Source organism: Hemicordylus capensis, chromosome 2 (genome assembly GCF_027244095.1).
Source record: "Hemicordylus capensis ecotype Gifberg chromosome 2, rHemCap1.1.pri, whole genome shotgun sequence".
Classification (NCBI taxonomy): domain Eukaryota; kingdom Metazoa; phylum Chordata; class Lepidosauria; order Squamata; family Cordylidae; genus Hemicordylus; species Hemicordylus capensis.
In genome coordinates this window covers 219123163-219236839 of record NC_069658.1, presented here as the reverse complement: position 1 = coordinate 219236839, position 113677 = coordinate 219123163, and the positions used below count along the sequence as shown (strand labels likewise).

Here is a 113677-nt window from a genome sequence, read left to right as displayed (position 1 = left end):
GTTGGGGCTGACATCTGTGATTGACAAAAGAATTCATATTGCTTGATTCGATTACCAGTGGGTGTGATCTCACTGAAGAATAAAGTGAAACTAGCTGGGCTGGGCGCAGAGCATCTGCACCTCTGCCAGCCCACCCAGCCCATTTCTCTCCACCCCCTTGGCTGCGGTTTCTGGCTGGCTTTCCAGCCAGCCCGCCATCTCTTCCCACCCGCCCGCCAATTCCTGGTGGCCAAGCTGGCCCACTGCCGCCTGCTACTCCCGGCGGTTGGCCGCCCAATGACGGGAGCAGCCCCCATCTTCCCCCGCCCGCGGTTTCTGGCTGGCCCGGAAAGATCGCCTGCCCGCCCGCCAATTCCTGGCGGCTGGGCCAGGCTGCCGCCTCCTCCTCATCCCTATTCTCCCCCACCCGTTCTCATCACTAGTCCAGCAGCTGCTCGTGAACTCTCGCAAGAGCTGCCACACATGGGATTAGTGACGGGAGAAATAAATACAGAGATGTTTTGAGCACCCTGTATGGGCTAGAGTGAATGGACAAGCTCAACACTTACAGGTGAAACTCGGAAAATTAGAATATCGTGCAAAAGTCCATTAATTTCAGTAATGCAAATTAAAAGGTGAAACTGATATATGAGACAGACGCATTACATGCAAAGCGAGATAAGTCAAGCCTTATTTTGTTCTAATTGTGATGATCATGGCGTACAGCTCATGAAAACCCCAAATCCACAATCCCAGAAAATTAGAATATTACATGGAACCAAGAAGACAAGGATTGTAGAATAGAACAATATCGGACCTCTGAAAAGTATACAGTGTACTGTGCTTGATTGGCCAGCAAACTCGCCTGACCTGGCCCCATAGAGAATCTATGGGGCATTGCCAAGAGAAGGATGAGAGACATGAGACCAAACAATGCAGAAGAGCTGAAGGCCGCTAATGAAGCATCCTGGTCTTCCATAACACCTCATCAGTGCCACAGGCTGATAGCATCCATGCCACGCCGCATTGAGGCAGTAATTGCTGCAAAAGGGGCCCAAACCAAGTACTGAATACATATGCATGCTTATACTTTTCAGAGGTCCGATATTGTTCTATTCTTCAATCCTTGTCTTCTTGGTTCCATGTAATATTCTAATTTTCTGGGATTGTGGATTTGGGGTTTTCATGAGCTGTACGCCATGATCATCACAATTATAACAAATTAAGGCTTGACTTATCTCACTTTGCATGTAATGCGTCTGTCTCATATATCAGTTTCACCTTTTAATTTGCATTACTGAATGGACTTTTGCATGATATTCTAATTTTCCGAGTTTCACCTGTATCTCAGATACCAGGAAGACCTTCCAGTGGTTCTTTTGAAACCAAGGACTGTTCCCTCTGGTCCGTGCCAGACACTTAGTGCAGCGATAGTGGGTTGGGAGTGCTCAGCCTGTCCTGAATTCCTGTGGAGACAACCAGTGAAGCTAATCCTTTATGCCAAGGAAAGGGCGTTTTACTCTTCCCTTGAGAAATCGTCTCTCTCCTTAACTCGCTTCTGCTCAGCTTCCTCCTCTGAATAGAGAGAGGCCATAGCTGCTGGCCTTGGGTAGTGGTTGCCCCATGTTTGCGTTTGCTAAGCAACCCACTTGAGAGTTTTGCAAAGGATGGGCATGTGCAGAGTTCACGGTCCCATGAGCTCATAGCCAAGATGGAGACGGCAAGCCTGCACTTCCAGATCACATAGTGGGGTACTCTTTGTAGCCCCCAAATAGGCTGTTCTAGCAACGTGTTAAGGTTTGAGGCACGGGTGGGCTAACTTACGAACTGCCTGACCGATTTGGACCAAATTTAGTCCAGTTGTAGGATAGTGAAAGGAAAGTAGGCAGATTAGTTCTTACTGGAACTCCTTGTTCACAGAATTCCCTTGAAAAAGATTGTTTTCAAAACACGTTGGGAACAAACATGGCCTGGTCTTCATATAGCCCTTTCTTTTCTATTGTTCTTGTGGTTCAGTCCTGCTCCCCGACCACCATGGTTGCAGCCTGAGTTTACAAACATGCACTCTGCTCTTGCTATTATTCACAGCATGTGCTCCGGCTGGGCCACAAAAGGCAGCCAGTTTTGGTACAGTTGAAGGCAATGCAGTAAGCAGGTCTGCCTGAAGGGGGTGCTAAGGGGTGGGTGGGGACATGCTACGTCACAGCAACCAGGACCCTTCTGTTGATTGATCAGGTTCAGACATCATGCTGAAACCTCCCTCATTCTCAGGAATGTGCTCTTCCCTATCTGATCCCCATGTCAGTAGCGTAGGGAGGCTGGCGGTGGCCCATGTGCGGCTGCTGCAGCCCCCTTGCCCCACCCCCACGTCTGACGTCATTCGCAGGGACCCAGCTAGCCACAACCCTCCGGCCCACGCTGCATTGGGCAGCGTGAGCCGGAGCGACTCTCCCGGCCTTAAAGGCCGTTCCGGCCCCACTGTGTTGGCAGCGAGACCAGGAGCAGCAATCCCCACCTTTAAGGGTCATGCCAACACAGCACGGGTTGATTTCAGCTCCAAATGGGGCTGTGTGGCCCCATTTGGAACCAAAATAATGCCCCCCACACTTGCGGCCTCTGATAGGTGGCAGCCTGGGTTCTTTGAACCCGTTCACCCAATGGTAGCTCCATCCCTTTCCCATGTGAGTGACAACTTCCTGTCTAAGTCAGGAAAAGCTGAGATTTAAGAAAAGCTCAGGTTTAAGATTGCTGGGTCCCAGTGCATCCAGACATTAAGAAAAGCTGAGGTCAGGAAAAGCCGGTTGAGATGTAGCAACCAGATCTGGCTTACCCTAACTTGGAAAGGAAGCCGCTCACGCACCCATCCCTGAATGGACACTGCGCAGAGCTTGGTGTTAAGAAGTTCCACACAACGTCTGAAGTTGCCCATCATAGGGGGCAACTGTGCCCCACACAAGCTGGAGATGGCCCTGAGAGCAAGGCCTTATTCGCACTTTATGATCAAGACGGGTACAATGAATGCTGTGTAGACAGGTGCAGATGTGTACCCAGGGACAGCTATTTACATGTTACATTGAACACAGGTGCAGCAGTACACAGCCTATCTGTATCCTGCATTTGAGGGTGCCTGTGCCCAGGTCCACTTTTAAAATGAACTCTGATACAGCCATTCGCACAAAAGCACGTACATGTGTACAGACAGCTGAGAACTTGTATAACGTAAAGTCTGAATAAGGCTTAAGAAAGATAAAGCACTGCCTCAAGGACACAAACCGACATCCTTGTGGACCGTTGTGCGGGGAATTCTCCTGCACACGCTTCATTGGAAAAATATATTATAATAAACAACAAACAGTCCTGCAGAGTCACCCCAAAGGGCATTTGAATTAACATCTGGTTGTCCCAGAGGGGACAACCAGATGCCACTGGGAGTGTAATGGCTGCTTCCCTCCACTGTTAGTCACCAGCACCAGATACCCAGTGGTAGACTGCCTCTGAATATGGAAGCTTCATTTCACTCTCTTGCCTGTGAATCATTGACGGTTCACCATGATCCCATTCTGCTAAAAACCTACTTGGTGTTGTGGTTAGCGTGTTGGCCAATACTGGGGAGAGCTGAGTTCAAATTCCCATTCAAGCAAAAAACTCACTGGGTGACACTGGGCCAGTCACGTCTCTCTCTCAGTCTAACCTACCTCACAAGGTGGCTGTGAGGATAAACATAACCATGTAGACTCCTTGGAGGAAGAGTGGGCTATGAATATACGTATAAATAACGATATTTTGAGGAGGCACAGAGGGCTTCCTGGCAAAGGGGAGGGAGTCAGAAAATGCCCCCCACCCCCCTCCTTGCTCTGTATGTTATAATTTATATTAATTCATATAAATTAACGACCCATTTATTTAAATTCCTTTGATTCTGAAGCATACATGGTCTTTTTTTTATGAAACTTAGTAATAAAGTTGAGGGAGAGAGAGAGAATCACTCATAGTGGAGCCCACCAACAAACTGGGGGGGGCCTTCGGCCTTCTGGTGGGACACCCCATTTTCAGCTTCAAGGGGGGTATTTGGGCCAAGCTGGTTAGGAATCGGGATGGTTGGAGAACTAAGCAGGTGGGGAGGGCGATTGGGGTGTGTGTGGATCTGCAGCTCAGTGGGGCTGCTTCTAAGCAAAGCTTGGAGGGGACTTGGTTGGGGGCAGATTTAGAGGTGGCAAATAGAATGGAGGATTTTGCACTAGACTCTGCATGAAAAATAGGAGAACCGGGGAGGGTTAGATTTGGGGTTGTTGGGTGGAGGGCGGGCAGCGAGTGCATAGGAATACCCAGCCAGACCCTTGGCCCAACTAGCTTAGCACTGCCTGCCTACTCTGACTGGCAGCAGCTCTCCAAGGTTTCAGGCAGGAGGCCTTCCCTGCCCTACCCGAAGATGCTGCCAGGGATTGAACCCGGACCCTCCAGCAGGCAAAGCTGGGCTTTCACCAATGGGCTACAGTCCCAGCCTTCTCCCTCTGAGCCATCCACCCAGCTGGAAGTGCACAGTAGTAGCTACCACTTGGAAACTGGGCCTGGTGGTCTCATTTCAGAACTGAAGAATCCCTGGTTCTCTCTCCAGAAGGACTAGGACTAAGGGCCTTGTAGGGGGCACTCCCTCCACACACACTAACACATCCCACAATCCACTTCAGCCAGCCCAAGGTAGAGTTCTTAACTGGGGTTTCAAGGGGTGGGGAGATGTTTCTGATCTCCCTAGATAATAAGTTAGAAGCTGGCTGTCACCTCCCTGTCTCAGAGCCTCATGTGGCCATTGGATAACTACTCATATTATCTTTCAATGGACTAAAATACCCCAACTTCTTGAAAAGAGCTTCACAAATGGCTAAAATGAACTTTAAGCATTTCTCCTCTCCCCCCAAAAGTATTTTTATACACTTGCTTCAAAATAAGGCTTTGCAAATCAGATCACAAGGAACTCATTTTTGAAACTCCTTTGCCAATTAAATGCTTGGCTGTTTTTAAATCCTAAGAAATTGGGGTAACCCTACATATGACATTCTGCTGTCCTGTAAGAGATCAAATGGGGCTGCTTGCTGCTGTGATAGGTGTAAAAAATGCTATTCAGATTTGCTTTTGAGTTTACATGCTTAGGACTGGAGTACATGTGGCTAAAAGTCAACATATACATACATTTTATTATGACACATATCCTGCTCTTCCTCCAAAGAGTTCAAGGTAGTGTACCTGCTCTTCCTCCCCACTTCTATCCTCACAACAATCCTGTGAGGCAGGTTTGGAGGAGAGAGAGAGAGAGAGTCTCACCTAAAGTCAAGTTTCATGACTAAATGGGGAACACAAATGCCCCAATCCTAGTCTTGACACTCTAATCACTATACCACACTGGTTCTCAGCTGCATGCATGATGATTAATAATGACTAGTTGGAGGGCTGTGGGCCACCTTCAGCCTCAAGGCAAGATGCCTCTGAGTACCTGTTGCAGGGGAGTCACAGCAGTAGAGAGGGCATGCCCTCAACTTCTGCCTGTAGGCTTCCAGCGGCATCTGGTGGGCCACTGTGCGAAACAGGATGCTGGACTAGATGGGCCTTGGGCCTGATCCAGCCGTTCTTATGTTCTTATGATTGCAGGAGAAATCTGATGCAGGAGAAAAAGGAGATTCGTTTTTAGCAGAGAAACAAACTAGTGGTGAGGAGAGTGTTGGATACAGTTTAAGCGAGCCTGAAAGCGTTTAATTATCAAAATGTGGGGAGGCTGTGGGACCAAGACCTGGATCTTTTAAGGAAGGGAAGAAAGGGAATATGACAGAGAGGAGGCAGAGGAAGACAGAAGGTGATGTGAGGTGGGTGCAAGGTGACAGAAGGTTCTATCCCTTCTTCAACATACCGTGCTCCCCCACCCACAATCTGCCCCTCCATGTCCTTTCTATAGGGTTTTTATCCAGGAATAACAGTGTCCTGCTGGTTCTCATTGTTTCACATTTCTGTTATGCTCACTGTTCTGTTAGCAACCAAGCATTCCAGCTCTCACCCATCTTGGCTTAGAGGCTTCTGGTATTGGTTTATAAGTAGCTATATGCTGATTCTGTTTCCCAGTGTGTGCTATTTTTCTTTTGGCCATTTGATCCCTTTGACCAGCTAGTACAGCCTTCTGTGCTCTTTATCTGGATCTAATCTGTCCCCTTCTGGTTTATCTGAATCATTTACACCCTTGCACCTCAAAGGATGGTATTTGCCAAACCGGATAACATCCAGTTCCTATCGACTATCCTTCAGGCACCATTTTAAGAGCTGATCTGTGACCTTATTTTATTTTAAGCACCAGCAGCCTGTTTCCATCTTGGTTCAAGTGGAGGCTGCCCGTTTTGAACAGACCCATCTTGCCCCAGAAAGTATTCCAGTGCTTAACAAATCTAAACCCCTCCTTCCGGCACCATCGTCTCATCCACACATTGAGACATCTCAGCTCCAGCTGTCTCTCTGGCCCTGTGCATAGAATAGGTAGCATTTCTGAGAATGCTACCTTGAGGGTCCTGGACTTCAATTAAAAAAAAACCAAAACACTTATATACCGCCCAAAACGCAAGTCTCTGGGCAGTTTACAACAAAATAATAAAAACAGATAAAAAGGTTAAAACACTACGACTATTAAAATTTAAAATGTTAAAACTATTAAAAAGACATATATATATATTTCTCCTAGGTGTGCCTGGGGAAAATGCGTCCCGGCAGCCCAGCTGATTGGCTGGGCTGCGGAGGTGCCTGATTGGCTGGCACACCCAGGAGGAGGAGAACTGGCCAGCCCACGCTGTAAAAGGGTTTTCTTGGTTTCCAAACAGTTATTCTCTCAAAACTTGGTTTTCTCCCTGCTTTCCGACAGACCTTCCAACAGTCCTTCTGAGTAACAAAGTTGTTTTCATTTTCACTGCATCCTGTATAGTTGAATTCTTCACACCTTTTTGTCTTTATATTGTAAAAGAAGCGTTGGCCGCAGACTCTAGCGAGTGAGAGAGGCAGGTGGGGGAGGAGACAGAGTGAGCGAGAGAGGCGCGGGAAGGGGGAGACAGAGTGAGCAAGAGAGGCGCGCAGGGGGGAGAGACAGAGCGAGCAGAGCGAGAGAGGTGCGGGGGAGAGACAGAGTGAGCGAGAGAGGCGCGCGGGGAGGGGAGACAGTGAGCGAGAGAGGCGCGGGGGGAGAGAGACAGATCGAGCAAGAGAGGCACGCGGGGGTGAGACAGAGCGAGAGAGAGGCACGCGGGGGTGAGACAGAGCAAGCGAGAGAGGTGCGCGGGGGTGAGACAGAGCGAGCGAGAGGCACGCGGGGGTGAGACAGAGCGAGTGAGAGAGGCACGGGGGAGAGAGACAGATCGAGCGAGAGAGGCGCGGGGGAGAGACAGCGCGAGCGAGAGAGGCGCGCGGGGGAGAGACAGCGCGAGCGAGAGAGGCGCGGGGGAGACAGCGCGAGCGAGAGAGGCGCGCGGGGGAGAGGCAGCGCAAGCGAGAGAGGCGCAGGGAGAGACAGGGCGAGAGAGGCGCACGGGGGAGAGACAGGGCGAGAGAGGCAGGGGGAGAGACAGGGCAAGAGAGGCACGGTGGGGGGAGAGACAGAGCGAACAAGAGAGACGCGGAGGGGAGAGAGATAGAGCAAGCGAGAGAGGCGGTGTGGGGAGGGCAGAGCGAGCGAGAGAGGCCTTGTGAAGGGGCAGAGCAAGCGAGAGAGGCGGTGTGGGGGGGCAGAGCGAGCGAGAGAGGCAGTTGGGGGGCAGAGCGAGCAAGAGAGCTGTTGTGGGGGGGACAGAGCGAGTGAGAGTGCTGTGGGAGGACAAGCCAAACAAATTATCCCAACTAACCCCAAAAAGGAAGTGAACTACCGCACAGATGCTCTGTGCGGGTTCAGCTAGTATCTAATTAAAAGCCTGGGTGAACAAATGTGTCTTGGCAGCCTTTTTAAAAGTTGTAAGAGATGGGGAGGCTCTTATTTCAGCAGGAAGTGTGTTCCAAAGCCTCGGGCAGCAATGGAGAAGAACCTGGCTGCCGCATTCTGGACAAACTGCAGTTTCCGGACTATGTACAAAGGCAGCCCCACATAGAGAGCATTGCAGTAGTCAAGTCTGGAGTTGTCCAGCAGATGTACTACTGTTCTGAGGTCATTTATCTCAAGAAATGGACACAGCTGGCATATCAGCTGAAGCTGATAAAGGCACCTCTGGCCAGTGCCTCAACCTGGGATACCAGGGAGAGGTTTGTGCCCAGAAGTACCCCCAGACTGCGTACCTGTTCCTTATGGGGAAGTGTGACCCCATCTAGAACTGGCAGATCAAAATCGTCTCCCAAATTCCGACCCTGCACAATAAGTACCTCCATCTTATCTGGATTCAGCATCAGCTTGTTACCTCTCATTCAACCCATCACTGCCTCCAGGCAGGCAATTAGGGAGGTTATGCCTTCTGAACCCTAAGGGACACCATACCGAAGTTCAGTTTTTGAAGAACAATAGTCCCCGAGGGACACCATCTGGAATCTGCCCAAGAGCTAAGAGTGGAACCACTGCAAAGCAGTGCCTCCCACCCCCCAACCCCCTCAGATGTTGCAAAAGGATACTATGGTTGATAGTATCAAAAGCCCCTCAGATGTTGCAAAAGGATACTATGGTTGATAGTATCAAAAGCCCCTCAGATGTTGCAAAAGGATACTATGGTTGATAGTATCAAAAGCCGCCGAGCGGTCAAAAAGGACCAACAGAGTCAAAATTCCTCTCGTCAATTCCCAATTGGAGATTATCCATCAGGCTGACCAAGGCAATCTCCACCCCATAGCCCACCCAAAAGCCAGTTTGAAATGGGTCTAGATAAACAGTTTCATCCAAGATTGCCTGGAGTTGGGAGGCCACCACCAACTCAATTACCTTGCCCAACCACGGAAGGTTGGAGACAGGCCTATAGTTGCTTAACTCTGAGGAATCCAAGGCAGGCTTCAGAAGTGGTCTAATGATTGCCTCCTTAAGGCAAGGAGGAATCCTGCCCTCCCTCAGAGCAGCATTTATAATCTCTACTAGGCCTTCTGCAGCAACCTCCCTGCCAGATAGTAATAGTCATGTTGTCAAGGGTCAAGAGAACTGGTGGTAGGCCAAAGCGCTCCAAGCAGTTTGTCCACATCCTCACGAGTCACAAACTGAAACTGATCCAGCCTGACCACATACGAGGAATCACTCGACACATCCGATTCAGACAGTGCAGTAATTGTGGATCTAATCTAATCTAAATCCAAGTCGGCCCGAATACGAGATATTTTATCCACACAGAGATCATTAAATACGTCACAGTGGGTAATAGATGGTTCCAAATTCTGGTTCAAGGGAGGAGGGGCACTCACTAGCCCTCTTGGATAACTTGGATAACTCTGTTAGACATGAATTTGCAAACGCAATATGGGCCAAAAAGAATTGCTTCTTTGCTGCCCGTATTGCCAGAGAATAGATTTTCAAATGTGCTCTATGTTGTAATCTGTCAGAGTCGAGTTGAGTCTTCCTCCACTTGCGCTCCAGTCATCTATCTCGCTGCTTCAACCCCTGTAGTTCTTCCATATACTAAGGGGCCAATTTTGAAGCATATCAGAGAGGACGCTTAGAAGCAATCATGTCTACTGCCCTGGTGCTACTTAATATGCTACCTAACAGGCTAGATTTGGCTTCCAGGACCTCCCAACTGCATTTCCCAACATTGTTAGTGCCAACGTGCACCACGACAGCTGACACCTCCCCAGTACAGCCTAACAGCCTATCTAGAAGCAGCATAACTTGGCATCTTTGCTAACCCCCTGCTAACCTGGCAAAGAGGCACCTTTTAATGTAGTGGTTCTCTTTATTTAGCAGGGGGAGAGTAACTAGCCCTATCCACCCCCAGCACAGTACCTCCAGTGACTGTTGCTGGTGTGTGTCCTATGTTTCTTTTTAGAATGTGAGCCCTTTGGGGACAGGGATCCATCTTATTTATTTATTATTTCTCTGTTTATTTGTTTATTTCCCTGAGCCATTTTTTGGAAGGGCGGTATAGAAATCTAATTAATAATAATAGTAATAATGATTACGATGATGATGATGTCTGGTATTTTAGTCCATTACAAACTTATTAAAAAGACAAATATGTAAGTTATTTGTATATGAACTACTGTTACAAGCAAAAAGCAAAATAAAATAGTAATTATTATAAGGATAAACATGTTGAGAAAGAACCATTTTTTCATATTTTGCTAATTAAGCCATTTTTAGAACTTGCTTGCTAAAAATGCAGCATATGAATACTTTAAATAAGGACTTAATCCGGAGTGGTGCTCAAGACTTGGTGTGAGATGTCAGAGTTGCAGAACCATTGGGAAACAGTGACGATAGGGTTCTCCAGTTCAGCTTATTTGTGAGTGGAGAATTATCAAGGAAGTCCAACACAGATGCGTTGGACTTCAGAAGAGGAAACTTCTAAAAAAATGAGGGGACTGGTAAAAAGGAAGCTGAAAGGGAAAGTTAGGAGGGTCAAATCACTCCAGAAAGCATTGATTGATTGATTAAGTCCTACCAAGTCGGTGTCGACTCCTAGAGACCACATAGATTCTCTCCAGGATGATCTGTCTTCAACTTGGCCTTTACGGTCTCTCAGTGGGGCATTCATTGCTATCATAATCGAGTCCATCCACCTTGCTGCTGGTCGTCCTCTTCTCTTTCCTTCAACTTTTCCCGGCATTATGGACTTCTCAAGGAAGCTGGGTCTTCACATAATGTGTCCGAAGTATGATAGTTTGAGCCTGGTCATTTGTGCCTGGAGTGGAAATTCTGGATTGATTTGTTCTATGATCCATTTGTTTGTTTTCCTGGCTGTCCATGGTATCCTCAAAAGTCTTCTCCAGCACCAAAGTTCAAAAGCATCAATGCATTTTCTATCTTGCTTCTTCAAAGTCCAGCTTTCACATCCATAGAGTGTCACAATTCTAATCTTTGTGGGTATAGACACATCACAGCATCTAAATATCCTTTCCGAGGCCTTCATTGCAACCCTACCAAGTGCTAGTCTGTGGCATATTTCTTGACTGCTGGATCCTTTATTGTTGAGGGTTGATCCTAAAAGCATTGAATTTATTTAAAATCAAAATAATAGAAACGCAGTTAGAATGTACACCAAGAAGGAGGAAAGGTAGCACCAAGTCCAGGAGGACACCAGCATGGCTAACAAGCAGAGTCATGGAAGCTATAAAAGGGAAGAAGACTTGCTTCAGAAAAATTGAAGTCCTGCCCAAATGAAGAGAACAGGAAGGAACATAAACTCTGGCAAAAGAAATACAAGGAGACAATAAGGAATGCAAAAAGAGAGTTTGAGGAGCATATACTTAGAAGTGTCAAGGGGAATAACAAAAATTTATTTAAATCTATCAGAAGCAGAAAACCTGCCAAGGAGACGGTTGGATCCTTAAATGATGAGGGTGTGAAAGGGTGTGAAAAATTATTATAGAGGAACATTATTAAGGTTTGAAGCCTACTCCTGGAGGAGGAGCAGAACTGAGAAGGTAGCAAACTTTTCTATCAAAAAGAAAGCCCTTTTTTTTCTTCAAACAGGAGTAGAGGGAGATTTTGAGGGGCTGGTTTCTCTTTAGGGGATAAGTCCCCTCTGTGTGTGTGTGTGTGTGTGTGTGTGTGTGTGTGTGTGTGTGTGTGTGTGTGGCCTGGGCTTGTTTCTGCCAGGGCTTGTTTTGGGGGCCGTGTGGCTCTCAGTTTTTGTTCCTCTCTCTTGCCTGCAGAGAGACAGTGGAAGGAGCCAGCTAGGGCTGAGGCGAGTCACTCCTGGGGGCTTTACACACCTGGCTTTCACTTCGAATCTCCTCCACAATGGAGTGTGCCAGTCCACATATTAGCTGCATTTACCCCGAAATTCCTGTGGGCTATCAGGGACCAGTACAGACATGACTCTGTTCCCCCCACCCCCCGAATCAAGGCTGTACATTCTGGCTTAGCCCAAAGTCTGTCTGGCTTTAAAAGATCCTCTAGTTTCAGCAGCATGTGAAGAGAACCCGGGCGGGGGGGGTTGTTATGCCCCGCCCCCCGCCGCTTCTCCCTTGATGTGTGGAGTGGCCACAGGTTTTTGCAAAACTCAACAAAAGGGAGTTTGACAGCTGTGTCTGGTATGGTCTGCTCTGAGTATTTGCAATTGCAAGCGCGGGGACGGGGCAGGGTCAGCAGATTGGTGAAATTCTGTGAAGGGAGTCCAGAAGGGGAGAGTGAGGGGGAAATTCCTGAGTTAAACACAAGCACAAACTGCAAAATGTGGGTCTTAACATAGGCTTTAGATATGTAGAATGGAGGCTACAGATTCATATTGTTGGAAGTGAAGGACTATGTGCTGTCTCTTGTCTCATTAACATAGGAGGACAGACTAGTGAGTCAGAGGGCTAGAGGGTCAAGACACTGGTCATCTCTTCTATACTGCTCTGACACTATCCCTTTGATATGTAGATTGCTAATCTCAGGGCCTTCCTTCCAGCCACTTCCTTCCTCTTCCTTTCTTCTTCCCTTCCTTCTCCCTTGCAACATGCAAGCTCCTCTCCCCTGCACCATGTGTGCAGAGATGCAGAATCCATCTGCATCCAGCTAGCTAGCTAGATTAGAGATCCCATCTCCTCACTTTCCTTTCTAGAATGGAGTTCTCTAATAAATACCACTTATATTTATTTGAAACTATGAACTGGCTCCAAGTTACATTACTCTCAGCATACACGCATGCCTAACTAAATTCCACTGTGTTGTGCCTCTGTGCACTCTGCTATAATGAAAAAGGGTTTCTCTTACTAGAGAGAATTCCCAGCACATATAACCTGAGACCTTTTTATCTGAGCTGATTTGCCTGAAACGTCTCTGCCTCTTAGATGGTCTGGGGAGGGGGTCCTGAGGTGATGAAGGCATTCACTCACAAAGGCAAGTTCATTATAAAAATCAGCAAAGATCTGGGTCAGATTCTGCAAACTTGGGTTAAGCGTATTGCTGTTTGAGCCGCCTGCTTGACAATTCGTCATGCCATTCTTCCATTCTTAGCTGTCATACTAACAACAACAAAACAAAAAAAACTCTCTCGCTCTTCTCCTCTCTGATGTGGTTTGTGATTGGCTGGAGGAAATACCCGAAGTAAGCCAGTGGGGATGCACATGAAAAAGATCTGCCAAGGATTGCAGAGAGGAGCCTACCCTATGTGAATTGTCCATTTAATCCTCCAAATTAAACATCTTGCGAACCTGCTGCAAAGCAGATTCTAGCCAATGCTAGAAGCCTCTGAGCCAAGATGGGCAAGCTGGAGTGCATAGATGTAGTGGGCATAATGGAAACATGGTGGAACAGTGAGAACCAGTGGGACACTGTTATCCCTGGATATAAACACTATAGAAAGGACAAGGAGGGAGGAGTGAATTGGGGGTGAAGTAGCACCGTATATTAAAGAAGGGATAGAATCTCACAAGCTAGCAAGCCTAGGAAGACCCGAGTCTTCCACAAGAACTCTGTGGGTGACAATACAAGGCCTGAAAGGAAATGTGCTACTGGGGACGTGCTATCGCCCTCCTGATCAAAACACTGACAGTGACTGGGAGTTGCAGGAGAAAATCAGGGAGACATCAAAGAGAGGCAGAGCTGTAACCAAGCTCTTCCACTGAGCTGTAATAGAACTCAGACTAGTTACCCATGAATAACAAGCCCCAGAGAGTTCAAAAGGATTAGCCATGACTAATTTTCTTAGGACAAAAGCCAGTAAAATTTAAGCATGTGTGAAGAGAGAGCATTTCAGGTCATGATGAGTAGAGCATTCGTAATATCCCTGAATTGCTCACTAGGGGGCAGCCAAAGCCCTGAAATGAACTGACATATGCAAGAAAAGTAAAAGGAGAGTGAAAGAACCTAAAATCTCAGAAGAAACTGAGACTAGCTGGACACAGAAAAGATTGTCAGAGTGACTTGAACAGGGAATGTCTTTTTATGGTGGTCACACAGACAGTCTTTCAGCTCTGATCAAGCAGCTGGTGCAGGTTTTCAATACAGCATGGGAACCTGCCACACCCATTTGACCAGAGGAACAAGAAATTGATTGATTGATTGATTGATTTACTTACTTAAAATTTCTTCTGTTCCTCCAAAGACTCTAGGTGGTGAACAACAATACCAATAACAATTAATTAAAATAATAATATAATTTATTGTTTCTTGTTTACACAGTCAGACAGGTGTTATTGACTCGTTTGTTTTATCCAGACATCGAGTCCTTCCCAAGGACCTGGGATGCCAGAAGTTTATTGTCAATGGTTATAGATATCGTCGCAGAATATAGGCTGTTCCCAGTAAAGCTGCTTTTTGTAATTGGCTGATGGTGATTTCTGTGGCCCCTATGGTGTTGAGGTGCTCTTCAAGGTCTTTTGGAACTGCACCCAGGGCGCCAATTACCACTGGGATTATTTTGGTCTTCTACTGCCACAGCCTTTCCATTTCAATTTGTAGATCTTTGTATTTGGTGATTTTTTCTATTTCTTTTTCTTCTGTTCTGCTATCCCCTGGTATTGCTATGTCGATTATTTTGACTTGTTTTTCTTTCTTCTCGACTACAGTTATATCTGGTGTATTGTGTGGCAGATGTTTGTCTGTTTGTAGTCGGAAGTCCCATAATATTTTTACATCTTCATTTTCTACCACTTTTTCAATTTTATGGTCCCACCAATTTTTGGCTACAAGTAGCTTGTATTTTTTGCAGATGTTCCAGTGTATCATCCCTGCTACCTTGTCATGCCTTTGTAGTCAGTCTGTGCGATCTTTTTACAACAGCTGATTAGGTGGTCCACTGTTTCATCTGCTTCTTGACAAAGGCGGCGCTTGCTGTTTATTGTGGATTTTTCTACTTTTGCTCTTATTGCATTTGTTCTTAGTGCCTGTTCTTGCGTGCCAGTATTAAACCCTCTGTTTCTTTCTTCAAGTTGCCATTCTTAAGCCATTGCCAGATCTTGGTGATGTCTGATTTTCCACTTATATTGTGCAAATATTGACCATGCAGGGGCTTATTTTTCCATTTTTCTGCTCAGTTCTTGTTCTTTCTTGTAGGCCTGCTTTGTTTCATTGGTGTTTAATAGTTTCCCATTATTGACCATTTGAAGTGCATCTTCTTCACTGTCCTTGATATATTTTTCTCCTCCTCTACTGTTTGATGGACTTGCAGCATTCCTCTTCCGCCTGAGCTGCGAGGGAGGTATAGCCTATCTACATCACTGCGGGGGTGCAGAGCATGACTGATGGTCATGATTTTCCTGGTCTTACAATCCAGCGTCTCTAGCTCTGCCTCGGTCCAGTCTATTATTCCTGCAGTGTATCTGATAACAGGTATAGCCCAGGTGTTTATGGCTTGTATGGTGTTCCCACCATTGAGTTTGGACTTGAGGATTTTTTTAACTCTCCTGATGTATTCACTTCCCATTTTTCTTTTAACTTCAGTGTGTGCGATGTTATCAGCCTGGAGAATGCCCAAGTATTTGTAATGTTCTTTCTCTTCCAGGTTTTTGATCTTGCTTCCATTGGGCAGTTCTATTCCTTCTGTTTTTCTTATTTTCCCTCTGTTCATTATTAATGCAGCACACTTGTCTAGTCCAAACTCCATTGCTATATCGCTACTGAATATACAGACAGTGTTTAGCAGTGATTCGATTTCTGACTGGGACTTTCCATACAACTTCAGATTGTCCATGTACAGCAGATGGTTGATTTGACTTGATGTTTTAGATGTTTGGTATCCGAGGCCTGTTTTGTTGAGTATTTGTGAAAGTGGGGTCATGGCGATTACAAACAACAGAGGGGATAGTGAGTCCCCTTGGAAAATGCCTCTTCTAATGCTAACCTGTCCAAGTGTCTCGCCATTGATTGTTAACTGTGTACTACATATGCTCATTGCTTTTTTTTATAAATATCTGAATGTTTTTGCTGACACCAGTTGTTTCTTAACATTTTAGTATCCATGTGTGAGGCAATGAATCAAAGGCTTTCTTGTAGTCAATCCATGCAACACTTAGATTGGTTTTTCTTCTCTTGCAGTTTTCTAAAATCATTTTGTCAATCAGCAGCTGGTCTTTTGTGCCTCTGGTGTTTGGGCAATTTCCTTTCTGTTCAACTGGAAGCTGTTTGTTGGTTAATAAGTGTTGCATCACTTCATCTGCTATTATTCCAGTTAATAATTTGAACATGGTTGGCAGGCAGGTTATCAGTCTACAATTACTTGGAACTGCACCTTTTGCTGGGTCTTTCATTATGAGATGTGTTTTCCCAGTTGTTAGCCATTGTTCAATATCACCGCCTTGCAAAATGTGATTGAACTGTTTTGATAGTTGTTTATAGCACTTACATTTATATACCGCTCTATAGCTGGAAGCTCTCTAAGCGGTTTACAATGATTTAGCATATTGCCCCCAACATTCTGGGTACTCATTTTACCGACCTCGGAAGGATGGAAGGCTGAGTCAACCTTGAGCCCCTGGTCAGGATCGAACTTGTAACCTTCTGGTTACAGGGCGGCAGTTTTACCACTGCGCCACCAGGGGCTCTTTATGAAGGCTTGTTAGGTGTTTAAGCCAAAAGCCATGCAGTTCATCGTCGCCTGGCGCAGTCCAATTTTTAATTTTCTTTGCTCTTTCACTTATTAATTCTGGTGTTATTATTAGATCTTGCATTTGTTGGTTACATTTTTTGACCTTTTTCATCCAGCCTGCTTTTTTATTATAATCTGTTGGATTATCCCATAATTTCCCCCAGAATTGCACTGTTTCTTCTTTATTTGGTGTTTCTACGTTTCTTGCAGTTTCTCCTTCTATGCTTTGGTAGAAACGTCTCTGATTCGACTGGAATTGGAGATTCTGCCTGTGTTGTGTAATTCTGGCTTCATATCTGCTAATCTTCTTTGACACTGCTGTTATTTGCTGCTTTATTATTTCCAGGACTTCTCTAATTTTCCTTGAATCTAGGTGGTATTTTTGATCAGATACTGTTTGGTGTTTTCATTCTTCAGCTTCTTATCTTTCATATCGTTCTATTTACTAGCATCTGATCTGAGCCTGGAGATTTTATTTTCTAATCTAATCTTCCATTTAGGTGATGTACTGCTTTCTTTTTTTACAGGTCCACTGATCTTATATCTGAGCTCTTGTGTTGTTATTGTTGCTGCACTGTACATTAGTTGGTTTGTTTCTTGCAAATTCTTGGTTGTTATTTCTGCAAGTGCAGCATTGACATCTTTTAATGCCTGAGCAAGTTGTTTTTTTGGCAACTGTTTTTAGAGCTGGAAGTCGAACCCTGGTGGTTGTTTGGTTCATGTGCTCAGTTATTTTTTTATTTAATTCTTGTTGCTTTTCTGTTAAACGGCATTTGGGTTTTTGAAGTGAAGGCAAAGGGGCGGTTGCCTGGTTTTGATTTTGAAACAGTTCAGCAACAGTGGCATCCTCTATTTCCAACACCTCCTCCACCTGCGCCTGAGCAACTGCTTCAGTTGGTGGTAATTCTTCTTCCATGTCTTGAGCCTGTGTTGCTCTTTGCAGTTCTTCCAGCTCAACTCCTGTGAATACTTTATTTCTTATTATGAATCTTCTCTGGTCTGCTAGCCTTTGTTCTGTTATTTCTGTATCTGGATGCTTCTCTTTCCAAATTTGGTACATTCTTTTTAAATAACCTCTTCTAGTTGGACTAGACTTGTAATAGCAGATCGTTATTTCCTTGGCATTTTTCGTATTTTTTTCCGGTTAAGCGACGTTTCTTCCAGTAACCTTGCAGTCGTGGTTGCTCAACTGAAGATCATGAGTCCTGTTGCCCACTTGCCACCAGATGTCCAGGGACTATAGCACTTGGCGCGGTCCTTGTTGACCCGGGCGATGACCGATCCGGTATAGATTCATTAAAGTTACGTCTCACCATATTGTTGATGGGAGAGGCACTCTTCATCTGGCTCCTCTGGTGAGACCTGTCCAGTATGGTTGGACCTCTGGCATAGCTCTCACCTTCCTCAGAGCACACAAGCCCCACAACCACGCCAAGGTAGTGCCTCACTGGGGGGTATTATTATTATTATTATTATTATTATTATTATTATTATTATTATTATCTATATATTTATTTCTCTTAGGCATATCCGTCGCTAATCCCATGTGTTGCAGTTCTCGCGAGAGTTCGCAAGTAGCTGCCAGACTAGTGACGGGGACAAAAATAGGGAAGAGGAGGCGGTGTCAGTGGGCCAGCCCAGCCGCTGGGAATTGGCAGGCAGGAGGGAGGTTGCGGGCTGGCTCTCTGGTCATCCCACCAACCAGAAAGCGCCAAGCGGGGAGGGCGGAAGAAGCGGGCTTCTCCCACCAATGGGCGGCCAGCTGGCAGGAGCAGGTGATGATGGCCCGCCAGCCAGAAAGCACCAGGCGGTGGGGGGGAGTGTTCCAAAGAACAGGGGTGGCCACAAAGAAGGCCCTTCTGTGGGCCCAGGCACCACGCACTACTCCAGGGCCTAGGACACTAAGGAGGGCCAGCTGAGAAGACCTCACAGGTTGGGATACAACCGGCCGAGAGAGGGGATCCCAGAGATATACAGGTGCTAAGCCCATAAGGGTTTTGTAGGTGAGAACCAGCACCTTGAATAGGAGCTGGAAGCGAACAGGCAACCAGTGCAGTGACCGTAAAAGAGGTCTGACACTATCAAATCTATGGCCACCCATGAGGAGGCAGGCCGCTGCATTCTGGACTGGCTAGGGTTGCCTTTGAAAATGCTTTGGAAGCTTCAGCCTCCCTAGGTAGAGCCAGGGGTGGATCCGGCAGGAAATTACAGGGGGTGAACAAATCACACACAAACCAAAGAACAGCAAAGGGTTGGTTTTTACCAAATATTTGACTTTCATTCTTGGAGGGAGCCCAACAACCAGCTTCCTCAGCTCTGCAGTTACATACAAATTCCAAGCAGGGTAGGAGCACAAGACTCCAGCAGAACCAATAGAACATCTATCTATCTATATTATTAATTATCCAAGATGGGCTATGCATGGGGATGTGGTAGAAAGGAGGCGATTGGTTGACAGAGTTTGCAAGCAGAAGCAGCTGATAGGGCAGTGGGGATTCCATATGCAGATAAGGAGAAGAAGCCTGTGAGAGCAGAAGTACCATGATGATTTGGCAGTGGGGATTCCCTATGCAGATAAGGAGGAAGAGCAGGAGCGGGGCTCGGGTGAGGGTGGGGAGGTCTCTGGGGATAGGGGGCTGCAGCTTGGCCAATAGGCGGCAGCAATGCTGAAGCCACAACCAAGAAGGGTGAGGGGGATGGAAGCAACGGGATGGAGGAGGAGCAGGAGTGCAGCTCAGGTGAGGGCGGGAAGATCTCTGAGGTGAGGGGGGCTGTGGTGGGGGTGAGGGGAGCAATCAAGTACTAGCGTGCAGATGCTCTAGACTGTGCAAGAGTTCCAGCATTGAAGCGGAGACATAATGGCGGTGGCCAGGAGGCGGAGGCGGAGGGCCGGTGGGCGAAGAGGTGAGTAGATGGCGGGCAAAGCCCTGCCAGCCAGGAAGAGGAGGCGGTGGCAGGGAGAAATAATGGCGGCGGTGAGAAGGCGGGCAGACGGCGGGCAAAGCCCTACCAGCTGGGGGGGAGGAGGAGGTGGGAGGCGGCGGCAGGATGGCCTGGCCCTGGCCCGCACAATGGGGAGAGCTGCGGGGCGAGAGAGAGAGAGAGAGAGAGCTGTGGGGGGGGAGCGAGTGAGCTGCGGGGGGAGAGTGAGCGAGTGAGCTGCAGGGGGAGAGTGAGCGAGTGAGCTGCAGGGGAGAGCGAGCGAGCGAGCTGCGGGGGAGAGCGAGCGAGCGAGCTGCGGGGGAGAGCGAGCGAGTGAGCTGCGGGGGAGCGAGCGAGCAAGAGCGCTGCGGGGGAATGCCACAGGCTCAGTGCACAACTGCACAGATGCTCTGTGCGGGGTCAGCTAGTAAGAATAGCCCTGCTGGATCAGGCCCAAGAAGGCCCATCTAGTCCCAGAGTACCCAGAATGTTGGGGGCAATATGCTAAATCATTGTAAACCGCTTAGAGAGCTCTGGCTATAGAGCGGTATATAAATGTAAGTGCTATTGCTATTGCTATTGCTATTGCTATTGCTAGTCCAGCATCCTGTTTCACACAGTGGCCCACCAGATGCCGCTGGGAAGCCCACAGGCAAGAAGTATGTGCATGCCCACTCTCCTTCTCTTACTCCCTTGCAACTGGTATTGAGAGGCCTCTTGCAGCCTCTGAGGCTGGAGGTGGCCTATAGTCCGCAGACTAGTAGCCGTTCATGGAGACTTGTCCTCCATGAATTTGTCTAAGCCCCTTTTAAGGGCACCCAAGCTAGTGGCCATCACCACATCCTGTGGCAAAGAATCCCTTGGGTTAATTATGTGCTGTGTGAAAAAGTACTCCCAACATTTTACAAGCCTCTGGCCGACGTCTGTAATCAGGAACTGAAGTTGGCTGGATCCTGTCGGTAAAATGACACCAATGTGATGTGGTTCAGTCCTCACACCCACCAGGAGCGCAGGCTCTCGCATCTCGACACGCCAGCCATTGTGTGAACCCACCCTACGTTACCTTTCTCAAAATGTAGAAGCCTAAATGGTCAAACAGCAGATTGAAGACCAACGGAAGAGTCACATACTGTCCAGTCTAGCTTCATTTTGCACCAATCCAACAGGTGTACTTTTAGGGTGAATGGAACTTGAGGTGGGTTCTCTACCTGTGGTGTCATGCTGACCTATCTGCAGTTAACGTTCCTGACAAATGTATGTGACTTGGAATCTTAACAGCAGCCACCAGCATTTTCATTATCAGCCACCAGCCTTTTCGGTTTTCTGGTGAGCCAGGAAACTTTTCACACGGGGCTTTTGAAGCCCTTTAACTTGCATCTCCTCCGGAATTCAGGGGGTGCGTTCACATATCGGCTAGATTTACCCTGAAGTCCCTCCGAGTTATTGGGGCACACACAATTTGGGTTTTTACACTGCGTTTTAGTGTGTAGCGTTTTAGTGTGTGTATAATCGGGGTTTAAAAAATCCATTATTTGCGGCAGTTTTTTGAGACAACTTTGAGTTTGCAGTAAAGCCTCCCCATAGACTTGCTGTAAAACTTGCTGTGTGTAAAAGTCACAGGAGAGCTATCCGGCAATGAGCTCATCTAGGAGAGCATCCGGTGGGCCACTGTGTGAAACAGGATGCTGGCCTCAATGGGCCATGAGCCGGATCCAGCAGGGCTGTTCTTATGTTTTCTCACCCTCAGCCCCTCCCATCTGCAATAGAACATGGTCATTCCAGCCTACCTTGCTGGCCTTTTGTGAGGATTACAGACATAATGTGTGTGAGGCAGTCTGAGCCTTTCAAAGTAGAATACCCAGCATTTATACGATCTTCTGGGCCCTGTTATAGCAGGACAGACAAAATTCAAACCTAGGTCATCCTCCAAACCCTCCACAAACCGCCACACGTAAATCAATGGGATGGAATGCCTGTGGACTCAATGTGTAGTTAATAGACAAAGCAAGTGGGAAGTCAGTGGCGAGGGAAGGCGGGCTAGAACAAGAAGAGAAATTTCTCAGTTTAAAGAATACGCCCTCAAGACAGTCACAACCGCTTCTGCTTCTAAATGGAGCAGGTATCGAAAAGTCTTGTCTCATCAGTCATTTCACACCTTTTGTGTTTCTGAGGGGGAAGGGGTCCGACACATTTAAGTTCTTGACATATGGAGGGTTACACCCCCGCTGCAAATAAGATAACAACAGCTGCATGTGTGTGAATGCTCCTGAATGAAATGGAGGGGGAGGTTTTTGCACTTAATCTGCTGATCACAGCATGTTTGCACGCATGCACAGTCACACAACCAGTGGCGGCTGATGGCTCCTGCAACTGGTGGGCGCCAGGCAGGGCAGGTGGTGGGCGGAGCCCGTGTGGGCAGCGCAGAGGCAGAGCCAGCACAAGCAGCACAGGGGCGGAGCCAATTTAGCTTTGCCCCAGCACCACCGCATAATAAAAGCATGACATTTTAAAACAGGAAACGTGCCTGCTTTGCTAGAAGGAGGGATAAATTAAGCAATCCTGCCATCCCAGTGCAAAGCAAGGAGGATCCTGCCTAGGAAAGGGGACTATTTATGCCAGCTACCACAGGTCCATACCACCTTAAGTGGCGCAGCGGGGAAATACTTGACTCACAAGCAGAAAGGTGCCAGTTCAAATCCCCGCTGCTACTATATCGGGCAGCAACGATATAGGAGGATGTTGAAAGGCATCATCTCATACTGCGTGGGAGGAGGCAATGGTCAACCCCTCCTGTATTCCACCAAAAGAAAACCACAGGGCTCTGTGGGCGCGAGGAGTCGAAATCGACTTGACAGCACACTTTACCTTTTACTGTAGCACAAGTCCAGCTCTCCTCCCCCATATCACAAAGGAGCCACCCACTCTGCCCGAAGGGACGAGCCTCCTCTGCACACAACAAACTCCCTACGTTCAGCGTTAGATATAACCTGTTCCACGACCCCATCCTATAACATGTGCTGTATAAATGCTGCGTCTCCAGTCTGCAAATATGGGGGCAATGATCCTGGCCAACCTTACAAGACCGTTGTAAGGATATAGGTGGTGGTTCAGATCAGCAGCCATGCTACAACCCTTGGCATGCTCACCTCTCTCTCTCCCTCTTCCCAGAATGCATCTGCCCCTTCTACACCTCCCAGCACCTGTACCTCTCCTACTGCGCACCCAGGTATTACACCCTCTCCCGGCGCTCCCTCAATCCCCACAGAGCCATCCACAGCCTCCACACCTGTGCCGTCTGCCATGGGTCCAGCTATACCTGACAGGGCAGGGCTGCAAGCACCTGCATCATCTGCCTGCCTTTCAGCACCTAGGATGAGTTGGCCCACAGCTGGTACCTCTTGGGGTTTGACCCAGCATCTGATATTTGCTGGTATACTGCCTCTGAACATGGAGGCTCAGTTAAGGGCCTCCTCCAGGTGTTTCTCCAGAGGTATATTGCATCTGGACATGAGGGCTCTGTTACATGATCATGGCTATAATAGCTGCTGCTAGGCCTCCTTGAATTTGTCCAGTCCCCTTGATAACGAGAACCTGGGCAGAGCCCGGTTAGACCAGATGAAGAGCCTTTCTAGCTCAGCATTGGGCAAGACCATCCCCAGGCATGCAATTTGCAAGAGGCTGCACCAAGAGTGTGTCCTTGGGAGGGCCGCCATGGATGTCCCATCACCCTCCTGGGACTTCCCTTGATGGCTTGATGGAGGGGGTGTTTGTCCAAATGGCCCTCCACACGTGCTCCGGTTGTTTAAAGAAGGCTTAGAACGCGTTGAATGGGTGGTATAAACATGTAATGAAGAAATGAACATAAATAATCAAGGATTTGAAGCACTGCTGGGCAATGGGACCTCCCAAGGGGCACACTCTCTGCCCATCTCCTGGCCGGAATGACCTGCCTAGATGTAAGTCTTGAAGATCTGCTGAGAGTGGAGCAGAACAGGGTTGAATCTCCCCTGTCCTGGAACATCCCCACCATGTAATGTATTTATTGCTTGGCAGGAAAGTAAATACGCATTGCTTCTTGTGAAGCAGAAGGCTTAATTTCGCTTTCAGCCAAGGGATTTCTTCTCCGTTTCTTTGGCATGGAGAACAAATCTTGCACTGGATTATGGAGCGTGGAAAGGTAATGTGACATAACCCAAGAGGCTCCTGTTTCAACCCGACCGATCTCCACCCACCCACCTAGAGCTGTGGATGGAGGAGTGCCGGCTGGAGCAATTCCTGCTCTGCTTCCACGGCTGGAGCCGACTCTGAGGACAGAACTTCCTCCCCTCTCTCACACAAGCTTCCATCCATATGACATATAAGCCTCCCCCATGAAAAGATGTGTGACTTTCACCCTATCCCCGGAAAGGCTGCATGGTGAGATATTCGAATTCTGCTCTCCGGGGTCCATTTCTTTTTCAAATGCATCCCTTCAAAGCTCTAGACAGGGCTGAAGGCTGCAGACATCTACCTTATGCACCAGAACTGGTCAAAAAAAGGTAACTTGGGGGTCTGGCTTTCAGGATGGGGCCGATGCTCACTGGTAAAGCATCTGCTTTGCATGCAGAAGGTCCCAGGTTCAATCCCTGGTCCCAGGTTCAATCCCTGGCAGCAATCCCTGCAGATAGGGCTGGGAGAGACTCCTCCCTGAAACCCTGGAGAGCTGCTGCCAGTCAGAGCAGACAATACTGAGTTAGGTGGACCAAGGGTCTGACTCGCTAGCATCCTATGGTCCTATGATTGTGGCAGGTTCCTGCTTAGCAAAGGGGACAAGTCAGGCTTGCTGCTACAAGAGCAGATCTCCTCCCAATGCACCTGCCCTAAGGGATGCTTAAGCAGATGTCTCACCCTGCCAGGTAGTTTGGCTCTGTTTGTATCCCAGGTGGGGGCTGTATGGTGTGGGGAGGGAGGGAGAGAAATCGCAGGCTCCAGTAAAATTGGACGTATTGCAGTTACTTGGTGGTGACAGCACTTGCACTCTGTACAGGCTCAAAGAAACTTCCTTTATTAATACATCTCCTGTGGCTAACAGTCATAACACTTGCCTGGGCCGAGTCTTTGCTTCTGTAGTCCTTCCACCTGCTCATTGGTGGAGCCCCTGCTTTGCAGGCAGGAAGTCCTTGACTCAATCCCTGGCAGCATCACCAGGTAGGGCTGGGAAAGACGCCTGCCCGAAACCTTGGAGATGCTGCTGCCAGTCAGTGTAGCAGACAATACTGAACTAGGTGGATCAAGGGTCTGATTCAGTATAAAGCAGCTCCCTAGGTTCCTATGTCCTGACGGAGCCCCAGGGTTCCAGGGCTAAAGACTAGTTTGTCTTGTACTCTGCACATGCTCAGAGACACTATGCAGCATTCCGTAGCTGGCCTATGCTGCATGAAGCCTGCCTGTACCTTGGCACTGTTTCTGCAAAGGGAAAGGAGGATTTGGCGGTGCTGTCCAAGGGAGTCACTATCTTGGTAAATCTTATTGGAAGCCAGGAGGCCACTCTAGGCCATTTCAGGGGCCCCGGGGGACCTAGACATTGAGGAGAATGTAGACTGTCACTCTCCGGTTTCTTGCTCATCTCTTGGGGACAGTCGGCTCAAGCGTCGGGGCAGGCGTGGTTCTAGCTTAACCTGCAAGCGAGGGGGTGAAGAGGAAGCCAAAGCCCAGCTCGAAGAGACAGAAGAGGTTGTAGGCTGTCAGGGAGAGCGTTGGGAAGAAGGACAGTCCAGAACCAAAGCCACGGTACGCACTGCACAGATGCAGGCTCACCCAGTAACAGCACCTGCATGGCAAAGGAGAGAGGGCAGTGAGGATCCGTAAACGCGCGCAGAGTGCACAGACAGTGGCTGGCTCAGGGCAGGGGTGGGGCCATAACTCAGTGGCCGAGCCTCGGCTTCTCAGGCAGAAGCTCCCAGGTTCAATCCCCAACATCTCCAGGTAGGGTTGCAAGAGGCTACTGCCTGGTGCTCGAATCGCTTGATGTGCTTCAAGTCAAATCAGGGCCCATTCGATTCAAACTCGAATCAGGCCCTTTATTCTAAGGGTGATTCGATTTGAATCCCTCTGATCATCCTGATTCGAGTTCAAATCAGTTTGCACATCCCTAGGGACCAAGGGCCTGACTGGAATAAGGCAGCTTCCTATGTTCCTATGGCCTTGTTGAGCCACTGCCAGTACAGTGATATCCCAACATCCTCCATGTCCCCACTTGGCAGGCACATTTGCTCGGTGTCCCGTGCAGTGGGAAAGTGGCAATTTTTGATGTCCTCCCCTTCCCCAGGGAGCCCTCCCAATCACCTGAAAATATGTCCCTGAGTATTGTGCAACCCTCGGGGACATATTTACGGGTAAGAAGGCATCAACACATTTCCCCTTCTCCACTGTGTTGATGCAGTTAGTTGGGAAGTTCTGTTAGGCTGCACGCCCCACCCCGCTTGCTGCAACGGGACACATCCTTGCTCTGAATGTCAGTCCATATTTTCTATGAGCAATCTGGTCCATTTTCAAGGATAAGTTCAAAAATGTCAAGCAAGCTTTATTAATCATGTAAATAAACTAACAAAATTAATTATCTTTATATAAGTATTTAATGTACAGAACCTCATTAATCGCGGGTCCAGCACTGCAGTATCGTGTATCGTGTATCTCCAGTATACTTGGAGAAAAACAGCAGGGAAAGGGTTAAACGTGTATCTGCGGTTTGAGAGTGGCCAGAAATGACCTCGGAGGTCATTTCCGGCCACCATTTTGACTTCGGGAGCCATTTTATGGCTCATTTCTTTAAATTAAAAAAACAGAACAAAAAGGTGATTTTCAGCCAATTTTTTACTCTTGAGGGGCATCTTCGGACTCCTTGAGAGCAATGGAGCACACTAGGGCACTTTATTTGGCCCGTTTTGTCAGTTTGGGGTGCTATTTGGGGCAGTGTGGGAACCTAACCCCCCCCAATTTGCATTCACTTTAATGCCCCGTTATTCATGGATTCGCTATCCCCCCGCTGTGGAATGGAACCCCCATGAATAATGGGGTTCTCCTGTATAGCAGAATCCTTGCTCCCCTTAATAATGTTCTTGGACACCCATTTGTTCCCCCAAATAGTTGTTCTAGAATAACTTCTCCTTGGCTGGTATACCCAGGAGTGGTGCCAGTTGGTGAAGGAAGGGAAGACCTCACCCCAATTCTTTGCCTTGAGGGGACAGATTTTCTCTGCCATGAGCCTGAGGAAGAGCAATGGTGCCATATCGGGGGGGGGGGGCCTCTAGTAATCCACTAACAGCTTGACCAGGGAGAGTCTCAGAGTCCAGGATTCAGAACCATCTAGTGTGGTGACCGTCTAGTGTGGTGTAGTGGTTAGAGCACTGGAGTAGGACAAGGGAGATCCGAGTTCAAATCCCCATTCAGCCATGAAACGCTCTGGGTGGCTCTGGGCCAGTCACTTCCCTCTCAGCCTAGCCTACCTCACAGGGTTGTTGTGAGGACAAATGTAACCATGCACACTGCTCTGGGCTCCTCAGAGGAAGAGCGGGATAGAAATGTAAACTAAACCAAACTAGCTGTCCTGGTGCAGAGCATCTGTGACCCTAGTTCTCCCTGTCTCTCTCTCTCCCCCCTTCAGCCTCGTTTTGTTCTCCCCCCACCCCAGTTTGTTCCCCCCCCAGTTCGTTCTCCCTCGGCAGTGAGGCTTCTCCCGCCTGCTTCTGCTTCTTCTCCCTGCCCACCAGCCCCCGCCACTGCCCCCCCCACTTCACTTGCCCGTCATTTTCTTCCTGACTGGTTAGCCGCCCTCTTGCCCCCACCCGCCAGCCGCACCGCTGCTTGTTGGCGTTTTGTTTCCCTGCTGGCCAACCAGCTGGCCAGCACCGACATTTCCCCCAACCCACCCACCCCCGGCCGTCCTGTTGCTATCCCAAACTCTCGCGAGAGCTGCCACACATGGGATTAGCGACGGGTACGCCTAGGAGAAATATATATATAAAGAAGATACTAGTCAGTGGGGGAAGCTAGGCCGAGGGCCGAAAGGGGACGTTTGCCTTAACCACTCACCTGCCGACAGAAAAAAGCCCCGCAAAGATTGGGACGAGGCGGAGGTGCTCCTGAGGAAGAAAGGTGGCCGTCACCACCACGTTGAGGCAAAAGACCACAAACTGGTCAACGGAGCCAGAGACAAAGAGCTGGTGGAGCAGGGCGGGCCGGGAGCGAGCGTCCAGGGGGCCCGGGGCGTCCAGACACAGCACGGAGAAGGCCCTCAGCATGATGCCTGCAAGGCAGAAAGAGAAGCGCAGAGGGAGTTTCTGCAGACTCTGTCCAAAAGGGACAGAGGTCCCCTAGATCAGCAGAGGCCACCCTGGCTTGCATTGGGAGGGGCACCTACATAGGAACATAGGAAGCTGCCATATACTGAGTCAGACCATTGGTCTATCTAGCTTAGTATTGTCTTCACAGACAGGCAATGGCTTCTCCAAGGTTGCAGGCAGGAATCTCTCTCAGCCCTATCTTGGAGATGCTGCCAGGGAGGGAACTTGGAACCTAGATGCTCTTCCCAGAGTGGCTCCATCCCCGGAGGAGAATACCTTCCTGTGCTCACACTTCTAGTCTCCCATTCCTATGCAACCAGGGTGGACCCTGCTTAGCTAAGGGGAATCTTGCCTGGAACTTTAGAGAGCTGCTGCCAGTCAGAGCAGACAACGCTGAGCGAGATGGACCAAGGGCCGGACTCGGTTTGTGGCCGCTCCCTACGTTCCTATGACCCTTGTCTTCCCAACATTCACCACTACAAAATGAAATTGTGTTGCTGTTCAGCAAAGCGCTGATGTCACCAGACCCGGGCTTTGTTTTCTCTGCAATTTTGTAGCAGTTCCTCCACTCATCTCATTAAGGTAGGAATGCTCGGAGATTCTTTCCTCCAGAGTGAACGGTCCTGCGTACGCATTCCCCATCTTCACTGTTGACTGAAATAACAAGAGGCCGGCTGGGAGGAATTTTCTTTCGGACTAATTAAAATTGGGGAGGGTAAGTGGGGAGGGGAGAAAGGGTTGAAACAGCTCCACTGCAATTTGAAACGGCAGCAAATGAGCAAAGGCCGCCTGGGAGGAAAGTCGCCAGCAACCGTAGGCCAAGAGAATCTGGATGGATGCTGGCGGTCCCAGTCCCAGTCAGGTGGTGCTCAGCTCCATGGGATTCCTTCAGCCAAAGTGATGGAGTCAACAGAGTCCTGCCTCTGGATAGAAGAGGACCGAGTGGTTGTAACAGTGAGTTGGCAGGAAGGTTTTTGCAGGCAGAGATTCATATAATGTTAGAGTAGGAAGGGACCCTTGGAGGTCTTCTAGTCCAACCCTCTGCCCAGTGCAGGGATCTGCCTCAGTGGCTGCCTAGCCAAACAGGTTCCATTCCTGTTTGGAGACCCCCAGCCAAGGAGACACTGTTGAACAGCTCTTAGAGAATTCTGAATGAGCAGCATCCAGGCTGGCATCCTTATCTCCTAGAATGTCAGAGTAGGAAGGGACCTTGGAGGTCTTCTAATCCAACCCCCTGATCAGTGCAGGAATCTATGACAGGGCTCTTGATTGGTGGCCCTCCAGGCTCTGCTTAAAAACCTCCAGTGAAGTATAGGCCGCCACTGCATGAGGCAGACTGTTCCACTGTCCGACAGCTCTTACAGTTAGGAAATTTCTCCTAATGTCCAGCCTGAACCTGCTTTCTTGGAATGTCAATCCATTGATTCACAGCTGGATTCGATATCGATTTATTCAGAAATTATTCCCAGCTGAATCTAGTGAGGTGTACTCTCAAATTACGTGTCTTCCGATAGGCAAATGTATGCATGGTTGGCCTAGATGTATAGCCCATGAAACTCACAGGGATTGACTTCTGAGTAAACAGTATACATGCTGGGGGCGTCCTGCTCCTGCTACAACCCATAAGCCCCACTGACTTCCATGGGGCTCACTCCCATTTAAGGAGGTCTGGGACCACAGCTTCAGGCCCAAAGAGAGGAGAGCTGGTCTTGTGGTAGCAAGCATGGATTGTCCTCTTTGCTAAACAGGGTCCACCCTGGTTTGCACTTGAATGAGAGACTACATGTTTGAGCACTGTAAGATGTTCCCCTCAGGGGATGGGGCCACTCTGGGAAGAGCAGAAGGTTCCAGGTTCCCTCCCTGGCATCTCCAGATAGGACCTTCCCAACTCACTGCACTGGTACAGCTGCCATTTTTTACCCTCCCCTTCCCCAGGAAGCCCTCTGGGTCATCTGAAAATATGTCCCAGGGGGCTGCACAAATGTCAGGGACATATTTTCAAAGGGGATGGAGCTGCTCTGGGAAGAGCATCCGAGGTCTCAGATTCCCTCCCTGGCAGCAACTCCAAGATAGGGCTGAGAGAGAGAGACTTCTGCCTGCAACCTTGAAGAAGCTGCTGCCAGTCAGTGCAAACAATACTGAACTAGATGGATCTAGGGTCTGACTCAGTATGGCAGCTTCCTATGTTCCTACTCCCACTTCATGGGAATAAGCCCCAGTGGACTCACTGGGAGTTGCTTCTGAGTAAACATGCCTAGGTGTAGCAACTGGAGCCATACCTCAGTATAAAAGCATATTCTGCTTTGCATGCAGAAGGTCCCAGATTCCTCAGGCTACTTCTGAGTAAATGTGGGTGCAGCCCCTTCTTTTTCAGCAGGGCTTTCTGGAATGGCAGACAGAGCCACTTGGCTGATTTCCCTTGCTGTGTGTTCATTTTAGCAATTATTTTAATGCCCCGGTGCAGTGAGGAGCAGCCAGACAGACCTTCCCACCTCACTGCATTAGCACAGCTGTCATTTTGACCTGCTTCTTCCCCAGAAATCCCTCTGGGTCATCAGAAAATATGTCCCAGAGGGTTAAACAAATGTCAGGGACATATTTTCAAAGGGGAGGGTGTCAAAAATGGCCCCTTCCTCGCTGCATGGTGCAGTGAGTTAGGAAGCTCTATGCTCTCTTGCACACATTTTTGCATCCTTGCTCTGAATGTCAGTAAAAACATTTGTTTTAAATAGTCCCCATCTTTTACTTAACTAACCTTCCTCTCCCCACTGCTGGAGGTTTTCAGATAGAGGCTGGGTGGCCACCTGTCAGGGGTGGTGCAGCAGTTTGCCCTGCACTGAGCGAGGGGTTGGGCTAGAAGACCTCCCAGGTCCCCGCCCAGCTCTCAAAGTCTATGATTATTTTGGTCAGTGATCAATGCTGGCTCTTCTTAATGGATGGGGTGTTTAAATTTCAGCTGCTTCCTACTGCATACTGTCACATGGGTCCCATTTGGGTCAAAAACCAGTGTGCAAAACTACGACATAAAGGCAATCTGATTCCCCTCCCCAGTCCCACAGGACGATGAATCCCTCCCAAGTGCAACTGGAAACACCACAGAGGGATGAATGCCTGCGCCCTACACTGCCATCTTACCAAGCAGGATAGGGACCCCAGCGATCAGGAGGCAGCGCAGGGCGAACACGACACGGCTGGCAAGATCCGGGCAGGCGGGGGCCTGGAGTGGCAGGAAGTAGTAACATCCGTAGAGGAACCATGGCGCCAGCAGCAAGGACACGAAGGCCGAAGCCACGGCCTTCATGTGGTCACCGGACCAGCCCTGGCAGCACTTGTGAGTGCAAGGGGCCGGATTCTCTGAGTCCCCACATGGAACTGGATCTGTGCTTCCCACCTCCAGGAAGGGCTGATGTTCGTGGAGAGGAAGTGGCGGATCGGGCAGTTCCAAAGCCCCTGCTTGCTGTTCTTCCACCACTGGCTCTGTGGAACACCCTAGTGGTACCGGAACCATGTCTAGAAAGGAGGTCTCTTTAGGCATTCTGATGGTCAGAGTGTGGCCACTGTCCTGGAAAGTGGTGGCCTCCTCCACAGGGGTCTTGGGGTCTTCCATAATTTCTGGTGGCCCAGGGCTCTCCTGAATCAAGCAACTTCTAGAATCATCCTTGTGACCCACCTCCACGGGTTCAAGAAGATTCTCTGTGGCCGGGTTGAGGGGTGCTACCCCTTCCTCTTCCTCAGTGGAATATAGCTCCTCCACCGAGGATTCGGGGCTGTCGGAGATGGGTGCCATGGATATCTGGGTGTCCAGGTCAAGGAAAGGAGAGAAAGACAGGCGGCTAGGGTCAATGTCATGGAGCTGACCAATGATGTCAGCAAGGGAATTGTGGGCACTGTTGAGCTCCTTCAGCTGATGCTGGTTGGCAGGACCCTTTGTGGACGTCATGCTGGGGAGAAGGGGGAGCTGAAAGGGCAGAGAAACTGATGAGAATGTCTGGGACAGGCACAGACCTCATAAGGACTAGAGTCTTGGGCGAGCAATCTATCAATATGTGATTCCCCAGCATAACTGTTTCCAAATCCAAAAAAGTCTCCAAATCTCTCTTGCCTTTGTTTTATCCCCCATATCCTGTGTCTGAGTGCCCCACCCCAGCAAAAAGCACAATTCACTTTCCTTACCAAGACTAAGCTAACAGTCAACGTTCTATGGCAGACAGTTTCTCCTCTGAGCAGGTCATCTCTGTGAGCATTCCATGACATGCTGGAAGGTTATCCAATGGCCACATGAGGCTCTGAGACAGGGAGGTGACAGCCAGCTTCTAACTTATTATCTAGGGAGATCAGAAACATCTCCCCACCCCTTGAAACCCCAGTTAAGAACTCTACCTTGGTCTGGCTGAAGTGGATTGCAGGATGTGTGTGTGTGTGTGTAGGGAGTGCCCCCTGCTACAAGGCCCTTAGTCCTAGTCCTCCTGGAGAGAGAACCAGCGATTCTTCAGTTCTGAAACAAGACCACCAGGCCCAGTTTCCAAGTGGTAGCTACTACTGTGCACCTCCAGCTGGGTGGATGGCTCAGAGGGAGAGGGCTGGGACTGTAGCTCATTGGTGAAAGCCCAGCTTTGCCTGCTGGAGGGTCCGGGTTCAATCCCTGGCAGCATCTTCAGGTAGGGCAGGGAAGGCCTCCTGCCTGAAACCTTGGAGAGCTGCTGCCAGTCAGAGTAGGCAGGCAGTGCTAAGCTAGAGGTGCCAAGGATCTGGCTGGATATTCCTATGCACTTGCTCTCCAACCCCCCAACACAAATCCAACCCTCCCCGGTTCTCCTATTTTTCATGTCCAGTGCAAAATCCCCCATTGTATGTGCTGCCTCTAAATCTGCCCCCAACCAAGTTCCCCCCACCCCAGCTTTGCTTACCCCCACTGCTCACCCACTGAGCCGCAGACCCACCCACACACACCCCAATCATCCTCCCCACCTGCTTAACTCTCCAACCATCCCTGACCAGCTTGGCCCAAATACCCCTCCGATCCAGAGAGAACTCCCAAACCTCGAGCCCCACATCCTCATCACCAACTGATCCAGCTCCCCCCCCCGCCACCCCCAGGGCCCCAATCCGCAGCCTGCTCCCCGGGTCTAGACTCGCCCGCGCAATACGCTCTCATGAAACCTCCTTTGCCAATCTGGTCCCCCTTTTCCAATTCCACGACTGCTCTGCCTCACCCCCCCCCCCGATGCCCCCCCCCGACACCCATACGCTTTACCTCCTCCGCTCCGGGGGTTCCTCTAGGATCCGCTGAAAAGTTGTAAAACTTTCCCCGAGTAAGGCTCTCCATCCCCCTCACGAGGGCCCGCCCCCAGCGCCAAGCAGCCAATCACTGCAAAGGAGGGGGAGCGCTTCTTCATGCATTCCAAAACCTCCCCCACCTCGCGCGCGCTAACGCTTTTGAGTCCGAGAAGTTGGCGGGGGTGCGGCCTTCATTCATGGGCTCTGGGGACCCAAAGCAGGCGGCATGGGGATCAAATTGCAATTGGGGGAGTGGGAGAGCTGCCCCTTGGTTTGGTTTGTCTAGGAGTCTGCGGGGTTAGAAGCTGCTTTTGAGGCGAGGGGCTTCACCTCAAACACAAGGCTAAAAGGGCCTTCCTGATGGAGGGCGGGGGCTGCACGCGGCATCAAGGCTGGAAAGACAAGCACTCTTGCTTTTCGGGGCGGGGGGCTTCATTTCTGTGGGGCCCCTTGAAGCTGAAAGAGGGGTGCCCCACAAGAAAACCAAGGGCCACACTAGTTCGATGGTGGTCTCCCAGACCCTTATAAATGTTTATCTCTCAACTGTATTGCAAAGTTTCAATTTTATTTTATTTTTAAAAAGGACTACACATGCTTCAGAATCAAAGGAATTCACATAAATTAGTCATTAATTGATAGGAATTATAAATTATAGCTCTGGTCTGAGATACAGCGAAAGAAGGATGCACTTGTGGAGCAAGGGAGCAGTCCAAGAAAGAACTTCCCAACTAACTGTCAAACTTTGACACCCTCCCCTTCCCCCGGAAGCCCAATGTGCCACCGCAAAATATACAGTTATTTATACATACATTTATAGCCCACTTTTCCTCCAAGAAGCCAGAGTGGTGTACATGGTTATGTTTATCCTCACAGCCACCCTGTGAGGTAGGTTAGACTGAGAGATAAGCGACTGGCCCTGAGTCACTCATGAGTTTCATGCCTGAATGGGGATTTGCACTCCGCTCTCCCTAGTCCTGGCAACACTAACCACAACACCAAAGATGTTTTTAGCAGGGAGGGGAAAGGGATCACAGAGAACTGATGATGGCTCACAGCCAGGAGAGTGAAATGGAGCTTCCATGTTCAGAGGCAGTCTACCATTGGGTATCTGGTGCTGGAGACTAACAGATGGCAGCAGCCGTTACATCCTGGCAGGATCTGGTTGTCTCCTCTGGAACACGTACGTGTGTGTGTGTGCATTTAATGAATCATATGAAAGAAAATATCCTGCATAAGGATGTAGACTTGTGTCTATTCAACATTATGCTGTACGAGAGTACAACATGTGTCTGTGTACATATATGTGTGTTCTTGTTTGATGGCTGTTATCAGTCTTCATTTTAAAAGTGGACCTGGGTTCAAGCTCCCTCAACTGCAGGATACAGATAGGATGTGTGCTGCCATACCTGTGTTCAATGTAACATTTGAATAGCAGTCCCGGTGTACAGATCTGCACCTGTGTATGCTGCACACATTGTATACAAGTTGATCATAATGTGCAAATAAGGCCTTGCTCTCAGGGCCATCTCCTGCTTGTGTGGGGCACAGGGCAAAAATAGTTTGCAGGCCCCCTGTAATGGGCAGATCCAGCTTTTGTGTGGAACCTCTTAACACTGAACTCTGCTCAGTTTCCATTCAGGAACGGAAGCGTGACCTGCTTCCTTTCTTGGCTAGGATAAACCAGTACTGGTTCCAACGTCTGAACCCACCATCTTGGCTTTTTCTAACCGGCTTGCAGAGAACCCAACTCTGAAGCAAGTAGGTTAGGGCAAGGGTTCTCAAACTTGGGGCCCCAGCTGTGAGTGGACTACAACTTCCATCATCCTCTGCCACAATGGCTAGGCCATTGTGGCCAAGGATGATGGGAGTTGCAGTCCACCCACAGCTGGGGACTGAGAATCCATGGGTTAGAAAAGCTGAGATTGGTGGGTTCAGATGTCGCGACCAACCTCAGCTTCTCCTGACCTAGACAGGAAGTAGCCACTCGCGTGGGGATCAGAGGAGGAAACACACATTCTTGAGAACCTGATCAGTCAACAGAAGGGCCCCTGCTGCTGTGCCTTCTCATGCCCCCACCCCCATAAACACCCCCTTCAGGCAGACCTGCTTACTGTGCTGCCTTCCAACTGTACCAAAACTGGCCGCCTTCTCTGGCTCAGCCGGAGCACATGCTGTGAATAATAGCAAGAGCAGAACGCATGTTTGTAACCCCGGGCTGCAACAAAGGTAGCTGGGTGGTAAGAATAATAAACAGAACAGTAAAAAGGAAGCACTGTATGAAAAGGAGGACATGTTTATTCCCAATATGTTTCAAAAACAATCCTTTTCAGAGGAATTCTGTGAATAAATATGACTGTTGTCATATTGTTTTTAATTTTTGTTTTAGCTCTTTATTGTTTTAGTGGTTTGTTTTTTATTGTAAACCGCCCTGAGCCATTTTGGAAGGGTGGTATACAAATCAAATCAACCAATCAATCAATAATAAAATATAGAACAAGTAGTTCTGGTAAGAACTAATCTGCCTACTTTCCTTTCACTATCCCTACAACTGGACTAAATTTGGTCCAAATCGGTTAGGCAGTTCACAAGTAAGCCCACTTGCACCTTAAACATTCATGTGTCTGCCGTCTTGATGTCATCCAGATGAATTCACCATAAAACTACACCACTGGGGTGTTCCTGTCACTCACTACAGCTGTACCAAATTTGGTTCAAATCAGTAAGAGTGTCCACAAGTTGTCCCACTTGCGCCTCAAACGTTCAGGGGTCCACCATCTTGAACTGGGGTGGATGACATCACCACAAACTACACTATTGAGGTGTCCCTACAACTGTATCTACTGTTGTTCCTACTGGTCCAGGCATCGCAAAGTTGATAGCAGGGGACACAGGAACACAGAATGCCAGGTGATCGCTTAAGCTTACTTTCCTCAAGGGTAGACTAAAAATTAGGCTGTATGAAACAGGTTTTTTTTTAAAAAAATGTATTTTAATTTTTTTACAATTTTATGTGTTTTAACTGTATGTTTTACTCAGTTGTTTTATTGTTGTAATTTCTGAGCTACCCAGAGAACAAGTTACTACGGGGTGGTCAAGAAACGAAGTTATTATTATTATTAGAAAAAAACATATTTTGAATGAAAAATTTAAGGGACAACACTGTAAGAAATCAATTATCTTCAGCAACTCCCAATCCTATTAAATTATTTAAACATAACCCACAATACTCAGTTATTTTAGCTTAAGATAAAAGTTAGTGGAGAACTCAATAGCCCCCTTTTAGGGTTGGATACATTCATCAGTCTGCTTAGAAATATTGATTGATTGATTGATTGATTGATTGATTGATTGGATTGGATTTGTACACTGCCCCCAAACGTTAATCTCTGGGTGGTTAACAATAACATAAAAAAAAGTTTAAAACATACAGAAAAACTTAAAACTATTTTAGATAATTTAAAATCAAACACAGATTAAAATCTAAACAATTTAAAAAGCTGAAAAAGCTTGGGTGAAGAGGTGGATTTTCAAGTGCTTTTAAAAAATTGTCAGAGATGGGGAGGATCATATTTCAGTAGGGAGCGCATTCCACAATCTCGGGGCAGCAACCAAGAAACACACACACACACACACCCGTGTGGCCACCAGCCAAGCTGGCAGCAACTGGAGACCGACCTCTCCAGACCATCTCAATGGGCAGTGAGGCTCATAATGAAGACATCCTCTTAAATACCCAGGGTGACAGGCAGGCAGTATTGAAGACAGGCAGTTCACTAACAGTAACTTTTGAGTATATTTTAAGTTTTTGTAGAACTAAGTATTCGTGGGTTATGTTAAAAAAAAATTGGTAGTATTATGGGGTTGTTGGAGATAATGTCAGATTGTTTTTTTTAATTTAACATGTATGTTTTTCTATCTTGTATTGGTCACCAGGCTCCCTTGAAAAAGATTATTTTCAAAATGCACTGGGAATAAATCATCATCCTTTTCATCCAGAGGTTCCTCTTTTGTTGTTGTTCCTCTGCTGTTCTACAGCTGAACTGATCCTCCGTATGGTGGGCCTCAGCATGACTCATTTTTAGCATGCACCATTCTGATAAAAACAGAGAGACACCCTGGATTTTGCTTTCCTCGATGAGCGTTTGGTTCCAAGAGCATTCGCAGACAGTGGGCTTAAACGTAGGAGAGGGGTATCCTAGACCAGAGTTTCTCAACCGCCGGTCCGCGGACTGGTGCCGGTCCGCAACAGGTTGAGTGCCGGTCCGTGCCTTCGTGAGTTAACACCTCCCTCCCTGCGAACCTCCGTGTTGTTTTTGGGGCAGGCAGGCAAGCAAGCAGCTTTCCTCTTGCTTTCCCCTGCCACGAACCTCCGTGTATCTTTAAAAAACCCAATGCTGAGGGGATGGCTACTGGGTGGGGGGTGAGCCAGTAGTCCTTCCACACACCCACACCCCCTGCGAACCTCCGTGTTGTTAACCAAAATCCTTCACATTCCAGCTGCCGCGCGACCGAGGAGATGGCTATTGGGGTGTGTGAGGTAGTAGTTCTTCCAATCACACACACCCCGGCAGCGGCAGCAGCGGGCAGCGGATAGCAAGCAGAGCAACGCCGTGGCCTGCCGTTTGGCCTAGCGCCACTTCCCAACTGAGAGAGGCACGCCTGCGCAGTAACTGCAGCAGTTACTGCGCAGACGCGCCTCTCAGTTGGGAAGCAGCACCGGGCCAAACGGCAGGCCACGGCGTTGCTCTGCTTGCTTTCCGCCGCCGCTGCTGCCGGGGTGTGTGTGATTGGAAGGACTACTACCTCACACACCCCAATAGCCATCTCCTCGGACGCGCGGCAGCTGGAATGTGAAGGATTTTGGTTAACAACACGGAGGTTCGCAGGGGGTGGAAGGTGGAAAGAGGGTGGAAGGGGGTGGGAAATGTAGCATTGTCTGTAGAAAATGAAAATGTCTGCATCCTAAGATTAGATTTGTTATTACTACGAGGGAGTGCTTTGAGAAAGGGACATGGTAAGGGGGAGGATCGGGCTGGAAGCGGGTGTAAAGTGCGGGAAGGAGCCAGAGAAAGAAAATGGGGCTTTTTTTAAAAAAAGGTAATATTGAGGCAGAAAGCAGTGAAGAGGGGTAGAAAAATCAGTAAGGGAGAACACAGAGTTGAGGGATTGCCGTTTTTTGAAGTTATCAACTTATCCCTCCTCTGTCTATTCCCATTCGTAATGCATTCAGCCTTTCCCCAAACCTGCAAACACCCGTGCCATGGTAGAGGCGGTTTTGTGGCGCTGGAAAGGGTGACATGCGTGTTACGAGTGATCTTAGCAGATCTGTATGTTCAGAGAGACTTAAAACGTAGAGCTGGGTTTGCTAACCCGTGTGAACCGGCAGAAGCCTTAGCATTGCACCTTCCGATTCCTGCTTCAGAATCCCTCAGGTAGACTCTTGGTAAGGCGGCCACCCCATTGCCTGCCATACCTGCAGCTGGCCATTCAGTTTTGTGCTGAAGGCCTCTCAAAACTCCATATTTTTGAGTTCCAATTTTTAGCCTTTATTCCCTTAACTGTAGTATTGCTGCTGACACTTTTAGGGTAGTATTTTGAAAATGAGCCAAGGCTGGTACTGTCTTTTGTGCTGCTAGGTGAGACCTGTTGAACTATAAAGCCACCTTACTACTATCTAAAACTGCCAGAATAAAACATGTAGATTCAAAACATAACTCTTCTCTCTCCTGTATTCAGTAATGTCTCTGCTTAGGAAAAGATTATCAGTGTATTGCTGGGTTTTTCCATTGTGGCTTTTGGATAGCTGCTGTTGCTCCACCTGTGTGCATACACAGAAGTTGCCTTCAATTGTAAGAGTAATTGTAAAAGTGAGCAAATGGTGGGGAGGGGACAGCTGAGAGTGAGTGGCTGACACTGAGCAATAAAGCGAAGTATAAGGTTGCAACATATTTTTAAAAGATGGTAATCTTAAATCTGGACTTGACAAATCTCAGGTGCCAGGGAGCCATGATGCTTCATCCTTTCCCCCTCTCCCTTCAGATCAAAGCGTAATCTTAGTCAAAATTATGAGATTTATAGTTTTAATATTTAATGTTTGCTTTTAAATGATTCTAATTTTAATGATTTTAATGCTTATGATATTATTTTAATTGTAAACTGCCCAGAGAGGTATAGAAGGCTGTTAAATAAATAAATAGATAGATAGATAAACTTAAACTTGGAACCCCTTTACTAACTGCTGGTCTGGGAAACTGCACACATAGAATATAGCGGTCCTTGAAACTGCGCGCGAAGAATTTACCGGTCCTTGGTTCCAAAAAGGTTGAGAAACACTGTCCTAGACAAATCTATTAGCCAACTAAAAAACCCAACGCAAGAGTGGATTTCTCTACTCCGAAGATAAATTGGGCTAAGCTCCAAAGTGCAATGAAAAACTCAAATTGTGTCTGGAGTGCTCCCTGATAGCTTGCAGAGACTTCGACGTAAATCTGGATGAGGCCCCTTGGGAGGTCCCAATGCCCAGCAGTGCTCCAAATCCTTGATTACTTATGTTCATTACTTCATTACATGTTTATACCACCCATTCAACGTGTCACTAGCCTTCTTTAAACAACCAGAGCACATGTGGAGGGCCATTTGGACCAACACCCCTCCATCAAGCCATCAAGGGAAATCCCAGGAGGGCGATGGGACATCCATGGCGGCCCTCCCAAGGACACACTCTTGGTGCATCCTCTTCCGAATTGCGTGGCTGGGGATGGTCTTGCCGAATGCTGAGCTAGAAAGGCTCTTCATCTGGTCTAACCGGGCTCTGCCCAGGTTCTCATTATCAAGGGGACTGGACAAATTCAAGGAGGCCTAGCAGCAGCTATTATAGCCATGATCATGTAACAGAGCCCTCATGTCCAGATGCAACATACCTTTAGATACCAGATGTTGGGGAGACACACCCGGAGGAGGCCCTTAACTGAGCCTCCATGTTCAGAGGCAGTATACCAGCAAATACCAGATGCAGGAGACAGACCCCCGTAGGTGCCATCTGGCTGGTCATTGATGTTCAAGCAGGACCTCAGCCCCAGATGGCACAACTTAATCTAAACTGGAAATGGAACTGAAGAGAGACTGGCTCAGACTGGCCATTTATTGCATTCAGGAAAACTAGGCTTTGTCTGGAGAGATCAAAAAAGGACCCGCCAGAGCAGTGTTCACAGGTGGCAGGCTGCAAACCTGCGTCATGGAAAAGGCTGCTGTGGTGCCCCCGGCACACCTTCCTCTGCCCCAGGGTGGTGGAGGCACACCAGTTCCAGTCTGGTGGCTTCAGACTCCCCACGCGGTCCGGCCTGCTTCCAGCACCAGCCTCCGAGGGACGCGCAGCGGGAGGCCACGCAGAGGAGGCCAAAGAGGACGGGCCCCAAGCAGAGCAGGATGACCAGCACCAGGAGGAGGAGCTGCTGCGGCCCCCAGACCCAACTCCCCCCAAGGGGCTGGTGGGAGGCAGCCGGTGGGGAGCAGCTGTGGGTCAGCTGGTCGTAGGCGCTGAAAGGCGGGCAGGTGATGCAGCTGTCTGCCGCCCCGCCCTGGCAGGTATAGCAGGACCCGTGGCAGGGGGCACAGGCGTGGAGGGTACGGACGGCTCCGTCGGGGTCGTGGGAGCGCCGAGAGAGGCTGTAATACCTGGGTGGGCAGTAGGAGAGGCACAGGCGCTGGAAGGTGTAGTAAGGGCGGATGCATTCTGGGGAGAGAGAGAGAGAGAGAGGTGAGCATGCCCAAGGGTCATAGCATGGCTGCTGATCTGAACCACCACTTCTCAGAGCACGGCTGTGCAACTGTGGCCCGCCAGCTGCTTTTGGACTACAGTGCCCAGAATCCCCAGGTACCGTCGCCAGTAACCAGGGATCGTCACAGCCCTGCTGTGTCACAGCTATCCCTACAAGTGTCCTGTAAGCTCAGCCGGATCATTACCCCCATATTCGCAGACGGCAGATGCAGCATTTATACGACACATGGTGTAGGACAGGATCGTGGAACCGGTTATATCCAACGCTGGAAGTTGGGAGTTTGTTGTGTGACTGTGTGTGTGCGAGCACACCTACAAGGATCAGCAGATTAAGCGCGACAGCTCCCCCCTCCATTTCTCAGGAGAATTCACACACGCAGTTGTTACCTTATTTGCAGGGGGGGGAGGTTAAAGCCCCCATATACCAAGAACTTAAATGTGTGCATCTTCCCCCTCAGAAACACAAAAGGTGTGAAGTGGCTGGTGAAAAAACTGAAGAGTTTTTGATACCTTTCCCACTCAGAAGCAGTAGAGGTTGTGACTGTCTTGAGGGTGTATTCTCCAGACTGAGAAATTTCTCAGGAGAGCATGCGCTCCTGGCGGGCATGATGTCTGAACTGCAACACATTGCTGACATTTTACCCACTGGATCAAGTCAACTTCAGTTCTTAATTACAGAACTCGACCTGAGGGTTGTAAAATGTTGGAAGAAGCCCTCTTCCTCCTCCTCATACGAATATTTGCATCCAGCTTTGAGAACTCTGTCTGAGGGTTCTCAAAGCAGTATATAAATATTTGTAGCTTTGAGAACAACTACCAAAGTTCTCAAAGTGGTTTACAGAGGAATGAATGAAATTAAAATTAAATTAAAAAGTAAAATTAAAAATTAATAAAAGGTGGCTCCCTGTCCCCAAAAGGCACACAGTCCAACAATTGTGGGATCACAATCTAAAAAAGCCTCTCTGCTTACAACAGAATTTGAATGGAATGGAACTTGAGGCAGAACAAACCAGAGGTGTGATAAAAGAGCAGAAGAGAAGAAATTAGATCTCTAGATGGATTTAAATATTTCAAAAGTGCCATTGATGTTATTGACTCTCACTACATAAGAAAGAGCAGCCCTGCTGGACCAGGCCCAAGAAGACCCATCTAGTCCAGCATCCTGTCTCACACAGTGGCCCACCAGATGCCTCTGGGGAGCCCACAAGCAAGAGGTGAGGTCCCTCCTGCTGTTGCTCCCCTGCAACTGGTGTTCAGAGGCATCTTGCCTCTCAGGCTGGAGGTGGCCTATACCCACCAGACTAGTAGCAAGGAGTTCTGCAGGTGCCCTCTTTGCTTGCCTGGACACCAAGAGTGGTTTGTCTGTCACTGATGGGCAGCAAGATGAATGTAGCACCCAACTCACCCTGGCATGTCCCGTCAGCGTCCTGCCTCAAACACTTGCTCACCACCGAGGCCACAGCCCGTCTCGCCATCATATCCTCATCTGTCCCATACAGCTTCAATACAAAGCTTGTGAGGAACCCTTCAGAGGGGTGCAGAAGACAAGAAGAAGGTGATCGCTGGACACCAGGAAGGCAGATGTTCTACTATCCTTCAGCTCCCACCCCACAGAACCCAGGGTGGGTGCATGTTTGTGGAAGAAGGCTGCGGCTGCTCCCACAGACCTCCTGCAGTCCCCCTGAAGTGGTGGCAAAGAGCATTCAGGGTTCAAACCAGAGGGAATCATAACGGGTGTGGCTATGATCGCCACAAAGAACATCCCTGCAACGGGCCAAGTGTCTGCCTACAAGCCCAGACCCCTGAGCTCTCCGTCATCCATATATTTTGAGAAGTTAGGGGAAGACTGCACAACTTTGACCGTCCTCAGGATGTTTGACGGCAGCTCCCATCATCCCTGGCTATTGGCCACTGTGGCTAGGGATTATGGGAGTTGTAGTCCAACAACTGCTGGAGGGTGTTGGCGGGCATCCTTGGGGTGCTGGCTGACATACTGCACAACGCTATGTGCACACTACAGTGTAATCTTCCTGCAGTTGTGCAAAATTACTCTTGCACACGTGCAAAATTCTGCAAACACTGCCGGGTGACAGGACACTGTGCAGTATTTTATTTATTTTTACATTTATATCCCACTCTTCCTCCAAGGAGCCCAGAGCGGTGTACATGGTTATGATTATCCTCACAACAACCCTGTGAGGTAGGTTAGGCTGAGAGATATGTGACTAGCCCAGTCACCCAGTGAGTTTCATGGCTGAATGGGGATTTGAACTCAGGGTCTCCCCAGTCTTGGTCCAACTCTCTAACCACAACACCACACACACAGTATATCAGCCAACACCCCTAAGGAGCTGACTGACTGCCCACTGGCAAGGATGAGTAATGTACAATGACGAAAGAGTCAATGATATGCTGGAGGGCATAACTTTGACTTCTATTTTGGGTGTGTGGGAATCAAGTTTCTAGTACTTCAGATAAAGGCAGAGTTTGAAAAAGTCTCTTCAAGACAGGCAGCCCATCACAACCCAAGCAGCAGGAAAGAGAAGGTCAGCTTACCCACGTTATACGCATCCCCCTTGTTCTCCAGCAGCAGAGTCCAGACACCTTGTGGATCCTCATCCCAGTAATGTGTGGACATGAAAGACCAGTCCTTGTAGCCCTCACTGCTGGTGTCGTAAGGCCTAGTGGGCAGAGACACTAACTTGCCAGGACCTCTTCTTAAAACATGCAAGGCTTTCCCATGATGGACTATTTGCAACATAGAGGCATCATAGCAAAAAATGTCCCAGGGAACCTAGCTTCCCGGATCCAGAGGCCCGGCCCCCTCGTGCATGTGAACTGGCCACAGTCTTGCAGAAGCAATGGAAAGTCACTCTGCATGTCCTCAGGGGCAAAAGAACATGATAAAAGCCTTGCTGGATCAGAGCAAAAGCCCATCCAGTCTTGCATTTTGCTTTCAACAGGAAAAATACCCCCCAAGTCATTTCAATGTCTGCTGCCTCTGAACATGGAGGTTCCATTTTGTTACCATGGTTAATACTGTTGGAAGGGAAGGACTATATGCTGTCTCTTGTCTCAATGACATAGGAGGACAGACTAGTGAGTCAGAGGGCTAGAGGATCAAGACACTGGTCATCCCTTCTCTACTACTCTGACACTATCCCTTTGATATGTAGATTGCTGATCTCAGGAACTTCCTTCCGTCCTTCCTCCCACTTCCTCTTCCCTTCCCTTGCTTCTCCCTTGCAACATGCAAGCTCCTCTCTCCCTGCCTGCATCATGTGTGCAAAGATGCAGAATCCATCTGCATCCAGCTAGATAGATAGATTGGAGATCCTATCTCCTCACTTTCCTATCTAGAATGGAGTTCTCTAATAAATACTCCTTATATTGATTTGAAACTATGAACTGGCTCCAAGTTACTTTACTCTCAGCATACACACATGCCTAACCAAATTCTGCTGTGTTGTGCCTCTGTGCACTCTGCTATAATGAATAAGGGTTTCTCTTACCAGAGAGAGTTCCCAACAAATACATGGTAAGAGATCACTACCACGATCCTCTCCTCCTCCTCTTCATTTCAAGCAAGCTAAAGGCCAATCCTTGGTCAGGCCAAAGCAGGGCAATTGCCTTGGACCCCAGGCCACCCTGTGACCCAAACCATTTAAAGCTTTAAGGGCCCCTGCAGCCATAAGAACAGCCCTGCTGGATCAGGTCCAAGGCCCACCTAGTCCAGCATCCTGTTTTACACAATGGCCCACTGGATGCCTCCGAGAAGCCCACAGGCAAGAGCTGAAGGGGACACGCCCTCCTTCCTACTATTGCTCCCCTGCGGCTGGTATTTAGAGGCATCTTTCCTCTGAGGCTGGAGGTGGCGTATAGCCATCAGACCAGCGCTCCATCTAACAGGGGTTTCCAGATGTTGTTGTCTACAACTCCCAGAATCCCCAGCTGCAACGGCTTTTGCTCAGGGATTCTCGGAGTTGTAATCAACAACATCTGAGAATCCCTGTTCTCCATCAATGTATATGTGAAGCTGGGGGTTTTGCCCCAAAAATGTTTGCTTACATTGAACCGCATTTGCCTGTTTATCACCCTGTGATTTCCCTTTTGCTCCTCTATGATTATTAAGGAAATCTAGGCCTAGAATTTAGAATCTGTCTTCTGATGGTGAAGCTCCCCATTGAGTCTAGACCAGGGATTCTCAACGTTGGGTCTGCAGATGTTATTGGACCAACTCCCATAATCCCCTGACCCAGTGGCTTTTGGTTGAGAATTATGGGAGTTGAAGTCCAATAAGATCTGGGGACCCAACTTTGAGAATCCCTGGTCTAGACCAAGATCAGTGTGAACCATCTCTATAGCAACAATAAATCTCTTTCCGCGCACTCCCCCAGTTTGGAGAGATTCTTTTGGAGCTCCTCGCAATCTGTTGTGGACTTCACTACCCTAAATATTTGGGTGCATTTGGCCACTTCGCTGCTCACCCTGAGACACCTCTCAGAAGTGGGGCACGGGGCTGGCACTCCATGCTCCCAAGGGTCCATGTAGCCTGTTTTGAACAGTGTGTTTCCCTAGTTCAAAAATCCTTAGAATGCCTGATGGAGCCTGAGGAGAGTGCTGAGTGCTGCTGCCAGACAGAGCGTGCCATACTGGGCTAGATCAAGCAATGGTCTGACTCAGTGTAAGGCGGCTTCCTAAACTGACAAAGTTGCCTCGTGCAGGCTGTGTTCTCATGATCAAAATGAGGATAAGGAGAAGCATCCAGCCAAGCTTCAAGCCCTGGCGTGTTAGAAATGGCTGTGTTGAAAGGAGGGAGGGGGAAATGAGGCTTGAAGCTTGGCAGGATGCTCCCCCTACCCTAGTTTTGATTGTGAGAACCTGTTCACCAGGGCAGACTCTTGGCCCTTCTAGCTTGGTATGGTCTGCTCTGACTGGCAGCAGCTCTCCAAGGTTTCAGGCAAGGGAGGGGTCTTTCCCAGTCCTACCTAGAGATTGTATAAGAAGCTGCCAAATACTGAGTCAGACCCTTAGTCTGTCTAGCTCAGTATTGTCTACACAGATTGGCAGCGGCTTCTCCAAGGTTGCAGGCAGGAGTCTCTCTCATCCCTATCTTGGAGATGCTGCCAGGGAGGAAACTTGGAACCTTCTTCCCAGAGCAGCCCCATCCCCTGAGGGGAATCTCTTACAGGGCTTACACATGCAGTCTCCCATTCAAATGCAAACCAGGGCAGACCCTGCTTAGCAAAGGGGGACAATTCATGCTTGCTACCACAAGATCAGCTCGTTTCTGAACCTGGGACCTTCTGCATGCAGGGCAGATGCTAGAAGCATCCACGGACACACACACCTGGCTGCCCACCTAGGAAAGTTCCTTACCTCAGAGCCACTAGGGTGGACTTGGTCCCCATCGGGCTGGTCAGCGAGATGGCTAGATCTCCCCTCCGGCTGTAGCTGAGAGACAGCCGGACCTGGACATGCTCCAGCGAGCGGATGCGCCCCTTCTTCCCGGGGCAGGTGGAGACGTTCTTGGAGACAGCGAGCCTGGAGCCGATAGCCCTGCCAGACGGCCGAGAAAAGGAGAGCTATGCCTCAAAGAAAGGCCAGAACAGAGCCATCTATGCAGGTTTTTCTCTGGCGTGGTGAGCCCAGTATCTTTGCTGGGCATTCAAGAGACTTTTAATTTATTTATTTATTTAAACTGTTTAATGTGCCACTATTAAATTTGAGTAAAATCTCATTTGGTCCTTTAAAGTAGGGATTCCAACCCGGTGGGATTCCAGATGTCGATGAACTCTAAGTCCCATCCTCCTCAGTCACAGTACATTATAGCCGAGGCTGATGGGAGTTGTAGTTCAGGAACACCAGAAGTACTACATTTAAAGGAACTCCTTTGTTTTAACAGCTGCAAAACTCTTCTGGGGAGTCATTTTATGCTGACGACGACATTATTTATATACTGCTTTTCAACCAGAGTTCCCAAAGCGGTTTACATAGATATAAATAAATACATAAAATGGCTACCCTGTCCCCAAAGGGCTCGCAGTCTAAAAAAGAAACATGAGGCAGACACCAGCAACAGCCACTGGAGGGATGCTGTGCTGGGGTTGGAGAGGGCCAGTCGCTCTCCCCCTGCTCAATAAATAGGAAAGGAAAGGAGAAGTTGGTGGAGTCAGTGTCGACTCCTGGCGACCACAGAGCCATGTGGTTTTCTTGGCAGAAGAGTACAGGAGTGGCTGACCATTGCCTTTCAGCACCTTCCTATATCGCTGCTGCCCTTATTCTGGGAGACACACCAGAACCACCACTTTAAAAAGATGCCTCTTTGCTCAGTTAGTATTTTCCTGGAGGCAACCAGCAATGCAAATCACAGGACAATAGACAGGGGCAACCTCGGCTTTGCACCACACACACACACACCCGGCCCCACTCCTCTTCCCAGCAACATATCCTTACCAAAACATGTGACCCCACCTAATCACAAGCCTAGCCAAGCCAACAGGGTAGGAGAAATGCCCAGCCTGTGTGGGAGAGCCCGGTATGCGCCTGATTTTCAGGCATGTGCTTGCAAATGTCAAGGTAATTAATTTAATCAAATTAAAGGTTTATCTCCTGCTGCTATCTGGTAGGTTCTTTCATTTTCATTGTCTGTTTTCAGCTGCCTATTAATCATTTTTAATTTGAAGCTTTAAAGAGAGAGTAATTTTAAATGCGATTTCTGCCCGGTCTTTTACTTTATTAATCTATTCTTTTACATGGTATCTATTTTATTAATGTTGTGAGCCACCCCAAGTAGGGATCGGCATGGACTGCGGTTTGAACTGCAATTTGAGCACTTTTGGGGGAGTGGGACAGAGAACTTTAAGAAAAAGGAAATCAGGTGCTTGCCTGCTCTCTGCTGTCCCATGCAGGGTGGCGCACATCCCAATAACCCCCCCGCGCGGCACCAGCACACACATGGTGTCTGTCTGCGCATGCATGAGTACCATTTGCATGGTCAGCAACACCATGCGCCTGCTCTCCTTTTTCTTAAAAGTTCTATGTCCCATTTCCCCAAAAGTCCTCAAACTGCGGTCGGGCCACATCCCTAGCCTCGAGCGGTAGTGGGACAGGAACATAGGAAGCTGCCTTCTTCGGAATCAGACCCTTGGTCCGTCTAGCTCAGTACTGTCTACACAGACCAGCAGCGGCTTCTCCAAAGTTGCATGAGGTGGGCTGGCCACCACCATCCTACCCAGAAGAACACAGCTAGGACACGATCACTGCCCCCTGCTCCTACACTGATGTTTGATGCCACACGCCTGTTTCTTGGGAGGATGCATGAGGCTTGAATCTGGGCTGGATGCTCCCCCTATCCTGGTTTTGATTGTGAGAACCTGTTCACTGGCCCCTCTAGCTCAGTATTGTCTGCTCTAACTGGCAGCAGCTCTCCAAGGTTTCAGGCATCGTGAGCTTCCTGGGGGCCAGGGGACAAATTGTAGCCAGGAGGCTCCCACTGCACGCACCCCAGTGCCCTAAGCCATGCCCCCTGTGTCTGGCATCAGACACAAGAGGGTGGGCAACCTAACCCACCCAAGCCTTCCCCTCCCCGTTTCTATGGCCAGCAGCAGCACTGGAGCGGAGTAGAGCCAGGCATGGGGCCACGGGGGGGGGGGGAGCAGCGGATTTGGGGATTTGGGCTGGACAGCCCTCTCCCCGCCTTTCTCCCCTGCTCAGCCATCCACCCTGCCCCTCTCAGCGCTTTGTGCTTTGTGCTCTCTCTTTTGCGTGACGTAGGCATGGAAGGCAGAAGCAGCTGCTCTGCAGGCAAAAGGAAGCATGGCAGCAGGCTGCTTAGCTTGCAGCTCACCTGGGCAAGCAGGAGAAGAGGGCAACCCGTGAAGGCAAGAGGACGCTGGCCTTCCCCCCCCCCTTTTTCCTTTTTAACATTTTTTATATCCTCTCTTCCTCCAAGGAGCCCAGAGCGGTGTACTACATACTTGAGTTTCTCCTCACAACAACCCTGTGAAGTAGGTGAGGCTGAGAGAGACGTGACTGGCCCAGAGTCACCCAGCTAGTATCATGGCTGAATGGGGATCTGAACTCGGGTCTCCCCGGTCCTAGTCCAGCACTCTAACCACTACACAATGCCTTGGGGGCGCCTCAGACCCTGTGGGCCAGGGAACATTTGTCCCCCCTTGTCCAATGGACACGACGCCTATGCTACCTAGAGATTACACAGGAAGCTGCCTTCTACTGAGCCAGACCCTTGGTCCATCTAGCTCAGTCTTGTCTACGCGGACTGGCAGCGGCTTCTCCGAGGTGGCAGGCAGGAGTCTCTCCCAGCCCTATCTTGAAGTTTCTGCCAGGGAGGGAACTTGGAACCTTCTGCATGCAAGCAGGCAGGTGCTCTTCTACTGAGCTATGACCCTGTCCCCTACAGGGAATATCTTACAGTGCTCACACATGGAGTCTCCCATTCAAATGCACACCAGGGTGGACCCAGCTTAGCAAAGGGACAATTCATGCTTGCTACCACAAGACCAGTTCTCCTGTGTACTGGAGGGGAGGGGTATGACCGTGTACGAGGTGGCAGGTGGAGAGGACGGGCAGGCCCTACTCAAGATCCGTCCCCAGCATTTGACCGAAGAAAGAGGAAAAATCTGTCCCACTCACCTACACACCATCATTCTCCCTGCTGCCTACTGTAATGTTTGCAAGCACACGACCGAAAATCGAGGATGCCCAGGGCCCCCCCCCCAAAAAAAACCAGGCTGGGCACTTCCCATACCCTGCTGGTGGTCATGTGAGCAAGCCTAAAGGGCCTTTCCCTGCCCCCACTTTAGCTGCTGTCTCATGCAGTCAGCGAGGGCTGCCCATCACGTTCCCAGGAGGGCAACACATTCGTCATCCTGTTGAGACCTGCCAAGGGTTCACTCTCACTGAATGAAGAGAGGCAGAGCAAGGCCTCACTTCTCAGTCCAAGGGAATGGGGAGGTAATAATAGACTCAGAGCTGGAGGTGTCCTTGGAGGTCATCTAGTCCACCCCACTCTTAATGGAAGGAGTCCCGAGCTAGAGCATTGCCAACAGGAGGCTGCCCTGCCTCTGCCTGAAGACCTCCGGCAAGAGATAGCCCACTCTTCCTAAATAATTGGCTCCATGGTCAAACTGCGCGTACCAATTACAAGTCCCTCCTAATGTTCAACCAAAATCTACCCTCCTGCAATTTAAGCCCAAGAGAATCAGTCCTGGCCTCTGGGGCTGTGGAAAAAACAGATTGTTGTCCTCAGGGCAGTGGGAAACAGGTCATTGTCCTCTTCTAGCTCTCTTCCTCCCCCCCCCCCCCGCTCCAGACTAAATTTATCCAGTTCCCATATGCAAAAGGAGAGGAACCTGGATTTTCCACCATCGGTTTTCAGGAACTAGATGGATGAACAGATGGCTGCTTCTGTGAAGCATCATATGTCATCGCCTTGTCCCTGAGCCCACCTAAACACACACGGACAAGATCATCGGAGGAGGCTCTGCTCTGCGTGCCAACAGTGAGAGAGGCTCAGTTGTCGAGCACGTGGGGCAGGGCCTTCTCAGTCATTGCCCCCAGGCTTTGGAATGCTCTTCCGGCCGGCCTCTGCTCCTCAGTCTCCATGACAGCTTTCAGGGAACGAGTAAAGACGTGGCTCTTCACCCAGGCTTTTAAATGAAAGTCTTGTTTTTACTGTTGCTGCTTGGTGTTTTTATGTATTATTGTTTTTAATGGGTTTTTAAACAGAGACATTTTTAAATTATCGGTACTTTTGTATTTTAATTATGCATTGCTTTAATTATATTGTAAACCACGTTGAGATTATTTTAATGAAAAGCTATATAAATCGAACATACACACACTTTTCCATACACACACACACACACACACACACACACACACTCATTCCTAAGAAGGACCAGCGCTGTGTTCCAGATTAGTTCAATGTGTGCACCTGCAGTTAACACAATTTTAACCAAAAATCATGCAGCCCGCAAGGATTTACTTCTGGGTCACAGGAAATGCTTCAAGGGCCAGGGAGATGGCAAAAACCACACACACACCCCGCCCCGCATGAACTGCGACGCTACGTTAGTCTATAGTGTAGCAGCACCAGCAATTTGTGCGTACTAGTGCTTTCTTAGTCAGGAAGTCAGCCAATACTCATTGTTTTCTTCCTGGGTCTTGCCTTCCCTTGTTTTTTGCGGGGCAGGGTTATGCACTTGGTTCATTTTAAGCACTAAGCAAATGATGTTATGAGTTTGGCTCTGATTATTATCGAACCACCTAATGGAGCAGTGGGGAAATTGCTTGACTACCAAGCCAGAGGTTGCCAGTTCGAATCCCTGCTGGTATTTTTCCCAGCACCTATATCGGGCAGCAGCAGTATAGGAAGATGCTGAAAGGCATCATCTCATACTGTGTGGGAGGAGGCAAATGGTAAACCCCTCCTGTAGTCTAACAAAGAAAACCACAGGGCTCTGTGGTCACCAGGAGTCCACATTGACTCGACGGCACACTTTACTTTTATTATTGTAAACTAGCTTAACCCACCCAGAGCATCTGCACGCTAGTACTTGATTGCCCCCCTCACCCCCTGCCACAGCCCCCCTCACCTCAGAGATCTCTCCACCCTCACCCGAGCTGCACTCCTGCTCCTCCTCCTCCATCCCATTGCTTCCATCCCCCTCACCCGTCTTGGTCACTCTTCCATCCCTTTACTCCACCCCCCTCACCCCTATTGGCCAAGCTGCAGCCCTCTATCCCCAGAGAAGGCCTCCTCACTCGAGCCCTGTGCCTCCCCACAGGAGCAGCAGCAGCAGCAGCGGTTGACCAGGCCCTTCCTCACTGCCGCCGCCACCACCACCATGGCCGCTCGTTCCCCTCAGGCCGCTGTCAGGCCCAGGCTCGTCCCTTGCCTCCTTCCACCAATGGCCTCAGTAGCCCCAAACAGCAGTAGTGGTTGACTGGGCCCTTCCTTGCTGCCGCTGCCGCTGCCAACTCCATAGCCACTTGTTCCAGTCAGGCCACTGACAGGCTTGGGCCTGTCCCTTGTCTGTCCTTCCGTTTTCTATTCCCCTCCCTCCTTTTCTCCCCCCCCCACCGCTCTCTCTCCCTTCCTGAGTTAACAGCCCTTGTCCATCTTGTTTCCTCATCTAATTCACATGACAGCCTCCTCCTAAAGGGGCTCTTTCCTCCCTCACAACCCGGCTCTTCGAAGACCCCTGCCCACTATCATTTTTATTTATATTTATATTTATATATATATATATATATATATATATATATACACACACACACACACACACATATATACACACACACACACACACACACACACACATATACATTCCTCTCCTCTACAATCAAGAACATCTTCCAACCAGTAACAGTTGCATTCCAAATGACCTTAACCATCACAGGCTCCTCCTCTCTATCTGCATATGGAATTCCCACTGCCCAATCAGGTGCTTCTGCTCACAAACTCTTGCAAGAGCTCCCACACAGGATTAGCCAGGGGTACGCCTTAGAGAATTAGATAGATAGATAGCCAGCCAATGAGTAGCCAGGAGGCTTTACAAACAGGGCTTCTACCCCGAATCTCCTTTGGAAGATAGTGGTGTGCATGGTTTTGGTCCGGCCCCATGGGAAAGACCGCCGGACCAGTCCGGCGGTCCGGATGGGCGGGGGACTGTGACTTTAAGCAGGGTGGTGGTAGTACTTACCCCACCCCCCGCCGCTCTTCCCCCTCCAGCGCTGGTCCGTTGAAAAATCTTCTTGGGGCAGCAGAGTTCCTCCCTGCTGCCCCTGCCCCCGTCGTTGTTAGTTAAGGCTTAAAAGAGACGAGCGCTAGCAGCGCGCATGCTCGTCTCTGACGCTGCCACGCGCGCCACATACGTCATGTATGCAGCGCACGCGGCAACATCAGAGACGAGCGCGCATGCCGCGCAGGGCGCATGCACGCCATTAGCGCTCGTCTCTTTTAAGCCTTAACTAACAACGACGGGGGCAGGGGCGGCAGGGAGGAACTCTGCCGCCCCAAGAAGATTTTTCAACGGGGGGACTCTGGACCATGCACACCCCTATTGGAAGAGAGCGTGTGTGTTCACACACCAGCCAAACGTACCCCAAAGTCCCTTCAAGATCCTTGGACCCACTCCACACACAAATTGGGCTTTGTCTTGTGAATTCTAGCTTATCTTGAGGTATTTCAAGGTTTTTAAAATGCTGGTTTTAAGCTACTTTTTCTGAAAACACTGGAGCAAACAGGGAGAGGCACTGACATAGAATCATTAGCATTATAAGAGGGATCCACTCTTTAGAAATGCAGATATAACTCTTTAGTACTCTCCCCCCCCCCAATTGGCTAGAAGGAAAACACGGAAGAAAACATGTGAACTTGCATCAAAACAAAACCCAAGAGTAGAGGGGAGGGACTGCTTCCCTCAATGCCGTGAGTGTGATTCAAAGTGGCTTCGGTCAACATGAAGCCATGTGCGAATAACTCCCAGGATGTTTAACAAAGAAATGTTAATGTTTCTGGATAGCTGGAGATCCCTCTCCAGCCTTTGGAATGTTAAGCCTCCAACTTGAAGGGAAGACAGAAAAACAATCTTGGAAGAATATTTTGGAGCTAGAACTTGAGCGACAGAGACAGAGTTTCTAGACAGTGTTAACTGGGACTGAAGCACAGCCGTAGGGAGGCTGAATTAGGTTCTCTCTGGGAATCTGCTGTGTACTGAAGGAGTGTCTGTTTGCCTCCGGTCTGCTCTGCTTGTCTATTTGCAAATGTTACAAAGACACCTGAAATCCACAGTGTTCTCTTGCCCAAAGCAAACTAAACCCTCTAGCAAGGCCTCTGAACAGTCTCAGGGGAGCAGGACAATAAACAACAATAATAAATATTTCTATTAAACCACCTCCTTCATACCTACTAAAAGTGGTCTGGATTCAGCCTAAGAACTATAAAGGGTCCTGAGAACTTGTTCCCTCTAACAGCACATCATCCCTCCAGTAGCTATTGCTGGAGTCTGTCTTATGTTTCTTTTTAGATTGTGAGCCCTGTGGGGACAGGGAGCCATCTTTCTAATTTAATTTAATATTTATGTATTTATCTATTTATGATTTCTCTATGTAAACTGCTTTGAAAACTTTTGTTGAAAAGCGGTATATAAATGTTGTTGGTATTCCTTTTTTAGATTGTGAGCCCTTTGGGGACAGTTTGTGTGTGTGTGTGTGTGTGTGTGTGTGTGTGTGTGTGTGTGTGTCTCTCTCTCTCTCTCTCTGGGAACTTTTGTTGAAAAGTGGTTATAAAGTCATAGTATTAGTAGCTAAAGCTACAGGATATTGGCTATCACCACATCTCCTGGGAGCAAACCCTCTCATTTAATTGTGGGTTGTGTGAAGTAGGGCTCGCTTTTCACTGCCCTGAATCTACCACCATTCAGGTGTCATGTCTGTGCATCTGTGTGTGCGCGTGCACATCTTACAGTGGCTCATAGACAACTTTGATGGAACACATCCTCTGGGTTTGTGCCGTGGCCCACTTCTTGGCCAGATCCACCAGGTCTCCAGCATCTAAGAGCCCATATCCATAATAGTGACTCACTGAAAAGAAAAGAAAAGGAATTTTAACAAACCACACAAAGAGGGAAGCAAACATGGAATCCTACTATAACAACCCTTGGATGTCTTGGCAGTGGGGGGGAGCAATCACAGTTGACCTCTATAGAAGTATAACGAACATGCACACAGATGCAATATTATCTCCTATGTATTTGCTAATAATAAGGAGTTGATCACAGAGGTGCTCTTGCCCCTGGACTTCTGGCCCGAAGTCCAGGGCCTCCACACTCCCTGAGGGCCCCCAAATCCTCTTTAGTTTGTCCTGGGTAGTGTGGCCGCTACGCCGGTGGACCATGCTGTGCCCGGCAGCCAAGCGTGACTGTGATCTGCACCGGGCAGCTGAGTGTGACCTCTGCTTTAGAGACAGAGTGGGGTGTTGGGTGGGAAAGGAATATGTGGGATGGGAATATATGTTAAGTTGTGTGTTGAAATGTTTCTGCTAGTATACATTTGCATAAATGTAACGGTTTTATACTCTTACATTCTTGCTGTTTGTGCCCTATGATGCTTAACTCGCAGCAGGGGCAGGCTCCAAAGGCCTTTAGGTCCAGGCTCCAAAACTGCATAGGTGCACCTCTGGCTGAACATATGATTGGTGATAGGGCCGTAGCTCAGTGGTAGAGCATGTGCCTTGAATGCAGAAGGTCCCAGGTTCAATCCCGTGCAAGCTTCTCTAGGTAGGGCTGCCTGAAAACCTGGAGAGCCAGTCTGTGTAGACAGTAACGAGCTAGATGGACCAATGGCCTGACTCAATATAAGGTAGTTTCATAAGAACATAAGAAGCTATCTTATATTGTGTCAAGCCATTGGTCCATCTAACTCAGTATTTGTCTACACCAGGCCTGCTCAACTTTGGCCTCCCAACTGTTTTTGGACTACCCAAAATCCCCAGTCACAGTGGCCAATAGCCACGGATTATGGGAGGCCAACATCTGCAGGAGGGCCAAAGTTGAGCAGCCCTGGTCTACACTGACTGGCAGCAGCTCTCTCAAGGGGTTCAGATGGATCTTTCCCAGTCCTACCTGGAGATGCCGGGGATTGAACACAACTGAGCTACAGACTCTTCCCCTAGCGTGCTCCAGGTCATATCAATATCTCTCTCTCTCCCTCTCTCTGGATTTCCAGAGGGCTCTGTGTGGGATCTGCAAAGCTTTCAAACAAGTTCCAGCCATGATCTTATGCCTTGTACAGATACTCCTGGAGGCTTCCATACTTCTTCCTAGTGAGATCTTACCCTCTGTCCACATGCCAAGGAAGGACCTTGTGCAATTTTTGCAGTGCCACATTCTGGCCAGCTTGTGCATTCCAAGAAGGATGCCTACCTTTTTTCATTACCACGTTTGTGGCAATTGGAGGAAAGGGGGAGTTCTTCTCAGAAAGCAAGGGATAGCCAGCAGATGGCACCGCAAAGATCGGGCAAGGTCCCTGATCAACATGTGTGCAGTGCAAATACAGGAAGTAAGATCACGCTTGGAATTTGAACAAAAGCTTTAAACATCCCACAGTTTATTGACGTCGAGAAATGCTCCATGGGGCTGCTTGCTTTCAATCTGTTCCACCTGCAGATTTCTGAAATTCAGTTAGAACAACCCTTCTGTGTCTGTCTGGCGGTGGCTCTCAAGAGCTTCAGATGGAGCTTTTGAGAGCCACTGCCAGGCAGACAAATAAAGAGCAAGATGGACTAATGGTCTGACATGGTGTAAGGCAGCTTCATATGCTCACAAGGAGCACCTGTAACTCAGTGGTAGAGCACACGCCTTGGATACAGAAGGCCCCGGGTTCAAGCTGTCAGCATTTTCAGCAAGGGCTGGGAAAGACCCCGTCTGAACTTGAGAGCTGTTGCCAGCCAGTGTAGACAAATACTGAGCTAGATAAACCAATGGTCTGATGCTGAGCCCTCTAAAATAGCTGTCCCAGAACTTCGATACTAAGAGAAGAATGGAGGACAAAATGTGAAAAACTTTGGGACACTTCTGGTGGAACTCGCCTGAGCAAAACGGAACCCTGAGGTGACAGATTAGTCAACCACCCATTCAGTTATGGGACAGGCTACTACCCAAAAGTGGTAAGGCCATTTCCCAGGGCAGCTTGCTCCACCTCACCTCTGCGTCCCACTCCGTTCGTGACCCAATCGTCTGCCTTCAGGTGGGCCGGCTTAGAGGCCCTGACCGCAAGGTGCTGCATGTCCCGCCAGGTCAAGGCTGGGCTAGAAACACAGAGAAGGGAGTGAGGAGGTGGCGCATGCGTCCAGCGCAGAAAAGGCTTCTCAGAACTGTGGCAAGTTGCTGTTGGGCCTCTGACTTGTCAACTCCACCCTGCTAGAAGCTGGGATGAAGACCACAGCTGGGACTCTCTTTAGCTGTCCAATAGTGATTTGGCTCAGCCTCCCAAAAGCCCCTCCTGCTAAAGGAAGCAGGAAGAAGCTGCGGATGAGGTAATCAGTCATCTGCTAACTTGACAAAGAGGCACCTTTTAACATGGTGATTCTCTTTATTTAGTAGGGGGAGAGTAACTGGCCCTATCCACCCCCAGCACAGTACCTCCAGTGACTGTTGCTGGTGTCTATCTTATGTTTATTTTTAGAATGTGAGCCCTTTGGGGACAGGGATCCATCTTATTTATGTATTATTTCTCTGTGTAAATCGCTCTGGGCCATTTTTGGAAGGGCGGTATAGAAATTGAGTTTATTCATCATCATCATCCTGGGAGTATCAGGTGGCGCCCTGCAACCAGTTTAAAGACCATTTCTGTCCCAAATCCCCATGTGAATTTTAAGACACTATGATGATCTCTCAGGAATCCAACCTTGCTTTAGCTAATGCATATTATCAGCTTTCACAAGTAAGTTATATTCATCCTATGTTAAGCTAGTGCTCTTTTTCCACTCCAGAGGTTGGCTCATCTTATTATGAGACTGGTCTTGGGGTAGCAAGCATGAATTGTACCCTTTGCTAAGCAGGGTCTGCCCTGGTTTGCATTTGAATGGTAGACTACATGTGAGCACTGTAAGATATTTCCCTTAGGGGATGGGGCCACTCTGGGAAGACAATCAAAAATTAGGTATCAGCCAAGCGTCTTTGATGAAGAATATTCCACAAAGAGAACACCACCATGGAAAAGACCCTATCTTCAGATGACTCACGTCATCTCTGAAGGTGTCAGCACCAGAGGAGAGCCTCTTACTGGCACAGACCTTAACAGGCAGGTTCTTGTGGGAGCAAAGAGAAAAATCTGTGGGAGCAAAACAGACTAGGCTTTCCCCAAACCTGCCAGTTTCACTGGAGAACAGAATAGAGGGTGCCAATTACTCTATGCAAGCAGGTTTGGGTGCATATTCTGCCACTTCACTCTGAAAGGACAACATTTAGTTATCTGGTGCAACAATCTAAGAACCTTCTTGTTTTTGTTTTCAATCATTTCTAGCTCTTATGACAGTGAAGGAAAAGCTGAAATAGGGTGGGAATGTCTAGAGAAGTTGGCCAAGCGAGTCTTTCAGTGGTCAGGGAGTGGAGCTCCAATACTCACTAGAGTTCCTTGTCTTTCTTGTCATCAAGCCAAATCATGCTAAATGAGCAGATATTTAGGCTGCAGAACCTAGGCTGCCTTGTCACAGAATCAAGGGGTGGGGCTTTCTTTTCTGGAGCACACAGGTAAGCAGATCTCTTTATAGTTTGGTTCCAGTTTGAGTCCTTTACAAGCATGATTTACATGCTTTCGAGTCATTTTTCATGATTATGAAGACTAAGAACTTGTTATTTTTAAAAAAATATTTTTAAGTAACAATTTCAAGATCTAATGGCAACACAAAAAGGCAGATGCTGTGGTTTAAAGCTCTAGGCTTCCAGAAACAAGCCCTTCTCCTTACTTGGCTTCCAAAGCTAGTGCAATCATACCAGCTGCGAGGGGGGCAGAGGCAGAGGTACCCGTATGTTTGCCGGTACAAGTGTGTCTCAAGTCTGTTGTCACCTGGAAAGAGAAGAAAATCACTAGGAAGCAGCCAGTTTCTAGCAAGACAGAACAGACGGCTCTGAACTCCCCTCTTTTTCTCCCATCACTTCTCCAAAAGCTTCAGATCTGCCTCTCTTTATGTTCCACGTCAGTCTGAAGCTTCTAGTCCTCAGTTCCTGACTGCATCTCTTCCACTGCCCTTCACCATTACACCTTTCCTCCACTCTGCACAAGCTCAGAAACTATGTGCTGCTCCCCTCCATTGTTCCCTCTAATTTTTTTTTCATCTGTGCATGGAATGAGTTTTGTTCTGGGTGGCAGTATCAAGGTAGTGTGTGCACATGTGCACTCAGAGTGGGGCCTTCCTGATTTAGCCTGAGTGGGATCTAAAACGAACTGAGTGGACATAAAAAAACCTGTGCGCACACGCTTTAGAGGGGACACTGCTCCCCCCGTTCCTCTCTCCCCCAGATGCATCTCTTCTTGGTACCATCCTTAAAAAATTAAGAAACAAGTGGACATTTTTCCTCAGATCTGTTAAATAAAAGGCCCAGAAACAAGAAATACTAAGGAGAACAAAGGAAGCCTATTTTCTGCTTCTTTCAACAACAAAGGCTGCATCCTCACGACCAGAATGACTGCAGTTAAAGAGTTAACAGTGATCAGAGAGCCCCATTTGCTCCCCCAGAGCGTGTTGTGACAACCCAGAGTTTTGGGGCAATCCTGGTTTGTACTGGGATAGGCTGGGGCGGGTGGGGGGGGGGGAGTCTCCTCCCGCCTTGTCAAGGGAACCTGAAAGAAAGGGCCTCACAATCTGCTTCTCCTCCTTTGCCCCACTGCTGTAGGTGGCGGTCAGGGTGGAGGCGCAGGGCTCATTGTACCAGGGCACCCGTCCGTTCTCCGTAGTGCTGCCCACAGAGAGGGTATAGATGCTGTTGGTGTAGCCGTCACAGTTGCAGTTGTCGTAACGGAGGCCGCCGTTGCCAGAGGCCCAGACAAAGAGGGAGCCCAGCCCACCACGGCCCTACAAAAGAGAAGAGCAGCAGTTTGAATCCCTATTTCACCACTGAGAATCCACAACACATAAAAATTCACCCTTTGCCTGATTTCTTTGGGGGTTGGGTGGCAGTTGAATCGAACTGACCCAGTTTCAAGCTTGAATCGCATCAGGCTGATTCAATTTGAACTCAGATCTAATTGCAAAAATCCATTCATGCACATTCCTATTCAGCACTTCTTGCTGCTGCTTGGAAACACCCCAGATGGCCTCCCAAAACCCCTCCAACTGGATGATTCTAAGATTAGAGTCTGCAGAATGTCACCATGGAGGCAGAGTACACCAGACACATCACACTGGAGCATCTCTGCAAAAAAATGTAGTTCTCACTACACTGTCACTGACTGGAAACAGAATGCTTTTGCAACAACCTGCCCAAGGGTCTTGGATCCTTTAGGTGGCACATCAGAAGCAGCATTAACCGATGTCGAGTTTTCACTTGGTTTCAGGGAGGAGACGGACTTATTTGACAGATTGTGGTTATCTCCCACCTTTGATTGTGGAACTCCAGGGCATGTTGAGGGGGGTTCCCAGGTGGTCTCCCATCTTGGCAGTGACCAGACCCACAACCTGCTTAGCTTCAGCATGGGAGCTATATCATGTGCCCCAGACCCTGCCCGGAGACCCATTTTATGTTCCATCACATGCCATGGAAAAGAGCATTAACTGTCACAGAATTATATTTCAGGAGGGATCACAGCTCAGTGGTGAGTCCTGCTTTGCAGGCAAAAGGTCCCAGGAAGAATTCCTGGCAGCATCCCCAGTCAAAATGATATCAAGCTGGGAAACACTGTGAAAAGCCATTGCTATTCAGAGCAGAGATTCCTGGGCTAGAGGGACTGAAGGCTTGACTCAGTGGAAGGCAGCTTCCAATATACATGAGCAACATTCTGCAGCCACATGCTTCTGCTTTTAAGCTGAAAGGGCTGCAGTTCAGTGATAGAACACGTGCTTTGAATGCTGAAGGTCCCCGTTTCAACCCCAGTTCTTTCCCCTTCAAGGATTTCAGGTAGCAGAGCTAGGAGAGGCCTCTCTCCACCCAAGTCCTGGGGCAGGGGCTAGACCAGACATGCTCAACTTCAGCCCTCCTGCAGATGTAGGCCTACAACTCCCATAATCCTTGGCTGTTGGCCACTGTGGCTGGGGATTGTGGGAGTTGTAGTCCAAAAACATCTGGGGTGGGGGGCGAAGTTGAGCAGTCCTGGGCTAGACAGAGCAATGCTCTGACTCCGAAGGCAGCTTTATACATTCAAGCAGAGAGAGAAGCCTAATGAAACCACAATCCATCACCCTAGAGACCATCATCAGCCTAAGAGCATCCGCATAGCATCTTTATGATACTGTGTATCCTCGCAGAGGCAAACATGCATACTCAGTATCAAAAAGATCAACCACAAAAGAGGAGGTGGTCCCACAAGAGACCAGAGGTAAACAGCAAACTGTTGAGGATTTTGAACCTCAATCAAAATCCATGATCAAAAGCAAACACACAAAAATAAATCTGTATTGGCTACAAATACAGGTGCACAAATGTGATAAACAAACAAACAAACAAATGACTGTGAATACAAAGAAGGATCAACACATACGTGTAAAACATACAGGTTTTCCAGAGAATAATGCATTTCAATCCTTTATTAAACTTCGTCTGCAGTTGCCACCGGCTCGTCTGGTGGCTACTCAGGGACGGGCCTTCTCCACTGCTGCCCCAAGGCTCTGGAATGCGCCCCCTACCTAAATAAGAGCCTCCCCATCTCTGACAACTTTTAAAAAGTTGGTTGATTTTGATTCTATTTTATTATTAAGCTGAGGAACCCAGCTGCACATATTATTCATTTTGGAACTATAGACCCATGTGGGTCACTTTTCACTTGAGCAACCGTGTGTGTGTGTGTGTGTGTGTGTGTGTGTGTGTGTGTGTGTGTGTGTTTCATTTGAGTAATTCTAAAAATATGGATTTACGTCAACATTTTTACAAGTTTGATAAAAGTATTGAAACGAGTTATTATCCAGAAAACCTGTCATGTGTATGCTTTATAGGTATGTATTGATTATTCTGTGTACTTTCAGTCATCCATAGCCTTAATACAGATTTATTTTCATATGCGTGCTTTCGATCATGATTTTTGGTTGAGGTTCCAGTTTGCTGCTAACCTCTGGCAAGCAGGGTGACCTAGGGGGGGCCATTGCATGGCTGGGCGGAAGAAACTTCCAAGACACATCTGCATGTGTTTCTCCAAGGGAGGAGTTCTTCTGGCAAAGGAACGCAAGCTTACATTCGCTATTCCCTTGAGGAAGGCTTCTGTGGCCAGAGCACCCGGGCCGTCCACTGTTTTCCCATCATCCTCTGGGCCCCAGCTGGCACTGTAGATGTCAATGTGCTGGGGGCGGAGACTCAAGGACCGAGCCTCCACGATGTCCGTCACAGCGCCGTCGAGCATCCTCACCCCTGGGAGAAAAGAGCAGGTTCCGTGGTCAGTTGCTCAACCCGGTTGCTAAACTGGGAACCTTGGTTCCAAACCCTGCTGCTGGCCAGGATCCTTGCTGGCCACACCCAATCCTTCCCTTTGTTCCCAACCTGCATTCCAGGAGCCTAAGTGCAGGGCCCTTGGACACAATTTCAGTGGATGCTTTGTGTACAAGGGCGGCCCTTCCGTGAGGCGAGGGGAGGCAGTCGCCTCAGACAGCAGATTATGAGGGTGGCAAGCCTGCAAGACACACTCTGGCCCCTGCAATTATTTTTTTTAAACACAGGAGAAAGTGAGAGAAGAGAGAAGATGAAGAGATGGAGAGGCCCAAGGGGGACAGCATTTGATGCCCTGCTTCAGTCACCCAGAGATCTGGAGCCATCACTGTTCATGCAAGAGAACATCCTGATCAGATATGCCTCATAGACCGCCTTCCTTACTGGTACCCATTACTTATTAGGAACACAGGAAGCTGCCATATACTGAGTCAGACCATTGGTCCATCTAGTTCAGTATTGTCTTCACAATCTGACAGCAGCTTCTCCAAAGTTGCAGGCAGGAGTCTCTCTCAGCCCTTTCTTGGAGTTGCCAGGGAGGGAACTTGGAACCTTCTGCATGCAAGCATGCAGGTGCCCTTCCCAGAGCAGCCCCAACCCTTAAGGGGTAATATCTCACAGCGCTCACACATGTAGTCTCCCATTCAAATGTAAACCAGGGCAGACCCTGCTTAGCAAAGGGGACAATTCATGCTTGCTGCCACAAGACCAGCTCTCCTCCCCCAAGTAGCTCTCTTATCCGGGGGAGCTGGCTGGCATCATGGCAAGACTACCTGCGGAACTGTTGATACTCCTTAGAGCTGAGTCCTTAGAGAGACTGGCAACCGCTCTCTAAGGTCTCAGGCAGACGTTTCCTAGACTTACTCCTTAAGATCCTTTGGGGATGGTGCCACAGCTCAGTGGCAGAGCATCTGCTTTGCATGCAGAAGGTCCCAGGTTCAATCCCCAGCAGCATCTTCAGGTACATCTTAGAAGACCAGTCTGAAACCCTGGAGAGGCAACCACAAGTCTGACTCAGTAGAAAGCAGCATCTCAAGGTCTTCTGAAAGATTGAGCCTAGGAGCTTCTACATGCAAAATATGTGCTCCATTTACTGTGCTGTGGCCCTTTTGGCCAAGAATACATGTACATATGCTCATGCAGCCTGTAGGGGTCGGGGGAAAGCAGCTATGAACCCAAAACTGCGGAAACACACGCATAGCTGTAGAGATGTTTGGACCCACAAAGCTGCCTTATATCAACCAAGCCACTGGTCCACGCTCTGGCAGGAGTTCTCCCAAGTATCAGCCACAGAGAGGCCTCTCCTAGCTCTGAGATTCTTGGAGATCCCAGGGATTGGATCTAGGACCGTCTGCATGCAAAGCAGCTGCTCTACACAGAGCAAACTCATTTTTGCCAAATCTCCGAGCTATGACAACACGGAGGCCATTCACATTTGGCAGGAGAAGAAACCCAAGCAAAGATTCTGGGGACCCTCTCTGGCAATCCAATTTTGGCTGCTTCTCCATGGCCAACGTGCTTCCACATGTGCATCTGGGGTCACCACCACCCCTCAGTCCTTTCCCCAAATGCAGATTTTGCCACCTCTCAGGCCACCCCAGAAAGAACAGTCCACTTGCCCCCAATTTTCGCCCGGTAAGCAATGCCAGCTCCACAAACGCCGTTGTTGGCCATGGCAGCCACCTCCCCGGCACAGCGCGTCCCGTGCCTGCAGAGAAGGATGGAAGAGCATTTATTTATTTATATTTATACCCCACCCTTCATCCTGCGAGCCATCAGGGCTGCCTGTCAGGAATCTGTGACAGCTGGGAGTCCCAAAGGACACCTGGTATTTTTCCAAGTAGGCCCTATATTATGTTCTTGTGGCTTCTGAATTCTGAAAAACAGTGCCCCCTGCACGCAGTAGTGGCACAGCCAGCATCTCCTCTGCTGGGTTTTGGGTTAAAACAGCTTCCTTCACCTTGGAATTGTAAATTTGAAGGAAGCCGTTTTAACCCCAAACCCAGCAGAGTTTCTAAACTTCTCCTTCATGACCCTCACCACTTATTAAGATCATCTGGGGTGGTCCACCTATAGTTGCCACCAGCTCATCTTGGGGTGGAGCCTTCTTTATAGGCACCCCAGGGCTTTGAAATGCACTCCCCGCCGCAGTGAAAGCCTCAACATCTCTGGTAGCTTTTTAGGAAAACACAAACCTGTTTAACCAGGCCTTTAGTTAGTTTATATCTTTATAGTGTCCTCATTGTTTTAACCTTTGTAGTAGTTTTAGGTTGTTTTCATGCTTTAATCCTTGCAGAAAGTGCCATGAGACTTGCAGTTTTGGTGGGATATACATGTGCTAAACTATCATACTTTGGACACATGATGCTAAAGCCCAGCTCCCTTGAGAAGTCCATAATGCTGGGAAAAGGTGAAGGAAAGAGAAGAAGAGGACGACCAGAAACAAAGTGGATGGACTCGATGATGACTCAGTTATTCATCTCTGTGTACCTCCCTGCCACCCCTTCGGCTGTAAGTGGCCGTAAGTACCGGGTGCGTGTGCACTCCGGCCGAAGAGGGGGGGAGGGGTGGCAGGGAGGTACACTGCCGCCCTGAAGGCTTTTACGGGCAACGAGCACCGGTGGGGGTGAAGCAGGGGAGGGGTAAGTGCACCCTTCCCCACCCTTAAAGTGGCACACACACACCCAGCTTCGAACTTAAAAAAGACTGTAAAAGGGCCTCCGAACAGGTTCATGCACATCCCTACCGTGGCATAACCATTGGGTGAGAGGGTGTACAATGCACCCTGGCCGTGGATGACCAGAGTGCCTGGGAGTTGCCATGCTTACTGCCCCACCATCCCCTTAGGGTGTTCACCCCCACCTTCATGGGGCCCCACTATCACACCATCACCAGGCTGCGTTCACCCCAACCCTGCACTGGCACAGCCCTGATCCCAGCGAGAATAGGGTTGCTATATTCTGGCTCTCCAAATCCGGGTGCCTAATTTGCATATTATGTAAATTGGCTTGGAAATAATTTTTGAGCAGAATAGTGACTGCATGTTTTGCTCCATAACTCCACTTCTACCAGGGGTAGAGTTGAGAGAAAGAAAGAAAGAAAGAAAGAAAGAAAGAAAGAAAGAAAGAAAGAAAGAAAGAAAGAAAGAAATCTGGGCGAATCTGAGTGGGCTAAGCAATCTGGGTGAGATGCTTAAAATCTGGGTGAAACCTGGAATTTCAGGGGGCACGGCAACTCTAAGCAAGAACAGGTGGCTTCTTAAGCAGAACTCTTCTCACTGGTAGCTGCGGTGAGTGCAGCCCAGCAGGAAGCAAAGTGGCAAGAGAAAATAAGAGCAGCCCTGCTGGATCAGGCCTAAGGACCATCTAGTCCGGCATCCTGTTTCACACAGTAACCCACCAGATGCCTCTGGGGAGCCCACAGGCAAGAGAGGAGGTGGGGGTCCAGCAAACAAGCTACACTTCAGATTTTGCTGCCAGGCCGCCTTCAACCTTGCTATGCCACTGGAAAGAGGGCACCTTAAAGTCATAAGAACATGACTTTCTACTGAGTCAGACCATTGGTCCATCTAGCTCAGTATTGTCCACCCAGGCTGGCAGCAGCTTCTCCAAGGTTGCAGGCAGGAGTCTCCCACAGTCCTATCTTGGAGATGCCAGGGAGGGAATTTGGAACCTTCTGCATGCAAGCATGCAGGTGCTCTTCCCAGGGCAGCCCCATCCTGAGGGGAATATCTTACAGTGCTCACATATGTAGTCTCCCATTCAGATGAAAACCAGGATGGACCCTGCTTAGCAAAGGAGGCAATTCATGCTCACTACCACAAGACCAGCTCTCATCCCAGATGTCTAACCGTTGATCGTGCAAATGCATGTATGGACTGCAGCGCACTTTGTTACTGGTTCTGATCTATCAACATCTGAACTATCAAAAAAACACAACTTTATATTGTGTCTATTTTATTAATGTTGTGAATCGCCCTGAGCAGTAGTGTCCTGGAGGGGCGAGATATAAATATTTAAGTAAATAAATGATGTTGACCACAAGCAGTCTGTCAGCCTTTAAGAGAGGCAAAAGCCTTGGTTGCGTTAGTAAAGAACCAACTCACCGATTCTCGTCCCACGCATTGTATCGTGGTTGAGGGTCAGGATCATTGTCATTGAAGTCATAACTTGCCAGAGGGTCCTGCAAGAAAAAAAACAAGGCATTTTGACAGAGGAGTGACTCTTTCTAGAATTTGAAAGGAAACTTACATTTACTGCATAACTATGGGGGAGAATGGTAACTCCTCTTCATACTCAGGGTTCCTCCCATTTTTAGCTTTTTCTTTTTTTTTAAGCACAAGTGTCTAGTCCTGATGGCTGCAGAGACAAAGCTGGAGAATGTGTCAAAGATACAAAGTAGATACAATTTTATATTTTATTGGGCCAATGTGTGTTTTGAATTGCCTCTGTAATGGTGGCTGAATCTATTACTATGGTTTTGCCTAAAATGCCATCCAATAGGGTTTGGCAAAATGATCATTATTATGTTATTGTGGTCTTGTGGTAGTAAGCATGAATTGCCCCCTTTGCTAAGCAGGGTCTGCTTTGGTTTGCATTTATTTATTTATTACATTTTTAATACCACCCCATCTATTATATTGCCCTTAGGGGATGGGGTCGTAGCTCAGTGGAAGAGCACCAGAAGGTCCCAAGTTCAATCCCTGGCATCTCCAGGTACGACAAATATGACAAATATTTATATACTGCTTCTCAACTAAAGTTCCCAAATCAGTTTACATAGATATAAATAAATAAATAAAATGGTTCGCTGCCACCAAAGGGCTCACAATCGAAAAAAGAAACATAAGACAGCCACCAGCAACAGCCAATGGAGGAATGCTGTGCTGGGGATGGAGAGGGCCAGTTGCTCTATCAGCACTTCTAAAAGTTGCCTCTTTGCTCAGTTAGCAGGGGGTCCATTAGCAAGTAGGGCTGGGAGACAACCCTGCCCGGAACCCTGAAGAACCGCTGCCAGACAGTGTAGGCAACACTGCGCTAAGATGGACCAAGGATCGGACTCAGTATAAGGCAGCTTCCCACTTTCCTAATTATTATTATTATTATTATATTTATATACCACTTTTCAACAAAACGTTCGCAAAGCAGTTTACACAGCCAATGGCACGAGAAAATTGTTCACAATCCAACACATGCACACACACACATTTATATACCACTTTTCAACAAAATGTCCACAAAGCGGTTTACACAGCCAATGGCACAAGAAAATTGTTCACAATCCAACACATGCACGCACACACACACACACACATTTATATACCACTTTTCAACAAAATGTCCGCAAAGCGGTTTACACAGCCAATGGCACAAGAAAATTGTTCACAATCCAACACACGCATGCACACACGCACGCATGCACGCACAAACACACACACACAGACACACACAGACCAGCAATAGTCACTGGAGAGATGCTTTGCTGGGCTGAATTAAGACAGTTGCTCTCCCCCTGTTAATTATAAGAAAGAGCTACCACTTTAATAAGATGCTTCTTACCCAGGGGTAATGTTCCTTGATGGTTCTTAAATATTTGGAAAGTGACACTCAGCGGAATTTGATGCCGGAAAGAAGTTTAAAGTTTTGGAGCTAGAGTGTCCTTGGTCTGCACTTCCTTTCTCCGAGGACTAGATGCATGATCCTTGACTGTGCTACCTGCTGAATGAGCACTAGATTGCTTCCAATATGCTCACTTTGTATATTTGTTGAAGTCTCCAGTGCTCTCCTGTGCTGACCACTCTCAAGTGGGTACAGTGAACCAATAATGTGATACAGGAGATATGCAAGCTTTTGAGCATCACAGGATTCTTCATCAGCAAAATGGAGAGGTGGGAAAAAGACTCAGGCACACAAACAGAGCAATGGGCAATTGCGCATTGACAGAACGTTGGAAAAAGTAGTCTTGATGTGGTCTTGATGTGATCAAGACAAGTTCCAAGTGGTGTTTTACGGATATGTATGTGTTGGTGTATTGGCAAAACCACTACACAGAAAGAATACTGACAGAATATGCAGAACTGCCTCAAGACTGCTCTTTGGCAGCATTTTAGGAATGCACGCTTGCACACGGGCAATGCAAAAAGGGGACAAAAGGTGCAAATGAACTAAAAGACCTGAGCATATCAACAGCTGAAGCTGCCTTCTACTGAGTCAGACCCTTGGTCCTTCTAGCTCAGTACGGTCTGCACTGACTGGCAGCAGTTCTCCAGTGTTTCAGATAAAGAAGGGTATTTTCCCAGCTCCACCTGCTGCCAGGGATGGAACCTGGGACAAATGCTCCATGTAACAGGAATTCCCAGATGTTGCTGACTACAGCTCCCAGCATGCTCAGCTGCAATGGCATTTCTCTAGGGATTGTGGGAGTTGTAGTCAACAACATCTTGGAATTCCTGCCTGGGAGCTTCTGCATACCAAGCAGGGGCTCTGTCACTGAGCTATGGCTCCATCATAGGGACATTCCCCCTGGCTATCTCCACAGGGCAGAGGGGCCAGCTGTACTTACATAATTAGCTACAAGGTCGGGATGGTCCTTCTCAATACCATCATCCAGGATGCTCACAACCACCCCCAAGCCCGTATAGCCCTGGCTCCATGCAGTGAGGACATTTAGGTCTGGAGCCACGTCATTGTTCTAAAGCAGAAAGAACAAGAATTTAGTCGGGGCAGGGGATAAGCTAAGCTTTATTCTTCCCTTCTACTCATCCAACTCTTTGAGAGCCCACAAATTCGACTACCAATTAGGGATGTGCATGGAATCGGGCAGGGGTGGTTCGAGGGGGTGGCACTTTAAGGGCGGGGGAAGGTGCACTTACCCCTCTCCCCGCTTTCCCCCCGCTGGCGCTCGGTTTTGGTAAAAGCATTTGGGGTGGCAATGTACCTCCCTGCTGCCCCTTCCTCCTCTTTGGCCGGAAGTGGCTGGAAGTATCAGGCACGGGCGCGTACATCATGGGAGCATGATGTGTGCACGTGCGCCCAATACTTCCAGCCGAAGTAGAGGAAGGGGTGGCAGGGAGGTACACTGCTGCCCCGAAGGTTTTTACCAAAACCCAGCACCGCCAGCGGGGAGAGAAGCAGAGGGAGGGGTAAGTGCACCCTCCCCCGCCCTTAAAGTGAGACATCCACACCCCGCCTTCAAACCTCGAACCAACCCAGTGTTCGAACCTGTTCGGAGCCCTGTAAAAGGGCCTCTGAACAGGATCGTGCACATCCCTACTACCAATATTTATATACTGATTTTCAACCAAAGTTCTCAAAACAGTTTACACAGAAAAATATTTAATACATACATAAGATGTTTCCCTGTCCCCAAAGGGCTCACAATCGAGAAGTGAGATGATGATGATTAATTTGATTTCTATACCACCCTTCCAAAAATGGCTCAGGGTGGTTTACACAGAGAAATAATAAATAAATAAGATGTCCCTGAGGGCTGCACAACCCTCAGGGACATATTTTCAGGTGGCACAGAGGGCTTCCTGGGGAAGGGGAGGATGTCAAAAAGTGCCCCTTCCCTGCTGCACCCGTGCAGTTAGTTGGGAAGTTCTGTTAGGCCTTGCTCTTCCTGTCAGCCCGTTTGTTTTCAGGGGACTGACTCTGCTATGAACTCCCCCACTGGGTGTCTGCATGCTCTCTCTTGGCTGAACAGAGGTTATACAAGCAACCAATGTTATAAGGATGTGATCCCCAGTACTTTATCTCCTTACAAGGAAACTAGTCCTCTAAAACCCTACCCTGGAACTTCTAAGCACTCAGGGTAGTGGTGAGCATGAAATGCTGCAGGATACACACTAGCCCTGTTACAGGGAGCTGGCAGAAAAGAACTGCAAGTTAATCCTGGGAAAGGAGAAGGCTAAAAGAGTTCACCGCAACCAGTGTTCCCTCTAACAGTAATTCCCAGTTATTGTGGACTATCACTCCTATAATCTCCAGCCAAAGGTCACTGCAGCTGGGGATGCTGGGAGTTGTAGTGAACAACATATGGGAATCGCTGTTAGAGGGAACACTGACCCCAACCCTCAAAAGTCCTGATTTGGGGCCCTCCCATGGGTAGGTAGACAGCTCAGCTTCCTTCCCACAAGACAGCTCCAAATGGATTGATTGCCATCCTTCCTCTGACTCAGCCTGTGAGGTCGAAAGAAGGCTGAAATGATTCATAAGTCTGAGTCATCCCATATCACTCCCTAAATGGTTGATGCAGACCACAGAAATAACTATTCTCCACAAGTGATCAAGGTCCGATTCCTGTGTCGTGATTAAGAAGAAATGTTAGGCTGTCCTTCCAGAACAATAAGCATCCACTAATTCTGTATTCCTTCCTTCCTTCCATCCTTCATGAATGATGGACCATTAGTTCACGGTTGGATGCAAGATTTTTATACCAGTTGCTCAGGTTCAGGTATCTTCTTGGGCTAATGGAGATTGCAGCACATGAGATGTTCTCCTGAAAGGATGGATGGAGCTTTGGCTGAAGGAGTGTGGTCTGCCACTCAAAGGGGCAGGCTTTCCTTGGGCTGTGGTGGGTGGAGCCAGTACCCTTTCTTGACATATACCCCAAAGTAACTCCACTGCTCCCTGCATCCTGGTAGGCTATTGCTTGCCCACTCAAATCCACATGCTCCGCGCAATCTGTGTTTCTCCTGGCCTATGCACCTGTTCTTCCTTTCGCCACTCACCATATACCACTGCTTGTGGAACCAAGGGTCAGTGGGGACCACTCTAACTGTTCTCCTCCTCCTCCTCTTCAGAGTCTGTTGCTCAAACCAGTGGACCTATGGCCAAAATCACACATGCATTTTAAAGAATGTGAATGCTTCCCCTGCCTAAATTAAGGCCCATTGCCACAAGTTATTTAAGGCAGAAACAACGTGCCATCACAGCTGGTATGGAATGCCCCAACCTGCCTCCCCCCAAATGCTGACCCTTAGTGGCCAGCATACAGTTCTACAGATATTATGCTGGCCAAGTCCTTGACACATTTGAGGGGGATCTGGGAGCCAGCTCAAAAATTTAGGAGCCAGACAATGGACACTTGACAAAATTAACAGACTTAGTGACAGACATTGTGGAAGGGGAGGGTTAATGGCTTCAGTTTATCCCCTTTACAAGTAAAATACTGTACTTAGACGAGAAACTGGGCCAACTACATATTTTACTAAATAACTACTTGTGAATACCCTAGTCTAGGTACCACATTTAAATTTCTGGGCGCCATGACTTCCTGGCGCCTGGAATTTGTCAAGCCCTGATCTGGCCTGCCGCACTGCGTCCCCTTTCCTTTGCAATCCAGTGACAGTGATCATGCTTTTCCTCAACCCTGCCAGTTTCTTCAGAAAACAGCCAAGGAAAGACAAGCAGCCAGTTCAAACGGTTCCATACGATGAAGCATGCACTCCATCCTCCCCTGCTTTCATCGAAAGCCAAAGAGTACTATTCCTGATTGAGATTTAGAACAAGCCAAGATTGGTGATGATGTCAGAACTGACTGATCTTGGTTTATTCTAAGCAACTTCCCTATAATAAACCAAGATATTCTGAAGCGGGTTTCAGAGCTTGGTTTAATTCAGGGAAACCGGTTAAAATAAGCCATGATCAGTAAGTTTGGATGCCACACAACCAGTCATGATTGCTTTAACCCAAGTATGTCTGAAGCCCTGACTGAGCAAGATCAAAAGTCCAACATCTCGTTCCCAACAATGGCAAACCAGACACATCTCAGAAGTGTACAAGCAGAACATGATGGCAGTAACTCCTTTGTGCTGCTGCTGACCCTAGCAACTGTTCTTCAAAAATATACTGTTTCTGGAGGTTCCACATGGCCACTAATAGACCTCTTCTCCTCCATGAATTTGTCTAACCCCCTTTTAAAGGCATTACTTAATTAAGAAGAATATATTTATATACCACTTTTCAAATGAAAAAGATTCACAAAGTGGTTTACACACCAAAGGGAATGAGAAGATTGTGAGATTTCTACAATGAAATGCAAGGGAGGCACCAGCAACAGCTACTGGGAGAGGGGGTGCTGTGCTGGGATGAGAAGAGATACTTGCTCTCCCCCTGCTAAATATACCATCAGCCACTTTAAAAGGGGTCTCTTGGCCCAGTTAGTGATTTCTAAACTGTGTGCCCAGAAAGAGCCTGAAGATGGTTCCCTGCCTCAACGGGGCAACTGTATGCTGGCAATCTACAAAGAGAGACAAGGGAGATATCAGCAACAGCCACTGGAGAGATTGTATGCTGGGCTGAATAGGGACGGCTGCTCTCCCCCTGCTACACAGAAAAGACTACGGACCAAACTGGGGGCAGTCCGTCCACAATCAAAGCAAAACAAGCCTGGTTCAGGCAGGCCACTTTGGTGCCCAACGGGCAGGCGGCGGGCGGGATGGCGGGAGAGGTAGCCAAAGGGTCTTCTATGCTGGGAATTCTCTCTGGTAAGAGAAACCCTTTTTCATTATAGCAGAGTGCACAGAGGCACAACACAGAGGAATTTAGTTAGGCATGTGTGTATGCTGAGAGTAAAGTGACTTGGAGCCAGTTCATAGCTTCAAATCAATATAAGTGGTATTTATTAGAGAACTCCATTCTGGATAGGAAAGTGAAGAGATAGGATCTCTAATCTAGCTAGCTAGCTGGATGCAGATGGATTCTGCATCTCTGCACACATGGTGCAGGGGAGAGGAGCTTGCATGTTGCAAGGTAGAAGGAAGGGAAGAAAAAGGGAAGAGGAAGTGGCAGGAAGGAAGGAAGTCCCTGAGATTAGCAATCTACATATCAAAGGGATAGTGTCAGAGTAGTAGAGAAGAGATGACCAATGTCTTGACCCTCTAGCCCAGTGATTCTCAAACTTGGGTCCTCAGGTGTTATTGGACTTCAACTCCCATAATCCCCAACCAAAGGCCACTGAGGCTGGGGATTATGGGAGTTGAAGTCCAATAACACCTGAGGACCCAAGTTTGAGAGTCCCTGCTCTAGCCCTCTGACTCACTAGTCTGTCCTCCTATGTCAATGAGACAAGAGACAGCACATAGTCCTTCACTTCCAACACTTCTTTATGGCTGCCAGTGCTGCCACTCACACACACAAACACCCGGTGGAACCCATAGCCCAAGCACACCTGGGCGGCTTGCTAAAGAAGGCAGGCTTGTGAACGCTTGGGCTATGGGCTGTGCCGGGGGGGAGAGTGGCGGTGGCAGCCACACCAAGTGGGTAAGAAGACCCTGTGACTACCTCTCTCGCCGCCCCACCCCCCAGCTGCCCTGTATTGCTTCCAAGGGACCAAGACCCCCACCCTTGTAAAGGGGTTTCCGGTACAAGTGTTAGCCGCCCAAACCTCCAAACAAGTTCAATCAAATGGACCAGACTGGCCGGCTCATTCAACTGAACTGGTTCGGCAGCACACAGTGCAGCTTGATTTTGGGGTCGTGCACACCTCTATTGTATGAAGATGTACTTTCTCTTGTCAGCCCAGAATCTCCTGCCTATACGCTTAGTTGGATTATCTCAAGCACACTCAAGTATTATGATCTGTTTCAAATAACAGCCACCCAGATATTTCTGAGAAGACTACAAGCAGGACACGAAGGCAAGAGCATGCCCCACCCCCAGCTGTTTGCCCCAAGACGTGGCATTCAGAGATGGACTGCCTCTGAACCTGGAGGTTTTGCTTATCCCCCATGGTCAGTGATAGACCTCCTCTCCAGAAATGTGTCTAAGGCTTGCTGCCTTCAGGTCCTTTTTAAAGCCAGCCACCTTTAACTATTCACTGAACTTACATGGGGGTCTTTTTGCAGACGAAGAAACCAACCCCGGTGCTGGTTCAGGGACTGCTGCCTCATGCCTCGGTGTTCAAGATGGTAATATGGTTCCCCCTCAATCACCTGCCAGAGCAAAGGAAAAAATGCATCATAGAACATGAGAGTTGGAAGGGACCTTGGAGGTCTAATCATCCAACGCTCTGCTTCAGGAAACTGCTTCAGCATTCCTCAAAGATGACTGTCCAGCCAGTTTGCAAAACCTGCAGCAAAGGAGAGCCAATCACATCATGAGTCAGGCTGTTCCACTGTCCAGCAGCCTTTCTAGTCGAGAAATGCCTCCTAATGTCCAGCCTAAATCTGCTTCCTTATAATTTCAATCCACTGGTTCTAGTCTTGCCCTCACGAGCAACAGAGAACAAGTCCATTCCTCTTTCTACAGTCAGGCCTTCAGAGATCTGTACATTGCTATCATATCTCCCTTTAAGACCTCTATTCTTCAGATTAAACATACCCAGCTCATAGAATTATAGACTCACAGAGCATTAGAGCTAGAAGTACCCTGAGGTCTTCTAGTCTAACCCCCTGCTCACTGCAGGAATCTAAGCAGATCCTGAACAGAAGAGCCTGTCCAGTCTCTTCCTGAAAATCGACAGCATCGAGAGAGCCCATCACTGAATGAGGCAGATTGTTCCACTGTTAAACATCAGGTGTTTATGCACAGCCTTCCATCATTGTGGCTATGAAATTAAAGAAACCAGCGAGGCCCATCAATGAAGCGTGTCTTTTTAAAAGACAAGAACGGCGAGAAGAGAAATCAATGTGCTAATAACAGAAGGACTGGCGCCAATATCTGCACAAAGCCTCCATCAATTCAATCCATTTGCTTTTAGAAGAGCAGAACCAACTACTGCATCTCTGGATTGGTCGGGGCTCTGAGCTTGCTTCAGTGCAAAGCCAAAAGAAGTAGTCATTCCATTGAATCTATATGCTAGTATAGACAATTCTGCAAAAATAAACCTGCAGCAGGAAGCTCCAGGGGTAGCCGCCCGCCCCCCCCACCTCCTGCCCACCACCCCCTGCAAATAAAGGCCCCTCCCCTCCTCCTCTGCATACTTCTGCCCCCATGTCCTTCACCTTTCTCTCTCATCTGCCTGGTGTTTATTTCCAGATTGTAAATCCTTTGGGGCTGAGACCTGGCCACTTGCTCTTCTTAAAGCACCATACACAGCAATGGTGCTATATACATAAATAACATTCCTAACTGACTTTTTGGTGGCCTGTTTATTTAAAGTTCATATCCAGCATGTCTACCTTTTAAAAAAAGAAGAAGTGGCTGGAGTGATTCATTTTTTTTTAATTCCCCCTCGCCTTAAATGCTGCCTCTGGCTTATTGAACAACTTTTATTAGCCTTATTGAGATAATGTATATTTAATGTGTACTGTTTTAACAACAAGAAGCTGCCCTGATTTTACGAACAAAGGTATCAGTCTTTTAAAGGAATATACAAGAGGCTGGCAAATGAGTCTAACTCAATCATTCCCGTATGCTGTGCCCATGAGAAATACATTAACTAAATAATTAAGGCTACAAACCTGAACACAGTTACTAAAGAGCCAGCCTTATTGAGCACAGTGGGACTGACTTCTGAATAAACCTGCAAAAGACTGCATACACTGTAAAGAAATGTGTAAAAAGAGACTGTCCTCGCTTTGATCACCTTTTTGTCCCTTCAGTCCCTCTCAAAGCACAGAGACAGGAGAATTACCAGAGAAGGCTGTTATGTCTCTGCATGAGTAACTAGTCTGCATGTCCCTGTGAGGAGGAACTTCCTGATCGCTCATATACAGGAGAATGTACTCTGAGGCTGGGCAATTGGACGACATGAGACCTGAGTTCAAATCCCCATTCAGCCATGAGACTTGCTGGGTGACTCTGGGCCAGTCACTTTGCTCTCAGCCTAACCTACTTTACAGGGTTGTTGTGAGGAGAAACCTAAGTATGTAATACACCGTTCTGGGCTCCTTGGAGGAAGAGCGGGATATAAAATGTAAAAAATAAAATAAAATAAAATAAATAAAAATGTAACTTGCTACATTTCCCCGAACATTGGAGTTAGGGAAGCGACAAACATATTTCAACCCCCTGGTCCCTTATCCCACAGCTGAGACTTTTAGACTTCTTACAGCGATTTAATTTTAAAAGCTGTTTTCCCAACAGAAGGGAAATGCACTCCGCACACGCTCAGGATCACTCTGCCCCTCAGCAAAGCTTTCCCCTGGTTCCCTTTTAGGACTTTGAACCAAGCAGATTTCAGCTGGTTTGTCCAACTATTTGTCTAGCTGCCCAAACAAAAAGATGTAAAGCTAGGCGGCAGGGGTGAATATCCCTTATGATCACTGTTTTCGTTACTTCCCTACTTTCTGTAACATCTAGGTTGGCATTATTACTTTTTAACAGAAGATAGTGCAATGCTCAAAAGCAACTGAACTCTGCACAGGCTCAAAGGCTACACACACCACAATGACCTCAATGAATAATTCTTCCCTTGTTTATCCTCAGTTCCATTCCTTACCCTCCTTCTGCAGCTGATTTTAGATTACAAAATCCCAATGACACTATATAAATCCCATTATTCACAAAATACAAAAGTTGCTACTCGTCCAGTTTTCTTCAGCTTAGGGGAAGAAGTTGCAAACTTCTTCACACAGCTGTTCATTTGGTTAGGGAATCTGGTGGTGTCATCATGCCACGAGGTCAAATTCATGGGAGAGAAGAGGTTTACTGACAGCAGTGTGTAGCCAAGATGGAGAGTGCTGGACTAGGGCTGGACTAGGACCGGGGAGACCCGAGTTCAAATCCCCATTCAGCCATACTACTAGCTCGGTGACTCTTGGCCAGTCACTTCTCTCTCAGCCTAGCCTACTTCACAGGGTTGTTGTGAAAGAGAAACTGAAGTATGTAATACACCACTCTGGGTTCCTTGGAGGAAGAGCGGGATATAAGTGTAAATAATTAATAATAATAATAATAATAATAATAAAAGAGGCAGTAAATCTCTCAGATACGAGATGCTGGGGACAATGGAAAAGAAGAGGGCTGTTGCTTTATGCCAAACGTGCCCAAATCACAAGGGAGGCAGAGGGTAGTCTGCCCACACACACACACAACACACACACCCGCCCAGCTAGTGTTTTGAGAAGGTTTTGAGAATGGGGCAGGCTTACGAAATGCATTAAGGGCCTCCTCCCTTTCCCAGAAAGATGGACCCCTTGTTCCCATCCCCCTCCCTCACCTGCCCCAGGTAAAGTAGCCCATGCCTGCGTGCCAGGCGCTGTGCATCCTGTGCTCCTGCAGGGACGCGCACAGCCCAGCTGCTCAGGTAAACTTCTCTTCTGCCGCGGGAGGAGCCGCAGCACCAGAGAAGCAGGAGCCAGAGCTCCGCCGTCGCTGCCCTCCTCATGGCTTCCCCCGCAGCAGGCAAACTAGTGAGAGAATTGGAGACGGGAAAACGAGCGTTGGAGCCTCGGCCCTTATATGAGGGGGAGGCCTAGTCCCACCCTCCTAAGCCTGGGCCTCGATTTGGACTCCACGCCCGCCACAGAGACCGCAAGAGCGGGCCGCCTAGCGCCACGTGCTCGGAGGCGCCTGGTTGCCATAGCAACGGGAAGCCAAAGCGGGGAGGCTTGGACTACAGATCCCGTGGGACCTTGCGTGGACTTGGCTGTAGAGCCTCTTGGGAGTTTTCTTTCCAAAAGCGGCCTTTAACCCAAGTGGGATATTCCAATTGGAAGACCCCGGTATGAGAAGTTGTGTTTTATTAGTATATTAGAATTAATTATTGATTAGGGATGCTTTAGCTTGGCCAAACCTTTGAGCAGGCTTGAACAGAACTGCAGGCTTCCATCCTTAAGATATTCATGCGGAAATTTGTGAATCAGAAGCTGTCTGTGGGAAGTTTCATAAATTAGGGCAAACGGGTAGCTTACGTTATGGCTTCTCATAGCTGAGACTGGGGGAATTTCAACATGGATAAAGAAAAACAAAACAAAAAACCTGCAGACATCCTGGAAAGTTGATGTAGTGGCACACAACAGATTTGGGGGGATCCTATAAGGGCTGGCCACGGACCGAGCTCATGATCAGGTATAGACAACGTATAAAAGGTGGGCAAAATTGAGAGCTCAAAGACTGTCCAATCAAAATAGCTGAAATTAGAGGTAAGCCGCTATGACCAAAGAAAAGGGCATAAAAGGGATTGTGGCAGTATGGGGTCTTCATTTAAATAAAATCTAACACCGGGATGTATTTATTAATCTATGCACAAAAGTGCACACAGACTTGTAAGTCGCCAACCCCACAAACAGCATCATCCATTATCAGTGCCCTCACCCAGCTGTTGAAGATGTGATGTGCAATAATACTTTTTTTTTGGGGGGGGGGGAAGTGTAGATAAAATCCAAAACCCATCCCTTTATTAGGACCAACTAAAGTGTCACAAAGTAGTGAGGCAGCTTTCGAGTTCTCCAGGATTCTTCTTTAGTTTTGTTTTAAAACTTTGATTTATTTTTACATTGTCTGTACCATTTCCTACTATTTTTTTAATGTACAGAATGGTGTACAGTTATAAAATGAAAGAGCATCTCTTAACCATATGCAGAGTGCCTTTCAGTGAGGAACTAGAACAAAGGGTACAAGGCTCCCAAGTCACAAGATAAGATGTCCTCACAGGATTAAACCCTGGCACTTCTCATTTTAGAAATTAGCTCTCTGTCTCTCTCACACATGTGGGTTGGGTTGCAATCTTAACTTAATTGGAGCCAGAGCAGAGGTCATCCCTGGAGGTTTTCAGTGCCAGAGTTCATATAATGTGATTATTATTATTAAGGGAAGGGCTCATTCACTGGTAAGTTCCAAGTTCAACCCTCAGGTATCTCCAGTTAAACAGACTATGGATCACAAGAATGGAAAAGGACTTTTGTAATCTGGAGAACCTGTGCTAGTTAGAGAGACATAGCTGTTAAGTTTATGGAGATCTTCATGTATTGTATTGTAAAACCAGCTGCATATAGTGTAGTGTAGTGTGGGTGTGGTGTAGTGGTTAGAGTGTTGGACTATGACTGGGGAGACCTGAGTTCAAATCCCTGTTCAGCCGTGAACCTCACTGGGTGACTCTGGGCCAGTCATGTATCTCTGGGCCTAACCTACCATATATCCCGCTCTTTGAGCGGGATATAAATAAATAAATAAATATAGCATGTCTCTCTCAGTTCCCAAATATCAAAAGAGCATTCACACCTGCTTGTTTGATGCACAACCATCTGCTGTCCTAGAGGGTAGATATAATAAGACACCTTATTATTTATTATTTATTTATTGAATTTATATACTGCCTAGTATAAAAATCTCTAGGCGGTTTACAGAATTAAAACATACTAGCTGAACCCGCACAGAGCATCTGTGCAGTAGTTCACTTCCTTTTGGGGGTTAGTTGAGAGAATTTGTTTGGCTGGTCCTCCCACAGCTCTCTCGCTCGCTCTGCCCCCCCCCACACCGCCTCTCTCTCTCGCTCTGTCTCTCCCCCGTGCGCCTCTCTCGCTCACTCTCTCTCCCCCGTGCGCCTCTCTCGCTCACTCTCTCCCCCCACGCGCCTCTCTCGCTCGTGCTGTCTCTCCCCCACGCGCATCTCTCGCTCGCGCTGTCTCTCCCCCGCGCGCCTCTCTCGCTCGCGCTGTCTCTCCCCCCACGCGCCTCTCTCGCTCGCGCTGTCTCTCCCCCCACGTGCCTCTATCGCTCGCGCTGTCTCTCCCCCGCGCGCCTCTCTCGCTCGCGCTGTCTCTCCCCCGCGCGCCTCTCTCGCTCGCTCTCTCTCTCCCCCGCGCGCCTCTCTCGCTCGCTCTCTCTCTCCCCCGCGCGCCTCTCTCGCTCGCGCTGTCTCTCCCCCCACGCGCCTCTCTCGCTCGCGCTGTCTCTCCCCCCACGCGCCTCTCTCGCTCGCTCTGTCTCTCCCCCGCGCGTCTCTCTCGCTCGCGCTCTCTCTCCCCCGCGCGCCTCTCTCGCTCGCGCTCTCTCCCCCGCGCGCCTCTCTCGCTCGCGCTCTCTCCCCCGCGCGCCTCTCTCGCTCGCGCTCTCTCCCCCGCGCGCCTCTCTCGCTCGCGCTCTCTCCCCCACGCGCCTCTCTCGCTCGCGCTCTCTCCCCCACGCGCCTCGCTCGCTCGCTCTCTCTCCCTCCGCCTCTCTCCCTCGCGCTGTCTCTCTCCCCCGTGCCTTTCTCGCTCACGCTGTCTCTCTCCCCCGCCCCTCTCTCGCTCGTTCTGTCTCCCCTTCCCTGTACGCCTCTCTCGCTCGCTCTGTCTCTCCCCCCCCCCCGCGCGCGCCTCTCTCACTCACTCTGTCTCCCCCCCCCCCATCTGCCTCTCTCAGTCGCTAGAGTCTGCGGCCACCACCTGGCCCGCCAGAGTGAGCCGGCCAATTTTCCTCCTCCTGGGTGTGCCAGCCAATCAGGCGCCTCCGCAGCCCAGCCAATCAGCTGGGCTGCCGGGACGCATTTTCCCCAGGCACACCTAGGAGAAATATATATATAGATAATACAACACATTTAAAATTCATAAAAAGATAAAATTAGCATTAATGTATAAAAATGTTCCAAACAAATGTTGGAAATGTGGACAATGTGAAGGAACCTTTTTTCCATATGTGGTGGTCATGCGGGAAGGCTAAAGCCTTTTGGGATATGATATATAATGAGTTGAAGAAAATTTTTTAAATGACATTTCCTAAGAGGCCAGAATACTTCCTGCTCGGAATAACGCAAGGAGAGTTCTCCAGAAGAAACTTAACATTTTTTATGTATGCAGCCACGGTGGCCAGAATAGTATATGCGCAGAAATGGAAGGACAAGGAAATGCCCTCAAAAGAAGATTGGTTGATAAAAAATTTTGAATACGCTGAGATGGCAAAACTTACAGCACTCATAAGGGATGAAAACTTGGAATGTTTCAAAGAAGATTGAGAACCATTCTTACTTTACTTAAAGAACTATTTTTCCAATATGGACTTTTCAGCAGGGTTTGAAATTTAGTAACAACAGCAGGTTGGGTAGGGTAAAATCGAGTTTGCAATGTGGAGTATATATGTTTTTGAATTATTATACAACTAGTATTTTTAAGCCCGTTATGATAACGGGCGCTAGCTTTCTATCCCGTCTTTTCTGTCTCTCTCTCTCTCTTTCTGTCTCTTTTTTCCCCCTTGTCCCCTCTCTCTTTTTGTTTTTTTTGTTGTTGTTGTTGTCTCTGTTTTTGTTCTTCCTTATTTTGCTTATACTTTGGGGGGGGGTTGTGTGGATGAATAACGGCCAAAATGGCCCATGAGAAGGTCGCCGCCCCCGCCTATCGCCCTCCCGCGCACCCAGCTGCCGGAGCCCACCTCACCCGCTCCAGCCCGAAGGAGAAGAGAGGAACTCGGGAACAGAGCTACTCTCTGTGTTAAGCTGCTGCCCATACTGTCGCAATGGACGCAATAGGCGTCCTTTGCGTCCATAGCGGCAGTTTGAGCAGTGACTTAGCACAGAGAGGAGCTCTGCTCGTGAGCTCCTCTCTTTTCCCTCGGGCTGGCGCGGGTAAGGTGGTCTTCGGCAGCTGGGTGGGCGGGAGGGCGATAGGCGGGGGCAGCAACCTTCTCATGGGCCATTTTGGCCCTTAATCTTTTTTGGGGGGGAGCGGGGAAGGTGATTTTGGGCAGCTGGGAGGGAGGGTGAGCAGGCGGGGGCGACGGCTGTGAGCGGGCGGGGGCCTTGTTGGCGGCTTCGCCGCCACCTCGCCCAGCTTCCCTGTCCCCCGTCTCGGTCTTCCCCTGCCGCCATTGCCCTCGCCTTTTTCAGGGCGGCCGCTTCTGGTTGCCTCGGCCTCCTCTCGCCGTGCCACAGCTCATGGCCGAGGCGGCGGCTCTGCCGCCGCCTCGGCCACTTTCCCCCGCCGCCACACACCGGCTAATGGCCGCCCGTGGCTGTGGGACACTGGTGTCTGAGGTCCTGTGTCCCTTGGGCTCTTCCAAAGCCACGGCCACTCACTTAGCCTTTTATTATATAGGATGGTAGATTTGTATAGCCAATATGAACCGTGCAGATTGGTAAGCAGGAAGTCAACATTTACTTAATTAAATGTAATTGGATTGTTAAGATATTGTAAAAACCAATAAAATTTTAAAATGAAAAAAAAATCATAAAAAGATAAAAATCATACATAAAAACACGTTAAAATTTAAAATTCAAGAGTGGTTTTGCCCTTGTGAGGCAAAGGTAGTTGAAAATATAGATAATGTCTTGTAAAACTGCCATTTCTATTGGGATGTATGAGTTACATTGTTAGTTATATCCATTTTTAGCTGGGAGGCTGGCTGATGGGGGATGAAATATGTGTTTTAAATCTTTTGTCTGATCAAGCCTCTTCAGTAACACATAATGTAGCTATGTTCTGCGTTGCTGCTGTGAGAATTCACCAACAGACCTGGGCTACTAATCCACTGCTAACTGAGCAAAGAGGGAACTTTTAAAAGTGGTGATTCTCTTTACTGAGCAGGGGAGAGCAACTGGCCCTGTCTATCCGCAGCACAGCGGCCCTCCAGTGGCTGTTGCTGGGGTCTATCTTGTGTTTGTTTTTTTAAGGTTTGTTAGCGCTTTGGGGACAGGGAGCCATTTTATCTGTTTATTTATATGTATGTAAACCGCTTTGGGAGCTTTTGTTGAAAAGTGGTATATAAATATATTCATTGTATTCGTACTAATAAAGCTAAAGGTGTGCCATTGAGTCGGTGTTGACCGCTGGTGACCACAGAGCCATGTGGTTTTCTTTGGTAGAATCAAGGGTGTAGCTATAATTGAACGGATGAGTTCAAAGAACCTGGGGCCTCTAGCTCCTGATGGCCCCTCAGCTCCACCCCTCCTTATTTTCTTCATTATCTCCTTCACTCCAAGGACTCACTGGGGAGAGGGGCGAACATAGGCCCTCTTTTCCCTAGCTACGCCCCGGGTAGAATGCAGGAGGGGTTTACCATTGCCATCTCCCACACAGTATGAGAGTATGCCAGCGTGGTGTAGTGGTTAGAGTGCTGGACTAGGACCGGGGAGACCTGAGTTCAAATCCCCATTCAGCCATAAAACTAGCTGGGTGACTCTGGGCCAGTCACTTCTCTCTCAGCCTAACCTACTTTGCAGGGTTGTTGTGAAAGAGAAACTCAAGTATGTAGTACACCGCTCTGGGCTCCATGGAGGAAGAGCGGGATATAAATGTAAACATCATAATAATAATAATGCCTTTCAGCATCTTCCTGTATCACTACTGCCCAATATAGGTGTTTCCCATAGTCTGGGAAACATACCAGTGGGGATTCGAACTGGCAACCTCTTGCTTGCTAGGCAAGTCATTTCCTTGCTGTTAGGCTATTGGGGCTAAGTACTTAACATGATATTGTGTGTGTGTATGTGTGTGTGTGTGTGTGTGTGTGTGTGTGTATCTGTATGTATGACCCCTGCTTACTGACCAAAGAGGCACTTTTCAAAGTGGTGATTCTCTTACATTTAACAGGGGGAGAGCAACTGACCCTCTCCAACCCCAGAACAGCATCCCTCCAGTGGCTGTTGTTGGTGTCTACCTTTATGTTTCTTTTTAGATTGTAAAGCCTTTGGGGACAAGGGACCACCTTATTTATTATTTATTTTGCTATGTAAACCTCTTTGCAAACATTTGTTGAAAAATGGCATATAACTAGTAGTAGTAGTATACAGTGTTGCTTTGTGTTGGTGGTCAGAGATACTACAACTGCTGCTAATACTGCTACTTCAGACCTAGCTGGGTGAATGGTCTGACCCAGGAGGGTCCATCTTCAGATATTCATCATCATCGTCATTCAGATATTCATCCTGGCAGAGAGCACCTCCCGCTTTGTGTGCAGTAGGTCCTAGTCTCAAACCCCAGCTTCTCCAGCCAAAATGATCTCAGGCTGGGAAAGACCTCTCATTGGACCAGTTGAACCAAGGTGTGACTCAAAAATGAGGTAGCCGTCTCATCCATTCATGTGACTTCCTGCTCTGCCTGTGGCCCCTTGCATCAGAAACTCTGCCAACCACACAGATTAAAAGTATTACAAAAGAATAGGAGGGGAAGTGGAGTGGCTTAAGGATATCCACAAGCTCTGCCTTCTCCCAATGTTAAGTTAAATTATGACCTTTGTGTAGCCTTTTAAAAACATTAGGGGGGCAGCACAAAGGTTATCAGGGGCCAGGCCTCTCTGCTGCCCCCTCTCCCAATAATTCGAGCACTGCCTGGTTAGAGGCATATTCTTCTTTCTCACTATCTCACCCAGATTTAAGGAAGGTTCATCTCAGCTTGTGCAGAGAAAGAATCAGCCATCTCTGTTTCATCAGAACTAAACACACGTTATGGGTACATACTTGCAAACCCACACATGGTGCATACTCAGAAGGGACTTCCTCCCAAGTCTTTTAAGTTTTTAAAAATGGTAGCCCTGTTCAGACATCATGTTGTACAAGTTTACAGATGTTTGTACACTGATACATTTTGCTGTGTGAATGACCGTACCTGTGTTCTGTATAATGTTGATATGTCGGCGATGCCGAAATGTACCTGCATTCATTTTGAAAGTGAACCAAGGTATAAGTCCCGCTCCCGGTATAGGAAGTATACTGCTGTAGCTGTGTTCAGCATAACGTGAATATATGTACTTGAGTACATCTCTTTACCTGTGTACACAGTGCACTTGTACTAGTGCTGAATGGAATGTGTGAATAGGGCTAAAGACTTGAGACTCCAACCAGCTGTGCTATCTGTATACCGCTTTGAGAAACTTTGGTTGACAAGTGGTATATAAATATTATAGTATAAAGGTACACACAATCAATATACTGGCTTGCTTCTCTACTGCAGGAAGAGAGCAACTATTCCTCTTCAGCCGAGCACAGCATCCCTCCGGTTGCTGCTGCCATCTCCCTCATATTTCTTTTTAAATTATGAGCCCCTTGGGGACAGTGAACCATTTTCTTTCCTTTTGCTGAAACTTTTTGTTGGAAAGTGGTATATACAATATACAATTATTATTATTTATTATTATTACTACTAAAATAATAAATAAAAGAGCCAACATGGTGTAGTGGTTAGAGTGCTGGACTAGAACCGGGGAGACCCAAGTTCAAATCCCCATTCAACCATGATACTTGCTGGGTGACTCTGGGCCAGTCACTTCTCTCTCAGCCAAACTACCTCACAGGGTCGTTGTGAGGAGAAACTCAAGTATGTAGTATACTGCTCTGGGCTCCTTGGAGGAAGGGCAGGATATAAATGTTAAAATAAATAAATTAAATATTTATGATAACCATAGCATCAGATTTATTTTACAAGTGTATTGATTTTTAGAAATGAACTACAAGCCAACAGGAAGTTGGCTTCCTGCTAGGGCTGGAGAGAGAGAGAAGAAATGCCTGCGCGACAAAACCCTTTGCACATCCTCAGGAGCACTCTTAACACGCACACACCGCCCACGTGGCAAGCCCTAGCGCTCTGAGCTGGGAGTTGAGCGCTCCTCCTCCCTTTTTTTCATGCGCGCCGCGCCGCAGTCGGCCACCTGCCCCTCTCCCCCCCCCCGCTCTGTGACGTCCCCACCTGTCGGCCACGCCCTTTGTCCACATCGGTCCTCCGGTAGAAGAGGAGGGGCTACCTGCCTAGTAGCTCCGCCCACGACGAGGCGCTAAGCGGACAGAGGACGGGGCGGTGGCGTAACTGTTTCGTCTTGCTTCACGATGGGCGCTTTGCAGCAGCGCTTCGAGGCGTTCTTGGAGAAGCCCGGCTTGCTGGGTGACCTCCTGGGCACCCTAGAAACAAAGACCGGCGTCAGGCGCTATTACCTGGCCACAGGTGAGCCCCCCTCCCTCTCTCTCTGAGACTTTGCTGGGATTAAGGAAAAGTAATGGGGAGGGGGTGCCCAGGAAGTGCTCAAGGTTAGCCCCTTCTCACCCCTGAAACTTGTGGCTGTAGGGTTCAGGAACTCTGTGCGTGCTCAGAGAGATCAAAATAGGTGCTGGGACTGAACACTAGGACTCCCTAGTGGAGCTTTTAAAGCTATGTGAGGCAGCAGGTATGTTTCGCTTCTCAAGAGAGAGGGGAGGGGGCTCGTAAGTGCCAGGCACTTGGGAGCTGCTGTCCACCGTCTTCCTTCCTGGGGTGGTTCTCTGTGGTTGGAATTTCTTAAAAAATTGTAAGCTCTTTGAAGTTTGAGACTTCTGTAACTCTGCAAGGTGCCAGGTACACTGATGATGCCCTGTTATTGTTTCCTGCACCCCTGGGTGCCTGCTGTAAGTGTGCCTTTGAACTGCAAAGGGTGAGGAGGGACTCTGTGCATGCTCAGAGATGATTCCTGTTGAATATGGTGTTTTTGAAACTCCTGGTAAAAAGACCAGATGGTCACACACACCCTCCTCCTTGGATACACAAGTTAAAACTGGATTTCTCTGAGCACAAGCAGTGTATTTCCTTCTTCCTACGGAGTGAGTATGGTCCATGGGATTAAGTTTAAAAGCCTGCAGGGAGTGTTTCTTCTAGGTGAGCACCTTCTTTCTCCCCCCCCCCCCTGTGATAACTAACATTTTATCTTTGTTTTTATCTGGTTGTGAACTGCCCAGAGATGCAAGTTTTGGGCAGTATAAAAATATGTTAAATAAATAAAATAAACTCTCTCAGATCTCTCTTCCAACTCGGTATCAGCTGTCCCTTGGCAGGCATAAAGGTAAAGTGTGCCATCAAGTCAGTGTCAACTCCTGCCGACCACAGAGCCCTGTGGTTGTCTTTGGTAGAATATAGGAGGGGCTTATTTATTAGCTGAAAACGCTCACAGAAATCCCTTTTCTCTTCTCACACTCCATGAGGGCTGGTCCCATTGGTTATTTCCCCCTGTCTTCCTTCTGCTGATTCAGCTCTGTCTCCTGCTCTCCTCCTCCATCAAGGTGTTTGTAGGTTGGGCTGTGATAGTTTCGCTGCACACATCGCCACAGCTACCTGCCTCCTGCTCTGAGGTTCCACAGCTCCAGTGTCAGAGTATGGTCACTTCTCTCCCCTCCTATTCATGGGGGAGGTGGGGGGTTACCCTGTCCCCTCCAAATAATCGGGCTCCTGCCTTGGGCATCTTTCAGATCTCCTGTCTTTCTCTTCTTCTCCCTTTGTATTATCATGGCTCTCTTCCTTTTGTGACCATCTCAGAAGAATCTGCCGCCCCCTTTTACTGCTGCAGAGTAACCTGTCCTCCCCGTTCATTTGATTTCTGAAATAGCCCCTTCCTGAAGGATTTCCAGTACATCCTTGAATGTTCCCTTCAATACCTCCTGTGGCCTCTTTCTCCTGTATCCTCCAGTTCTAAAATAGTTACCCGGACCAACTTGGCTTCACTTATTCCAGCATCCTGATTTCAAAAGCGGCCAACTGTGTGATATTCGGAGGTAGGCTATTTCTTCACATAGAGGTTCAACTGCATTATTGCTAATAGCCGTTGACAAACATGACCTCCATGAACGTGTCTATTCCTTCTTAAAACTACCTAAGCTAGTAGCCATTGCCACATCTTATGGCAGTGAATTTCACAGATGAATTCTATGTCCTGTGAAGGAGTTTTTTGATGTCTGTTCTGAACCTACTACCTATCAGTTTCACTCAGGTGACCCTGTTCTAGTGTATGAGAGAGCAAACTGCTGATTAGATGCCCCATCTTATCTCTTCCTCTGCATAATCCTTCTCATTTCCCCCCTTTTTGTGTGTCTTCTCTCTTCCCTCCCTACACCAGTCTTTTCTGTCTACCCATAAAACAGCCCTAGTGAAAGAAAGAAGGAAAGGCACCTTTGCTTGATGAATGAGAGAGAGAAAGAGAGAGAATCTGGCATCTATATTGAATAAGGCTTGATCACGTGTGGCTTGGAAGCTGCTTAAGGGAGCAGAGTCCAAGGAAGAGGGAAACAGGTGTGGGGGGGTGGGGAGGTGCCAGCTTATTTCCCCTTAGTCATAAGACTAACCAGCTCAGCCTCTACTTAAGAACTCTAAGGCTGACCTCTCTCATCTCCCTTCAGAATATTATCTATACAATATTGATATATTCAAGCCCCACCCACACAGTGCTTTTCCAATCGGAAGTAATGGAGAAGAAACACTGTACTGATTGGGCAGTGAGGATTCCATATGCAGATAGGGAAGAGGAGTGGGTAGGGGGTGAGTGAGCGAGGCGAGTGGGTGTGTGAATGAGAAAGGTGAGTGGGGGGAGGGGCAAGCGGGGGAGGGGCAAGTGGGGGAGGGGCAAGCGGGGGGGCAGTTGAGTGAGTGGCTGAAACTGAGCAATAAAGCAGGGGCTGTGGCGTGAAGCAAGGAGGGCAACAAAGTCCTGGCACACAGATGCTCTATGTGGGTTCAGCTAGTTGTTAATCATTGTATTTATTGGTTGTCCCATAACAATTGTTCTCTAGGTGGCTCACAAAGGTGTTTTGCTTTAGCAGCAGAATAAAACATACAATTAAAAATGTATTAAAAAAACAATAAAATGCAACTAAGAGCAAAACTTCTGAAAAAGCTAAAATGCAACTTAAACAAGTTCTGGTAAGAACTATTCTACCTACTTTCTTTTCACTATAATATTAATTGATGATTACCATCCACACAAATTAGCCCACTTGCACCTCAACCATGCACACGTCCACCATCCTGAGTCGGGATGACGCCGTAAACTATGCCATTGAGGTGTCCCTACAACTGTACCACATTTGGTTAAAATCGGTTAGGTGGCCCACAGATTAGCCCACTTGCAATTCAAATGTCCATGCATCTGCCATCTAGAATTGGGGTGAATGGCATCCTCACAAACAACGCCACTGAGGTGTCTCCACAACTGTACCCAATTTAGTTCATATTGGTCCAGGCATTGCGAAGTTGATAGGGTCACACGGACACACAGAATGCCAGGTGATCTCATAAATTTACTTTCCTTAACAAAAGTAGGCTTTAAAATGTTCTCTTAAGCCTGGGTGAACAGAACGGTTTCACTTGGCATCTAAAAGAACATAGTGATGGTGACAGGCAAGTGCTTGTTCAAATGCTCATTCAGAGCATTTCTTCTGCATTATCCTCTTAATCCTTCCAACAGCCCTGCAATGTGATCATTGTTATCCCCTTCCTCATATCACAGATGTGGAGCCGAGGCCAAAAGAGTATCACCTGCTTTAAGCCATCTAATGAGTTCATGGCCAGGCCCAGGCAAGATCTGAACCCAGAGCTTCCTGGGCTATCTCCTTGGGCAGGGTAGGGGCAGGCCGCACTACTATTAAAACTAGCCTAAAGGAAGCTCTGAGTTAACATGATTGGGCTTTCAAAATGCTTCAGGACCTTCCATTTTAATTAGACTTTTTTCACGCTTGGATCCTGCAATCCTATGGGCACTTACCTGGGAACAAGCTCCACTGGACGCAGTGGACTTGCTTCTGAGTAGATGTGTGATTGCACTGTAAAACCTGTGTGTCTTGCTCTGGGGTGGGCCTTCTCAAAAAAATGACAGTGGGAATGATACTTCTGGGGAGGTGATCTATGTAGTGCTGGGTATTCTGCTTGCCAAAAGATTGGGGGGGGGGCGCTTGCCACTAGTGAGCTGGCAAGTGGGTTTGTAGATACCTGCTTGTATCCTGCCCTTCCTCCAAGAAGCTCAGGCTACTTTCTTAGCCTTGCAACAGCCCTGTGAGGTAGTCCGGGGCTGATACTGGTTGGCCTTGGTCGTGTTGCTTCACTTCAGAGGAACAGGCTGCCGGAGCTAGATTTCCCACAACCGAATGCAGCAGCCAGTGTCCCACACTGATTCTGGGAACCGCTTCCTGCATCTGATAAAGGCCAGAGCAGGTTCTTTGCCTGGGGGTTGGTTCCTTCAACTGGAACATCAGGTTTGCTGCAAAGCCATGTTGTAACACTGCTGGGGGAAGGAGGAGGCTGGGCCCGCACTCTTCCAATACCTAGAATAAACGGGGTGGCCTAAGTCTGGAAAATGGGTGGCAAGACTACCACAGCCTGAGAAAGCTGCCTTGGTACAGGCCAGTGTTCCCCTCTAACAGGGATTCTCAAATGTTGTTGAGGATAACTCCCAGAATCCCCAGCTGCAATGGCTTTTGCTTGGGGATTCTGGGAGTTGTAGTTGACAACATCTGGGAATCCCTGTTGGAGGGAACACTGGTATAGGCAGCTGGCGGGGGGGGCAGCATTCAAGGGGCTCCAGGTGCTGGACTAGAACCAGGGAGACCCACGTTCAAATCCCCATTCAGCCAGGATACTTGCTGGGTGACTCTGGGCCAGTCACTTCTCTCTCAGCCTAACCTACTTCACAGGGTTGTTGTGAGGAGAAACTTAAGTATGTAGTACACCGTTCTGGGCTCCTTGGAGGAAGAGCGGGATATAAAATGTTAAAGAAATAAAGAAATAAAAGGGGAAATCCTCATAGAGGAGGGCGAATAGATGCTCAGCCTTGTTCTTTCTGTTTGGGATGCCTTTAGGAGAGTGACCTTAAAATGGTGGCCACCTTCAATGTGTGAGCCATTTCAATGGCCGCTGCAGAGTGTAGAACCCAGAGGAAGACTGTGGTATGCAAGTTCAAGACAGTGGTGTACTGTTGAATCAGGAATATTAACAGTTTAATGAGACAGATACTATGTACAGACTAGAGAGGCAACTGCAGACTGCTTGTCAGTGCTCTTGCTGCTGGCTGTTTGTTAGCCCTGCCTCTACTCCAGGACTGAGAGACAAGTAACTAAAGCTCTACTCAGAAGCTGGCTGGAATCAAGGACTGGATTAAACAAAAACGCCACACACGGTACTGTGCTTTTTTCAGTGCTGGAAGGGCCCTTTAAGAGAGTCAGAACCTCTCCTGTGGGGAAGCACTGCCCAGCACACTGTACATGCCTTCCAAGTGGGTGCAGGGGCTCAAGAGGGCTTGGTTTTCCTTAAAGGAGCCCTTGCCTGGTGCTGGGCAAGGCACAGCACAGAGTGGTGAGAATGGCTGCTTCTGCATGGTGCCGGGGGAGCTGTGCAGAGCATGCAGCTTCACCCAACAAACAATGAGAGAGCCACACTTGGTTGGTGCCACCCCACACCCACCCACCCCCCGCCAGGCCTTACACTGCTTTAGGATGTGGTCTGCTAGCAGAGTTGTTCTTCAGGATTCATCTCCCTCCCTGGGGTCCCTAGAAACTAAACCTCTGAGTGGGGGGATGGATGCACCTTGCCTCTGCTCTAGCACACATGCATGTCAGTGCGCGCACATTAACACTAAGGCATGCTTGATTAACAAGCAGGACGTTGCCGGTTCGAATCCCCGCTGGTATTATAGTGGGCAGCAGCGATATAGGCAGATGCTGAAAGGCATCATCTCAGACTGTGCGGGAGGAGGCAACGGTAAACCCCTCCTGTATTCTACCAAAGAAAAACCACAGGGCTCTGTGGGCACCAAGAGTCCGAATCGACTCAGCGGCACACTACCTTTTATGCCAGTGCTGTAAGTTACTCCCCTTGGAGGATGTAAGAAGATGCGCTTGTTTGCTCTTCCCAGATCTGCTTCCTGGCAGCATCTCCACATAGGACTGGGAGAGACTCCCGTGCACAACTTTGGAGAGATGCTGCCAGTCACTGTGGACAATACTGAGCTAGAAGGACCAGTGGTCTGACATTCTGTAGGGCAGCGTCCCCTGTCCCTAAGGCACTGTGCTTGCCGTTTCCCACCTCCTAGCTGAAGAGATGCATTTTAAATGGTGGACCATTCATTGTAGAACGGTCTCTTCAGATATGTCTGTAAGCAAAAGATCACACACCCTCTTGCCATGCTAACTTGTGGAAGGCAGATGTGGCAGAGGAAAGAGAGAGAGAGAGAGACTGTTGTGGCTTGAGAATCGGCATGTTGCAACCATGTCCTTATCCATGAAACATTGGCAGGTTGTGTGCCCCCTGCCCCAGAATCCTGGGGGAGATAGTCTAGTGAGGGTGTTGAGAATCTGCAGTCTCTGCGCCTCTAACCCTTGCAGGACAAGAATGTCCAGGGTTGCATAAGAACAGGCCAGGGGCGTAGCAAGGTTGGAGTGAGCCCAAAGACAAGATTTTAAAATGCCCCCCCCCCCTCACTGGAGCTCAGCTTGTGAAGTAAAGAAATCCTAAATGAGGCTGAATAGTGGTAACAAAAAGCATAGTAAAATTGTGGTGTATATATAACCTATGTGCCACAATAGAATATCATCCTAAATTATTTTTTTAAAGGTTTTGTAAATTGTGGACGTTGCAAGCCATGTAATGGTACTAGAGAAAGACATGCTGTTCTGGTAGCTCCAGTTCTTAACACTGACATCAATTTCGGAGGATGAATACAACTGAAGGAAGCCCGGGCGGGTGTGTGGCTGGGGGGATCAGTCATGTGACTTGCCTCTGGGGGGCCCCCCAAGGCATTGGGCCCTCAGACAACTGTCTCCCCTTGCCCTATTATAGTTATGCCCCTGGAATAGTCCTGGATCAGACCCAAGGCCTGTCTAGTCCAGCATCCTGTTTCACACACTGGCCCATTAGATGCCTCTGAGAAGCCCCCAGGCAAGAGGTGAGGGCATCCCTCTCTCTTGCTGTTGCTCCCCTGCAGTTGGTATGTAGAGGCCACCATGTCCTTATCTATCCCATCAAGTGCTGGGAAGCTCCAGGGTGCAGCCCTACTTGGGTTCTGGGTTTCCCTTGGAGCAGAGATCCCTGGAGGCTTGAAGTGTCTCTGCCATGTTTAATTTAGTTACAAAAACTGCATAGCATTTGATGGAATTGAAAACAGGCCCATATGGAACTGAAATGGCCCTGCGTGCTCCTGTATGCACGGCATCAGGTTGCCTCCATTCTGCGGTGCTTCAGCTCCGCTCCCTGCTCATATGCAATCCCTGGGCTCTTCCGAAAACCCATTCTGTCTCTCTCTGTTGCCTAACACCTTGCTTTCCTGTGGCTTTTCTTAAGCTGACTACTCAGACACCTCTCTGGGGTGGGGGAAGGAGGATGGTGAACTGCACATCCACCCCTCCCTTCAGGCAGATTCCAAGCGCATCCTACAAGACCCTTCACAGCTTATCTCCACCATTCCCCCCCTGCCCTGCCCTGCCCTGCCCCGCAGGTTGTTTACATCCCCTGGGCATCCTGAATTATCAGCCAGTGAACATGTGTGCCTTATGAAAGAACTGGCTGGCCACAGGGGCATTGCTACAATTGAACATGGTGGTGGTGTGTGTGTGTGTGGGGAGGTGTCCCTGGGCCCTGCTCTCTCCATCACACCTCTCTGAAGAATTCAGGGAGGGGGAATTCTTTACTTCTTATCCCAGGGCCCACTCCAACCTTGTTGTGTCCCTGGCTGGCTAGCTAATGGCAACCCTGAATAAAGTGTGCCGTCAAGTCGATTTTGACTCCAGGCACCCACAGAGCCCTGTGGTTATCTTTGGTAGAATACAGGAGGGGTTTACCATTGCCATCTCCCGCACAGTGTGAGATGATGCCTTTCAGCATCTTCCTATATCGCTGCTGCCCAATATAGGTGTTTCCCCTAGTCTGGGAAACATACCAGTGGGGATTCAAACTGGCAACCTTCTGCTTGTTAGTCAAGCATTTCCCCATTGAGCCCCTTAAGGTGACTGTTATAATACTGGTGGCACCTAAATGTTGGGAAGCCATCTAATGGCACAGCAGGGAAATGATTTGCCTAGCGAGCAAGAGGTTGCTAGTTTGAATCCCTGCTGGTATGTTTCCCAGACTATGGGAAACACCTATATTGGGCAGCAGCGATATAGGAAGATGCTAAAAGGCATCATCTCTCACTGCGTGGGAGGAGGCAATGGTAAACCCCTCTTGAATTCTTCCAAAAGAAAACCACATGGCTCTGTGGTCGCCAGGAGTCAACACTGACTCGAGGGCACCACTTTACTTTACTTAAATGTTGAGGATTAACTTATATTCCTATTTGCTTAAAAAAAAAAAAAGGTTCTACATATAACTTGCACTCTTCCAAACAGTAGAAGCAGGATCCAGTTTCACTCCAGTTTTCTGGCTGGTATGTGAAGGGTTTTGCAACGAGACTGGTGGCCTGGACTTTGCCATCTGATGTTTAATTATTCCCCGCAGGTGACAGGTCTCTGAATTATCTCCCTGATCTCTCATTGGGCAGGTTAAAACCATTTTGCCCATCCCCACCCACCTGCTTGTGATCAGTTCAGTGTTTTTTTCCTAGCAGTCCTGTGCTGAATCTGAATCTTCCTCCTAGTCTGTGCAAACTCCTCTCCACTGTGTTGACTAGGCTATGAAAAGGTTCGCCGAGACTTGATTCTAAAAGCTGTAATAGAGAAATTAAGTTGCGTTAAATTTAACTTACATTTTTTCAAAGGCAATTGCATTTTAATGGATTTTTTACATAGTCAAGTTTATGAATTTCAGAATGCTGTCTCTGAAGTACAGTAGACTTTGAACTACTGCAATGCTTGAGACTAACTGATCTTTTGTATATCTTGGTTGACTGTATACAACACATAACTGTGGCCCTTTAAAGGATAAGAGGTGTATTGTGGCAGAAGATTTCATGGATAAGAGGTGTATTGTGGCAGAAGATTTCATTTCTAAAATCCATCCATTGGATGCAGTGAAGTGTTGACCTTAGTTGGAAAATTCTAAATCCATGAATATAGAAATAGGGCCATAGCCCTCAGTGGCAGAGCATCTGCTTTGCATGCAAAAGGTTCTAGGTTCAATCTCTGGTATCTCTAGGTAGGGCTGAGAGATTTTGGCCTGAAACCTTAGAGAACTGCTGCATGTCAGGGTAGGCAATTCTGTGCTAGATGGACAAATGGTCTGACTCAGTATAAGGCACCTTTCTGTGTTTCCTAACAAATCTGCTTCTGCAATAGATTAATAACTCAGCTGCCTGCTTTCTCTTTATTCTGACTAGGTTGCTTTCTCCTAAATCAGACAATCACTTGGGTCTAAGAGGTATTTGCTCAGTGAAAACAAGTGCTTTGCAAGATAGCTTCTCTCAGAGCTGAGCACTGCAAAACCAGAGCTGCCAGATCACTCTGCAAGAGATTTCAGAAACTTTAAAAAAACAAAAAACGCCTTTTTTCACTGAGTATTTCAGATGCCAAGCCTTGCAACAGGCTACCTCTGGTTTGCAAATCAGGATATGTTTTGCTAGCAAACTTTGTAAGACTGAGGTCTTTGGCTAGCAGACAGCTTAAATATTTCTATTTTGCTCTAAATCTCAGTGGCCTAAATCTCTTGTTTCAGTAGGAAAAAGTGCTTATATGTGGACAAGATGCATATGTATATCTTGTTTCAGGCATCTCGTGGGCCACTGTATGAAACAGGATGCTGGACTAGATGGGCCTTGTGCCTGATCCAGCAGGGCTGATGTTCTTATATTAGCTTTCTGCACATAACCGAGGATATATTTTTACTGCCTTCTTGCATTCAAACCTTGTGATTTGGAGGTTTTATTGCCTTTCCCCCAGTTCTTCGACATCTCTTAAAAACCAAAGAGTGAGCCTCTAGACTCCTTTAAGAACATAAGAAGCTGCTAGTCAGACCATTTACTCAGCACTGCCTACAATGACTGATCCTGACTCTCTCCAGCGTTTCAGTCTGGGGGATCTTTCCCAGCTCTAGCTGCCAGGAACTGAACCTGGGACCTTCTGCCTATAAAGCGGGGGCTCTGCTACTGAATATAAATAGAGCAAATATTTATATACTGCTTTTCAACAAAAGTTCCCATAGCGGTTTACATAGGTATAGATAAATAAAATGGCTCGCTGTCCCCAAAGGGCTCATAGTCTAAAAAAGAAACAAAAGAGACGAGCAGCAGTCTCTGGAGGGGTGCTGTGCTGGAGACGGATAGGGCCAGTTGCTCTCCCCATGCTAAATAAAGAGAATCACCACTTTTAAAAGGTGCCTCATTCCTCAGCTAGCAGGGGACTACTGAGCTGTGGCTGTTCCCTCAAACTTCTGCTTACAAAGATAATGGAAAACATGCAGGCAGGGTTCTACCCAGTTTCTCAGTAAGAACTAAAACCGCTGCTGTCCATGTTGTTCTGGCTAATGGATGGAAAGGCATGGGATGACTGCCAGCCTGTCTAAACTGACTCTTTTTTAAAAAAAGGATAGTAGATCAATCGAGTTACCTGAATTATGTCAACGCTCGAGATTCTCTTCAGTCCCGCAAAGCTGCAGAAACTTGACTTGCAAGCCTCCACTGTGTATTGGCCCAGAATTTCTAGTTGCAGCCTTTGATCAATGCTCTGGCATTCGTGGATCAATAAGGGGCGCTCTGCTGGTTCACACCAAAGGCCCACTTAGTCCATGGTCCTGTTTCAAAGTGATTAGCCAGGGCTTTCCAGGAAGCCCACAACTGGGACACGAAGACAACAGCCCTTATTTGTGCCTAGTGTCAGCTATTCAAAAGTAGACTGCCTCTGAGCATGGAGGTTCTGTTTAACTATGTTGCTAAATAGGGATGTGCACAAAACTAGAAAACCTGGTTCGGTTAGATTCGAACCGAACCAGGCCTGGTTCGACTCTAATTCTAGTGCGAGTTGGGGGGGGGGGCGTGTTTCAGGCTGTACACACCACCCCTGCTGGAGCAGCCAGGCCCCCAAGACCGCAGCAGCCACCGACAAAGGCAGCATATTTAAGGTAATCTGGAATATCCCTCCTGCCACAGCTCGTTTGTTATAGGCCCCTTGCCGTTCCCTCTTCACTTGAAAAGGGGAATCCTTAGTGGATTTTCCTTTACCAGTGTTCTTCGAGCTGGTTCTGCTGAACCAAAACCCCTTCAAGCCGAATGGCTTGGAATTAAGCCAGTTCTCACACCCCTCCGGCTAATAGCCATTTTTGAATGTCACCTCCATTCATTTGACAAACTTCTGTGGCAATGAGAGGCCTTGAGTGTCAGCAGCTGTGCATGTGTGTACATGTGTAAATACACGCGTGTGCACTGCACATGCATCCTAACTCTCCCCTTTTGATCTGGGCCACTGTGGCCCCAACTTAAAGCAACAGATTCCACACCGGTTCCCTCTTATGAACACATCCTGTTATCCTGGAGATGAGGCCATAGCTCAGTGGTAGAGCATCTGCTTTGCCTGTAGAAGGTCTTGGGTTCAATCCCTGTCAGCATCTCCAGGTCGGCCTGGGAGAACCCTGGCGAGATGCTGCCAGTCAGAGTAGACAATACTGACCTAGATGGACCAAGGGTCTGATTCAGCTGAAGGCCGTTTCCTGTCTTTTAGGGAAGAGCTGTGTCTCTGTAGAGGAGAACTAGCTTTGCATGCATGCAGAAGGCCACAGGTTTGGTTCCTGCCAGCATCTCCAGGTCGTTCTGGGAGTGACTCTTGCCTGCAGCCTTGGAGAGCTTCTGCCAGTCAGTGTAGACCAGGGGTTCTCAATTTGGTCTCCAGATGTTTTTGGACCCCAGTGGCCTTTGGCTAGGGATTATGGGAGTTGAAGTCCATTAGCATCTGGGGACCCAACGTTGAGAATCCCTGGTGTAGACAATATGGAGCTAGAAGGCCCAGCGGTCTGATTCGGTATAAGGCAGCTTCCTATATTCCTGTCCAACACTTCTAAACATGACCGTGACTCTGCTTTTGGTAACTGTATTGCTTCACTAGTGCTCTCGCTTGGCCCCTCTCAGGTACCATTGCTTTCCTCGGACTCTACCTGATGTTTGGCTACGGGGCATCTCTGCTTTGCAATCTTATTGGCTTTGCCTATCCGGCTTACGTCTCGTAAGTACCCATTTCGAGAGCTAAGCGTTCTTGTCGATCCCCACGTTTGGGCTTATTTGCACTGGGTAGCACATCGTGGGAGTGGTTTCTCAGAAATGCCCCTGCGGAAGACTCGGTATCATTTGCCGGGGCGGGGGGGCAGGATTGATGTCCAGCCTTCAAAGAAAGGAATGGCTTGGCTCGCTTGCTCGAGTCGGCTCGGACCTTCCTGCGTTGCCCCTTGTGTCTCTCCTTCTGCCCAGTGCTCTGGATTTTGAAAGGGGCAGGGTGCAGAGCTGATGTTGGTAAGCCTCTTAGTTCTAACTTTATTTTAAAACTTACAGGCTGCTTTTCCGTCCAGAAAAGGTACCTGCCGTAAGCATGACCACAGCAGATCTGTAAACTGCAACCTGGTTGGATCCAGGTCGCAGCTTATGCATCTGCTCCGCCACGATCACGCTTACGGTGCTGCCCCCTTCAGACAAACGGTGCTGTATCCGTGATTGTTGATGTGATCGACAGCGGGGTGGCTGGACCTTTTCCCCACTTCTGCCTGCTGTAACTGTCTGAGCTCCTGGGATGTTTATAACGTCTCTAGGGTCCAATGGTTAAGAACATAAGAACAGCCCTGCTGGATCAGGCCCAAGAATGCCCATCTAGTCCAGCATCCCGTTTCACACAGTGGCCCACCAGATGCTGCCGGAAGCCACAGGCAGGAGTTGAAGGCATGCCCTCTCTCCTGCTGTTCCTCCCCTGCAACTGGTACTCAGAGGCATCCTGCCTTTGAGGCTGGAGGTGGCCTGTTGTGTGAACCAGGCCATAGTGTTATAACAGTAGTCGATTAAACAATGACAAATGGGCTCTTTAAGTAGTGCAAGACTGACAGTGAAATCAGCCGGTCACAGGATCAATTTAACTATTATTGAAGGAACATGAGAAAAGATGGTCTTCACCGGATTTTGAAAGGTTGAAGAGGCCTCCTAAGGGTGAGGACAACTGCTGCCAGTCTGTGAAGACAATACTGAGCTAGATAGACCAATGATCTGACTCAGTATAGGGCAGCTTCCTATGTCACTAAAGTGCTGGTGATGTCTTTCAAAGCCCTGAACAGTTTGGGCTCAGGCGATGTAAAGTTCCCCCACCAGTGTGCCACACTGACTTGCTTTGAGTCAGCCCTCCAAGTGGGGAACCAACTTGCCCCATGATGGACTGGGAAGGGCACATCTCTCCCAGTGAATAAGGGAGCAAGCCAGTTCCAATAGTGGGGCATTTAAACTCCTTTCTGGTGCATTATGGGGCAGCTCGGCTCACAAAGCAGGGAGTTTAAATCCTGTCCTTCTAGTGCTTATTCTAAATAAACAAAACTTGTGGTGCCTTTGTAGCCATGGGGGGGGCGGGGGTTGGAAGTGTGACTGTGTTTAGGGGGCAATGTGCCCCTTTAAAAAAAAATTATGAGTGGCTCAGATTAAAAAAGGCTTGGGGAAAACAGATCTAAAGGACTCTCTGCTCTTGTATAAATCCTGCCTGGCTCTGTGTCCCACCACTGATAGATGCGTAGCTGATGGGAAAGTGGGACGGGGCCTTTTCTTCAGTGGCACCTAGGGAATTCTCTATCTCAGAAGGCATATTTGGCCTCCGTCCCTACTGACCCTGAGATGCTTGGAAAAGATCTTTCTTGAGCACAGGAAAGTGAGCCTGTTCTCCTATTTGATTTTAATGTCTTTCTCCTTAATTTTTAAATTTTGGGCTGTAAGCTGCCATGGGGGCCCCATATTGTGACTGCAGGGTGGGATGTAAATATTCCCTGGCCCAGTTGGCAACCCCAGCTAGGAGTGCCCCAAAGTTGAGCACTTGGGAGTGACGTAACTGATGTGGGAGACCTCTTGTGCGGATGCAGCTGAATTGCAAGGTTGTTGCGGGGCGGGGTGGTGGATCTTGGGAGAGTACGAGGGTCTCATCCTTGTCTCTGGGCCACAAGAAAAGATTGTGCAGCTCTGTGAAACTAAAAGGACTTTGCAGGCGCGGAAGATCGGTTGTCACTGGCTTGACTCGTCTTCCTTTTTGTTCTGCCGCCTTTCAGCATCCAGGCCATTGAGAGCTCCAACAAAGAGGATGACACGATATGGCTGACATACTGGGTGGTCTATGGCATCTTCAGCATTGCAGAGTTCTTCTCTGACACCTTCCTGTACTGGTTTCCATTCTACTATGCTGGCAAGGTAAGCAAGCAGGTGGCTGTTGGGCAGGTCAGGATCTGCAGAATGAGAACCTGGCTGCCTGCCTCCTGGATGATTACATGTCTAAATAGAGCCGCAGGGTGTGTATGTTTCTAAATATCAGTGGTTTGGAGTTGAATGTCAGGGGAAGAGTCAGGCCCTAGAACTGTAGAGTATTGGAGCTGGAAGGACTGTTGGAAGTCTTCGTTAGACCCACCTCCTTCTCAGTGCTGGAAACCACTTGTAGGCGTCTGGCAGCAGCTGGAAGTGGGACGCCATGGACCTTTTTTCCACTCCAACAAGGATGTTCTCTTAGCTGGGTTATTGGGGAAAGCTATTGGCCCTGACATCTAAGTGGAACTTCCGTGTTCCAAGGCAATCTGTCCACTAAGTAGAAGATGCTGGGGGGGACCCACCTAGGAAGGACCTCTCCATTGTGGACTTCTCATTGTGGACATCTCCGCTTGTGGATTTCCCAGAAGCACCTGCCTGATCACTGTTGACAGCCGAAAGTTGATAGACCTTGGGGCTGATCCAGCAGAGCTTTTATGGTCTTACTTAACTAAAGTGGAGTGGGGGTAGGTAGCTTCAAAAAAAAAGAAAAAGAGGGCTGAAGTGCTGCAGAGCTCTGCTCCCTTCAACCCAGACATATAAGGGCTGGATCCAGTGTTCCCTCTTACCGGGATTTCCAGATGTTGACTACAACTCCCATAATCCCCAACCAAAGGCTATTGCAGCTGGGAATGCTAGCAGTTGTAGTCGACAACATCTGGGGAATCTCTGTTAGAGGGAACACCTGCTGGGTCTGGTTCTAAGACGACCTCTCTGTGCTGAGAGTTTCCTAGTTCTACAGTTGAATTCTGGCTCCAATAAAGCCCTGGAGCATGTGAAGCTATGAAAGATCTGGAACGACCCAGAAGGCCATGAGCATGTTATATGAGGGATTCTTTTTTCCTTGTGTCCTAAATCTGTTGCTCATCATAAGAGTTAAGAAGCGACCCCAGAAGTCTTCTAGTCCAACAACAAATATTTATATACTGCTTTTCAACAAAAGTTTCTGAAGCAGTTTACATAGATAAATAAGATGGATCCCTATCCCCAAAGGGCTCACAATCTAAAAATAAGTGTAAGACAGACGCCAGCAACGGTCACTGGGGGTTGCTGTGCTGGGGGTGGATAGGGCCAGGTACTCTCCCTCTGCTAAATGAAGAGAATCACCACATTAAAAAGGTGCCTCTTTGCCCAGTTACCTCCTGTTAGCAGGTCCAACCTCCTGCTCAGTGCAGGAAGTGCATCAGTTTCAAAGGGCGATTCCGGGTTCTAGAGTTATGGGAGATGGAGAGAGAAACCTTTTCACAGGCTTGGTAATGCATAAGTGCCTGATGTCCCCACCAGTGTTCCCTCTTACCGGGATTTCCAGATGTTGACTACAACTCCCATAATCCCCAGCCAAAGGCCATTGCAGCTGGGGATGCTGGGAGTTGTAGTGAACAACATATGGGAATCCCTGTTAGAGGGAACAGTGGTCCCCACCCTTTAGTCTTTTTCTTCTTCAGGAGTAGGTGGCAACCCTTCCCACGTCACTCTCTGGTATAATCCAGGTGTGTGTGTGGTGGTGGTGGTGGGGGTTCCATTCCTTCCTGTACAAGAATGTGGCAGTCCCTCTGGCAGTGCTATCAAAACCCGCCCGTAACATCCTTCAGTTCAGAGCCAACATGGTGCAGTTCACTGAGCGCTGGATTTGGATTGGGGAGGCAGGTTCTCTGCTCAGTCGGAGACTTGTCCACACCCTGCCTTGCAGGAATGATTGCCAAGCTGAAACACCAGGCGGAGCCCCTGAGAGAAACTGCTGTGTCCCCATTCTAGAGCAGGGGCAGGCAACCTTGGTTGTCCAGCTGTTGCTGCACTAAAACGCCCACCATCCCCAGCCACAATGGATGATGGGAGTAGTAGTTCAGCAGCAGAGCCAAAGTTGCCTACCTCTGTTCTAGAAGCCCTCTTGCAGCACTTGCATTCTCAAGCCTGTGGTTGATTCTAACCTGGCTGGCAACCTGTATTTTATTCACCTTACTGTTACTGCTTATATACTGCTTTTCAATTAAAGGTCCCGCAACAGTCACTGAAGGGGTGCTGTGCTGGGGTTGGATAGGGCCAGTTGCTCTCCCCCTGCCAAATGTAAAGAGATCCCCACTTTGAAAGGTGCCTCTCTCTGCTCTGTTAGCAGGGGGAATTATCTGTTTAACTGTTAAAAAAAAAATCCAAAAACTTATGGATGTTGTAACCAGTTGTGAACCGCCTTGAGAACTGCTTATACTGTAGGCAGATTGTAATATTAATACTTTAAGTAAATATTGATTTAAAGTATTTATATCCTGCCCCCACCCCCAAAATACAATGCTGACTGAGGGCTCACAAAAATGGAAAAACTGTCAACCTGACAAAACATCAAGGATCAACATCAAGGTTCAATACAACGTTATTGAAATGAGTACAATCGCTAAAAACAGGACCCAGTTAAAACCAGATCCAAGAGCTGAAAAAAGTTGTTAAAAACCCACCAGATATAGCTGCAGATTAAACACTGAAGAGCATGTAAAGGTAAAGTGTGCCCTCGAGTCGGTGTCGATTCCTGGTGCCCACAGAACCCTGTGGCTTTCTTTTGGTAGAATACAGGAAGGGTTGACCATTGCCGCCTCCCACGCAGTATGAGATGATGCCTTTCAGCACCTTCCTATATCGCTCCTGCCCGATAATAGGTGTTTCCCATAGTCTGGGAAACATACCAGCGGGGATTCGAACCGGCAACCTCTGGCTTGGTAGTCAAGCCATTTCCCCGAGCATGTATGTATGTGCAATACACTTCTCTCTCTCTCCGCCCGCCCCCCCCGCCTGCACAGTGTCTCTTCCTGCTGTGGTGCATGGCTCCGGTCTCGTGGAACGGCTCGCAGGTGCTCTACCACAGCCTCATCCGGCCCTGGTTCCTGAAGCACCACCGGGCCGTGGACAGCGTCCTCAGCGACCTCAGCAGCCGAGCTGCCCAGGCGGCCTCCACTGCTTCCAGGGAAGGTAAGTGGGGTCTGCTTGGGGGGCCACCGTCTTACTGCCTTGAGCAGCTGTTTCCCGGAGCCCAGCAGGGGCGCCCCTGGCAGCATCGTGAAGGATGCAGGCGGGGCCATAGTGGCACATCTGACCTTGGCAGGAGCCGGCTTGGCAGGCAAGCCCTGAATGGCCGCCCGTCTGCTTGCTTTGGCCAAGAGGTGCCTAGCTTCCACCGTGAAGAGATGATGCCTTAAGGCTGGGTCAGGGGCTTTGTGCTGTGCAGAGCCTAGCAGGTGACGGCACAGCGGTGCTTCCTGTAATAGGGATCCCCAGAGGGATGTTGCTGACTACAAGTCCCATCAACCAGCGAGCCAGCATGGTGTAGTGGTTAGAGTGCTGGACAAGGACCAGGGAGACCCGAGTTCAAATCCCCATTCAGCCATGATACCTGCTGCGTGACTCTGGGCCAGTCACTTCTCTCTCAGCCGAACCTCCTTCACAGGGTTGTTGTGAGGAGAAACTCAAGTATGTAGTGCACCGCTCTGGGCTCCTTGGAGGAAGAGCAGGATTTAAATTTTTTTTTTTTTAATCCCCAGCTGCAGGGGGTGATGGGAGTTGTGGTCAACAGCCCCATTACCGGGAGCCCTGCTGTGCATTGTTCCTTGGACTGTGCATCACGTATCACTGTTCACAGTGACAAGCGAGATAGCAAGATCGTCAGGGGGCAGGGAAGGCTCGTGCTGCTGGGTGAACTGGCCGCTGCATCCTGTCATTCGGGTCCATGCATTCTCTCTATCCTTTTTGGCTTTCTGTCCCATCTGCATGACTCTCTTCTTCTTCTTCCTCCTCTGCTCAGTGCTTCAGTCTCTGGCGGAAAGGCATGCTCGTCTGGAGCCGGAGGCTGCCTTCCATCAGAACCTCCACTCTCTCGTACGTAATCCTCCCCGTGGTTAGAGATAGCTGAGTTCTCATTACTCCCACCCTGTAGACCAGGCCTGCTCCACTTAGGCCTCCCAGCTGTTTTTGGACTACAACTCCCAGGATCCCCAGGCATAGTGGTCAATAGCCAAGGATTGTGGGAATTGTAGGCCGAAGTTTAGCAAGCCTGCTGTAGAATCCAGGGGCTGTTTGGGGGCATCAGAAGAGCCCCTGCTGTGTTAGGGCTCCATCTAGCTCAGCATCCTGTTTCCCACAGTGGCCAATCAGACGCTTCCAGGAAGCCACTAAGCAAGGTAGGAAATTGGATATGGAGGTATCCTGCCTCTGAACATCCAGGTTCCTTTTGAGTTAGGATTAATGACTACAGAGATAGCTCAGTGGATGAGGATCTGCTTTGCATGCAGAAGGTCCTGGGTTCAACCTATGGCAGCACCTCCAGGTAGGGCTGGGAAAGACTCCTGCCTGAAACCTTGGAGAAGCTGCTGCCAGTCAGTGCAGACAGCACTGAATTTGGACAAATGCTCTGATACTCTAAGGCAGCTTCTTATGTTCCTGTCTGATAGATGCATTCAGGGCCGATGGCCTCTTCTAAAGCCAACTAAGCCAGTGGCAATTGCCACATCCTGTGGCATGGAGTTCCATACAGTTTTGTAAAGGGCTTCCGTTTTGTCTGTCCTGCATCTGCTCTCAGCTTCCCTGGGTGAAATGCATCGCTTCATAGATATTGGATTATCTTCAGAATGTGTGTTGTATAATTTGGTTTATTTTAGAGCACGTTTGACTTGGCAAAATGTGATAGAAATGGTTAAGAGGGTGGTGGCCATGAGCAGGCTTTGGGCAAGCTACCAGTTGCCGCCTTTCTAACTAGGCTCTACAGTTTTGACTCTCCTGCAGATGTTGGGCTACAACTCCCATCATCCCTTGACTGTTGGTCACTGGGGCTGGGGATGATGGAAGTTGTAGTCCATCTGCAGGAGGGCCAGAACTGTGCAGTCCTGCTCTAGAAGATATATCCAGTGCCTCAGGCTCAATTCAGAAGTAAATGTTAAGCTTGGCACTTCTCTGAAACACGAAATGGTTTTTGTTGGGCAGGTCCATCGTCCTTTTCTTTTGAGCATATCCTAACACAGGTCTGTGGATAGCCATCTTGGTGGTGACTAGGAAACCTTCAAGAGTTCAGTAAAGGAGGTTTCTGCAAACAACTTCTGGTTACTGATGTACCACAACAAATGGCATAAGTGAGGCCACCTTTAAAAGGAAGAGGCCCATCTAAGAGGAGAGCTGGTCTTGTGGTGGCAAGCATGAATTGTTCCCCTTTGCTAAACCAGGGTCCACCCTGGTTTGCATTTGAATGGGAGACTGCATGCATGAACACTGTAAAATATTCCCCTCAGGGGATGGAGCCACTCTGGGAAGAGCACCTTCATGCTTGCATGCAGAAGGTTCCAAGTTCCCTCCCTGGCAGCATCTCCAGATAGGGATAAGAGAGATTCCTGCCTGCAGTCTGGGAGAAGCTGCTGCCAGTCTGTGTAGACAATACTGAGCTAGATGGACCAATGGTCTGACTCAGTATTTGGCAGCTTCCTATGTTCCTACTGCTTGGAACTAAGTAATGGACTGTGTTCCTCTGAAGTAGTAGTAGTGATATGGGATTTAGACTCAATCTTCCAACTGAAACTGAATACAAATGCATTTTTTCTGGGTAAACTGCTTTGAGAACTTCTGCTGAAAAGCAGTATATAAATATTTTTAAAGGCTTATACATTTTAAAAAAATGGTTTGCTTGTTTTTTAAAGATACTTTTTTGTTGTATAAATATTTGTAATAAAACTAGGTGGAAATACTGCCCCCAGGCTGGCCTACTTGGCTCTAGAAGACTGCTTATCCAAGGAAGGTGGCCTCGGCTGCTGGCTATGCTTGGATCTGGCTTAACACTCCTCTAACTGTGCACAAAGTGGATTAGGCCCTGGCTGCTGTTCCCTGCTAATGAGACAGAGGCCGGGATTTCTTGGTGGTGCGGAGGCTATTTTTAGTCTCTGTGCAACTGCAGAAATCCAGCTTGAGGGCTCTTGGCAAATGGAGCACTGCCTTTCTCTCCCCCCCCCCCCATACACTTGACTAGCGCGCTCTCTCTCTCTCTCTCTCTCTCTTTTTTTTTTTCCTGGAACCCCTTCTTGTTGTAACCCTCTTACAGAAGGGAGGAGGGTGGTAGCAAGCATGAATTGTCCACTTTGCTAAGCAGGGCTTACCTTAGTTTGCATTTGAATGGGAGGCTACATGTGTGAGCACTGTAAGATCTTCCCCTTAGGGAATGGGGCTGCGCTGGGAAGAGCATCCAAGTTCCCTCCCTGGCAGCATCTCCAGGTAGGGCTGAGATAGAGACTCAAACCTGCAACCTTGGAGAAGCCACTGCCAGACTGGGTAGACAATGCTGAGCTAGATGGACCAATGGTTTGACTCTGCAGAAGGCAGCTTCCTATGATCCTAAGGTCTTGCCCTGTGTTTTGTCCTTGCAGTATCCAAAGAAGCCGTGAAGCGAACCCTAGAAACAGAAGGCTAAGTGACTTTTTAATGCTTGCAAGATACCCAAATTCTGGATTTTCCATCAAAAGCTGGAAGCTTTGGAAAGACTTACTTGCACATCTCTGAGAGAACACACCGCTCCTTCTGGCACCTGACTCTCCCCGAATGCTGCAAATGCTGCCCAAAATGTCTCCCAAAAGCACCAGATTCTTACTTTTAAAAACTAACGCTGTGATTTTTTCACTTTTTTCTTTTCTCCTCCACCCAAAGGAGCTGACATGCTGGCTGGCCATTTCCTGATGACCACCTGTTTCTGAGCTCCATGGGGCAAGGTTCCGGGTGGGGGGGTGGGATTGAAGGGTGCTGCTGCTTTGGCCTCTTGGGTCTTGCAGGAAGAGCAACAAGCCTGAAGATGGCAGCACTGATGCAGTTGGTGTTGCTCCCTTTGGGTAGCCAAAAGGAGTCTTCTCTGAGAGTCATTCATTGACTGAGCAGCAGTTCATTGATCCTGTTCACACCCTCGCAGTATTTCTGGAGCAATTTATAAGTGTAAAGCAGTGAGAGAAGCTTCCAGGGTGTATGTACAAAGTTACCCAAAGCCACCTTCAGACAAGGAAGGAGGAGGCTCTGGTTTCTTCTAGAAGGCTTGAGTTGAATATTGCAAAAGGCAGATTAGGTGAAAGAGGTGGCCATAGAACTGGGGTAAATGTGGCTGTAAAACTGAGGCAAACGGATCTTCCACTGATCTATCTCTTCTTCTCCATCTTCCTGTGACCAAAGCTGCTTCTGTGGGAGCAAGATGGGAAGAGCCAACTCCTCCCTCTGCAAGTCCTCTGCCCAACGCAGCCCTGATGGTGATCCTGGGCTGTCTGCTGTGGGGATCCTTGAACACACTGCACTTTCCCAGTTGGGCCCAAACACTCTGGTGCTTCTAGTAGGGTCGAGAGTAGGTTGCCATTGGTCTCCAATATGATCATCACCTCTGTGGGAAGCTAAAGGTTTGGGAGAAACTGTCCCATATCTTTCTCATATTTGTCATCCTGGCCATTCTGCTTTGGGCTGCAACCACCTCCTTTTCTGAGAAACCTAGCAGATGTCTTAGCAGCGATGAAATGCAGTTCAATAGAGACCAGGTTAGAACTTCCTGTATCTTGATCCATGCTAGAAGGATGGAGTGGATCTGTAACTCTCTGTTTCAAATGTTTCGTGGCATAGAATTGACCTTGAAGGGCCAACTTTGCAAGTAAGGTAATGCTAAATTGGCTGATGGATCAGGGTCTGCTTTCTACTTTGAGACACAGATGTACTGTCCTTTGAAATTGCCTCGATCTGAGAATACAGAAGGAAACTTAAGATGAAATGTTTTTTCCTACCATTGTTTTTTCCTACACCTGCTGGTCTTGGAAAGGAAGACCCTAAATTACAGCAAACCTTTGACATATCTCTGAGATCTAATGTATACAGACGAAAGGATGGTCATGGTTTTCCTCCCAACAACTTTGTGTGCAAACAATCTGAAGCTTCATGGAATTTGCAGTTCCTAAGAGTGGAGGTTGGTGGGTAGGCACAATTGATCCCTTTTTTTTATTTGCTTTCCTCCAGCTGCTTGTATGTTTTCAGACAGCTGTGCAGCTTAGTCTTTAAAAAGCAATGGAAGAACTGGCAGCATCTCATGTCTTAAGTGCACTAGCTGGGCATATGAAGAAGCTTTGAAACGAGTATTCCAAACAGCAATACTGAAGTTGGCTTTAATGGATTCCTTGAGACATCTCTTCCAGCTGCAGCTTCCATTCTGGGGGGAGAGGGTGGCCCTAATGGGCCACTCTGATTGCATGACTGTTTGCTACCTTGAACTTACTTTGAGCAGGAGCAATGATGAGATGTGCATTAAAAAAACAAAAAACACCCAAAACATTCACAGCTTGTAAACTCCCTGAAAGCAAATCTCAAAACTGAATGTTGAAGGCTCTGGTTCTTCTGGGCAACTTTCTGTTCTTGATCTTAATGATGATGAATTTAAGATTTTGTCCACGGCAGTTGTGGCTGCCTATTTAAGTAAAGAAGAGATTGCTTACGCAGTTGTTGTCCTTGTGTTCTTTTAAATGAGTTTGAGTAATACAGTTGAAGATTCTCTCTCTAAAACCATGATGCTTCTATTGTGAGGGTCCTAATACAGTGTTGCCCAACCTTTTCACTCTCTCACACACACACACACACTCACTCACTCACTCACTCACTCACACTCTCTCTCTCTCTCTCTCTCTCTCAGCACACTGCACCCTCCCCATACCTCTTTTAGTGCTGGCAAAGCTGCTGTGTGCTTCTTTATTTTTGTTCTTCCTCTTTATTCTCAGCTGTTCCTCACATCCCTCCTGGAGCTGATTTACCCCAGGTGTGTTCCTGGAGCACTTGGGAGCAAGCCACCTCCAAAAATGGGGAGCCTAAACCCATTCTCATGCAGTGGAAAGGATGTGGCCTTTCCCAGTGCATTATGGGGCAAGTCAGCTTCAGAGGTGGGAAGCTGAAACTTCCTGCTTTTGTTGCCGACTTGGAGAAAGTCAGGCATGGTATGCCAGCCATCATCCTGTGCCACGGTGGTTGGGGCAAACTGCCCTAATGGATGATGATGGTTTCAGCTGCCTGCTAGTCACAGAAAGGCTAAGAATGGCCTCCGCCTGCCACTGGCTCAGGTGCTCAGCTTAAAGGTAGGGCAGGTAGAAGAACCTAGAACAGGAGTAGAAGAAGGGAGGTTGGAAAGAGGGCCAAGAAAATAGTGAGGAAGAGATGATGGGGATGGGGCCCGGGCCATAGCAAGTGGCAGAATCCCTGCTTTGCCTGCAGAAGGCCCCAAGTTCAATCTCTGGTAGCGTCTCGGAGTCAGCGTGGTGTAGTGGTTAGAGTGGTGGACTAGGACTGGGGAGACCTGAGTTCAAATCCCCATTCAGCCTTGAGACTTGCTGGGTGACTCTAGGCCAGTCACTTCTCTCTCAGCCTAACCTAGTCAGAGGGCTGTGAGCCACCTCCAGCCTCAAAGGCAGGGTGCCTCTGAGTAGCAGTTGCAGGGGAGTAACAGCAGGAAAGAGGGCATGCCCTCAACTCCTGCCTGTGGCTTCCAGCGGCATCTGGTGGGCCACTGTGCGAAACAGGATGCTGGACTAGATGGGCTTCCTTGGGCCCGATCCAGCAGGACTGTTCTTATGTTCTATTTCACAGGGTTATTGTGAGGAGAAATGTACAGTGGTCCCTCTACTTACGAAATTAATCCGTTCCGAATGCACATTTGTAAGTCAAAAAATTCGTAAGTCGAAAAGCGGTTTCCCATAGGAATGCATTGGGAACGGATTAATGCGTTCCGGAGCCTAGAAAAAAGACCCAGACCCCCAGTAAGGCTTGCAAACTGCACAGGAACATTTCTTTTCAAGAATAAACAGGCAGTAAACAGGCAGGCAAGTCAAGGAAACCGCATGTAAAATTCGTAAGTCGAGGAAACCCCATCTAAAAATTTGTAAGTCGAAAAAACCGCATCTAAAACCGGATCTAAAACTGCCGTTTGTAACTCGAAAAATACTTATGTCGAGTAGTTTGTAAGTCGAGGGACCATTGTAATATGTAGTACACTGTTCTGGGCTCCTTGGATGAAGAGCGGGTTATAAAATGAGTTTTTAAAAAAAATCTCCAGGTAGGCCTGGGAGAGACTCCTGCCTGAAACCTTGAAGAGCTGCTGCCAGTCAGAGTTGACAGTACTGAACTAGTGGACCAATGGTCTGACTCGGGTTTAAGGCAGCTTCCTATCTTACGAGATGGGAAGGCCACCTGGCCACGAGGAGGAGAGAGGCACAGAACTGCAACAGAGTGGGTGGACTTGGGATTTGGCAGAAAACAGCCTCACCTCTAGAAGCCTCTAATCATATCAGGTGTTTGCCTTGCATAGCTGAATGTCTGGGTTCCAGGGTCTGATCAGCCGAGCCCAGAGGAAGAACCGCCATGCCATAAGGATGGTGGGGTTGGCTTGGGACTTCCAAAGCTGCTTCCAAGACCTAACTTCACCTTGCGTTGAGTCCCTTACCTGGCCTGACATGCTTATATTTCCCCCCTCTAAAGAGCATTACTTGCTGGGGTGGGGTGGGGGTATCAGCATGGGCGTGGGGGTTGGTTAAATTCTCCCCTGCCACACTTCTGATCTGGGTTGTTGTGAAAGAGAAACTCAAGTATGTAGTACACCGCTCTGGGCTCTTTGGAGGAAGAGCGGGATATAAATGTAATAATAATAATAATAACAACAATAATAATAATAATAAATATACCCATACGTCTGGGTGCAAACCATGCTTTTCAGTGGTGCTTTACATCTCCCCCACTCCTGATTTCCGGTTTGCCAGCGAACTGCAAGCTGTGATTTCATGGAATGTTGACTAGAAATGACCCGGAGCCTGCACACCTGAGAGTTTTTAGTCCCCCAGCTACAATTTGACTTGGGCAGGGGGGCTCACTTTAATTCGAGGGCTGCACAAGCTGCTCATCTGCGGAGTCAGACGGCCAGCCTGCGAGGAGAACTAGCAAATGACTAGCCCACACTGATTGCGGGGATGCAGTGGGAGAGCGGAAGGGTTGAGAAGCTCTATTGCCGTGATCCTCGGTGCCCGCGCGCGCACACACACACACACGTACGTAGCTGCAGCTCTAAACGAGCAGGGTGGGGATGGGGCGGGGTGTGTGTGTGAAGCCAGCCAGAGATGAGCCAGGAGGCGGGGCACTGGCAGTGCTTTAGGAAGCATCCCCATTCCCTTAGGCAGGCAGCATTGTAGGCAGGTAGGAGGGGAGGATACCCCTATGCCCCACCCCCACCCCCATTTGACTGACAGGCTGTTATGTGATTGCAAGGGGTGCCACTGTGCCCACTGAAACTTCATTAACTTATTTGGAGGGGCAGTCAGCAGTACTGCCAGCACCAGCACCCCGAACCAGTGTCCTGGACCAGTGCTTCCCAATCTGTAGTGGTAATAAAATAATAATCTTCTTAGCCACCCCATAAATTGTTCTGTGGGAGGCTCACAACACAGCATTCAAACACACAATTAAAAAACAACAACATGTTGAATGATAACAGACCGTGGGTGGGGACACATCTGGTACTCCAGATGTGGCTGGACAACTCTGCATCATCCCCATTGTGGCCGGGGATGGGGGGAGATGTTCAGCAACATCTGGAGGGCCACAGCCTGGTAAGCCCTATCCGAAGCCACTGCCTAGTGGCCATCTCAGCCCTGCTCTGTACTTGAATGAAAGCATGTTGGAGGGAAGAGAGGGGAACTGCTTTACTCAGAAGTAGACCCTGGCTGAGCCGGGTGGGGTGGGGAGACGTATGAGGGATGGAACTGCACCTGTTTGGTTTCTGCTGGGTTATGCATTCGTGCATGCCAGATCACACTGTGTGACGAGGGCAGTGTTCTTCACTGTAAGGCCCAGGAGTCTGTGACAGCTCCCATTGACCTAAGTGCGGTTCACTGAATAATTGCTTGGACCTAGTTCACAGGCATAGTGTCCATTGGACAAAGGGGTGTGACTGTCCCTGGGCCCGGACTGGTCAGGGGGCCCACAAGGGCCCTCAACGCTACCATGCTGCACTGCCGCTGCCCTCCACAACACATGATACTATCCAGAATCTGAGTGTGCAGGCGCACAGGCCCAAGAGAAGCCTCAAGCTGGCTGGGAGTTGAGTGGGGGGAGCCCACCCACCACCACCATTGGGGGTGGCCTTCTCCCCCCTGGCAGTGAAGATCATGGGCAGTGTGAGTGGTGGGGCTGTGGAGGGCAGCAGTGCAGAGGGCAGTGGTGGTGCAATGCCCCCCCCAAAAAAAATCAAGGAGGGCCCTTGCAGACAGAGGGGGTGTGGATTGGGTGGTGGGGGGTGTGTGCTTTGTGTGCCAGCCTCCCGCCCCCGCCCCCCGGAACTTTGTCCCTGGGCAGCTTGCTCCGTGCCTAGCCTGGCTGAAGCTTAGGCCGAGGCTGTGTACATAGGAAGCTGCCATATACTGAGTCAGGCCATTGGTCCATCTAGCCCATTATTGTCTTCACAGACTGGCAGCGGCTTCTCCAAGGTTGCAGGCAGGAATCTCTCTCAGCCCTATCTTGGAGATGCCGCCAGGGAGGGAACTTGGAGCCTAGATGCTCTTCCCAGAGTGGGCCCATCCCCCTGAGGGGAATATCTTGCAGTGCTCACACATCAAGTCTCCCATTCATATGCAACCAGGGTGGGCCCTGCTTAGCTAAGGGGACAAGTCATGCTTACTACCATAAGACCAGCTCTCCTCTCAATCTGCAGAGCCCCACCCGGCACCATTTGGAGATGCCCATTCCTACCATGCAGCTTTGCCAAGCCCTGGAAGGGAAACGAAGCCCTCTTGAGCCCCCGTGGCCCCTTGGGAGGTGTGCACAGACGGCTGGGAAGTGTAGGCCTTCCCAGGGCTTTCCTCCTAGAGCTCTGGAGAGAAGGCTTCGTCCCTCTTAAAGGGCCCTCACGGCATGGCGAAAAGTGTAGCACTGTGTGAAGGTCAGCACAGTGGGAAATGGCTCTTGCATTGAAGTTTTTTGTTTTGTCGGTGAATATCACTGGACTAGAGAGCTGTAGCGGGGAAATGCTTGGCTAACAAGCAGAAGGTTGCCAGTTCAAATCCCTGCTGTGACTATACTGGGCAGCAGCGATATAGGAAGATGCTGAAAGGCATCATCATCTCTTACTGCGCAGGAGGCAGCAGTGGTAAACTCCTCCTGTATTTGACCAAAGAAAACCACAGGGCTTTCTGTGAGCACCAGTTGTTGAAACCGACTTGACGGCACACTAGAATATGTGCTTTATTGCTGTGCTGGTATTCGACATGTGTGAATAAACATAGCTGTGTGCACCTGAATGAGGGTTGAACATAAGATCTGAAGAGGGGTAGACGTTCCTTCTAGTGTTGAGCCTGAATCTGTTGTCTGTCCCATAGCTGAAAGCGGCATCACACAAGATGGCTAGAGGGGCTGGCAAGAGGTCCACTTGAGCGTGTGGGAGGGACCCTCCACAGCTGCCTCACCTTGAGTCGGACCTCTGTCGGGTATTTCCCCTAGGCCAGACCTGCACGTCTTCAGCTTGCCTGCAAACCCGTCTCAACCCTCACTCTTGGTCACTGTGGTGGGGGCTGATGGGTTTTGTAGTACAGCAGCAGCTGGAGGGCCAATGCCCCAGGAGGCAATCATGCTC

General features: G+C 48.6%; 3 protein-coding genes across 10 annotated transcripts; 1 reads left to right on the top strand and 2 right to left on the bottom strand.

The window, feature by feature from the left end:
- Positions 1–24604: 24604 nt before the first annotated feature.
- On the bottom strand, positions 24605–33230 carry LOC128346482 (transmembrane protein 79-like). The gene is made up of 4 exons (XM_053299870.1): positions 33129–33230; positions 31010–31832; positions 27624–27837; positions 24605–25362 (listed from the first exon to the last, which is right to left on the bottom strand). Exons 1-4 carry the CDS (start codon positions 33198–33200, stop codon positions 25206–25208), a joined length of 1266 nt encoding a protein of 421 aa, XP_053155845.1. The 5' UTR covers positions 33201–33230; the 3' UTR covers positions 24605–25205.
- Positions 33231–40278: 7048 nt separating this feature from the next.
- Positions 40279–78017, bottom strand: PCSK4 (proprotein convertase subtilisin/kexin type 4). Of its 7 annotated transcripts, none has more exons than XM_053302630.1 (15): positions 77768–78017; positions 73917–74021; positions 70818–70913; positions 68648–68776; positions 66192–66268; positions 63706–63794; positions 61839–62011; positions 59317–59529; positions 58423–58523; positions 56660–56763; positions 54422–54539; positions 46308–46487; positions 43485–43609; positions 42334–42453; positions 40279–40883 (listed from the first exon to the last, which is right to left on the bottom strand). In XM_053302630.1, exons 1-15 carry the CDS (start codon positions 77816–77818, stop codon positions 40384–40386), a joined length of 2181 nt encoding a protein of 726 aa, XP_053158605.1. In that variant the 5' UTR covers positions 77819–78017; the 3' UTR covers positions 40279–40383. The 7 variants fall into 7 exon arrangements, with proteins under 7 accessions (XP_053158605.1, XP_053158604.1, XP_053158609.1 ...); XM_053302629.1 differs by lacking the exon at positions 77768–78017 and adding an exon at positions 77192–77548; XM_053302634.1 differs by lacking the exon at positions 77768–78017 and adding an exon at positions 77217–77346.
- Positions 78018–85599: 7582 nt separating this feature from the next.
- On the top strand, positions 85600–108515 carry LOC128341531 (receptor expression-enhancing protein 6-like). Of its 2 annotated transcripts, XM_053287781.1 has the most exons (6): positions 85600–85820; positions 97648–97741; positions 99801–99939; positions 102834–103002; positions 103832–103905; positions 106431–108515. In XM_053287781.1, the coding sequence occupies exons 1-6, from the start codon at positions 85706–85708 to the stop codon at positions 106446–106448; spliced, it is 609 nt and encodes a 202-aa protein (XP_053143756.1). In that variant the 5' UTR covers positions 85600–85705; the 3' UTR covers positions 106449–108515. The 2 variants fall into 2 exon arrangements, with proteins under 2 accessions (XP_053143756.1, XP_053143757.1); XM_053287782.1 differs by lacking the exon at positions 103832–103905 and having other exon boundaries at positions 85605–85820.
- Positions 108516–113677: the final 5162 nt, after the last annotated feature.

Excerpts from the sequence above, each read along its gene's own strand:
- LOC128341531 (XM_053287781.1), top strand. The coding sequence starts at position 85,706 with ATGGGCGCTTTGCAGCAGCGCTTCGAGGCGTTCTTGGAGAAGCCCGGC. Across the intron at positions 85,821-97,647 it reads GCGCTATTACCTGGCCACAG|GTACCATTGCTTTCCTCGGA; the intron begins GTGAGCCCCCCT and ends GGCCCCTCTCAG. Across the intron at positions 103,003-103,831 it reads CTCCACTGCTTCCAGGGAAG|TGCTTCAGTCTCTGGCGGAA; the intron begins GTAAGTGGGGTC and ends TCCTCTGCTCAG.
- PCSK4 (XM_053302629.1), bottom strand. The coding sequence starts at position 77,359 with ATGAGGAGGGCAGCGACGGCGGAGCTCTGGCTCCTGCTTCTCTGGTGC. Across the intron at positions 74,022-77,191 it reads GGCTACTTTACCTGGGGCAG|GTGATTGAGGGGGAACCATA; the intron begins GTGAGGGAGGGG and ends TTGCTCTGGCAG. Across the intron at positions 58,524-59,316 it reads CAAAGGAGGAGAAGCAGATT|GTGACAACAGACTTGAGACA; the intron begins GTGAGGCCCTTT and ends TTCTCTTTCCAG.
- LOC128346482 (XM_053299870.1), bottom strand. The coding sequence starts at position 33,200 with ATGGAGAGCCTTACTCGGGGAAAGTTTTACAACTTTTCAGCGGATCCT. Across the intron at positions 27,838-31,009 it reads TGGGGTCCCTATCCTGCTTG|GCATCATGCTGAGGGCCTTC; the intron begins GTAAGATGGCAG and ends TCTGCCTTGCAG. Across the intron at positions 25,363-27,623 it reads GGGCTTTTTTCTGTCGGCAG|GTGCTGTTACTGGGTGAGCC; the intron begins GTGAGTGGTTAA and ends TTTGCCATGCAG.